This window comes from Sabethes cyaneus, chromosome 3 (genome assembly GCF_943734655.1).
Source record: "Sabethes cyaneus chromosome 3, idSabCyanKW18_F2, whole genome shotgun sequence".
Taxonomy (NCBI): domain Eukaryota; kingdom Metazoa; phylum Arthropoda; class Insecta; order Diptera; family Culicidae; genus Sabethes; species Sabethes cyaneus.
The window spans coordinates 24,940,065-25,084,243 of record NC_071355.1 but is presented as its reverse complement, the minus strand read 5'-3'; the positions used below and the strand labels follow the sequence as shown (position 1 = coordinate 25,084,243).

The 144,179-nt window shown below is 39.6% G+C and overlaps 3 protein-coding genes across 3 annotated transcripts; 1 reads left to right on the top strand and 2 right to left on the bottom strand.

The window, feature by feature from the left end:
* Positions 1 to 20,714: 20,714 nt before the first annotated feature.
* LOC128739401 (uncharacterized) lies at positions 20,715 to 21,959 on the bottom strand. Its single transcript, XM_053834885.1, has one exon. The coding sequence runs from the start codon at positions 21,957 to 21,959 to the stop codon at positions 20,715 to 20,717; it is 1,245 nt and encodes a 414-aa protein (XP_053690860.1).
* Positions 21,960 to 28,313: 6,354 nt separating this feature from the next.
* On the top strand, positions 28,314 to 127,158 carry LOC128741232 (uncharacterized). Its single transcript, XM_053836879.1, has 4 exons — positions 28,314 to 29,085; positions 124,038 to 124,598; positions 124,658 to 125,065; positions 125,125 to 127,158. The coding sequence occupies exons 1-4, from the start codon at positions 29,083 to 29,085 to the stop codon at positions 126,199 to 126,201; spliced, it is 2,049 nt and encodes a 682-aa protein (XP_053692854.1). The 5' UTR covers positions 28,314 to 29,082; the 3' UTR covers positions 126,202 to 127,158.
* A 6,425-nt stretch (positions 127,159 to 133,583) lies between these two features.
* Positions 133,584 to 136,107, bottom strand: LOC128739400 (uncharacterized). Its single transcript, XM_053834883.1, has 2 exons — positions 136,006 to 136,107; positions 133,584 to 135,926 (listed from the first exon to the last, which is right to left on the bottom strand). Exons 1-2 carry the CDS (start codon positions 136,105 to 136,107, stop codon positions 133,584 to 133,586), a joined length of 2,445 nt encoding a protein of 814 aa, XP_053690858.1.
* Positions 136,108 to 144,179: the final 8,072 nt, after the last annotated feature.

Here is a 144,179-nt window from a genome sequence, read left to right as displayed (position 1 = left end):
GGACCCAAAGATTTCTCTCACAAGAAGGGGCTTGATATACCAAGAAATGTTCCTAAAGACACTATATGCGAAAAACTTCACGTTTCGGCGCAATATCACACGATCACGTATTTCGCTGATTGGACCACTGTGCTATGATGCAACTCTGTATGAAACGTTGGAAAGGTGACAATAAAACCACAAAAAATGAAAAATAAAAATAAAAGGAAAACACACGTATGTGAACGAATGTTTGGACAACCAACAAGTTTAAACTCTCCGAAACGTTAAGGAAAAAATTACCTTTTTAGAGTGTTGCATGAGTACTAATAGAGTAATGTTCCGATTTTGTCAGCTCCATGTTGAATTTTGGGCTGACAAAATGGGGAAAACTGACAAAATCTGGAAAAAAATTTTTCGAAATTTTTTTTTCGAAATTCAAGACTTAAGACCTTGCAATATCGAAGACTTCTACTAAAAATTCAATTTTAACCCTCAATTGGTCAACCGAAAACTCAATGCACCGGGCACAGCACACTTTGGTCCAGAAACTTTTTTGGTGCGCATTAGCTTTGACCGGGAAAACTTGGTTTTTGGTTTATGGAACCTTTGGAATTGAAAGACTTTCTTAAGATTAAAAGTTACATCGTCCAGCGGAATTTAAATTCTGGATAATCCCCCTAAAAGTGCGATAATAAATTTATTTTTCTTCAGTTTCAATATAACACATTCATGTGTTCTGCAAAGTTTTACAGAATATTATTACAAGAAATTAAGCTGAAGGCAGTAACCTTCTATCTCTTCACCAAAGATAGAAAAATCCTATTTCTCATAAATGAATAATTGTTAAAACCAGTTCTTCTATTTTAGCTGCTTTAGTAGTTGTTGTATGACTTTTTACAAAGTTGTACAAATAGTAAAAATACACAACATTGCCGAATATAATTTACCTCTATCTTTGCTTGTTTAGGAACTATAGAACTTTTATTATCAAATACCCTAATTTTGACCCGAATTACTCGCAAGAAGGCATCATTTTATTCAAAAACTTTCCCCAGAGGATCAGAATAGTTTCAAACGGGCTGAAAAGTTTTATAAATCATATTTAAAAGCACGAAAGTTAAACAAAATTTATAAGCTGACAAAATCGGAACATTACTGTATTCGCTTAACTTTTCTGTACAATGAACTCTTTCGAGAGTTAACTTTTTCGAGAACCCACTGTAGTTCAAAGGGAATAATAAGAATGCGAATAATCCCCAAAAAATTCCCGGTACTCATTCTTAATCGTTCGACTAATCGAATTGATAAAAGAAATATTCGAATATTTTGAATCGAATACTACTAGCACGAATAGTTGAACTAATCGATTAGTGCAAACAACACTCACCGATCAAATCCGGTAATCAAGTAATTGAAAATTTTGGACATCACTATTCACGACGTTTGAACCCATACCAATTTGATATCTGTGCTTGGGAAGTACGCCAGAGTGCAAAACCACCCCTTTTCTTCATCCGATTTTATCTTTAAACATTGAATCTAGTCCAAATTGATGTCTTGAAAGTGAAATGCCATAGAAAAGTTAAACGTTCATCCTTTCCCTTTGCCAGATTGTATCCTGTTAAGTAGGGTACCGGAGGGTATTTTCAGCACGCTGCCAAATTCGGCATAGGGTATGTTACTGCTTCATCATAATTGCTTATTCCCGTCCTAGCCACAGGCTTTATTCTCGGTTTTTTGCTCAGTAGATGCTCATTTGACTACAGCGCCTCAACTAAACAGAATTAGAAAAAGTAGTGTAAAGGGCGATTGTAGAGCTTATTATTATCTACATTATTGTTGAAGAAAGTATAGTTTTATCTTTTGTATTTACGGCGCTATGGGGCTGCTACGCCGTTGGTAGCAAAAAGAGCGCTCATTTGGCTACCAACGGGGTAGCAATCGCATAGCGCCGTAAAAACAAGAGATATATGGTTTTATCTCAACAATAGGTTTTATCTCAACAACAACAACAACAACTCTTTCTTCAACAATAGTGTAGATAATAATAAGCTCTACAATCGCCCTTTACACTACTTTTTCGAATTCTGTTTAGTTGAGGCGCTGTAGTCAATTGAGTATCTACTGAGCAAAAAACCGAGAGTGAAGCCTGTCTAGCCAATACAAACTATTAAAAATATTAGCGTTTTTGATGACACACAATGCAAAATTAGTTATTCCCAATTATTTTAGTTTGTTGACTATCATAGGCGATCAATCAAAGTGAGCTGAGACCTATTTAAATGCTTTTTTCCATTAAAGAATTTCTACCAGTCAAATTTCCCACGGTTTTGTCGTGCGACGAAGAATCAATCGTTTCAATTTCCGTCATTCATAAATGAAAATAACTCACGCAACGCATTGTCGTTATTCTGCAGCCGGGAAAACTTGCATGACTAGCAGAATTTTTTGCAGAATAACATTTGTCATGCCGTCCTACACAAATACATTGTTGTGATTTTTAGTTCGGACGATGAAAAATTTTGATGGACGGATTTTCAAACGGTACGACGAATTTAAGAAATAAAGTCAGTTGCGTAATTTCTATAAAATGCTTTAATAATCGCTTTTTAGGGTGTTGCGGTACCAGCAGTACAGCAGTGTTTTATTCTGAAACGATTTATTCCGCCCTGAAAGGCGACCTTGAAACACAGCATTATTTGACCTGGAAGTCGTTTGCCCTGAAAGGCGTACGGATATTTTCTTATTCACTGGTACACGTACAACAGGTACAACTTTATTAAAATGAACGGTAATACAAACCTTTTACGCCTTCTTTTCGCTATCTTTCCTGAAAATCTACCTGCACTGCTAAAGCGTTTGCTTTTATACGCGTTACTTTGAAACGCATTACCTTTGAACGCATCCGTAACTTATCTAGATCACTACTGAGAAGCATACAAATGTAATCAAGTAGGCGCGGATTAACAACTTGTCAGAAATTTTCACTTTAAAAATTTTTCCGTTCGGATGAAGTCGAACATACTGATTTCAAAGTCAACGGTTCAGGGGGTAAGTGTGTTTGAGTCAAATTAACACAAGAACTTTTGGAGTATTCATTAAATCCTTCCAAGAAATGATGAAAATTAAAGTGGCTTTACCTACTACGACGGAAATAAGAAATAAACCCTACACTTTCTTTTTTCTTTTTTGCTGTGCTTTCTCAAATAAAAACTTTGCTGCTGTATAACTATTCTAAAACGAATGTAGCACTGTTACAACTATTGTAACACAATAAGTAATTTGCAAATTTTTATTCAATAAACATCAAAACCACTGTTTCTCTACTAGCACGTAACTAGGTCGAAAAATAGAAGCAATCGCTTACGCCACACAATTAATAACCAAAATATGCATCCATTTTCACTCACCAGCAATGTGCAGCATTTTGTTTTTAATTTGAGCCTAAAAAAATGAGGTGCTCTATTTACATTACTACAAATATGCAAGGTAGATGCGCCTGAAACTCTTCTATCGTGTTGACATTCGAGTAACAACCATTTGCTACTGGTGCTATAGTTATATGAACGATTTAATGTACACTAGCGCCAGAATCAAGCTTGCTGCCACTGTAAGACGAGTAGATCTTCAATGAGCCGGTGTGGAGGCAACACCGACCCGTTATCAATCTGACTCTCTTTTGATTTGCTTTTGAAGGACAGTAATAGGCCCCTGTGTAGTGCTATTTACTCATTGTATTTTCTTCAAATAGATACAGTTGGTTTTTGGTAGACGATAAGCCTTTGACAAGCCCCAGCAATATGCCAAAAATTCACTTTATTGTTAACCGTTATGTGTGCGACAGGGTACCCGGGTACCTTTTCAGTTTTAAAATAGTTATAACTAATTCAATTTAAAGCATACGTCATTGAAATTTTGCGACATCGTAAAACTCGTTGATCTTAAGTAATTGAGTTTTTTTTGGTGCATATCCATAAAGGGGTTTAGCAATGAGAGTCACTTGAATTTTTTTATTACGTAGGAGGGCGACAAGGGTACCCGGGTACCCATGATTTGCTATCTTCATAACTTTAGTTATGTTGAACCGATTTGGATGAAACCAGTGGCATTTGATTCGTACATTTACCTAGTTTTGATTAGATAAAGCATGTGTCCATCAAATGACAAGTAGTTCCCGGGAATCGGTAATTCCGGAGCAACATCCGGTAAAACGTGGGAAGCCGCATGTTTTGAAAGAATATCAGCTTTCAGTAAACCTATTAGCTTTGAACTTGACACTGTGGACCCTTTTTTCATCTAATTATATAAATTGGTGACTTTAGATCGCATTGGCCACTCCAGATTTTGGTTCCTGTAGGGATACAGATGGCGAGTTGGGTGCCTAATTCAATATTAGAATTGGTTTAGCGGATCTTTTAGATGTTTTGAACTGAAATGGTCAGTTTACTACTGATTGATAATTTCGGAACTGGTTCCAAATGTATAACGGATGGTTCTACGTTTTGAACGGTTCTGATAATGCTAAGCATTATCTTGAATCCTGCGGTATCATCTGTGACCCCGTAGAAACCATTTTCGAAATAACCAATCAAAATACATCGAAATGTAAAAAATATCACCTACCGAACTAATTCCAAGAACTTTGATACCCATATTGCTAGATTTTACCTCCAATCCTGGACTGGCCACCCATGACCCCACAGGAACCTACTCCGGAATGGCCAACCTGATTCATCTCATAATATGAAATAGTACATTGTATGAATTTTTAGAGTTTTTATATCCGCATGACTGATTTTCCTGCAATACAATCATTTCTCTTCCTCACAGCGGACACTCTGTCGGAATTCCGGATTTTCGGGCCCCGTATGTCTTTTAGTGGCCAAATGGTCAAATGATTCAAAACTAGATAAATAAACGAATCAAATGACACCTATTTCGTCGAAATCGGTTTAAAATTGTTGATGTTATAACAATATCAATTTTGGGTACCCGGGTACCCTTGTCGCCCTGCTAAAGGTGTTTTTTTTTGTCGCACACATAACGGTTAATTGCGCAACTAAGAAGTTATGGTGGGCGCACGTTCAACACCACCTATTGAGTTATTCAGTGGACTGTTTTATAACTGTTATAGTTTGTAGCATGCAGGCATTTCCGTCATGCCGGAAATTTAAACATCACAGACACCACAACAAAATGGGTCTAAAATAGTCGCAGCAACTTCATCATTTCTCGTGACTAAAACTCAAATTCAGTAGCGTTTCATTAAGACCAAAATGCACTCTGAATAAATGTTACTCTATCAATTCGTTTAAAATCTTGATTGGAATAAATAAAGTTTCAACGTAATTCCTGAATATTGCTCAGGCTATCGCTTAATGGGTCGAACTTTCAATCATGAAAATGAATAAAACGCTGTAAAAAATATCGACCTCAACCTGCAGCACAGCCAAGCCATTTTAACATAACATTTTTTTGATATAAGTTTTTCATATAGAATTCTACATAATTCGTACACGAATTATTCGTACGGAATGCCGTGCTTATAGAATCAGGATTCTTCTATGAGAATGTGAATTCTCAGGATTTCTATAGCTCAGTAAAGAAATCCCCTTTACTATGAAAGAAGAATCCCAAAACCATGAATCTTGTGTGTGAGGGCAATCTCAGTGGTGGAACAAATTATAATCTACCGATGGAGGTTTCATTACGCACCTCGAGCTAGTACCACACTTATAACTTGCCTTTGCATCGTTTCATTGTTGGAAAATGTAAAATTTTGGTATGATTGTAGCATGTGGGGGGGCTGAGAATAAACCTATGCCAAAGTCACTTAACATCGAATCGCCTAATTCTAGCAAGATTATTAACCTTGTGGCTACAGGTCCCTCCCGTTTTGTATCATAATAATACAGTAATGTTCCGATTTTGTCAGCCCTATGTTGAATTTTGGGCTGACAAAATCGGGAAACTTTTTTTCGAAGACTTCTACTAAAAATTAAATTTTGACCCTCAATTGGTCAACCGAAAACAAATCGACCACGTTCTGATAGATGGTCGGCACTTTTCAGACATTATCGACGTCAGAACCTATCCGGGCGCTAACATTGATTCGGACCACTACCTAGTGATGGTAAGGATACGTCAAAAACTATCTGTTGTGAACAACATACGATACCGCCGCCCGCCACGGTATAATCTAGCGCGACTGAAGCAACCAGAGGTCGCCGAAAACTACGCGTTATCTCTCGAAACCGCGCTGCCGGAAGAGGGAGAGCTGGATGAAGCCCCTCTTGAAGACTGTTGGAATGCCGTGAAAACAGCCATTAACAGCGTAGCGGAGAACGTCCTAGGCAGTGTGGCACCGAATCGACGTAACGAATGGTTTGACGAGGAATGCCAGCAGATATTGGATGAGAAGAACGCAGCGCGGGTACAAATGCTGCATAGAGCCACCCGTCAGAATGTGGAGCGATACAAACAGAAGCGGAGGCAGCAAACCCGACTCTTCAAGGAAAAGAAGCGCCACCAAGAGGAGAAGGAGTGCGAAGAACTCGAACAGCTGTACCGCTTTCACGACACACGGAAGTTCTATCAGAAACTCAACGGATCTCGCAAAGGCTTCGTGCCGCGGGCCGAAATGTGCAGAGATAAAGATGGAGGTATCTTGACTGATGACCGTGCGGTGATCGAAAGGTGGAAACAGCACTACGATGAACACCTGAATGGCGTGCAGGCGGAAGACCATGATAGCGGAGGAAGTGACCACATTGGTGCAACAAGCGACGAAGATGTGCCACCCCCATCGATAAGGGAAGTTAAAGAAGCCATCCAGCGGCTGAAGAACAACAAAGCAGCGGGAAAGGATGGCATTGGAGCGGAACTTATTAAAATGGGCCCGGACAAGTTGGCCGGCTGTCTGCATCAATTGATTGTCAAGATTTGGGATACGGAACGACTACCGGAGGAGTGGAAAGACGGGGTTATCTGCCCTATCTACAAGAAAGGTGATAAGCTGGATTGTGAGAACTACCGAGCCATCACTATCCTGAATGCCGCCTACAAAGTGCTGTCCCAAGTCCTCTTTCATCGACTATCGCCAATAGCCAATAGATTTGTGGGAAGCTACCAGGCCGGCTTCATGGAGGGTCGGTCTACAACAGACCAAATCTTCACCCTGCGGCAGATCCTCCAGAAGTGCCGCGAATTCCGAGTCCCCACGCACCACCTGTTCATCGATTTCAAAGCCGCATATGATAGCGTAAACCGACAAGAGCTATGGAAAATTTTGGACGAAAACGGCTTTCCGGGTAAGCTTACTAGACTTATCATGGCTACGATGGATGGGATCCAGTGCTGTGTGAGAATCTCGGGTGGATTGTCGGACCCATTCGAATCTCGCAGGGGACTTCGACAAGGAGATGGTCTTTCCTGCCTGCTATTCAACATTGCGCTTGAAGGTGTTATAAGGCGAGCGGCGATCGAAATGCGGGGCACGATTTTCAATAAATCCAGTCAATTTATCTGCTTTGCTGACGACGTGGATGCTGTCGGCAGAACATTTGAGGCGGTGGAAGATCAGTACACCAGACTGAAACGCGAAGCAGAGAAGATTGGATTGCAGATAAATACGTCTAAAACGAAGTATATGCTGGCGGGCGGGACCGAGCGCGACAGGGCTCGCTTGGGCAGCACCGTGGTAATCGACGGGGATGAGTTCGAGGTAGTCGACGAGTTCGTATACCTTGGCTCGCTGGCAACAGAGGACAACAATACCAGCCGTGAGATTAAAAGACGTATTATCAGCGGAAGTCGGGCCTACTACGGACTCCACAAACACTTGCGGTCGAACAATCTGAGCCCCCGTACAAAGTGCACACTGTACAAAACGCTAATTAGACCGGTTGTCCTCTACGGGCACGAAACGTGGACATTGCTAGAAGAGGACCTACGAGCACTCGGAGTTTTCGAACGGCGGGTGCTAAGAACCATCTTTGGCGGAGTGCAAGAGAACGGTGTATGGAGGCGAAGAATGAACCACGAGCTCGCGCGTCTCTACGGCGAACCAAGTATTCAGAAAGTGGTTAAAGCTGGACGGATACGTTGGGCAGGACATGTTGCTAGAATGCCGGACAACTATCCTGCAAAAATGGTTTTCGCATCAAATCCGGTAGGAACAAGACGAAGAGGGGCACAGCGGGCGAGGTGGCAAGACCAGGTGGAGCGAGATCTGGCGAGCACTGGGTGCCCGCGGAACTGGAGATCGGTTGCCATGGACCGAAACAGATGGAGAAATTATACTGCGCAGGCCTTGTCATAAGACGTTAGGCCAATTAAGTAAGTGGTCAACCGAAAGCTCAATGAACCGGGCACAGCACACTTTGGTCCAGAACCTTTTTTGGTGCGCATTAGCTTTGAGCGGGAAAACTTGGTTTTAGGTTTATGGAACCTTTGGAAGACTTTCTTAAAAAAAAGTGCAATACAAGTGGAAGAGTCCCTCTAAAAGTGCAATTAAAATTTTATTTTTCTTCAGCTTCAATATAATACATTGATGTGTTCTGCAAAGTTAGTAACAACATATTATTACAAGAAATTTTGCTGGAGACAGTAACCTTCTATCTCTTCAGCGAAGATAGAAAAATCCTATTTAAAATCGTTAAAATTAGTTTTTGCTATTTTAGCTGTTTTAGTAGTTGTTGTTGCATAACTTTTTGCTGTTGTACAAAGTTATACAAATAGTAAAAATACACAACATTGCTGAAAGTAGTCTACCTCTATTTTTGCTTGTTTGGGAACTATAGAGCTTTTACTATAAAAATACCATAATTTTGACTCCGAATTACTCGCAAGAAGGCATCATTTTATTCAAAAACTCTCCTCAGAGAATCAGAATAGTTTCAAGCGGGCTGAAAAGTTTTATAAATTATGTTTAAAAGCACAAATGTTAAAAAAAAATTACAGGCTGACAAAATCGGGATAAAAATCTGATAAAATCGGGGGTAGACAAAATCGGTAGTCATTTTTCTGTCTAACTGAGAAATGTATACCTGGAGACAGGTATTCCTAGTTAATTTTAGGTAGCATGTAGGTAATGCTAATTTAGGTTTATTTAGGTAAATACCCATTAAGATTCACAACGGAAATCATTCGGCATCATTACAGTTGTTAGAATCTATCCAGTCTGTTCGATTATTCGATAAATTAAACCAACATGGAATCGTCCTCGAGTAAACGTTTTGACAACCTACCGTTCCCTATCTACAAAGAGATTTATCCATATCTTAAACTTTCGGATCTGTTGAATGCTTCGGTGGCGTCCAAAACTTGGAGAGCCATATTCCAGTCAGGGCCGCAACTTAGTGCTTTATCAGTAAAAGTGTATCGTTTTGATGAGAAGCAAAATATGGAGCTAATTGACGAGGAATCTGTGAAGAGCCTCAAGCAACAGTATCGGTGTATAAGTTTTCCGGAATGTGGTAACAATTACAGCATTGTAGGGAATATACTGGAAGCAGTGCAATGGCTTCACAATCGATTTCATTTTCAATTCGCAAAGGTAGAGGATTTCCGCCTTACTGATTTTTGGATAGGTGCCGTCTTGCCAGATCTAAAACACTTGGAGCTCAACGTAAAGTTCGAAAATTTCGACGGTGCGCCTTGGCCATATTCGTTATTCGGGACATTTGAATATTTTAGGAACCTTACAACTCTGACTATGCTGCATGGTCATGATGAGGCCCTCCTATCGGCACAACAGTACTGCCAAAAGCTAACCAAACTACATTTAAAAAGATATGCGCTCACGGCACATCTGGAATCCGTCCTCAACTTTCCTGAGCTCCAAGAGCTCATAATAGATCAGGTATACATTCTGCCAAGTGTAGGTCGGATTCTACCTAATGGTAGAGGCTCACTGTATCTCCCAAAACTGAAGCATCTCGCGGTACTAATACACAATCCGATGTTCGGAGCAATAATGCAACCGCCAGGGAATTTTCATCTGTATCTGTTCGCCCCGCAGTTGGAAACGCTGGAGCTGTCCCGTCTCGCTCAGCAAATGATCACAGTCTCCGAGGCGAACCGAATTCGCTCGCTAACCTTAGATTTTGGCGAATGTTCGCCACTCCACGGAACGACAAATGGCAATATCGGCAGACAGGCTTGGATGGCGAAAGTGGAGCAGCTTTCACTAGTTTGCCGCAATTCCCAGGTTTGCGTATCGCAGCTTCTAGACTTTGCTGAGCGTTACTGCGCGCAGCTCAAGAAGCTGATTCTAGACCAGGACCCTGCCAAGTTTTCGCAACAGCTAGAGATACTGACCAAACGTGGAGTTCAGCTGCGGGTGCGTCGCCCGCCAGAGCGGGAAGGTTTGACGGGAATGAATGGAATGGTTACACACGTGATGGCCCTTCGATCTCAGTTTCCGCAGGGCCAACATATCGATTAGGCGTACGAATACGTGTAAAATAACAAAGCATAAGGAATGAATGTAAATTAGCAATAAACTGAAAATAATGTTTATGAAACCAATATCTTTTATTTAAACGGAGACCATATGTTTGATCTAGTTAATGCTATGTACCTACGTTTTAACTTTCTAACTCCTCCTAATAATAAATAAAATATTGAAATGAAATCATGTTAATTCTACTGCCATTTGACTAACGTTACCAATACGCGTATTTCGGCTATGACCTTCACCAGAGTGTTGAAGGTTTCTGCACAAACTTGTCGGGAATTTCGTATTCCACGGTCATTTGGTACCGTTATTCTTCCTGGTGAAATAAATTCTACTATTTATTTTTATTCACGACAGATACGTATTTCTCCTATGACTTGCAGGCTTGATCAGTGTCTGTTTTCGAACACATTTAAGGTGAGACCCTTCGATCTCGTAAGCGTACACGATTGGAGTCTTGCTTTAACTGAAGGTGTGAGCGTTTCGACACGCTGATGGTAAGTTGCTTGCAGTCCTCAGCATGTGCGATCTGCTGGAGAAACATTTTTAAATCATCGGTATACAACAATTTGCAGTTAGGAGGTATCATAAAGCAAACATCGTTAAAGAATATAAGGAACAGTAACGGCCCTAAGTTACTTCCCTGTGGAACTACTGATCGCTTGCAAAAACTGTACCGTTCAGTAGAGCCTATCTGTACTGAGAGGTTTTGATTTGTTAGTGTAACTCTTAAGCTAGCAGGCAAAGACATCAAAAGTTTCTAGGCGATTCAGTTTTCGAAGCAGAATTTGGTGATCAATACGGTCACAAGGAGCCTTAGGATCTGTGTAAATGGTAATAAATTGAGCTGTGTCTGCAATCTAACGAAGACCAAATGAACAGAAATGTTGTTCTATAGAGATGTAAAATTTAATTTTGCTAATCAGCAGCTTTCTCTCAAGAATTTTCAACAGTTTCGACCCGGCACATAAAAAGGTGATACCTCGGTAGCTTGCTGTGTCACGTTTATCTGTCTTCTTGTAGATTGGAAAGACATAGGATCTTTTCTTCCAATCTTCCAACACTCCAGAAACTTTCTCACTGCGTCTCGAATAGAGTAGTCTAACCAGTAATACCGAAACTGGTATAACCGACCAATTTTTGGATACCGAAAAACCGGTTTTCATCAAAAGTGTCCAACATCGACCACCCTAATTTCGAAGGGAATCGAAGGTGTTCCGGATATGCGCAAAAAATACATCACTCGATCCAATGACCTCTAGTCAGTCGTGGTAGTTTGTCCGGAAAACCGTGTTCGTGCGTTATTTGCCATAGCTGAACTCGATCGACTGTATCGTATGCTGCTTTGAAGTCAATAAAAATGTGAAAGCTAGGTTCCTTGTACTTTTAACATTTCTGCATGTTCTGGCGGATAGTAAAAATTTAGTTTGTCCCTAAACAAATGTAGGACCCACTTTTATGACAAACTTTGCCAAACCCAACTAGCAATTATTTTGGCTATTTAATTTTAGCTCTAATTCTGCGTTGGCTAATGCTACTGCTACTTCCTCGCCTCAAATCCGGTAGGAACAAGGCGACCAGGAGCGCAGCGAGCAAGATGGTTAGACCAGGTGGAGCGAGATCTGGCGGAGAGTACTCGGTGTCCGAGGAATTGGAGAGCGGTAGCCCTCAACCGAGTTATATAGAGAAACTTTGTTCAAAAGGCTTTGTCTTAGGACGGCAAGCCACCTAAGTAAGTAAGTACTTCCTCGCACGAAAGAACGTGCCTATTGGTTTTCGATGTCTACTTAAAAGGTAAGCTCTACTTCCATCTATGCTCCCAAATCGTCGTTTCTATTTGTGGCTGGTTACATCGGTGATGGAGTTTCGAATTAGGGATCCAAGTGGCAAGCTACCAAGCCCGACTGATGTATTCCGAAGACCCACGGAGCACGATTCATGTTAAACGATCATAGATGTATGAAGTTACAAATCTATATGTAATGATTATATTGACAGCATATAATCTCATATAACTAAAAACAAAATTTGCGTATGGTTAACTCAACGTGAATCAGACGGATTGTTTTCGAAACTGCTTACTGCCTTTCCAATTCAAATTTGGACTATTTAGGCTATGCTGCAATTAATTCCGTTAAAGGTAGTGTTCGAAGTTGTTTTTATTTTACCTCTTATTTTACGGAATCGCAGCAAAACAAAAAAAGTAAATCGCCAAGAATAAGCGATTGTAGTGAAAATCTGAGTATTCAGTTATGATTGTTATTTTTTCTAACTAAAGTCAATTATAGGAAAAAACTGTCTTAGAAGAGGTAAAAATTATCTTTTATCGAGGTTGTTTTATACCAAGGTATCCCTGTAATACTAAAATCCTTATAAAAAGAGACCCCTGAATAGGGATTTTTATTGCATGGTAAAACTCTCCTCCATTAAATTCATTACGTATTGATGGTCATCAATGCCCATATTCATTACCGCATCGTATTGTATGCACAAATTTCCGCAATTAAAATGAGAGTAGAAAAAAAACCATGTCGGAAACACATTAGTCGTTCTATTTTATTGGTGAACCAATAAATATGAAACGATACTTAATGAACGTTTATTGAACACCTGCAAGCGAAAAACTATTTCCTGTCTGTCATTACCATTTTTCTACGAGTAATCACCGCGGCGGTAAAAACTTTTTTCAAAACATCAAAGGTTCCACGAAGTCCAATTACGAAGTCAACTGAAAAACGATCTGGAATAATTAATCGTTATAGCTCTGTTGTACGACATATGGCTTATGAGAGTGGACTAATGATATCCAAATAAATACTATAACAAAATTGACGAAATATATGTTATTACCGTCATATGTGGCCACGTGCCGTTCCGTAATTTGCAAAAATTGGCATGGATGTAATAAACAATTTAGTGCTCGGTAGGGTAAGGGCACTATAATTCGACCTATGAAACTAACGCATGCAAATAGCGCTATTTTTTCGAAAATATGATAGAATAGTACAATAGGATGTATATTCAATTAATATATTAATATTTTTCACTCATTCTCGTTTCAATTCAATATCCCGTTGAGCTAATTTTCGACCCCTTGTTTTAGTTTTCGACCCTTGCGTGTTCTAATATTCGACCCAAGTACAAAGTAATGTATTTTCAAAGTCGAGGGTTGTTTAAGTTGATGAATTTAATGCAAAAAAATAACTATAACATTTCTGTAATATCACATTGGTATTATTTTTTTAAGACGGTTTACGGTTTAACCTTTTTTGTAGACTATTTCAATTATCCTTCTCCTTTGAATGAATAGATGGAAAATGTTTGAAATGCCATCCCGGAAAACACCTGAAATCATACGATTACTTTCGAGTCTGGATACTTTTTAGATTTCCATGGCTTTTGAACGATGAGTCGAAAAATGAAACAAACGTGTTTGAAAGCATACAGCAGGCTGTTTCGACCGGTCGAAATCTAGAACACAAACAGTTTCGCGTTTCAATTTTCGTACTTCTTTAAATGTCTCTAATTATATCATAAAAACAAATATGTATTGCTACAGAAGAAAATTTGGACAGAAATAGTGCCTTTTCTTTGTATAACAACATATTGCATGAATTCAGTGTCCTAATATACACAATTTATGGAAATTTTGATTCCGTGTCTGTTTTCACTAGACGAAAAGAAAACACTCGAACTCCCGTCCCAGTTTAAAAAACTTGATTATTTGGACGTTTAGACGCAAATTTTGGTGGGCTATTGCAAAATTTCTAGCAAAATAACAACCTTGACAATATCCTAAATAATAGCTTTTCTCTACCTTTTTCTTAGGAATCTATTTGATGAATGTTTTAGCAGTGGTGCGAAAACTAGCACAGGGTCGAAAACTAGATCCCTTACCCTAGTTACCGTTTACAAATTATTTAAAATCAAGATTGTTAGTTGCAACATAATAATTTACGGTAACTTTAGTGAAATACTTTTTTTAATTGGAACGATAAAAAGATTATGAACGAATGAATTGATTTCCATTTACTTTCCAAATACATCACTGGTGATTCCAGGGGTACATCGCTGCTCATTGTTTCATACTTGACGTAACAGTGGTGATCACTTTGGCTGTTACGTCAATGTACTTTATCGGTCCTTCGAATTCTTAATTCTGTAATATACATGTCTAATGCGCAATCAACATAGGTATGTTTGTTAGAAAATATTTGAAAAAATTGTAAAAATAGAGCTACTCTGCTAATGGTTTCATAGTTGACATAACTGCCATCATAATCAATCAGCGCAGCAACCTGCTTTTCATAAGCTTTATGCCAAACTATAAGAATAAACATTCAACAATTGGTCTGTTCATTCGTGTTATTTAGCGTGTTGTGTAGCGAAAACAATAAGCTAGAAATAAATCACAAAATTTCATTGGTCGTCTTTTGACTAGTAATATCCACTAAAATGATAAATTATTCGTTCGAAAAAGTTTACAGATTCGGTTATACTGCCGCTACCCCCATATCAGTCCCATTTTCTATGGAGGTTCCTATATAAATGGGACTGTTATGCGAGAAGCGGCAGTGTACGACTTTAAACGTTTTTCACGATAAAAACGCCTTTTATCTACAATGGGCAAAATGGGTACACGAAAGAAATCCGATTCGAATATCATGAATAAAACCAGGAAATCATAAAGATGAAATGCTCTGAATTCATGACTAAACTGCCATATAAAGACAATAAACAATAAAGCCATATAACATGAATAATAATTCATGTTTTACCTTTGTTATAGTATATAACAAAGGTTTAGAAATTGGTCGAAAAACACGAAACTGATCCGAGGCCCGGAGGGCCGAATCACATATACCAATCGATAGAGCTCGACGAACTGAGCAATGTCTGTGTGTGTGTATGTGTGTGTGTGTGTGTATGTGTGTGTGTGCAGCTCATTTTCTATCGCCTGTTTCTCGGATATGGCTGAACCGATGTATGCGTTATTAGTCTCATTTGAAAGGTATTATTGCCTAGTATATCACTATTGAATTGCTTCGTGGTCCGATGTTTCGTTTAAAAGTTATAAGCAAAAATGTGAAAACTACGTGACACGATTTTCTCCGGAACCACACAACCGATTTCAATGATCTTAGTACCAAATGAAAGCTCTTGCTGAATTATAAAAATTTTCATAAAGTTTTATTGAAAACAAACAAGTAGTTTAAAAGTTATGCTTAAAAACGTGTTTTGACAACGTAATAATTATCGCCTGTTTCTCAGAGATGACCAAGCCGATTTATGCGCTATTAGTCTCATTTGAAAGGTAATATATCCGGATAGATCACTATTGAATGGTTTTTTGATTGGACTTTTAGTTTGAAAGTTATGAGCAATTGAAGTTACACGTTAAAATTTACAATACTTTATAGCGATTTTAACCAAGATAATTTATCTAGTTTCAATTGTTTTAGTATTAAACGAGAGGTCTTAACACTGTAAATGTATTTACCAAATTTCATAAGGATTGGTTTTACTGGTCAAAAGATATTTAAAAATGATTGATGAAATTTATTCAAGAAAACCTTAATGACCAAACCTTTAATGGGACTAAACCTCAAAAACAGAATAATATAGTAAAAATGTGTAATTTTTCAACGGGTGTTTCTTTGCAGCAGTTAATTAATAAAATATAGCACATTTCCTTACACTTTTAGGGTGACCGTGAATCCGCTTAGAAGGGTGACACAAATTTTTATTTTTGAAACGCGTCCAAAAAAATAGCGTCTTCACAAAAATTGTAGAACACACTAAAATAAGCAACTTTGTTGCAAATAGTAACTATCTATCTCTTACTGGTTGCGAAATTTAATGATTTGTTTAAAGAAACCAGTTTAAATTCAAGCAAAGCAAAGTCATGGGTGTAAACGTCCTTCAGAACGTGACCCTTCTTTATCGACAGACTTCGCAGCCGGTTATTAGAGTACAGGAAAATTACGGGCTAGGGCAAAGATCCTATTAACTCTGTAACGGCACCGATCAGTCGAGATTCGAACATACGACGATTGGCTTGTTAGGCTAGCATTGTACCCCGAGACAAACAGCCACTTTAAAATCAGTTCTGCTCAAAAATTCTGTACATGCTGTTTTCATTGCTTTCATATGTTCTATAAAGTTATTTAGTAGGTTAAAATACACACTGAAGATTGTTTATCGCTAGGATGCATATGGATGATAACTAGCACAGCATTAACAAACAGTTGAATTAAGTTCCGAAGACGTGTCGATATCTGTATGATCATTTCCAGCTCAAAACGCTTAAAAAGGCATTTTTTTCTCTACTATTTTCGATTGGAATTGGAATTTGAATGTGAGTATAGTTTCTTTCTAATCCTAATATTTGACGAGCAATATTTCGAAAGGTCCAATGTGCAAATGAGATTCTTTTTGCGCCTCCTCTCTTACGCTTATTACGGCGGCATAAATGCACTTGAATGCATCTATTTTGCATGAAACGGTTGCCGGTGTTATTGGAAAGCTAAAATCCTTTAGAAAAATTGGGTTGAAATGCATTTATGTCTCCGTAATAAGCATAAGAGAGGAAACGCATAGCGAATCTCTCATTTACACATTGAACCTTTTGACATGTTGGTCGAGATTTCCACGTTTATCTGTAAGTAAAAAATAAAAAAGTTTGACAAAACGGGTCTTTTCTTTTAAAAAGGAGATACTGCCACTAATCGTGGGGGGTATCAATCGGCACCAAATTTAAGATGTTTGTTTTCTGACCTATAATGAACAATCTGACAAAATTTGGTTCGAATTCGTGAAGGTCGATTACACGGTTATCGGATACTTTGCATATGTTAACTTTAATAGATAATTTTTAGACTTCACATCTGAATAACTTGAGAATGGCTGGGCCTGGAAACAGCTTATTTAAGACTTTAGTTCAAAGTGATGTGTATAGAATTTGACTCTGTCAGTTTTATAAAAATTACAAATTCAAATACAAATTAAAAATAATATTTGACCTGGAAATGGCCATTTAAAATGACATATAAGCTGGTATAACAAAGGTTCCTTTCACCACTAGGTGGATTAAATCGGGTTTTTGTTGATCTTGTTGTTTTTGATACCGCAAGAAGTTCGTGCTATCATGATTATTATTCATTGTGTATTTTCCTAGAACATAGGCATTCATGTGAATCCGAAAAATAGGAGTCACTTTGCTCATTTAGGAGATCAAATAACTGCTTTCCGTGTATGGGTAACGTTGTCATTGGACTAACCCTGACGATATGAAAATATTTGAATTGAATTCTTTAAAATATTTCCCAGTGCTGGCTTTTACTTTTTTCATAGTTCTGGCAAAACTCAAATTTTACCTTAGAAGCTATCCACGAATTAACCATTTTGTGGTGCCTTCATACGAGCAAACCAGCTGATCAAATAGACCAGTTGTTATCGAACGGAACAAGTAATAACCAGACGGTGCAATATCTGGGGGATATGGAGGGTGTGAAGGAACTTCCCATTTGAGTGTCTTAAATCAGGTTTTAACGAGGTTTTACGAAGTAAGACAGATAGACAGACAGACATGACAGACAGGACAGACAGCCCGAGCAGGGTTTTAGAGCAAATTGAAAACAAAATTTGATATCTTGATGTAACGGATTTTGAATACTCGGTGTGATTTCATTTTGGTCGACTTAGCGGTTAAAATATTAAAATTGATTGCAAAAATTGCACGCCGTGAAATTAAATTGAATACTACTTTTGCTATCAAAAATATCAAACGGAATACTAATCTTGTTGTTACACAATATTAATTGGAAAGCAGAATTAGTTATAATTTTACTATCACATCATCTTCATTTTGCTATCATCATATAATTTGAACCAACCATTTTACTAGAAAAAATTAAGTGAAAATAGATTAATTTAAATATTGAAGGTTTATTTACATCATTTATATAATCTTCCAATACATTTTCTTTCAATAAAAATGAAAGCAAAATGATAGCAAAGTCTGATACATCATAAGTGTCAATTTGAGTTGGTAACAAAACATGTTTTCTAGTTGATATCAACAGCAGAATATGTAATAATTCTCGCGTAACTTTTCAAAAGGACCTAAGTAACAATGAGAGATTCTCTTTGTGCCTCTTCTCTTTCGGTTGCCACGGCGATGCAAATGCACTTTAAAACATCAACCTTGCATAAATCGGTTGCTGGTGTCGCTATCTACCTAATCGTCAAGAAAACTTTTGTTGAAATGCATTTATGTCGCCGTAATAATCGGAAGAGAGGAAGACCAAAGAGAATCTCTCAATGTTACTTAGGTCCTTTTGAAAAGTTACGCGAGAATTTTGATATACTTTTGTTGTCAATCCTTGCTCGGACAGACGGACAGGACGGATCCTAGGACAGACAGGACAGACAGGACAGACAGGACAGACAGGACAGACAGGACAGACAGGACAGACAGGACAGACAGGACAGACAGGACAGACAGGACAGACAGGACAGACAGGACAGACAGGACAGACAGGACAGACAGGACAGACAGGACAGACAGGACAGACAGGACAGACAGGACAGACAGGACAGACAGGACAGACAGGACAGACAGGACAGACAGGACAGACAGGACAGACAGGACAGACAGGACAGACAGGACAGACAGGACAGACAGGACAGACAGGACAGACAGGACAGACAGGACAGACAGGACAGGCAGGACAGACAGGACAGACAGGACAGACAGGACAGACAGGACAGACAGGACAGATAGGACAGACAGTACAGATAGGACAGACAGGACAGATAGGACAGACAGGACAAATTTAAATAGTGTTGCAAAGTTCACACTCCTGTGGTCTAATTTTCGCATACACTCGTTCTCGTTCTAACAAACACGCCGGCATGAGCATCTTTTTCTGACTCTCGCTCTTATTTTTCGCATTCCGAGCAGCTGATACCGATTGCTCGCATTTTCAACCGCGTATGTAAGCGAGGGCGTAAAATGAAAAGAAAAAGCATTGCAAAATCTGTGTTCATACACAGCCTTGTGTGTCTCATGGGCTGTTGGCTGCTCAAGAGTTACTGGCCACGTGAGTGAGGTATGCAGAAAAAACATTACGAGGCTGTGCGTTCGCGAGTGTGTAGATAGTAGAATGTATCCACACAGCACCGGCGGTTGTTTGTCGTACGATTGCGTTAGTGGCGTAAGCGTTGGCTGCTATGCTTCTCATTCTCTCTCTCGTATGTGAGTGGGCATCGTTTGCTACTCGTTTGAATTGCAACATTGGTTTTAATGCTGTTAGGATCGACTGAAGTACATATATTGTATTGCGGATTTTCGGCTTTCCAGTCAGTTTTATATTGAAAACGGTTTTTTTATACTGCCTGACGTTTCGGCCTTTGGTTTAGGCCTTTTTCAAAGGTAACTGCAATAGTTTATTAATTATAATAACAGGATATAACTTTAACACATTGAACATAAAAACATATTTTTTGACTTCTACTCACTACGGTTACGTTTTCTTGTCTAATCGTTGATTGCCAACGGAAGGAAGTTCGAATTTATACAGCTCCAATTGCATTGGTTTGGTGACAAAATAATGTACACACCTAAACCTTTTGACCATAGTGCACAACTGAATAGTTTTTAAAAAATGGTGCGCAAAAATCGATCAACTGCGGTGAGCTGAAACAGGGCTATTAGGGTTGTGGACTATGATAGACACTCATGAGAGTTGTATAGGAGACGGTAGACTTTGCTGTGCTCTTTTCGATTGCTTATTGTTTTTGATGGTATGTAAGATGCCAGCGTACGTACTGCTCAAATTGTCTACATCGCTACGATAATTAACAGTGTTGGGAGTGTTAGTAATGTGACACATCTCAAGTATTGGAAGAGCTGTGGTTCGATAACTGCGGTCAATTATTTTAGTTTTGCTTACATCGAAATTGTGTTGGTGTTGTATCATATGGTCAATTAAAGCTGTTCTGTCACCTAGTTTAGCTGCTTCTGTATTCGTTTCTACTAGTCTAGCATGTTTGCTTATATTAGATTTGTGTCCACTGAGACGGGTTTTCAGCTGATTTCTCGTCATTCCAATGTAGCACTTCTCGCAGTCGGCACACGGGATGCTGTAAATTACTTGGGACTGCTGCAACGGTGGTACTGGATCTTTTACAGGTGGTAGCAGGTGTTTTGTCGTTTTTATCGGTTTGCTGGCAAGTTTTACGTTAGGATAGCTGGCTTGGAAAGTTTTGTTTATTCCTGTGCTGAGTTGAGGAATATACGGAATTGCGCGATACGTGTATTGTTTTTGGCTGGACTGGTTAGCTGTGATGGGATATGCTGTTCGACTTCTGTACCGGCAGCTTCATCGGATTGGAGCGGTGGTGGTTCTGGCTGAGGAGTTTCGATGCGATTTTGAATACGGTTTAGCAGTCTGTTGATCAATGCTGTCGGATAATTATTCTGGCGTAGATGTTGAAAGATGACATGTTTTTGCTGATCGGATGATTTGTTGGTGGTGATCTTGATGACACGATTGATGAAATTGGTTGCAACATTGATTTTCATGTGCATAGGGTGGAACGAGTGGTAGTTGAGTAGCCGGCCGGAGGCGATACTTTTGGAATACCATTGAGTAGTGATGCTTTGGTTTTCATTCCGGATTACTAGTGTATCCAAAAACGGGAGGCGGTTTTCGAGCTCTGTTTCTTTTGTAAACTGTATGTGGGGGTTGTAGTTGTTGAATGCCGCTAGAGTGTTATCAACTTCGTCCTCTGGTAATGCAAGTATGAGGTCGTCAACATACTTTTTGAGCACTGGAATATTGTATTGTAGGTTTCTAGTAACAGTATTTAGTAGGGTTTCTAATACGAATTCGGCTAGAATGGGAGATAAACAACTTCCCATTGCGGTTCCGAATGTTTGGAGGTAAATTTTGTCACGAAATCGGAAGTAACTGGTGTCGATGCAAAACCCTATGATTTCCAGGAACAGATCGAGATTGATATTGGTGTTGCTGCGTATAGTGTCCCAACTCATGATTATGTCGTGCATAACCAAATCCTTAGGAATGTTTGTGAACAACGATACTACGTCGAAAGAAACCAATACGTAGTTGGTCGGAAGGGTTATTTTGTTTATGTACTGGACGAAATCGAAACTGTCGATGATGTTGTATTTGCTTTTCATGCTTTTGGAAAGGATGTTTGCAATAAACTTCGATAGGCTGTATGTTGGCGATGTTATAGTCGGTACTACGGGTCTAAGCGGAAGTTGTGGCTTGTGGGCTTTAGGTTGTCCATAAATCGATGGGCATACTGCTGTGGTTGTTTGTAATCTTTTGGCGGTGCTCTGATCGATAAGTTTTAAGTTGAGCAAGCGGGAAACTATTGCATTATTTTTTCTCTGGTACGTGGTGGTTGGATCTTTGGTAAGTATTTGGTACGTGGGGCTGTCGAGTAGTGCCAACATTTTTTGGTCGTAATCCGCATTATACATGATGACAGTACGTTTTCCTTTGTCCGATTCCAGGATGTATACGTCCTTGTGTTGTGTTAAGAACTGTTTTAAACTTGCGGTTGCACTGGTGCAAAAGTTTAGTAGCGGTTCCTTAGACTGGTTTTTGTTGTCACGACAGAGGTAATTTTGTATCTGATTCACTAGCGTACAGCGGGTTACGTTTTGAGTTTGTTTGTCGTCAGTGGTGTGTAGTATGGACTCTATATCTGCTATGATATGATACAGCGAAATTTGGTTGAGACTGTGTACGGGTAGTGCGAATTTGGGCCCCAAGCTTAGCAACACCTGGACCTCCTGTGGTATGGTGATTGGGGTTGCATTGAATATAGATCGGTCATTTAGCGTGGGTGTTGTATCTTCATTGTTGATGGTTTTTGCGAGTAACCTGGTGAGTTTATCATTTGTTTTACGTTTCTGTGAACTCGTTTTTTTTTCGTTTTTGGTTTTAATAAAATGAACAAATAACATGAAACCCGACTGATAGTTACTTCCTTTCTGCAGTCGATACTTTGCTTTAATAAATTTTTGCTCACAATTAAAAAATACTGAATATAAAAATATGGTGTAGCATAAAAATGCTTTCCGTGTTAAACTTTGGCATTCTTCCCAATAGTAGTAATAAATCTGTTTAGTCAGGGTGTTGCCATTTTAATACCACTATAAAACTAACAGATTTAATATAGTTCGACAAACAATCACAGTGTTGCATTGCAACACTTTCTTGTTCTCGTAGAAACACTTATGATAAGTTTGTAACTTACCTTCGCTACCGCCCCGCTCAGTCACACAAGCCTCGGCTGAAGAACACAAGGTCGGCTGAAGAATGCCGGAGGAAAAGCAAGGGGTTGAGTAATAAAATCACTTGTTCAGTTACTAGTGTATTTGGCACGGTAATATCCTGTCCTAACGTCCCTAATTCCCTACTATGATTTTTACAAAGATTCAACATACGGTTTGGTTATGTGTATGGGTGTCAGTGTGGGACCGTAGACTGCCGCCGTATCACTGCCAAGGTAATCCGCTCGCTGTTGTTGGGAGGGTCGAGGTTCACCACGTGCTGGAATCTGCCTACTGGAACTTATCCGGCCCCTGGCTAATTGTGTCCGCACATCGGGTTTACTGGTAACTGGTATATCGGCTGTCGGCTGTCCGTGGAATGTCCAACCGCACTCGTTGAATTCACTTTTTCCACCAAAACGTGGTTTTTATGATACCAATGGTAAAACACGTCTAAGCCGTACTACGGTCTGAAGTCCTCTGCCGTTCGACTCCTCAGGGATCAGCCTACAACCTCTCTCCTTTAACGAGCTTAGCGGAACTACCCATCCGAACTTTTTTAAGGCGAAATTTCAGTTCAGTGTGTTTGTTGTTTATGAGTGTATAACTGGTGTAACAGTGTCAGGGCTGGGGTATAATTCCCAACTAGTTCATTTTAATTAACTTAAGAATTGTGTCATAGTCCCTAGGTAGCTAGCTTTTATCTTAATATTTTATGTTCATTTTATTACTTTGTTTTTTGTATTTCATTTCATCAATAATAACGGGAAAATATTTTAATGTTTGATTTTAGCATATCTAGCTAGCTAGGTTAAGTGATTTTAAACCACAATTTTATTTATTTATTCGTATGCCGATTTTTGGGACGAGCTAGAAAATAGCAGAAGGTCACAAGTTTATAAGAGACTAGCCGACCCGACAAACTTCGTATTGTCACAAATTAAATTGTGTTGTACATAAATCATGAATCTCGGATGACCTTTGTCACAATCTTGAGTTTTGCAAGTTTCTGGGGAGTTCATGGGTGTTTTAATATACAAATTTTGCTCACAATGAAGTAGAAAACAACACCCCCATTGCTTAGCCTGATGAAATAAAGCGGATAGCATTTAAATATTCGCCATCATTACAAACCATTACGCCGAATACCATTTTGCGGAACACCAATTCTCGGTTGACCATAATGCGGAATATAGAGTTTCGCAGAATACCATTTCGCGAAAACCCTTACGCGAAATGTACCATTTCACGGAAAATCTTTTCGTAGAAAGTACCATTTCGCAGGGGTGACCCAACTGAAGGAAAGTAATAGAGGTCAGTAGATCTAAGAAAATAAATAAACCTAGATAGAGGTGATCCCTACGAGGGCTGCCCCCCCGCAGTGGCCAGCGCTTCCGACGGCAGGTCGCTGGCAACAATCGCATGTTACTATTGATAGTTTTTGGTGGTCTTGTTATTGATTAATGTTTTATGAACTCAGAACTCAGTTCTCTCAGAACGAACAAACAGCCAACCTCTGACCAGTCGATTGATATTCAATGATAGTGCAGTCACGCTCCGACGACATAGGATTTTTGACCAACCTTTTAGGTCTAGAAACTACTCACAGCACGAACCGACTTCCCGATTCATGAACGCCTTCAGTGCATTGCAACATGTTATAACCATTGGCATGAGCTCGGATGTAATAAGACATAGACTTAGTTTATACTTTAGAGGACAATTACGATAAATCGAATACTTTTAATTTTAAGACAATTGTAATTTTGTGCGGGTTGAAAATGATTTATTTGTAATCCTATGTTGTAGTATAGATTTAAGAATGGGTAAAGGGCTTAAAGCCTATATTCGAAATACAAATCAAAATCAAACAAATCAAACAAATGAAAAAGTCTGAAATTTCTCGAGTTCGATTAGTTTTTTAGTTACGCAAAAATTTCTGTTTTATATGTATTATAGTCTTTATCCCCCTACCACAGGGATGAGGGGTCTCAAACCATCATTTAAAAAAATCCTATCTCCAAAACCCCCCACATGCCAAATTTGGTTCCATTTGCTTGATTACTTTTCGAGTTATGAGGAAATTTGTATTTCATTTGTATGGGAGCCTTTCCCCCCTCCTAAAAAGGGAGAGGGGCCCTAATTCATCATAGAAAAAATTCATGGCTCCAAAAACACCCACATGCCAAATATGGTTCCATTTGATTAATTAGTTCTCGAGTTATGAGAAAATTTGTATTTCATTCGTATAGGAGCCCCCCTCCTAAAGTAGGGAAAGGTTTCAATTCACCATAGGAAAATTCTTGTCTCCAAAAACACCCACATGTCAAATTTTGTTCCATTTGCTTGATTAGTTCTCGAGTTATGAGGAAATTCGTATTTCATTTGTACGGGAGCCCCCCCTCCTAAAAAGGTAAGGGGTCCTAATTCATCATAGAAAAAACTCATGCCTTTAAAAACTCCCACATGCCAAATATGGTTCCATTTGATTAATTAGTTTTCGAGTTATGAGGAAATTTGTATTACATTAGTATAGGAGCCCCCCCCTCCTAAAGTGGGGAGGGGTGTCAATTCACCATAGAAAAAAATTTTGTCTCCAAAAACACCCACTTGTAAAATTTTGTTCCATTTGCTTATTAATTCTCGAGTTATGCAGAAATTTGTTTGTATGGGAGCCCCCCCTCTTAGTGGGAGGAGGGTCTCTAACCATCATAAGAACCTTCCCTGGCACCAAATCCACGCCACCACGCCGATCGGTTCAATAGTTTTCGATTCTATAAGGAACATACAGCAGACAGAAATCCATTTTTTAGGCATAGATTTGTATGGGAGCCCCCCCTCTTAGTGGGGGGAGGGGATTTTCGCCATCGAGAGAACCTTCCCTGGCCCCAAAAACCCCTACATGCAAATTTTCGCGCCGATCGGTTCAGTAGTTTTCGATTCTAAAAGGAACATAGGGACGGACAGACAGACAGACAGAAATCCTTTTTTATAGGTATAGATGTGGTGCAGCCAATAAGTTTTATTAAGGTAATATAAGCAACCAAAATAAATTTGTTTTATTAACAGTTTTATTTTGTAGCCAACTACAGTGTAACACATATGTGTTCGAACAAAAACAAAGTCATATATTTTTGTAAATAAAGGCTTTTTATTTCGTATTTTAGTTTTAGAAGTTGTTTACCCATAGATAAACAGGTCGGACTCGATTATCCGGGTGAAAAAGAAGTTTCCTATTTTTTAATTTTTAAATGCCTCCCCATACTATGACCGCTGATGAATTTTGGTATCGTGGTGCATTCTGTTTGGGCTTTGGAACGTTCATGATCGAAGCCGACCACTAGGGACCGAAAAGATTTCAGCTTTTCTATACATTTACCAGCATGCAATGCCATGTCAGACTCTTAACCAGAACCATCGCTCAGTACTGTTTCTGTATCGACAGGGCCTAACTCTTGTAAGTGTCGAGACTGGCCCGAAGACGTACATGATAATAAGCAAACATTTTTGTACGTGGGCTGATCATTCATCAAAATGTCGTGTAGAAATGACATGCATTTGCCGCTTTTTGCTTACAGTTATAGTGTGAATAGTATGGAGAAGTGATAGAGAATAAGGTGTATGGGGAACCTTCTGATTTGAAACCGTGTTGTTTAGGGGAAACCTGTACGTGCCCAACAGCAAAAGAGAATACAAAAGAGTGTCTTCAAGATTGGTGACATTTTCTTCCGCATATCGAAAAGTGTACGTCACGTAGAACATAGATGTTTTCATTGTTCTTGCATTTCTTTTCGGTGCTTGTGTACCAGTAACATGTCGCAAGACTGCCCAAGGAACAACGTGAGTTTTATTGTACTCTTATGACAAATTTTGGTCTTGAATGCCATCATAAGAGTGTAATAAAACCTAAATTTTTACTTGGGTGGTAGCTAGAAAAAATGGTAATTGTCTTCAAATATTTGTCACCAACCAGTACATTTCTGGCTTTAGTTTTCAAAAGGTCTTTCAAAAGGCATTTTGAGCATGATGCGAGGTTTGAAGAACAAATAACTTTTCATCAGAAAAGATCACTTCGGAATCACCGTGCCGACGGAGCAGCAGTTTACATCTTTCCTGTCGTTTTTGTTTTGTTGCGCTTTTCCGGTGAATTTAGCAAGCACCCAAGGGAAGTGGCATAAAAAAGGCTTTTGCTTTTATTACAGTGGCCGTGTAGTGTTTCTGAATAGGTTTGAATACATTCCTAGGAAATGCTGAAACGTTAATGGTTTAACTTAAATCGCTAATTTCCGTTCGAATATTACCTATCAATTGATCAAATTTATTTATGCTGCTCATATGAATGATTACTTTATCAATCAATATTCAAACATAAATTGGCAGTTAAAGGCAAAATATAAAATTTTTTTATATTTTATTTTTTTATTTCGGTGCATAAAGTTCTCTTCCGTAATCTGTTTTTTAGATTGACACCATTGACAGTGGCTTTTTCATCATATTGGTTTTCGAGACGGTTGCTTCACAATGGCACAAATGTTTAACCTGAAAAAACTGTGGAACTAATTGACTCAGTCCTCACGAAAATAAAACAGGGACATTGAAGAAAGCAGCTTTAATGATATTTGATATTTGTGTATTTGTGTACAAAGGTTAGTAACACTAGTTAATAAGTACCCAAATACCACCTTTAAAATGCCACAAATAAAGTGCTATGTTTCATAATTTCTTTTCGATGATTTGTTTATTTATGGTGCGATCAAAAAACCATCTTAACGATTCAAACCATTAACACCAATCGTTATGCTGCATTCACCAGGCCAAATCTCGTTAATTGTCTGATTTACTTTCATGATCATGTTATCATTAATTTTGACCGCTGCTGTTGCTGCTGCTGCTGCCGAATTCAAAGCAGCCAGCAGTACACGAATGAAACCAGTGCTGAACCATTCCGAAGGAGTTTGTATTTTTTCCTCCATCGACGAACCTGTCCAACCAGCAGCTTTTGAACTGCGCACCTCGTTTTATCTTCATCTGCCTCGGCCGCACCGCTCGAGGTTAACTTTCTTTTTCATTATCTCTGAGCGAGCGTGCGCGGCGTTACCGCATCGATCCTCAGCCAACCAGCCAGCCAGTCAGCCGGTGCGGTGTGTGTTCTGGAGAGCCCGCTTAACCTGAATACTTTTCCCCGTACGAACAGGCGCAACGTAGACACTCGTTCCGACTATTATTTAACAGCGTTTACTGAATTCGGTGGCGGCGCGGCGGTAGCGACGGACTGACTCGACGAATGAACCACGTGTGCGCGGCTGGCTGGCGAAGCGTGGTTTGGTGAGTTCGTCGCTTATTCACCACATCTCTCTTAAGTCTCTTGTGATGAACTCTTGGTTGCACCAGCCAGCAGCAGTAGCAGCGAAAGCCATGTGCGCAGTCCATGGATCGCGGATGGATGAGCCTTCCGTTCGCGCTCGATCTGCCTGCACTCTCCGGTTTTGGGTCTCTCCGAGACCGCAGAAAGGTATACCTACAACCGGCAACAATGCGCAGCCGGAGTGGGATCTCTTCGGGTGTCGCGCTGCAAAGGTTTGGGGAAAAATAACGTTCAAACTTGATCTGTATAATAGCATTGTGGGGTTAAATTTTGACGGCATTTAGCGAATTAACGTTGAGCTCGTCAGGTGGTTGCGCGTTTTGTTTTTTATTTTGCTGGTTGGTGATTTCAAGTTTTTCTTTTCGGACCGGTAGAGCAGCCTGGGTGAAAGGTTGCACCGCCGTGTGTTCAATCACGGGCGAACGATTGTGCCATTCGGCTGCTGCTCAAGGAAGCTGACGCGTACGGAGGGAAAATCCCGAACGGTCCTGTGCTTGGACGGAACGTGAAAAAAATACAAGCAAAAAAATATAAAGTGGAAACGTGCGTGACTGGAATACGAATAGAGGGTTAACAAGCGAAGCGGTGTTTAAAAACGATTACCTGTTGTTCTTTTTTTCGGGAAATCTGTGCCAATCGTGTATTTCGACTGATAAAGTGGAAGGAAGACTATTCCAAGCTCAGTGCAAACGATTAGAAGAAAGCAACCAAAAGTGCTGACTGGAAGGGGCGACAATTTTCCTAAAAGGTGTTTCTGCCAGAAAGTGAGAATACGAAAAAAATAAAACGTGACAACAGTTGGACAGTTGTTGGAGAAAACCTTCTCCGTGCGGATTATTGACCCAGTATCCAGGATATTCCTCCTCTAAAGCTAAGCAGCGGAACGCTGTTTAGCCACAGACCAAGCTGTTTGAAACGAGACACACGTCGACGCGCAAGGATAAAATTTGCAATTCGAAAATGGTAAGTGAAAAACTGTCTTTCCTGCAGCGTGGGGGGATGGTTCATTCCCGATCGTCGTTTCTTTGTTGGCTTCGGGCAAATGGCCGACCGTGATGAACTTCCCAGTTGCTTTTGGCTGCTGGCTGGCTGGCTGGCAGGGAAAATAAGAAAGTGCTAACGACCGACTGCTCGCCAGCAGCGCTCCGTAAAGATTTGTGAATCGAATCTCTGTGTGGTTGCGTGTTCTACCGAGGAATGGCTGCAATTTATCACCGCCTAACGAGGTGCTCTCTAGTTATTTTTTTGTGTTTTTTTGCACACACAGATAAACAACACTGGGTACGGTTGAGCATCGAACCAGAGAAAAATATTGGTTGATGAAGAAATAAAAAAAATCTTTCCTAATCGACATTTAATATATAAAAGAGAAAAAAACTTGTGTTTCTTTCGCTGGGAGTGGTTCTTAGGAAGAGTTTGCACTCGTTTTTATTGAATGTGCTGTGTTCGGTGCATTCTTATGAGAAGATTGATTTAGTGATATTTTCTTCCTGTTCAGTTCATTTTCGATGGATCAATTGTGACAGGATCTAAGAGTTTTTAAGATATCTCAAAAGTCTTTATTTTTAGTATAGCAACTAGCAGTGCCAGCAAAAAATTATAGTTATAGACCATACTGTGAAAAATTATAATTAAAAAAACAAAACGATCTTTAGTCAACTTTTTCATTTGATTATAGTCACCTAGCTTGGGTCATTCGTGACTTCTGCTTCTGAGTTGGGATTTGAGAAGTCGGGTCATCGGCGTGAGAGGCCTGAATGCTAACCACTACACCGGGATTGACCCTCACCGGTTTGGTCAATGCAAATGATCAGACAACAACTATTACATTGTGGCTGACTAACATCTCACCTCAAACAAGACAAGAGTCTGCAATTTAAAACTAGGGTTGCAGATAAGCAACATTATTAGGCAGGTTTTTGGCCTGAGGATACAAAAAATCATTGTAGGATACACAAATAATTTTCACAACAATTTTACACCAGCGCACCACGCTGGCATGCCAGCCACCGGACTTTTCTTAGTCTGGAAATCTCCGGTCACGACTTGCCTGGTGGGTTTGCAAATGATGGAGTATGCACCCGTTGGCCCAAAGTGAGCTGCCTTATTATAGGTGCAGATGCAGAGGTACAATTTTAACGACTGTCTTTAACAAAGAGACGAGTTCTCGAGGTAAATTTGAAATATTGACTTTCATTTGCTTTATTTCATATACCCAACTCAGACTGTTTTGTTTTGACTTGTCATACACTATTTCAATACTTTTGAGGTTTTGCATACCGAACACTTGAGATAGGAGGATAGTAGTGAACCTAATGTTTAGATTACAATCTAAGCTTGAAGCTTGGCCGTGTAACGGAAGGATGGAAAACTATTGTACAGGCAGCAAATAGTCATGAATACAAGAGTATATTTTTCATTTGTTCTTGCTACGACGCTTTTGCTTATCTGTATGATAAAGGAACAAAAACAAGCGGCTGATACTTTGTGTTTCCTACTTACTGTCCTTATTCATAGTCAAGAGTACCGCAAGGACCTAATCATTTGCTAAGTTGTTTTAATCCTAATTTGGTCCTCGTTGTTATTAGTTTTTACTGTTTTATTTATTCAAGAATTTGGTTTTGTAAAAATAAATACTTTAAGACAATAGTTTAGGTCATAATTTTAACAAAATATCAACTTAGTCTACTTAGCATATGGGAATGGACTTAATTGGTCCAACATGGAATAACTCGTGATTCTGACTGTATAGAACGTTGGTGTCTTCGACAAAGTTGTTCAGTAGATCAAGGGTTTTTTGTTGGATTCTAGTATTTTGGAAAGGTCTCACTACGTAGCGCTAGCGTATATATAATCCTCTTATGTAGGCTGTACCTTACACTGCTGACTATCTAGCAAGTTACAGTCTTCGGGGAGGTTATAAACATGACTGGTCCCTTCAACAAGGAATGGCAAAAAGTGAAAAATTGACTTACTACTACAAAACTATGAGAAATAACTAACATCAAGGCTGAGATTTTTCTCTCACTGCTTGCAAAAAAATCCATCGTGCTAATCTACTAACTATTAATGCTACTTCCTCAATGGCCAAAAAATCTCACCAAGTCGCTTATTCCTTGGATCTTAGTCACGTGAACGCATTTCCAGCTACTTTCTAAACATTCTAAAGGATTCATGAAAAATTATATAAGGCCATTGCAAATTATTTTCTGTTGCAATGTAGTCGATTCTGCACTTTTTCCATCCCTTCTTGAAGGTGGCAGTCATGTGAATAACCTTCCCGAAGACTTATTCGCATCTATGTGGTCAGGATCACGAGTTATTCCATGTTGGAACCAATTAAGTCAAATCCCATATGCTGTGTAGACTCCAATAATGACGTTCGACCGCCATAGTGGAATCATTCCAGACCGTCCTTATTAGAAACATTCTTAAGCGAAACCGACTTATTCCAAGAACTGCTGTATAACGGGTGGCAGTAGTTTAGTTAGTAAAACATTCGGATATCAATCGAAATGATCCCACCTGCCTTTGCCCCGATATATTTTTGGTCTATATTGAAAATGCTCAGTTCATTCAATTAATCATTCTTTACATCAGACACTTCCTCATTTTGTACTTTAGGTCATTAGTCATTGTCGCGCATAGTCACTTACACGGAAATAAAAAAAATCAACTTGCCGATAAGAGTTGACCATGAACTGAGGTCTCACTCGCTACTCTGACGCTTGATTTTGAACCTTTCAAAAATGCTTTGGGCTTAAACGTCTTGCTAAGGCTTGACCCTTCTTTATCGACACAGACTTCACGGCCGGCTGTTAGAGTACAGAACGGTTACGGCTTAGTGCAAAAATCCTTCTGACTGTATCTAGCAGCACCGTTTACCCCGGATTTGAACATACAACGACTGGCTTTGGCCTGTTAGACCAGCTACGTACCTCGAATCCAACTGGACGGTTCGAACCTTTCAGTGTTGTTTGAATTAGTTTAACCATGTTCTAGTATTATATGTCACAGCCAGGGATTGCGATTTATCGCCACTCGCACAGATCGTGATCTGTACAATTCATGGCAAACAGTGGACCTTTCGCTATAATCACAAGATTTTGTTCTTATTAATTCTCAGCAATCAATAATAGTATTAGAATTCACTTAGTTGCAAGAAAAAGGATTACTCGTGCTGTCTGTATTGAGCTTCACGCACTGCACGTAGCACAGTGATGGCCAAACCGTGGCCCGCGGGTCGCATGCGGCCCTTCGAGATGATTTGTGCGGGCCGCGGACTGATTTAAGGGATTGCGGACTTATGAATAAATTTTTTTAAGACACAAGGGTCACTCAATTCAGCCATAATACCTCGTGCATGTTGTGGATATGAATGCTTTCCGGCCTAAATCTTGTGGTGATTCCTAGAAATCGGGTTTTGTTGCTGCCCATTTTACATTTGGTTATGCGCAGGAATGGCGAGAGCTCATTGCGGCCTTCGGCACTTATGGGGTGATCTGACTTGGCCCGCACCACTGACGTAGCCGATCGTCTGTATTTATTATATTTCTCAACACAATCTGGCAATGAACAGGGTATGACATGATGTTTGTCATAATCTGTACAGAATGAGACAAAGGATTTGTCGTTTACGAGTAGTGTTGTTAATGAATCTGAATCTGATCGCTCCTATGTTCTTGACTTTTTCCATCCCTGTTTACAGCTCATTTCGTTTGACTGAATCGTACGTTACCTTGAAGTCCACAAACAGACGATGAGTCTACAAGTTTTTCTCTCGGAACTTACACACATAAATAATCCTCAACAAATTTAAAATGGAGCTCTCTTTGGTTCACAATAATTTCCTGAAAGTTTACTCAAACATTTTTCATTTTATGCGTTAAGATCGTTTCAGTGATTCAAAAGTTAAGATTTTTTATATGTCGTCCGGTTAGCTTCAAGATACGATGCTGGTCTAACAAGTCAGTCGTCGTATGTTTGAATCTCGGCTAGGTCAGAGTCAGTGAGATGCACTAGCCCTGTAATTGTTCTGTACTCTTAGAACCCGAGCAGGAGCGAAGAGCAAAATAATATGAAAATGTGTTATTGGAAATCGAATAACTCATATCAAAATTTGGTTTTGTTTTCTCTCTCGATAAAGAAGGATCAAGTTTTAAAGACCTTATTATAACCCAAGGCATGACTGATGAGCAGAAAAATCTGTATTTAAATAACACGTTACAGTGGATGACAACTTAGATATGAGTAATTCTCGTTAAAACGGGGTCATTAATGACACGAAGTCTTCAAATATTAGGACTTTTGTACATGATTGGTTGAAAATGGTTGAAAAATGAGAATTACGCTTTTAATACCTAGAAACAGCGGACTCCTCGTTCGTCAAGGGACCCGATAGTTATAAAAAATGCGAAATTTTTAGCAAACCTTGAGATCTATATCATGGAATATTTTCTAAATTTGCAGTGAAACAACTATCAAATGGCACGGTTCTGTAAAGAGGAAGAATTGGGCTTTAAAATGGAATTTTTTTTTATAGCGACCATCTGGGATTTGGTCGCCATTAGATTTTATCAAAAAATCGCTATGAGCCTTCAACTGATTTTTATTTTAAGTCCACCATTGGGTAGCTGAGAAAAAATACTTCAAGAAACATACATAAAATTAGGTTTGCGTCGGAATCAACTAAATAAAACATTTAATTATCTGTGGAAAGCTTTACATTTGTCATGCAATGTTAAGCCTTGCTACAGAAAGTTAAATGTCTAATCAGGTTTGTTTCACTGCACACTTAATTTGATACATGTTACGTGGAGTATTTTTTCTCAGCTTTGCAATAGTAGTAGTAGTAGTAGTAGTAGTAGTAGTAGTAGTAGTAGTAGTAGTAGTAGTAGTAGTAGTAGTAGTAGTAGTAGTAGTAGTAGTAGTAGTAGTAGTAGTAGTAGTAGTAGTAGTAGTAGTAGTAGTAGTAGTAGTAGTAGTAGTAGTAGTAGTAGTAGTAGTAGTAGTAGTAGTAGTAGTAGTAGTAGTAGTAGTAGTAGTAGTAGTAGTAGTAGTAGTAGTAGTAGTAGTAGTAGTAGTAGTAGTAGTAGTAGTAGTAGTAGTAGTAGTAGTAGTAGTAGTAGTAGTAGTAGTAGTAGTAGTAGTAGTAGTAGTAGTAGTAGTAGTAGTAGTAGTAGTAGTAGTAGTAGTAGTAGTAGTAGTAGTAGTAGTAGTAGTAGTAGTAGTAGTAGTAGTAGTAGTAGTAGTAGTAGTAGTAGTAGTAGTAGTAGTAGTAGTAGTAGTAGTAGTAGTAGTAGTAGTAGTAGTAGTAGTAGTAGTAGTAGTAGTAGTAGTAGTAGTAGTAGTAGTAGTAGTAGTAGTAGTAGTAGTAGTAGTAGTAGTAGTAGTAGTAGTAGTAGTAGTAGTAGTAGTAGTAGTAGTAGTAGTAGTAGTAGTAGTAGTAGTAGTAGTAGTAGTAGTAGTAGTAGTAGTAGTAGTAGTAGTAGTAGTAGTAGTAGTAGTAGTAGTAGTAGTAGTAGTAGTAGTAGTAGTAGTAGTAGTAGTAGTAGTAGTAGTAGTAGTAGTAGTAGTAGTAGTAGTAGTAGTAGTAGTAGTAGTAGTAGTAGTAGTAGTAGTAGTAGTAGTAGTAGTAGTAGTAGTAGTAGTAGTAGTAGTAGTAGTAGTAGTAGTAGTAGTAGTAGTAGTAGTAGTAGTAGTAGTAGTAGTAGTAGTAGGGGAAAGCCACCATCAGTTCAAGGACTTGCCATTGTATGTGGTTAGAATTACAGTAGCTCCAAATTTGATTATGAAATGAATTTCACACTAATGATGTTACAGAAGGGCCAAAAGGGATTGGGCGGAACCTCAAGCAGAGGCACTTGTGTGCATTCCGGGGTTATAAGAGTAGCCTTCCAGCATTAGGATCCTTCCATGTAATAATCAATTTCGCTGTACCAACTTTAACCCACGTGATGATTTGTTTGTTTTGAATTGAGGAGTGCCATATTTGCTTCAGACCTTAAGGATTCAGGTTGGCAATCCACTCCAGCATTCAGCCTTCCACATTTATGATATCAATAATAATACTGTTTATAATATGATATTAAGATGAAATGTGGTATATATGATAAAAATAGAACAATCTCACCAGCAGTCCTTCGTATGGAATAGAGTAGCGTCCTTTGAGGTTCCATAAGTGCTTCTAATAGTTAATTTAATTTTTCATTCTGGTATCCATGTGCAGTATTAAGACTCGTTTTGGCCAAAGTTTTTACTATATAGCAACGAAAAAAATAATTAAAATAACTTATTAGGCTTACTTATTAGCTAGGCCGTATGGCTCCGTCGTCTGCCCAAAACCGCGGTTTTGAGACCAGGCAGCCGGGAACCACCCAGCATCGCACCTCCTAGCTAGGCTACTCAATAGAGCATTACCAGGTGTGGCCACGGGGAGGCGCTAGGTAGGGGCTTGGGATAGCTAGAGCTATGTTGGACGCTCCTCATTTGCCTTCTCCATTTCATACTCTTTTTTCTCAGCTCTGCAATAGTGGTCTTAAAATCAAAATCGGTTGGGGGGCTACGGCGAAAACGGCGATTTTTGATTAAATCCAATATGATTTAAAGATGGCGCAAAAAAAATCCATTTGAAAACCCAGTTGTTTTTCTTTACAGAACCGTACTGTTCGTTAGTTATTTTATTGCAAATTTAGGAAACATCACATGATATAGATCTCAAGGTTTGCTAAAAATTTCACATTTTTTTTCAAATTGTCGGGTCCCTTGACTAACAAGGGATAGAGGGCCACATTTGACGAAAAGAATCCTTCTACGCATGTGGTCAAGAAGGTTTGGGTTTAAACGTCTTTTCTAAAACTTGACCTTCCCTTATCGACAAACTTTACAGCCGGCCACTATTCGAGCACAGGACATTCACGAGGCTAGTGCACCGTTGCTACTGACTCTATCTAGCAGCACCGTCTAGCCGAGATTCGAACATATGCTTATTAGACCAGCATCGTTCCTCGAAAATAACTAAGCAGTTCCGCATATAGTAAAATCTGAATTATCCAACATTTTTAGTTTTCGTTTCTGGTTGCCTTAAAGCTCTAGTACAAAAAATATGTTGGCTAGCTCAATTCTGTTACTTGCATATGAAAGCTGGGAAACTTTTGAACTGAAAATTGCTCTTGAACCACCTACTTCATGAAATTAAGTAACTTTTCAGAAGCAAAAAGCTTTGAAATATTGAAATGCATTCTCAATGCATTTTTATTCAATTTATCCTGAAAAGGTGTGATAAAACAAAAATATCTACCAGTTTGAAGCTCTGGTATCGTTCTACAGTTCGTTTATCTCTTCTAGCTTCGTTGCTATCCAATTTCAAACGTATCGAATTGAGTCTTGAATTAGTATTTGAAAACTGTACGAATTCATACATCACGCATAGCACACTAAATCATCGCGTGCGACGGACATAATCTGACACGTTTGAAGAACAACAACAGCAACAACAGTGTTTTTCGTAAATTGAGGATTCCCTTCCACTTTTATTTGCTTAACCCTGTAAAACTCAAGCCGCTTAGGTTTATCCGCAGGCAGCAACTCTTGAATCTGTAATGTGGAAAGGATGCATTTTTACCCGGTTCAGCACACTCCATACCTTCCAGTGTCACGGTGTTAAAAATACTGTTATTGAAGAATAAAATAGGCCATTTAAACGGCAAATGCCAGTTGGTTTGTATTGTCATCCTACAGCTCTGAGCCAATTTTTAAAAAAATCGTTCGGCGAATTTTTGAGTTACGCCGTTTTAAAGTTTTCAAGGACAGATTGCTCATATAAAGTAAATAAAAATCTTCAATGACACTTCCAAACATGTCCAGATATGACCAAACCTGACCCTAGATAGCATATTTGGCTTCCATTGATCTAGTCATTGAATTCTAGTGTGATTCAAGGTGTTGCACGATAAGTTTATGCTCATAGACGAACCTGGCCACTTGTCTGGGTGATCCCGGAAGTCCCTGGAACATGCCTAGATATAACCAACAGGGTGCTAGATAGTTGATCTGATTTCGATTTATCTAGTTCAAATTCTGGAAAATTTAAAGTGTCGAAAGATAAGTTTTTATTCATGTTCGATACTGGCCATTTGCCACTGCGATAATTTAATCCGGAATATTTCCGATTAGTCCCAATATAGCGTAATACTCCTAAAATGGTCGCCGATAGGCATATATTGCATAAAAAATCAAGACCGGCTGTGATTTACGTTCTTTTTTTAAATGTCATTGAAGATTTTTATTTACTTTGTAACACGGGACAAGTAATATTTCAATAATTCTAAAATGTGGTAATGCTACAAATTTATATAAGCAATCTGCCCTTTAAAACTTCAAAAGGGTGTAACTCAAAAATTCACCGGACGATTTGTTTAAAAATTGGCTCAGAGGTGTAGGATGACAATACAAATCAACTGGCATTTACCGTTTAAATCGCCTATTTTATTTTTTAAAAAGTGGTATTTTGAACACCGTCAGTGTGACATGGGGCTATGCCAGAGCTTGTCTTAGGTAGCTGATGGTCGGAAAATCAACAATCATGCTTCTGCTGGGCTGTCGTTGCTACACAATTAGCGAAACAATCCCGAAGGTGACTGTCCGCAAGTTTTTCCGGAAAATACATTTTGTTGCTGCAATCGTTTTATGACATGTCCTAAAAGGACCTGAGAAGCCTGTTTCGTTGTTGTTTTCCATACGCATCAAACCGTGTCCGTCGCACGAAGTGTTCTTGTGTGCTATGCGTGATGTTTAAATTTGTGTAGTTTTTAGATACTAATTTAACACTCAACATTATCATTTCATTAACTAGAAGGTGTAACTGAAATTTTTAGGGTAAATCATTTTCTCATCTTTCGGATAAAAGCAACAGAAATAATCAAGAGAAGTCTTCGAAGTTAAATAAATGGGTATCTAAAAATTTCATCAACAACTTTACTCGCATAGAGAGTTAATTTATAGACTTAATAAACTTTTTATTTTCTGACTTTCGAAATTTGATCAATAATTTTTTGCTTGTTGGTCAACATTATGTCGAGTTTACAGCTATGCCAGTTTTTTTAAAGTTACACGTTAAATTTCAATTTTAGCTCTTGATCCTTGTGATAAAATTCCCATTTTTTGCATATAATTTTTTTAAATTTCGTACTCTTTAATCTGCCACAAGCCGAACCGTTAAGCTCGACTACGTAGAGCAACATATGTGTTCAAAGCGTTAATATTTTGCCCACAGCGACTTGGTGAAATGATTTGTGTACGAGAGAAAAAAAGTTACGGCCGGGATAGGCTAAACTACGAATCGATTGACCGTCCGACCGACCGACCGACCGACTAAAGCTGACGCCGGATAGTAGGTATAGATATCGAAAGTGAGAGTTTTCTATAGTCCGCGGCGAATCCAAGCGTAGCGGAGTTGTCGCGCTGTTTAGCATATAAATCATTTTCATAAGCCCGCTTCACAGTCTAGTTGAATAGTGTTTTCGAAAATATTTTTATATTTGTATAATTTTATTTTGATGCTCATTTCTGGTGGTCTGGTGAGTTCCGAAGATAGTGATGCTGATTCAATTTCACCTCACGATTTCCGACTAAGAAACCGGTCACCAAGAGAAGACTATCAATCAGGTGCTGATCGAATGGCGGAAAAATAATGTCTTTCAGTGGAAGATTTTGGGCTTATTCGGAGATTTATAGCAAATGGAATTTGGTGATAATCGAGTTCGGATGTGATGACTTCGAAAATTTGGCTGTGAATAAAAATTTTATTTCTCAATGTTTTGACCGAGTAAATTTAAAGTTGCTTTCTTTTTATTGTTGGAAATGAATTCAGAACGAAAATATCAGTTTTATTATCCATAAGAAAAGCAAGCTGTCTGCGGCTCCGGTCACACTGATACCTTTTCATAGCACTGGCTTCCTATGCCCCACTGAAGTCCAAACAAGCTTCGGAAGCTTGCCAGCTTAAATCAATAACAGCGCCAATTAAAACTCATTATCCACAATAACATCTCTTTCCATCAGGACGGCAAATTGAGTCAACACAAGACTAGCAATCAATGAACGTCAACAATAAAGAGCCAACCGTCGCACGGTGCACAGAGCATAAAGACCGCAGAACGAACCGGCGGGGAGGACAGCATTATCCAAGAGCCACCACTGTCACTGCCGCCGCCCCGCGGCCGTTGCCGTTGTGTCTTCATCGTCTCCGTCACCGACAACGTCGCCTGTATTATCGTGAGGGGTCACGCCCCACAGGAATTTTATCGTCGTGAAACTTAATTGAATAATCAAATTAAAATAAATACCCTGGCAGCCGGCACTCGCTGCGGAGCCCACCCGGGCACCGAGCAGACAAGAAGACCAAGCGAGCGCTTCCTCATTCACGGAAATAGTTTTGTACACGCCCCAAACCAGAGTACCTACCCTCTTCTCTGTGACGGGAATAGAAGAGTGAGAAGAAAAAACAGAGCAGAGGAAGTGCGCTCATACTGCTGCTTACCCTACAGGACCACACCGGAATAGGTCACTCCAGATTGGTTAAGTTTATTTATCTAATTTGATGGCGGTGGCGCCAGTTGTGTGACCTTAGTGGCTATTCTACCGACACCGACGCCACCGCCGCATCGTCGTCGGGAAGCATCCGATGATTCTGCTCTGGATATCGATAATTTCGGTTGCGACCGCGTACGGGGAAGTTGTTCCGAGCGGATGGTGGACGTTCGCTGGTTCTGCGGTAGGCATTTAAATATACCGCATAAACATTATTCAGTTAGCTATCGGATCTGTTTGGTTGTTGTTAGCTCGCTGCTCTTAGTGCAAATGAATGGTGCAAATTTGTTAGAGTAAATTGTTTCACTTGTTGAGTTATCTTCTAGTGGAATTAATTTGACTGATGAGACTTGCGTCGGGTGAAAGAGATTAATTGTTTATATTGAAATTTTATTGTTTAGTTTAATGCGTATAATCTTAAAGCTTTTTTTTTATAAAAGCAGTCTGAACATGAATTCACCACTCAACCACCACACAACACAACATGAATTTCACTTTCTCACACCGTACTTTCCACTTCTCAATTCTGACATATCATTTTTCACTTTTGACTCCTTACTCCTTCCTTCGCTTCTCACTCCTAATTTTTCACTTCTCATTCCTCATTCCTCACTTTTCGTTTCTTATTTCTTATTTTTAGACAGTATCTGGTGCAAAGAATGATTAATTGGATGAACTAATTTTTTTGGTATATCCAAAAATATATCGGGGTGATATCTGCCGTCATCTAAGATCTTTCGGTTGGTACCCGACTGTTTTGCTATCTAAACTACCGACACCCGGTATGTTAAGTAGTCTACCACCTACTTTTGTTTTATTCTCCCAATTCTCTCGCTTCCCGTATACCCGTCACACACTTTCCCGTGCGACGAAGGTATTTGTATGACTGCTCTTTGTTTTTACCACCAGCCAGATTGACTGTTATCTACTCGGTCAGTGTGATAGAAGCAAAGCAGTATGTTTCCAATGATCGCACGGCAAGTTTCGGATTAAATCCTCCACCGGGTGTGTTTCTAATTTATTTCTCATTTCTCGCTTCTCCTTTTTCCTATCTTTCCACTTTTGACTCCCTACTTTTCGCTTCTCACTCTTCACGCCTCACTTTACCCTTTTCAATTTTTAGCGGGGATTTCTCAAAATTATCGCACAGGCACGAGCCGAAGGGTTTCACTTAAAGTTATAGTTTATGAGCTTACTAATGAAAACATTCGATGTCTCTTGTTTTCCCAGAAAATTCTAAGAGAAAGTTTTTCAGTTTTCCCGGACGTCGCTTATTTTAAAAATTCGTATCTTTTCTACTTAACATCGTGGAACATTTTTTTTATTAAGATGTTAGAAAATTGTCTCAGCAATTTAGAGAAAAATACCCGACGGAAAGCCTCCCTGCTGGCCTCGAGGTATGATGCTGGCCCAATAAGCCAGTAGTCGTATTACAATTGTACTGTACTCTAACAGCTGGCTGCGAAGTCTGTTGTATAAAAACAGAAGGTCAAGTATCGATAACGGAATGTAGCACCTAGGCTCTGCTTTTTTTAACCGACGGAAAAAGTCTTACACATAATTTTCCACGACAGCGTAAAATTCTGAAAAATGTCGCAGAAACCATGTTTCAATTCTTAGAAATTTTTTAAAATATGTTTGTCTTGTCAACCAATTTATTATCTTTTAATAATAAACATTTTACGATAGCGTTTTCTTCTATTCTAAAATTATGTCCGGAAAACTGGAAACTTGTGAGGATGTTAGTAAACTTTCTGAGCTTTAAAAAATATCTGAGAAAATCGGAAAATTTCTATGGGAGTTTTTCAGAAAAATAGAAAAAAAACATCACGTGGCATTTTTCACTTCTCATTTATCATTTATTCTTCACATCTCCTTGAAACTTCCAACTACTCAATTCTTACAGCTCACTTGTCCCTTGTCCCTTGTGCCCTGTCCCCTGTCCCTTGTCCCTTGTCATTTGTCACTTGTCGTTTGACACTTGTCATTTGACACTTGTCATTTGTCACTTATCCGCCTTGTCCCTTGACTCTTGTCCCTTATCTCTTGTTCCGTGTACTTGTTCCGTGTTCCGTCCCTTATCATTGGTCTTTTATGTCCTTTTTTTCTTATCTCTTGTTATTTGTAGTTTGTCACTTGTCATTGATTATTTATCACTTGCCACTTGTAAGTTGTCACTTGTCGTTAATCCCGTATCCCTTGTCACTGGTCACTTGTCCCTTCTCCCTTGTCATTTGTCACTTGTCACTTGTCACTTGTCACTTGTCACTTTTCACTTCTCTCCTCTAACTTCTCATTTCTCACTTCTCACTTCTCACTTCTCTTTGTCACTTCTAACTACTCCATTTTCTCTACTCACTTGTCCCTTATCACTGGTCACCTGTCCCTTGTCCATTGTCATTTGTACCTTGACATTTTTTACCTGTCGCTTGTCCCTTGTCCTTTGTCCCTTGTCCCTTGTCCCTTCCTCCCTGGTCCCTTGTCCCTTGTCCCTTGTCCCTTGTCCCTTGTCCCTTGTCCTTTGTCCCTTGTCCCTTGTCCCTTGTCCCATGTCCCTTGTCCCTTGTCCCTTGTCCCTTTTCCCGTGTCCCTTGACCCTTGTTCCTTGTCCCTTGTCCCTTGTTCCTTGTCCGTTGTTCCTTGTCCCCTCTTCCCTGTCCTTTGTACCTTGTCCCTTGTCATTTGTCCCTTATCCTTTGTTCCGTGTCCCTTGTACCTTGTCCCTTGTCATTTGAAACATGTCCCTTGTCATTTGACATTTGTCACTTGTCACTTATCACTTATCACTTGTCACTTGTCACTTGTCACTTGTCACTTGTCCGCCTTGACCCTTGTCCCTTGTCTCTTGTCCCTTATCTCTTGTCCCTTGTCCCTTGTCCCTTGTCATTGGTCCCTTTACCCTTGTTCCTTTTTTCTTATCTCTTGTCATTTGTAGTTTGTCACTTGTCGTTGATCATTTATCACTTGCCACTTGTCACTGGTCACTTGTCGTTGGTCCCGTGTCCTTTGTCACTGGTCACTGGTCACTTCTCCCTTGTAATTTGTCACTTGTCACTTGTCACTTGTCACTTGTCACTTCTCTCCCCTAACTTCTCATTTCTCACTTCTTTTTTGTCAGTTATAATTACTCCATTTTTGCTACTCACTTATCATTTATCACTTGGCACTTGTCTATTGTCCCTTGTCATTTGTCACTGGTCACTTGGCATTTGTCACTTGACATTTGTCGCTTGTCACTTGTCATTCGTCACTGGTCTTATATCTTGTCTCTTTTCTTAACTCATGCTAACTTCTCATTTCTCACTTCTCATTTCTCCTTGTCACTTTTAACTACTCATTTTTTACTACTCACTTATCACTGCAACTTGTCACTTATCCTTTGACCTTAGCCCCTTTTTCCTTGTCCTTTGCCCGTTGTCACTTGTAAGTTGTCATTTTTCACTTGTCATTAGTCAATTGTCGCTTGTCATTTGTCACTTGTCACTTGGTGCTTGTTATTTGTTACTTGTCATTCCTCATTTCTCACTTCTGCCGCTTTTATTGGTACATCTTTGCAGTAATGAGACAGATAGATCTTTCTCTCACAGTAATTCAGTGTTTTCAGTATTTTATTCAAATTCATGCTTTTTCCCCGATTGATATAGGGTTGCACTCATTACCTTACTAGCAGAGTTGTTATGAACTAGTTGTGGTACCCGATTAATAACTAATTTCAGTCATAAATAGGTTGCAGCAACCAGAAATGACCAAAGTATGCTACATGGGTAAAATAATTATAATAATTATAATTATACAATTCTTTGCAAATTCTACAGACAATTTTTTTGCACCGTATGCTAAAAAGAATGCAGGTCGTAATGACCATAGGAGCATGCATTCTGTAGTGTTCTAGTAACAGCAAGAAAACAGAGTGGAAAAAAAGTATAGCGGTCTGTGCCTAGGAGCACGAACGAGAGGCTCACGTAGGACTGCGAATACAGGAACAATTCGTCAAAGTTTGACAATTTGCAAATTTCAGTTACGCAAATTTTTAATTTTTAATAAAGGCTCTGAGACATTTCCATTCATTTGATACAAAAAGACAAGTTTAAATTTCCCACCTGTGCTCTGTATATTAGTTTTATTCGTTTCTTAAAGTTTGTAGTTCGACTAAGAGCTTCATTAGGCCACAATCACATTTATTTCTGGTGATTGGCGACGATATCACATTTTGAAAATTTTTGAGTAACTTGTAGCACTAACTGCCTTTAGGATCTTTCTCAAAACATAAAAAATTTGTCACTGAACGTACAACTTACATTTGAATGGGGTAACCCAGATTATTATTTACCACGCATTCGTCAACTTCCTAGAAAATAATTTATATGTAGCACCATTTATTGAGACAGGTTGATTTGAAATATAATTGCCCTTCAACTAAAATACGAACAACGAGTCAGTTCTTTTTTACACTCTGTTTATTGGTTATTTCATACCTTACAGCAATATAATCGGAAGCATGTAAACGTTTGCCTGCAACAAATTAAGCACCTCAAACCTATTTTCGGATCGGACAGTCTCTAATTCTTCTCCACTTTGGAAATTTCTGCATCACGTCAAACGTGTGAATATTCCGTCAACTTCTTTTTCATATAAGACATCAGATTTAAATAGATTCTTGCAATATGTTGATACAATCCGGCGAAAGATAAGGTTGGTCGCTCACTTTTTATAACTGTTCATTTTCAAGACATCATTTAATGCGGTCCAGAGAATTCTTGTTGGGATGAAGAGACTTTGTCACTTTTTTTGCCACACTTCCCTAACGCAGACATCAAATTGGACTAGGTTTATAGCGATTGCAAGAAATCTTGTTAGAACGAGAGGACTTTGTCACTTTTTCTGGCGTAGTTCCCAAGCACAGATATCGAATTAGTATAAGTCTAAACGTCGTAAAGAATCTTCGATCTGCGTGGACGAGGGGACTCTGTCCCTTTTGTTTTCTAAAAATAAAGTGATCAAAATCACAGTAAACAAATGGTGTGTTGTCTGTCTGTCTAACTGTCTTCCCTGCCTATGACGCAAGGTGATCACGAAGAAAATGTATGGGAATATTTGACTTTGAAACTTTTCCTTAAGTTTCACTCATTCATGATTGAAAAAGAACATTATAAAAGAAACCACATCATTGCAACGTCTGTTATGGATCGATCGGTATTCGAGTATTGAGTAATTAGTACTGGAGGTTCGAATTTCAACATTTCAAATTCTACTGAAATGTTTGTGAACGGAGATTGTTCTCCCATGAGAGTATTGCCTACGGTCGTAACATCTTTGTAGATAATAATGTTCTGCCAGCAATTTCCAAACTCGATATGTTTACCCCATCATTACGAAACGATCCGATCAGAATATTGCCTTTAACATGATGACTTTCGATACATCATCACATCAATCCGCGTTCACTACCATTACGTGAACGTCATTAGCCCGTGTTTTCGGATCCACTGCAAGCCACTCGCTGAGTGACCCTTCCGTAACAGCAATAGCAATTGCTCGATTAGCTTCGCCGTCGCTCCAAAGCCTAGCTGCTGCTGCTGGTGCAACGGGCTAGGGGCAACAATTTCACGCTAATTTTAACCAGAACATATACCTACAGATTTTCAAATCGGTTTGCCGTGGTGGTCAAGCCGTATATTTTTCGCCTGATTCACCGCTTTTAGACGGATAAACTTTGCCTTCAAACATCATCAAATGTGGATAGCCAAAACCATCGGCCACGGTAAGCGTGAGTCCTACCGGGGACCCAGCCAGCCTGGGAGTTACGTAACCATATCACGTGGAAAATCGCTGCTGCTTTTTTACATACCTACTACTAAGGTAGGTATCCGAACTGGCAGTTGGAGGGTCCGAGCAAAAAATATGGAAACACCAAAAGCAGAGTGCTCGGGAAAAGATGCGGTGAGAAGCGGTGCTACGCTTCTTCTGCACTGCTGTGCTACTAAACACGCAGGTAATGATGATTACGACGATGATGGTGATGATGATGATGATAAATAATCTGTCTTAAGAGAGTGTACAGTTAAAACAACCCCTAAATGAAAGGTTTCTCAAGTAAGAAGGAGGGAAATATCTTAGATGATGGTTGAGATTGGAAACAAGTGGCTAGACCCCAGAGGGAGAACGTAGCAGACGGTAGGTCAGGCCGGCAGCTAAAGATGATCGATTGAGGAAGACAAGTAAGGCAGTGAATGTACGGCTTAGTAATAGATCCTCCGGAGTGGGCTTACTCTGTTGCGATTCGATGGAAAAAGGGTCGTTTCAGATTGTGGGTGAACTTCGAGTGTAGTTATTTCGTTCGCAGAGAGGTTTGTTCAGGATGGTTTTAGACTCGGCACATCAAAGATTTTTGCTGTTTGTTGATGCATGATAATATGTTGCACGCGTGGGAAATCATGTGAGATAAGTTCTGTCGAGATAACATTCAGACACAACCTCAGTGGTTATACTGCCGGGATGTGCAAATCGAATGCTTTTATTGGAAATGGAATAACCGAGAATAGATTATTCAACTGATCCCGAAGCTCTGACAGTTCGCAAGAGTAAACACAGGTGCAACGTTGAATTACATTTTCCAACGTTAATCCATCATCAACAAAAGAAACACAAGCCTTCCATCTTTCCTCACTAATTGATAACCATGATGTAAGGAAAGTCTGTCTCTCACCACACTCATAACCATTCGGTTTCATTCGTTATAGGTAGAACGAACGGAAGAACAGAACAAACAAGTAAACCTCATGCACTAACTACATTAAATGCACTTGTAGGAAAATAGTAATTAACGCCGTGTACCGAACCTCCGACCGGGGGAGAATTCCTAATTACTTTGCTCGGTGCTCCATTTTTTTCTCTCCTCCGTTTCGCCATGGGAAGCGATTTTGATAAGACCATTCACTCACCACACCGCTCGCTTTGAACGGGTCCGTCCCGTCCCGGCCCGGCTTCGGGGCACGTAAAAGACATGATAATTGAAAAACGAATTCCGAATCAATTATGTTGTTAATGGGAATGCTTCTGCTCAGTTGTTCGTTCAGCGCGCGTTCTCGAAAGGGAGGATACTGAATGGATCACCAATTTTTTTTTTGCTCCTCAACTCACCTTCTGCTCATCCTCTCTGGTCAAACAGAACAAAAAACGCTGGGGCGCCTCACTCCACAATACCATATATTGATTCAGTTATGGCTAAACGGAACGGACGATAGAATACCTTGAAACTGTGAGCCCCTCGCCCGCCTCGGCCGGGTCGGCTAATGCCTTATGAAGGCCAAAAAAATGAAAAGCCGACGAAAGTGCTGCTGCTTTTCCCAGCCGAGTACAACTTTCACTCCCCACACCACCGAATGCACGAAAAAGAGGAGTTATCTTAAATATTTCGATTCGATTCAACTTGCCTTGTTTCGTTCGTTTGGAGATTCTGAATTTTTTTTCGATTATGCTCCAACCTCCTGCCTCATGTTCAGCAGACACCGCTGGCTATGGGTTGGAACTTTGCCATCTCATGCTTAGTTGGATTTTAACTTCTGATAGCGAGTTGACTTGATTTTAAGCTGTTTATTTTTCTCGGCTAGACAGAGGCGTACTGTATCCTCCCCTACTGGCCAGTGGAAAAACCTCACAGTTACGGTTGATTTGGCAGTAAACGGAATATAATTTTTCGATCGCTATGGAGCGTGCTTTCTAGCGGGTTTCTAGAAAGAGTCATTCCTTCGTTGAATGTTGATTGAGGTAATCTATGGTCAAAAGCTAACCGTGCCTTGTTAATGAACTCAATCTTGTACATGAGGTTGATATCTACTGTTTAGATACCTTTTGAGATCGAAAAACGTACAAAGCGTTATTCAAACTAAGCTTGAAGGGCTTTTCCATGAAGTAGAATGTAATTTTTCAATTTTGCTTTTTGAAAATTTTATGAAAAATATTTTTCAGGTTATATTTTTCTCAATTGCTCAGAAAATTGGAGACCAGGAGTTTTTAAATTTAATTCTGTTACCTTTCTGCACCCGGTTTGGAGATACCCTGTTTGGTATAAAATTCAACCTACATAATGGTCGTTTGACATAATAGCTTTTTGGCTAATTAACCAATTTAACCAGATTTTGGTGTTTAGTGCTTACTTACAAGTGCCAGTTCTTGTTATTTGCAAGAAACTCGATGTGAGAACTAAGAAAAATTACTCGTAGTCAGTTAAAGTAGTAGAAAAGGAAATTAATGCGAAGGGGAGACAGCTCATCTGGGCTGATTCTCTTCTGTCAAGAAACGTGTATGCCAAGTTTGAGGAAGGCGCTACCCTATATGGCATAAAGTCATTTGGCATAATGCTGATTGGCATAAATCAATTTGGCGTAACAGTCTTTTGGCATAATGATCATTTAGCATAATGGTCATTTGGCATAATGACGTTTTAGCATAATTGCTAATTTAGCCAGATTATGTTGCTAGGTGCTTAATTCAAGAAGCAGCAATTGACAGTTATTCTTAAGAAACGAATCAATGCGAAGACAAATGGAAAAATAGCCCCTCTGCGGATCTCCGACAGACTCTTAAGGCCTGCGACCGTCTCGCCCTGCGTCCGTCTCGCCCTGAATTATCTAGAAAATCTACTATTTGGTCACGAGAAGATGTTCGAGGAATTATGTCAAGTGGCCATTATGCTAAATTGGCCCTTATGATTACGCCAAATGGTTTATGCCAGTTGGCGTTATACCAAAAGGGCGGCTCCCTCGAATAGCACCTTCCGGCGCCCTCGAATAGCAGTTGAACCGCAAATTTAATAGCTTGTCAGTTTGCTTCAAACTATCTAACATTAGAAACGAGTCCGATGTCTCAACGGCTATTCAGACGCTTGATTTTGAACCGTCAGCATTAAAACAACTAACCAACGTCAGCAATCCAGTTACAAATTATCTGTTAGAAAACCATGTTCAAGCATAATCCGACTCAGCTCATTTTGTTTAACTGAATCGTATGCTGCCTTGAAATCTATAAAGAAATGGTGAGAAGACAATTTGAATTCCCGGAATATATCGAGGGTCTGTCCTAAGCTGAACATTTAGTCGCTCATGGAGGGTTCCTCTCGAAAACCTCACTGGTATTCGTCACAAAGGAATGCATGAATGCAAAACACTGCTATTAAGCTACAACCATATTAAATATTACATTTTTTCTGTTGCTGATGAAGTCGAAATGGTATGTTCAGATGAAAGAAATTTCAATTCTATCTTCATTTATTACTTGGTGGCCTTTAAAGAGGCCGAATATTTACGTGGAACTCGAATGTCTTAATAATTATGTGCCTTTTGACATAGCATTTTGGCTCAGTCACTCAGGAACAAGAAACACATAGTCCTACGTCATTCTTTCGTACAACTCTTAGGGCTGTATATCTTATACTTTTAACGTTTTCCTCTTTGTCCCCAAATCGGGATATCTCCCACGGTAAAAGTTTGTCGCCCAGCGTCTGTCCGACGCTAGCAAAATGTTTGTTTGTGTCGGTAGGCGTCCGACCGACTTTTTCCATGCATGCACTCATTAGTTGTTTTTTTTTCATAGAATTGAATTATATAATAGAGCGGTTGCTTTTCGTTAATGTGGTAACTGCCAATCCATTGACTGTTTTGCAGTCATTCGCTGCTCCAAATGGCAAAGGAAACTTGAGCGAAACGAAAATGTATAAACAAAATCAGAACGCATTCGTTCTGCTGTATGATCGGAGGTATGACTGAGCGAACTGCTGTTTGTGTAATGCATAGCGTTCGGTTCGAATTCCGCCACTAAACGGACGGTGTGAATCTGAATCTGATCGGTTAAAACCCTTACTATCGATCCTGGGCTAATATTCTCCAAATCCCTCGAACATCAGCTGACCGATCCATTATGTGCGGGCTCTGCCCCGAAGGCTACGGCCTCTTCCTGGTTCTCTGCTAAAAATAGTTTTGGCTTCACTTTCGTTGCCCATCCGGCTCCACCTCGGTACCAATATAATTTGGACTTCCACGTTCCTTGCCAGCAACCATGTACTTCGTTTTGGCGGTGTTAACGGCAAGTCCTAATCTCGCTATTTCTCATTTAAAAGGTCTTAATTTCGATGATAATCAAGAAGCATGTGAGATTTCGTGATAATAATCCCGTTTCTTTCCACGTTTGCTCTTTGTATTGCACCTTCCAAGGCAATGTCGAATAGCATGTCAGACAGTGCATCCCCTTGTTTCAGTCAATCCAACGTCGCGAAAGCGGCCCTGTTCTCACTCGCTATTCTGACGTGTGGTTTTGACTCATCCAACGTCACACGAATCAGCGTAATTAGTTTCGTCGAAAAGTTATGTTCTAGCATCGTCTGCCACAGCTCATTTCGTTTGACTGCATCGTACGCCACCTTAAAGTCCACAAATAGATGATAAGTCTGCAAGTTGTACTCCTGGAACTTGTCTAGTAACTGAGGCAGTGCAAACATCTGATCCGTCGTGACGCGGCTTGGTACTCGCCGACACAGGATTCCGCTAACGATCTCAGTCTACAGAACAGGATACGGGAAAGCACCTTATAGGCAGAAATGAGCAATCCCTTGATAGCTTTTACACTCGAGTCAATATTCCTTTTTGAAATTAAGGCAAATGAGGCCATCCAACCATTCCTCCGGTATTTGTTCTTTCTCCCAGATCACTGAAAATTATCCACTTAAAATGATTCCTTCGTACAGCCGCTCACTCTCCGCTTTTAGAAGTTCAGTTGGGGTACCATCTTTCCATCTGCCATACCGGTTTGCAGCTCAATGATTGCATAGGAGATAAACAATCATTAAATCATTGGGCCACTAAAGGGGGGGGGGGGGGGTTGAAAAAAAACAAAGTGAATTTTTTAATCGAGCAAAAAAAATTTGGATTTTAGGCATTTATTTTAAGTTCAAACGTGAAAACCAAATCTATTCTTGCTTTTAATATATACGTTATTAATTTCCATGCAAAAATATACGAAAAAAAGACAAAAACGAAAGATAATTTTTTTTCGGTCGATTTTCGGAAATTCCGCTGTTTGAATTTTCATTTCTATTTCATGCTAGAAGCGTTAACTCAACTCGTATACTCATTTTTCAAGTTTTTCAGGCTGTAGAGCCCACAGGCAACTGATTTAATAAAAAAAATTAACTCATATCCTATAAATTATTTTTTTGCCCCCGATTTTTCAAACCAATTTCCAAGGGGGATGGGGGGGGGGTGACAAAAACTTAGAAAATGATTTGCAATGGCCTTATATCCTCCCATTATAAATCATCAATCGGTGTGCGTTTTCAATCATTTCCGGCGGAGGAATATTATTTTGAAAACCGCAGTTGAATCAAATTCAACGGGTTTTATTACACGTTTATCGTGGCTTTTATGGCCAAAATTGGTCACGAAAACCACAATAAGAGTACAATAAAACTCACATTGTTACTTAGTTCCTCTGATCTGTCTTCTCAGTCAGTTATACTTATATTACATTATTAATAGGATACTGATATTAGCTCGCTCTACTGGCATGCATCTGTGTCAGTGAGTGCTAAGAGAAGCGCTGCCTATAGTAACATTTGATGTTTATTTGGAAAAATAACAAAGGTACCAGTTTGAACTTTTTATTTTTAATCACCGTAACGTTGTTACCTATTAACATGTATGACTGATTTTTCTTGGTTCTTTTTTTTTCTGCATAACGTTTCAGGCTAGTATGCTTCGGTTATCGTCGGATGCATTTTTCCTTAATTCCTTTCTACCCAACATCACTAACGCTGAGGTTCACTCCCAAACTCCCTCGATAAATGATCATTCATTTATCTACTTACACTAAAGTCGCTTTTTACGCGGTTTGGTTTTTACGCGATTATTTTTACGCGAATTTCGGAATTTACGCAGTCTTTTTAAGCGAATTTCGGAATTTGATTTACGCGGGACGTATCCTTCGCGTAAAAAGCGACTTGAGTGCATTTACTTCATCATTTAACATCGAAGTAAACATTTAAACGAACATAGAATTCACAAATGAAGATAGAAAATTCGTGTGTTAAATTAGATCTTATTCTAGCTTTAAAAGTGTTCGTCGTAATAGAACTCAAGTCATAGAACGTACAGTGGTCCTCATAGCGAGGAGGATTAGGAGGGACCAACCAGGACATAAATCTCGATCAATTGTAGCTGGCCAAATATTTGTATACGGGCTCCACACCACAGAGCCTGATGTGTCCAGAATTGAGCATAAATACAAGCGAGATGTAAAGAGGAATCAAATAAAATGGGTCAAGGAAATCAATCACTATACGCATGATAAGACCCGAGTTGCGATTCACTCTAGAAATGATGTACGAGTAAAGTTTATAAAAGGTCAATTTAGCAACTCCTAGGTCTGTACCAACAGTGACGCATTCCAGATTAGCGCCATCGATTTGATAAATATACGCGATCGGAGTTTTGCTGTGAGTAAAGGTGATAATTGAACATTTAGAAACGCTGATGATAAGCTGGTTAAAGCGGCACCATTTTGTAAACTTGTCGATAAGATCTTGCAGTTGTGATAGTTTTCAACGATGAAGCGATGAATATTTTAAGATCGTCAACGTATAACAACTTGCAGCCAAGAGGCATCACAAAATACAGGGATACCTCGATATAAGACAACCTCGTTATAAAACAACCTCGATATAAGACAATTCGATATAAGACAATTTGTACCTCGATGTAAGACAAATCCCTTTGACATAGTTGGTAACGACACTTTCCATTCCAAAAGCGGCGCCATAAATTTGTTCATTATTTCGAAATAATCCCAAAAATTGTAAACAACTAATAGCTCAAACAATATTAAATAGTTCAAAAAACATAAACTCACAACACAGAGCAAAATTGGTGACTGCTAATGCTAAATTTTTGTGAAAAAATCATGTTTCGATATAAGACAATTTCGATATAAAACAACTTTTTGAAATTATAAATTGTCTTATATCGAGGTATCCCTGTAGACGTCATTACCAAATATTAGGAATAGTAACGATTCTAAGTTACTTCCCAGTGGAACTTCGGACTGATTGTCGAAACTGTCCGATTCAACAGAGCCTAACTTTACTGAAAGCTGACGATCTGTAAGGCACGTTTGATGCCATCAGACGAAGCCATCAGATGCGCCTCCACCATCCATCACCTCAAGGGTTAGCCACCATCACCTCAAGGGTTTCCCATTGTATGCAAGTAGAATTACTGCAGAATCGAATTTATCTATCTAGCGACTTTCATGTCAATGCTGTTCGTGAAGGACCAAAAGGGGCTGGGTGGATCTATAAGCAATGTCGCTTATATGATTCCACGGGAATATAAGACACTCCTTCCAGCATAGACTTCCGGTTTCTAGATACATAACTTCGCCGTGCAAACTTATCTTGCGTGATGATTTGTGTACTAGAAGGGCGCGTCAAAATCCTCTCCGATCTTATATGACTTGGGCTGGTTACCACATCTCTCATCCAGTTTTAGATTCATTCAATACCCTAATTCTCCTTCCCCGTTACGATAATGATGGTATATGGCAATGCAATAAGATATGTGTTATACCAATATACATTATATGAAGATATATGGATAACAATAGAACAATCTCACCAGCAGTCCTTCGAATGGAATAGAGCTGCATCATATGAGTTTACATGAGTGCTTCCATTATTAATTAAATTTTTCTTCTAGTATCCATGAGCATTATTTAAACTTTCTTCGGCCCGAGTTTTTACTGTGGTGCTTGCTCCATGAGCTAAAACGAAACAAGTAATTAAAATAACTTATGTTAAGCTTACCTACTAATAAGGTCGTGTGACTCAGTGTGTCATCCAAACCCGCAGTTTTGAGATCAGGCAGCCGGAAACCACCCATCATCGCACCTTCTAGCTTGGCTACTCAAAAGAGCATTACCGGGTAAGGCCACGTGGAGGCCCTAGGTATGGGCTTGGGAATGGCTGGAGCTATGTTGGATGCTTTCTCATTTGCCTTCCCCATTTCATACCCATAGCACGGTAGTTTAATATATCACCCTTAACTCTTCTTCTATTGATAGAAAAGATGCAGGATTTTTTCTAAGACTCCGAAAACCTGCGTTATTCAAGCGCCATGTTGCATAGCTTTTGCAATGGTTTACATAATGCTTCAGCATATTCTTTAAATACAACAGACGAGATTCCATCAGGACCCACACTATAACTGGTTTTTAGCTTCAGATGTCCCCCTTTAATGTCAACTGGAGAGAACTTTCGGAAGCCCAAAGTCTAAAATATCTCCAATAACAACACGTACCGCTTCGTCAATTTGAGAAATTGACGCAGCTGTCGTACTAAATATACTAGATAAGTGTCTAGCAAACATGTTGCAAATGGTTTGAATATTATCGGACACTAGGTCAACGAAACTCATACTAGAAGGAAGGTCATTCTGTTTGCGTTTATCATTAACAAACGACCATCGGCTGCCGTGTTTGCACTGTCAGTTTGCTTGCTAGGTCTTCGATTAAACACGGCTCCCCGTACCTTGAAACGGAGGAAGTTCCTTCGTTGTTTGGAGAGCTAATTCTGCTGCGTTCAGTAAATTTTTGAGTCATTTTTCAATTCTTTTTTACTTTTTATATTTTTTCAAATCTCGTTTTACGTTCACTGGAGAAACGTAAAAAAATCGGTTGTAAAACAAAGAACCTTAATTCAAATTTTGGACTTTGGACGACCGTTAATTAAAATTTCAGACGTAAAATGCAATCGTAAAAAGAAATTACGTAAAATGAATGGATCTAAAAAGTGATTTTATTGTATCTATTTCATTTTTGCCTATATTTTTTGGTGTCTTTAAACAGCATTTTGCCATTTTTGTGCCTCTTTGTATTATTCGTGTATCAACATTGAATTGCAAACCATATTACATATCCAAACATTTTGGCACAGAAAAACAGACGAGACACTCGCATCGTCCATCCAAAAATAACTCATTTGTCAAAAAAGCATGTTTCGCCATACGGCCACACTGTGGCGTTCGAGTATTGCTTCGAGGTTTCAGTTTGAAACTGTACAAATGTAAAAAGCCTACATTATAAAACCCTACAAATATAAGCTACTACGCAACATGCATAACAGAAGGTGCAAGTGTGTATATGACGATGGTTTTTAAAAGATTTCCTTCCATGTGTCATATCAGCTCGTCAGTGGTTTTGGTATAGTGGCTAGCCACGACGAGTCAGCCTAATTAATTAATAATAAATATACATATAGTTTCCATGCCTCTAAAGGTAACGCCAGCATGCAATCTATTACATGCAAGCGACTAATCCAAGGTTGCTGTTGACCTTTTACCTTTTATCTTTAAAACTTGAACATTAAACAACGCACTTTAATCAGCTTATTACGCGAAGCTCAGCTTAAGATTAGAAGCACTTCAACATTAGATGTGCCATAACATTAATTACGTGCGCCCAGAACTTAAAACTGTTTAACTCAAAGCATCACATTTCGACAACAAACCGACCCCCTGCTTTACGTAGTTACATCATAGAGCGCGTTATGATTAACAGCTCCTTATGGTGTACCGCACTGGTAGTGCTCCGCTCCGCTGGATGGAGTGGACCGTGCGTCGCTTTTTTGCATCTTCTCGATGGTTGGTTGGTTTCACAGTCTGCTAAACTGCCGGCCAGCCAAGAAGCACACTTCACTTTAAAATTGCCCTCCAGCCTCCTCCGTGGCAAAATAGGCGCCAGCAAAACCCGAGCAGCAATTTGTAATCAATGAATGTTACGAATCAGCACCTTTTGCAAAACTTTGAACGCATACGGTAAGACTCGCAGGTGAAAAATTCGTACGGCACGGCGCGGTGGTCGAATGGTAGACCTTCTGAAGAAGCATCATCGCTGTTTGATCATGTAGGAGGCGCATAAAAGGATCATCCTTTCAGTTTTCTGCGATTTCAGATCTGGCTGGTTTGGGTTTAGCTAAAAGTGAACGGTCCTACTCTAGGTTTCAATAGCAGACAAATCTGCCGTTCTAGAGCTTCATGATGGTTTCGGAAACTGGGCAAATTGAATGGCCAATTATGAAAAAAAACCTTCAACGAATGACGACAAGTGACGCGAAAAATTTACCACTCAATCAATGTTGTTATGTGCGTTGCAGCCGGACTCCGCTCATTTTGATTTAGCAATGATATGCATAAAGTCTTGTTTAACGTTTCGATGATCAATCATGTGAACAGTTTTGTTTTTATTTCGAAAAATAAGAAACTTAATTACCTTGGTGGACAGCCTGACCTAGATTTGCTAGGTTTGATATGAAATAAAGTTATTGTAGAAATGTCATCAAATTCCCACTGCATATATTTTAAAAAGCTAAAAAGTCAAGTCACGTGATTTAAAGGCAAGTGCTGACTATGGAATTAATAGCATTTCAAAACATGAAATCGAAATGTTTTTTAATCCTCTTTTAGGCTACGAAAGGTGAGATCGGAAAAAGTTAGCCCAAAATTATGTTTTCGACTCTTGGCCGAATTTACCATCCATTTCAAGTCAATCCCTTTCGTAACAAACCCAACGTATAGAGTTTAAGACCAACAGCGATTTGCAGTCTTGCGCCAACATGTGCTAGTACTGTCTGTCACTGACTAATCCCTTCTTTGCTCTGTGAAGTGCATAAAGGCGGACAAAAGACTTTTACTTTCATCGTCACCTTCATCATCATCATCATCATCATCATCATCATAATCATTATCATCAACATGTTTGTAACGCCTGTCAGCAGTCCGTGGAACAAAGCTAAGAAACGTCCAAACACTTCAATTATAACGACCCGCGGCCCCACGGTACATACCTTTCTCCAGCTTTTGATAGCTTTCGATGGCTGCTGCCGACGGACGACGAAGGCAAATTCGTTTGAACGACTCTTCCGCCCTTTGTCAATGCTGGCTGACTGGGAAAATTATCACAGTATACCATTAAGTTAGTTCCCGGTCGGATTTTATTCGCGAACTGATAATGAAGTAACATACTTGTTAATTTTTAATTTACTGCACAGTAGCTGTAAAATTTGATATCACATCTCACAACCAAATCTTCATAGAAAAAGCCAGCGATTATCAGGTGTTGAAACTATGCATACCAATCTGGGAAGTTACATATCGAGTATTAAAATCAAACAAATGAACAACAGAATTGAAAAGTTTCATGCAATACAACTGACGCCGGTCGTTAAGGAGGATAAATCGTTAAAATGCGAATCAAATATTTTCACAATCACAATGAAATGAATTACGGAAATGATTTTTCCAACTTTCATTGTGATTCCTCAGATTGTATTCGCTTTGGCATTATTACTGGACCATTGTCTTGAAAGGGATTGAAGGGCCGACTACTAAACCTTGTGCAACAAGAGCACCGCGCTCCAGATCCAGTTTCGAAAAGGATTATGCACGTCAATCACCTCTATGTCCTCAATTCCATTCGAAGCACATTAAAATCGTGATTGCTGGTTTATTTTCAAAATTCAGCGAATAAATCGATGTGTTTTCTCATTATCGTAATGCAATCGCACTCATAACAGACAACGGACACAAACAAACAGCGGGGCACCCTACCTTTCAGAGGAATGTTTTAGCCTGGAAAATAGAGTAATCGTAGGATGGTGAATCTATTATTACCGATCACAAAAGTGCCGGCCGATTGCGTTGAAAACTTCGGACTTTAGTGCGCACTTGGATTTAAAATCAAAGTTGAAATTGGACTAGAAATTAGAGATGAAATTTGACTTGAAATCGGAACTTGAATTTTTACTAAATTGGACTTGAAGTTTTATTTCAAATTGAATTGAAAACTGGACTTGAATTGGAATTGGACTTATATTTGTAGTAATTCCTTGCAGTCTGAATTACTTGGAATTACTTTTGCTTGGAATTAGACATGAAATCGGAGTTAAAAGCAAATTTAACGTTGTTATTTGAAATTAGACTTAAACATTTTCCTTGCAAATAGAATTAAATTAGACATGAAATTGTAATTTAAATTGGATTTAAAAATAAATTTGAAATTGGATTTAAAATTACGCTTGTAATTGAACTTAAAACTCGAAATGAAATTAAACACAAATTGGATTTAAATCGACCTTGAGATTAGACTTGGAATTACGTACGAAATTTAACTTGAAATTGGAGTTCAAATTGAACTTGAAATCACAGTTTGGATTTGACTTGAAATTAAACTTTAAATTAGAATTAAACTAGATTTGTAATTGAGCTTAAAATCGGACATGTTGCAATTGGACTTGAATTTGGACAAGAACCTAATATTAGGACATCAAATTTTACTAGAAAATATAAATGACATTTTTAGTCCCTTTTACTCTTTACTGTTCTTTTTTTCCAGTCCTGTTTTCTACTTTTACGTTCTTATTTTCTTCTTTTCTTTGCCACTTTCTTGGTTTTTGGTAGCTCTCCTTTTTTCGGTTTTACCTTTTTTCTGCCGTTTTTCGTTTTTTCCGTTTCATTTTTCTTCGTTGATTATTTAACCTGGACATTGTTCATATTTTCAGTCCTGTTTTACCTCTTGTTTTTTACATATTTTTTGTATTTTTCTTTCAACGATTTCCATTCAAGACTTCTTTTTTTTCGTTGCCGGTTTTCGTCTTTTTCAATCTCTTTTTATCTCTTTTCCTTCTTGTTTTCAGAGTTTGTCCGCTCCTTTTTGATTCTTTTAGATGCTGCGTTTTTTATTTTTTTCTATCATGTTTATTCTGTTTAGGCTCCCTTTTATCCAGTTGCTTTTTCTTTTCCTTTTCCTTTTAACATTTTTCGTTTGGTCCATTCACTCTGATTTTCTTTTTGACTTTTTCTATTCAATATTCTCAGTTCACATTCCCATTTTTTCCGTCTTTCTTCTTTTAGATCCCGTTTTTCGTTATCTTCGTTTATAACTTTTCTTTTATCGCTCTTGCTGTATTACCTGTTTTATTTTCTATTTCTGTCCCATCTTCACTCTATTTGTCTCGTTTTCCTTTTTTCTGCTTACTGTTTTCTCTTTCTCTTCTCATCCTGTCTCGTTTTTCGCCCTTTTCAGTCCTCATGTTCCTCTTATTTTTCTTTTTTCTGCACTGTTTCTCGTCTTTTTCATACGTTTTTGCTCTTTTTCTGCCCCGTTTTTTGTTGTTTCTCCCATTGATTACTATTTCCTATTTTTTCTTCTTCCTTTTATTATGTCGTGCTTCTCCTTCATTTCTACCTCGTGTTGTCTTTTTCGCTCCCTGTTCTCCTTTGCCCTTGTTACCTGGTTTTTGCTTCATTTTTCCTGTTTTTCTTTTCGTCTTTTTCTGTCCCATCCCATTTTTGTTTCTCATTCTTATTTTGCTCTATCTGTCTCTCTTCTCATTTCAAACGGGTTATGACCTCTTTTTCCCGTTCTTCTCGTTTCCTCTATTGCACTATTCTTCTTTGGGAATATCAAGAAAACTAATCCAATTTAATCCTACTATATATATATTCATTCTTGACAGATACGTATTTCGCCTACGACTTGTAGGCTTCCTCGGTGTCTGTTTTCGAACACAGTATAAAACCGCAAGAACGGTTTGACAAGTAACCGCGATAAGATCATTACTGATTGGTGCACCATTTTGTATTGCTACGCCACACTCATGGTAAGTTTATAAGAGACGTAGTGCAGCCAACAAGTTTTAACGTGGTAATATAAGCAACCATAATAAATTTGCTTTATTAACAGTTTTATTGTGGTTTCCTAGCTAGCTATTAGTGTGTTTAGTTTCGTAACCTCTTGGTACCAGAGGTAATGATTAATACCGCAATAAAACCTTTATAAAATTTAAGTAAAACCAGGTGACATCAGAATTGTTACTTGGGTTTCCTCCCATTCAGTCACATTCTGTTTTTTGCGTTTTATTCCATATTATTCCGTATTTTTGTCTCTCGTGATAATTTTTTCCTTTTATATTTCTCCTTTTCTATTCTAGTTTCTTAATTTTCCTGCTCCCGTATTTTCACCTTTCCCTTTTCTTCTTTTCTATGTCGATTTTCTCCTTATTTTGATCCTTCGTTTCTTCGTTTTCTTTATCGTTTTTCCTTTTTTTTCTCATTTTGCTACTTTTCCACTCTTGAATCATTTTAGGTTCTGTTTTCCCTCTCATTTTGTATGTTCGTATGATGGAAGAGGTTGAAAGTTGACCAACCTAAGACAAATTGTTTTTGAACTGATTCTATTATTTCTTCTTGCGTGGTTGAAGAAGGTGACCATGCAATGCTGCAGTATTCCAGTATCGTCTTTACACAGACAATATATAGTGTTTTGATAGTGTATAGATCCTACAAATTATTGTAGCAAAAGCGTTTAATAAAACCTAGCATGTTATTTGCCATGTGTATTATCTTAATTATATAAGAGGCTTATGTCTGTACTGAAAACCAGGTCTCTGACAGGAGGCTTATCGGTAACTAAAAACAAGTCCCTGACAGGACGTCATGTTTTCGCAGCAATGGGTTATATTTTCAGTCACCTCACTGGTCGACTGCTGGACTGCTCGATTGCTCAACTGGTTGACTAGACTGTTCGACTCAACTGGTCGATTAGACTGCTCGATTTGAATGCTCGACTGGACTACTTAACTGAACTGCTCGATTGAACTGTTCGATTCAACTGCTCGACTCAACTGCTTGATTGGACAGATCGACTGGACTGCTTGACTGAGCAGCTCGAGTGGACTACTCGACTTAACACTACTTGACTCAACCCGATTGCTCGATTCAACTCCTCGACTAGACTACTCGATTTGATTGCTCGACTCAACTGACAGCTTGTTTCAACAGCTCGACTAGACTGCTCGATTTAGCCACTCAACCCGACTGCTCGACCCAACTTAACTTGACTTGACCTAACTGTTTGATTCGACAGCTTGACTTAACTACTCGATTCAACTGCTCGACTGGGCTACTCGACTGAACTGCTCGATCTAACTGCTCGACTGAACCGCTTGACACGACTGCTCGACTGGACTGCTTGACTAAACTGTTACCTTCGAGTGCTCGACTCAACTGCTCGACTAGACTACTCGATTCAACTGCTTGACTGGGCTACTCGGCTTAACTGCTCGATTAAGCGCGACTGTACTGCTCGATTAAACTGCTCGACTCAACCGCTTGACTTCTGTTTGATTCGACAGCTCAACTTAACTGCTCGATTCAACTGTTAGACTGGACTACTCGGCTCAACTGGTCGACTGGACTACTCGACTCAACTGCTCGACTGGACTACTCGACTCAACTGCTCGACTCGACTGCTCGATTCAATTGATCGACTCGACTGCTCGACTCAGCTGCTCAACTGGACTACTCGACTCAACTGCTCAAATAAACTGTTCGACTGGGCTACTCGACTCAACTGCTCGACTCAAGTGCCCGACTGAACTGCTCGCACGAACTGCTCGACTCAATTGTTCGACTTAACCGATAGACCCGACTGCTTGACTAAACCATTCGATTCGACTGCTCGACTCAAGTGCTCGACTAGACTGCTCGATTCATCTGCTCGAATGGACTGCTCGATTAAACTGTTCAACTTGACTGCTCAACTCGACAACTCGATTCAACTGCTCGACTTGATTATTCTACTCAACTGCTCGACCGGACTGCTTGACTGAACAGCTTGATTTTACTACTCGATTAGACTGCTTGATTTGACTGCTCGATTTGACTGTTCGACTCGACTGCTCGACCCAAATGCTTGACTCGATTGCTTGATTCGACTGCTCGATCCACCTGCTCAACTCGATTGCTTGTCGCGATATCATATGGTCGGTGTTAAATCAGACCGGATCAAGTCGCAAAATTTTAAAAAATGAGTTCATGATACCATACGATCCAGAATTTCCTAAGCAACATTTTACTCTAATCAGACTACATAAATGTTGCAAACAGCCAGATGTTTTTGTTGAGTTAAATAAAATGCAATACGACCATAACAAAAATTGTTTCAGTTTCCGACTATGACTCTTTTATGTACAATATCTTAGAGCTGTGTTATGCAATATAAGAACTCAAAGAACTAATACAAAGATTAAACATCTTCGCAAACACTGGCCAATGGAATGTATCCGCAGTTTTTTGAATTCTGAACAGACATTTATATTTTCCGGATCGTAAGATTCGGGCTCAACTAGTTGTGTTATAGTGGTCGATGAAAGTTAGTTTTGAGCCTTAGATAATTCCTAAGTCCTTCACCTTTTCAAATTTTTATGCTGTTTGATTTTCTTATCTTATTCAGATTTTGGGTGTGATTCTTTTTCTACTGAATGATAGGGAGTTGCATCTTTTACATTATGCTGGAAAACATTGATATCTTGTTCAGTTTCTATTTTCGAAAAGAAAGTTAATGTCGTCGACATACACTTTAAGTTCCTTGAGAACGAGGAAAATGTCGTTTAGATCCAAAGTAAAATGAAGAAATCCCAAATGAGAACCTTGAAAGACACGAAAAGTATTGAATTGGATTCGAGTTCTTTCCGTTATATTCAATCATTTGTTAGCGATTAATTAAATGCGATTCAAGCCATTTCAGGAGCCCCCGCTCAATTCCAATATTTTGCAATTTTAAATGCAACATTCTGCAGAATGCGAGAGAATATGTCAATCCACGGTAATTACGTGCGTCATATTTCCGACCCGATTCAAAGGTAGGCACTAGAAATGAGCAATTCCCTATTTTTGGGAAGATTCCTGCTTTCAGTGACAACTTAAAAAGCCTAAACAAAAGAGCAGTGAGATGTATTGCAAGATTTTTTTATGAAAATTTGAAGGATTCCGTCAGGCCTGCAAACCCAAGCAGCAGTGTGAGTTTTATTGTACTCTTATGGTGGTCTTCATGACCAATTTTGGTCTTAAATGCCATCATAAGAGTATAATAAAACCCAATTTGTTGCTTGAAAAATATCCTGAGCATGAAGTTGGTTAATACCAATATCCACTGAAGATTCCAGATAATATGCAAAATAATCACGATCGCGATTTTCTTCAGAAAACGTTGTATAGATTTTTTGAAAAAAATTTGCAAAAAGATTACAAATCTTTTCCGAGCTATCCCCAACATTTTCATCAAGATTCATTACGAAATTTTTACCTTTAAGCTTAGTTTTCAAGTAATTAACGAAGTTTTTAGGATTGGACTTAACTTCAAGTTCAATGGCTTTTCGTTGGATTGTAGTATTTCGGAATTGTCTCACTACATTACGCTACCGTATATGTAATATTTTTGTATAGGCTGTATCTTGCGCTGCTGACTATCTAGAAAGTTGCAGTCTTCGTGAAAGTTGTTCAAATGACTGCCACCTTCAAGATGGCAAGAAAAATAGTACAGAACTGACTCAACGGACGGCGCTAGTGTATTTGTGATTTTATTTGTATTTACCATAACTCATGATTTTGGCAATGCACGAAAAACCGGATTTTTGCGTTGCGGAATTTGTGTACCACCCCTTGCCTCTTTATCATCAAAAGGCGTCATTACTTCCAAAAATTCTGATTGGGAATTCAGGCGGGATTGTGAAATTTGTCACTTATTCATGATATTCCGGAGTGCGCATAATAATAACAAATTTGGCTTAGAATAAAGTTTCACAGTCAAATGGTAAGTTTCGGTGTCATTTACTACTTTCCTCACCGACCATTTGAGTTACACACATTTCCTTCCTGCTCATGCTGCACCGAAAAAAAGGTGTGAATCAATCAATTGATTAACACAATCATTTTTGAACTTTTCTCCTCTCGCTCGATGCGTTGATGTTGATCCAATTTCCGATAAACGCAGACAAAAGAATTGTGTGTCTTGTTCCCAGACATACCTATACCAGTCTGTCCGTTTGATGTTGCTCGGTGCGTTTCGATTTCCAATGTCGATGATGTTTCATCTTAGAATTGCTATGGTAAACAATCCATCACCGTCAGCTTTCTCACCGGCTGAACGCAGCACCAATGAACAGCACTTTCGGCTCGCTGGATTCTCTTCCTGCTAGAAAAAAAATGAAAACCGGTACTAATCACATGAAAATAATGAATGCTTACCGAATGTTTACAGAAAGTCAAGGTAACTTACACTCACATGTGAATTTAGTATTTAAATGTCATCAACTTTGGATTTAACAATGAAGTAAGATGTCAGCAGCAATACAGAAGTTTGCATGTATTTTCACGTGGAAGGAGTCTATGAGTGTATATTGATTTTATTTGAGTGCGCTTTGAAGTGTTAATTTGACCTTCAAATCTTGTCGGGTTTTACTGCTTCCTAAATTTTATTTTTGTTACTATTGGACTATATTTTCTATCAATGTTTTTGTCTCAAGAAATAAGGCAAAAGCGAGACCAATTGTTGATTTTATATTTATCAAACACATCTTTTCAGAATCTTGAAAACATGATGAAGTACATCGATTTAAAGCTCTTCGAACAATCTCGTATTTTAATGATGTAAGGCATGATTCATGAAATAGCTTGCTGTCCAGCTGAGTTAAACTTCATTAAATTAAATCTTGCATAATGTTGCGACGAAGACCGTCACCGTCAAGTAGGTTGGTCTCACCCTGTCCATTACTGCCATAATCTTCAAACTTCAGATATTCAGAGCAGCGATCCAGTGCCATCACGTGACCGGACGGACCACACCGGACTTGATTCGGTTTCGTTTAGGACCAAAATTTTCCCACTCACAAGTAGGCATTCCCGCTAATGCGGATCTGGCTTCGGATTTTTTGTTTTCGTTTTGGGACACAAAAAGTTATTCATTTCTGAGAACCCCTAACGAGAGGTATTTCGTCAAGTACTCGGCACACTCAGTCATGTACACCACATAATCGTAAGAGGCTCTCCGGTTTCGGCTCCACTCCGCTGTAATCGTTGTCGTAAGGTAAAAATGCAAAGACGTGCTTCTCAAGTGCTACATGCTTGTCTCCCGGACTGGCACCAGAGCACCAGCTCTGGTCGTTCAGCCAGCCGGTGGGTGTGTCGGTCGGACGGTCGGTCGGATGGTCCCGGGTTGGGGTCTCCTCGAATGCGTCTGCTTCGATGCTCCATTTTGCATGGTCGGTGAGCTTGTAGGTTATTATCGAGACACTAACTAGTGTTGCCCGCTGCTGGCGGTACGATCCGTCACGACACGATAAAAAGGGCTGATGAAATTTTGCTGACTAATTATAAAGATTGTCTTCGCGCGATCCCATCTCTCGGTGGGTCCTCTACGTCGCCGCTTCGAAGGGTCTCGGTTTTCCGAGAATAATGAAACACGAGAAAATAGTCGAGATTGGTAATTGCTACCTTCGTACCTATTTGATCTATGGCTAGATAATGGATAATGTGTTGGTTGTTGGTTTCTTTGACAAGCCGAAGAACGAGTTTAGTACCGTGGTTAGAGAGCAATTAATGGTGCCGTTTGTTCGTTACGTTAAGGACGCTTGAATGTCACCATCTGCATATGCATAAAAGATAATTACTTTACTACACATCTATTAACAAATGTGGCTATTGCGATAAATTCTTTTTTAGTTATTGTGCTAAATTATGCATTTATTTTCTTGTACAAAATCACAAAAAATAAACATCTGCGAATGATAAAAAATACGTACCATAAAATAAAGTTCATTCGCATTTACTTTCATTTTCACTGTACTACTTCATCTCAATTTTACATTCCTTGAGTTTCATTGCCCTTAGTTGCCCTTTGCAAATGGTCACATTCATCCAAGCCACACCAGAAACTCTTTTTGTTTCATCCGATATTATTAGTTATAGTTATTTCTGGTTGCGGAATTTCGTAGCCTCAATCAGCAACTCATCCAGTGATCAGGAAACATTAATCATTCATGAGCACTCATTGATCTTTTCATCATTTAAAGAGTGTCGTAAAGTTTTACATCTCGTACGCATGTGAATTCGTATCATTACGCATGCCTATCAATCCTGAAAGCAACTTCAATAACGATGAAACTTTGTTCAATGCAGGAATCAACATTTCTAAACATGAACAATACGAGCTTATGAGCAAATGCTTATGACTTATTTCGACCAGAAATTATTCATTGAACCAACGATTAAACTTACAAACTACAATCAATCTATTAGGACAGTTCACGACCGCTTGTTTTATAACCGAATGCATTTCGATCCTAGTTATAATTGCAGATCATTGCTTATACCATTGCTTAAGCATGTAAAAGAAATATCAAAGTATGCAATACGTGAAAACTGTGTTAATTTCCGGGCAAAGTTGTTAAATTTTAAGCGTTAATTGGAAGAATCGCGTTACTTTGCACCCTTTTGTATTTCTGTTGAGTTCTCGAAATCACCTGCCTAATCAACAGCTAAGTCCATATAAACGTATAGGACTATCTGTTGGTTATTGGGTTGAATGGTTTCACCAATTCTACGCTTACGGACGCGTAAACAAGTTGACCTAATAGTTACAGTATTCATTTCAGGCCATTATATCGGGTCGAAGAGCCATAAAAATCGTTGTCAGTATTTGACAGTCCTCCTTTGAAACCACACAACGGACGATTCGTAATAGTTAGCAATTAGAATTTTTTTTATGCTAGAGTCTTGCAATTGAGATTTACTCTATTCCAGTGAAATGGTTTGATTACGGGTTTTCTCTTCTTTTCATTCTTTGTTTTAAACTTTTATCGACTTTTATCGACTTTTATTTACTCTGACCACTTTCACAGTACATCTTTATGGGGCAGTAAGCGTGATACCTAATTTCAACCTCTATGCCGTTGCTTCGACAATATCGAAACTAATAAATGAAGCTGGTTTACTTTTCCATTCGCTTCATACATGACGCAACTGCAATTTCATTCATTCATCATTGATGAGTTGTTGAACAGAACCTTTCAAGTAAGCTTTAATCGAAGCTGGTTATTGCCTCACATGACGGCGATTGAAAGACAAGCACGGTTTATCGATTTTGGTTAGATTATATAATACGAACATGCGTTACATTATAAGAAATATTGTTCAATTTTAATCCATTTTTATTCAATGATCGTAGCATTTAAAACTGACCATAATGTTCAATTGAAATTCTCTGTACTGATGCTACTACCAGTAAGAGCAAAGTTGAGCACAATAACAGCCTATTATATACCTATAGAAGTCCGACTTAGACAGCTCGCCATTAGCAGTAATACTTCAAACGGCTGTACACCTTTAATATATTGATATGAAGTTTAGAAACACTAAAAATGCGATATTTTCGAATCTGTGTAGCTTGCTAATCATTCCTTCAACCGAATCAATTCCCAAGGATGAAACAGAGATAATTATGCAATATTTTATAAAAAAAACTGGAACATCGTTGTTTCGAAGAAATTCTGTCACCTTACATTTCATACCGCTTGATGCACATTTTCTTTAATTCCAGTCTTGGCCAGTCGGTTTCATGAATTCTTTTTGCTCCTTCCGTCTTTCTGAGCAATGTCACTTGTGATTGCTCCCATCATCTTGAGCTTTCGCTGTTGGGCTGTATTATGGATACACTGTTCTGTGAATCACATACTGCTTATAGCTAAGATAGAATGTATGGACGAAGCATTGAGCTTTGTGAACTACTTGAAAACGTACTTAGTCAATCGCTGCCTCTCAGTAAAAGTAGATAACGCAGCTTCTAGTAACTTTTGCCATTAATCTGGCGTCCCACAGGGAATTAATTTTGGATCCCTGCTATTTTCCTTATTTTTCAACGACATGTGCACTGTACTTCTTCGAGAATGCAGATTGCCCTACACTGATGGTCTTAAAATTTACGTACTGGTCAAATTGTTTAAAGATTGCCGTAACTTGCAAATACTCATAGATATCTTTGCAGACTGGTGTGGAAGGAATGAATTAGTTGGAATTATCACATCGGCAACCAGCCCTTGCAAAGTGAAGTATCTAAATACGAGCTCCAGTTTTCTGCAGCACTGCTCCTATGTTATATGTCGGATGATCTCCTTAGAGTTGAGCTACGCAGGGTCGGGCCATCGCAATTATTCAGTTTTAGTAGCCCCCCAGCAAACCACAAATCGTATAATAATGTGTGAAAATCATCTTAAATATCGCTAAACAAACCCGAAATCGTACACAAAGCTTAATAAAGTGAACCCTAGTTTACATTTATTCGTACAAAATGATAGTAACTGATTCACATACGATTTTCGACTCAGAATTGTATAGCATTATGGAACTAATCATGTTGAGTCGAATTTCATCGTATACAAATACTTATGAATGTGAATTGTTTTCATATAATTTGCAGTACGTATATCGCCTCCAAAACAGTACGCATTTGCTGGTTTCGTGCATCGAATGTGATTTTTCTAGATATATACATCAGTACATATATCATATTTGTTACTTTGATATGCGTACGAAAATGTTTGCTGGGCCCTGTTAGCAATGGACAAACATTGTAAAATATATCTCCATAATTGCTAACTTTCCATAATATTGTGACTTTTGGCAGTAGCTAAAACTATGCAAAAAAATATCATTGGAATTTGTTGATTCTTTTCGTTGAAAATGACGTTTGTGTGACGTGTGACGTTTCTGCCTACTGTTTTCCTTCGGCCATCATCAGACGTAATAACGCGTCAATTCTGCATCATCACTCACAATCGATTATTAATGATGCAGAATTGACGCGTTATTACGTCTGATGATGGCCGAAGGAAAACAGTAGGCAGAAACGTCACATCAAACCAATAGTTTTTTGATTTTCACCGAAAAGAATCAACAAGTTCTAATGATATTAGTGTCACGGTGATCTAAATAAGTAAATAAACTTTGCAAAAAAGTTTTCCTGGTGCAATGAACTCGTCTACAAATGGAATGGTCCCAGCCAAGTTCATAACGATTTAAGGTTAAAATTCAATTTTAACTTTGAGGCCGATTTCAATTCTAGGCTCAAGTCTACGGGGGTTGGGCACGTGGCCCGCTTTCTCTTCGAAATCGTCATGGTACATCCTGAAATTCCTGATTTTTTTTTCTAATCGGCTGGTATCTCGGAAAAATTACATTATTCATTTATTTATTTCGTCAAGCAAAAGTAGACTACATACAATATTACTTAATATTATACATTGATTGCTTACATACTTTATACATTATTTCTATTGGTGAGTCGTGTTTTAAGCTGTTTTCTGGACATGGTGATGTCAATACTTTCACAATGCTGATTGTAGAAATGCATCATGCGATTGACGGGACTATTCTTTGCGTAGCTAAAGCGTTTTATAAGGCCCAGCATGCTATTTGCTTTAATGATAGTTGTATTATAATGTTCAGTAAATGGTAATTTCGAGTCTAAAATTACACCTAGATCCCTCACGACTTTACATTTTCCTATGCGCTAGTTTCCTAAAAATTTGTCTGTTGAATATGTTTGTTTTTTCCTACTGAATTCAATTGAATAACATTTTTTGACGTTTAGTTGGAGCAAGCTTTTATTGCACCATGTGTAGAATACATTGCTTTCATTCTGGAATGTTTCGAAGTTTTCCGTATTAGTTATTTCCAGCTTTAGCTTTATGTCGTTTGCGTATACAATAACACGTATTGAATTAAGAAGGAAGGATAGGTCATCTACGTACAGGATGAAGAGAAGAGGGCCCTGATGAGAACCTTGTGGAACTCCAGAAGTGACTTGTATTGGTTTGGAGAAGTTGTTTTGAAAGCGAACTATTTGTTTCCGTCTTGTGAGATACGATAGTAACCATTTCAAAAGTGTTTCTTCTATTCCATATTTTTCCAATTTAAAGATTAGTAAAGGTATGTCAATTTTGTGACACGCTTTGATGAAGTCAGTGTAAAGAGCTTGGTTACCATTGTCCATTACATTCAGAGTGAATGTTACAAATTCCAAAAGATTTGAGGTAGTTGAACGGCCTTTCTAAAAACCACTGAGTTGTTGAGTTGTAATTTGGTATTTTACTTGCAAGAAAATTTTATTATTTACAATTGATTCAAATAGTTTCGGAATACATGAGGTAATGGCAATTCCACGATAATTACGTATGTCAGCTTTGGTACCAGATTTGAAAATTGGTACCAAGTAAGAAGATTTCCAGACTTCTGGAAAAATTCCTGGTTTCAGCGACATATTGAACAGTTGTTGTAGCGGAGCAGTTAATTCTTCTGCCAGGTTTTTCAATAACACAGGAGTAATTTTGTCTGGTCCGGATCCTTTGGATGCGTCCAGGTTCTTTAGTGCAGTGTAAATTTCATGTTCAGATATGTGGTCTACAGATGCATTTTTTAAGTGTTCACCAAAATAGGAGAAATAGTCGCGGTCGCGGTTTGTTTGTACAAATGTAATGTATACTTCTTCAAGAAAAATTGCAAAAAGATTTCAAATTTCGGTATTATTTTGTCTTATTCGCGTGTCGAGACGCATTGTAGATGAAAAGTTGGTGCTCCTTAATTTCGTTAATTTGCATGAAAGTATAGCCGCTATCCTTCGGTTACTTGATTTTTTCAGGCCAAAACATAAAGCTAAATGTAGAGCTGAACATCATCGGGGAATATATGACAATAACGCATCACAGATTTTGGATCGTTAATATACATTGAGAAAACAAAGGTCCAAGAATAGATCCTTGAGGGACTCCGCTCACAATATCAATACGATTCAACAGATATAACTTGAGTTCTATTTGATATAATTGTATAAGTTGAGTATAAGTTTTATGGTTTTATTAGCGAAGCAAACCTAGGTGCTATATTCCGTTATCAAAACTTGATCTTCTGTTTTTATACGACAGACTTCGCAGCCAGCTGTTAGAGTGCAGGACAATTGCAGGGCAAGTTGCTACGATCCTAGTGACTCCAACAGCCTCTCCCAGTCGAGATTCGAACATACGACGACTGGCTTATTAGGCCAGCGTTTTATCTCGGAACCAACTGGGAGGGACACACAATAATTTATCTGAACAATGTTCTTAATAAATAGATTAGCGTCAAATTCATTAATATTAGTTCTCTTCAGTTTCTTCACAAATTTCTGTGCAGTTTCATTAAAATCGCAAATTTCATCAGTCAATTCAAAAGTCCTAATGCAGGCGGTAATGAGTTCTTGATAACCACACAACGTACGATGATAGTTGGTTTGTAACAGGCCGGTAGAGCAAAGGGCACGTTGTGAAGCACGGAAATTTATGCGAGACAAAAGCGTCGGTGAGTCAATGTCACCATTCATCAGTTTCACAATAAAAATAGCCTGATGCAGTTTCCGACGGCGCAGGAGCATATCGATACCCAGTAGACGGTAACGGTCTGGATACGGTGGTAGGTTAACAGGATCGCGCCAAGAAAGCTCATGTAGCACAAGTCGGACAAATCTTTTCTGGATACGTTCAATCCGCAAATTTCAAGACAGCTGGTAAGGGCATCAAACCAAATTGCAGTTTTCCAGAATTGGACGAACCAAAGAGCAATAAAGAGCTTTCAGGCAGTGTGGATCCTCAAAGTCACGGGAAATTTTTGAGATAAAACCAAGTTGACGTGCGGCTTTCGATATCAGAGTGACGTGGTGTAAGTGAAAAGTGAGCTTAGAGTCAAGAACAACACCGAGATCAGTTACAGATACGACTCTCTTTAGCTTCAGTACGTCCACATGATAGTCAAACAACAACGTCAAACAACAGTTTCTCCGACACCAGCCAACGAAATCATTTATCAAAGTTTGCAGACGACGACAATCTTCCCTGTTTCAAACTTCTAAATACAATTTTAGATCATCAGCGTATACCAATTTGCAGTCAGATGGTAGTAACAGTGTGACGTCGTTGAAGAACAGCATGAATAACAAGGGACCCATGTTACTTCCTTGCGGCACTCCCGAATTATCGGTAAACTGCGAAGATATACATGCACCGACTTTAACGCGTAAGATTCTTCCACGTAGATATGAATTAACTATTCAGCGAATCGGCAAGAAGCTCCAAGTCGCGAAATTTTACGCAGAAGTATACCGTGATCGATACGATCGAAGGTAGTTTTTAGATCAGTGTAAATCACATCAATTTGTTCTTTTTGTTCCATTTTCGAGATACACGATGAAGTAAACTCCAGTAAATTGGTACATATAGAGCGACTCGGTACGAATCCATATTGGGAAGTAGAGATGTAGTTCTTCGTCCGGGAAATAATGACGCCGCTAATTATAATCTGAAATAGTTTAGAGCCAGCCGAAAGGCTAATGATGCCACGGTAATTTCTGACGTTCAAATGTAGCACCTAGGCTTTGCTTGGGTGTCTAGGATTAAAAATGTTAATGAGTTGATTTTCCCAAACAAATTCATACAAATTTCAAACAAATTTTGCGCACATGGAGCCGACTATGGAAAAAGACAAGCACTGAAAAACGATCATATTTCCCAACCTCAACCCATGCTTAACGGGAAACTAGCAGTCATTAACTTTTCATCGGAGAGCCCAATTTCAGAAGCAATTTTTGGGCGCAACAGCGGGGTTCTGTTTATAGAAATGTATTCACTGCATTCTTCTGGTCAATCTAATCAGAGCGAATATATTTTTATGAACAAAATTTTTGTTTCAAACAAAAAAACTGCTTTTGAAACTTGCAGAATCGATGACGACTAACTTCACCTTAAGGCGCTGCTTTTGCAGCATTTCTTTTACCTCATCTCGTTTCCTTAACCCTCAAATAGGCAACATCATAAATACGATGTGATCAAGCTAAAGACTATTTTTTCAATTTCTCTGTTTCGTTTTATATATCTAATGCTCTCTCCAGTTATGTTTTCATTTCAGATCTATTACATAATTGAAGTCAAGCATTTAAATCACTTGTAGTAAATTTTTGAGGTCAAACGTAAAAAGGGATATATTCGCGCAATAATTTATTTCGTAATTTTTCAGAACACTTGTTTTTGCAAGATGATAACTCTTGGGCGCATGATCATAATGTTGTGGTAAAAATATCAAGAAATCTGTACACACATTTTTCATATGAACATGTCACATTTCATATGAACACATTTTTCATACTGTCAATTCAAAATTCGCTTCGTATGCATGTATCTCTAAAAGCTTAGGCTGTCTATAGATCTTTTGTGTTTACATACATGTTTAAATCACTTAAACATTATAAAAAAGGTGTTGATAAATAAATTAAATGACGCTTACAGATATATACACACTCTAGAAAATAAAATAAAATTATTTTGCACGCAGTACGTTCTTGTCAATTTTACCGATGTATTCACCGAGGTTTCTTTTGAAATGGAAGTTATGAGCAAATGTCGCAAGGAAGGACCATGAGCCGCGCCGACATTCCCTTACATATGGGTTCCAAGGGCTTCTGAGCCAGGTCAGTAACTTTGGAAACTTAATCAAACTTCTTCAGCATTTTGCAGCAGAAAATCAAAGCTGGAAAATTTTAGCAGGATACGGTACTGACTGACAGCGCAAAATAATACTCAATTATTGAATCCCTATTCTACAACAGAATGATTAATAGCGGTTTATCTAGTGCCCATTTCCTGTTGGACGCTCACAGAGTTTAATCCTCCTTTCTCGTAGGCGGAGGGAAGCGTAGGTTGAACGTTATCCCGTAGAATTGCATTAGCACTGTTGATCGTATTGTCAACCAGACAGTGCGTAGGAATGTAAGAATCATTTATTTTCTCTTATCAGTTGATCAGCCGGAACTGTGTAATTACGCTGGAAATCCGATAAATTAATGATTAATAGATTCGAACCTCTAGTTGGCGTCGAGGCACAATTATAGTCTAAGAAGTCAGTCGTCACATGTTCGAATGTCAATCGACAGCAGCTATTAGTGTCAGTCCACTGTGAACTGTCACTTCTCACGTGCGTACATTAGCATGGCATTATATTAGAATTAGATGCAAAGCAGTGTATCAGAAACTTGACGTGCTCACTTCAGTGGAATGATTTTAAGATTGATGAACAGTTTGCTCGTTTCGTATTATTCTGAGGCATAAATGCGAAAGCACTAGGCCCATTATAGTCAGACATAATTCCAATTAAAATCAATCAAGTAAACGATTTTTATTATATTTTCCACATCATTTAACTAGAAAAATTACCCGTCCATTCCAATTTCTTCTAGTGAAGAGCAAAGCTCTACCAGACGATGGTCTCAGTTTTCACACAATTAACCACCTAAACAACCGCACAATCCGACCTTTTTTCCTCCGTTGCACAATCACAGTCACTCGACTAATCTAGCCTTTCTCGACGGTCACACCCAATGATTTCAATCTGCAAACTGACCTGACTCACCACAACTCGCCAGTCCATACGCCTTCAAACGCCTCGAAAACCCGTCCGATGGACGGATGGACGAACAGCCGGACGACGGTATGTGCTTACCGGTTAATCATAACGTTAGTTCTATGATACCGGCTCTTACCACGGGACTCTTACTTAATAAATATCATCATTTCCATCGCGTCATCCCCATGGGAAAGAAACCGGCAAAAGAAGCTCGTCATTCCAGCCCGGTCCGGCCCGGAGGTGGCTGTAGATATTCGGAACCCAAGCAGCACGAGACACTGGCACTGTCAGTGTCGAAGCTGTGGTACGTGGGCAAAGTACGGAAAAAATCAACTCAACCACAAGCAGAGCTCTCGAGAGAATCCTCTTCTGGCCGAAAACGTTCGTCCACTGACGGACGACCGACGACGGCTCGACGATGCGGTTGATTATCCAATTGACTAGCCGGTAATGAAGTCAGTTAATTCGGTTGAAAGTGAAATTATTACCGCACCGCACAAGTAAACGCTGGACAGTCTAAGCCCCGGTCAACGCCTGGAGGCTGCTGGGATGTTGTGTGTCGGTCGAGCGCAAGAGGTTGGTCCGTCTAAGAATGTACTTGAAGTGTTTACATCTAACTATTTATGAGTGTCGTAGGAATGATTCGGAACACGCAGTCTGTGACTGGGTTAAAGCGGACGGAACCATGCAAGGTTCGGTTAGGGTTGACTAAGGCGAAAGAAATCGAAAACGGAAAAAATTCCGAGAGAAATAGTGCAGACAAGACAGAAAAAGAAAGGACCCTATCAACTTCAGCTAGGGGCTCTGTGGTACGGTCGGTGGTATCGGGTGAATTGTGGGAATGTGATAGAGCGCACGTTTTTTCCTTCTACGTGAATGAGATTAACATAACGAGATGTGGGTCGAGAGAAGTACCTATATTTCTCAAGGTTTTTGTCGAGTGATGCGGAAAATAAGATTGCGTCATATTGAAAGGTCATTGTATGTGGTTAGTGTTTCGTGATCTTGAGCTTGTTATTCAACAACCGTTGTTGTAGTCAATTGCTTTGCGGAACTAATCATATTTCTAGAAGCATTGCCCAATTGTCCTTCTTACTAAAGATATATTTGTTTTCTTTTACTTTCAGGTGAGATATTTCTACATAATTCTTCTCGATGGTCAGAAACATTACCTGGTTTTTGAAGCCAAAGCCAACTTCAAAATATTTACAATGAGTTGGTTTCACCAACTCATTATAAATTCACCACAGCTGAACCATAGTAGTAATCATCCAAATTACCGTAGCAGAAACGAGTGAATGTAGGCAGGTACGATGTAATTATTATAATAGTTTCTTAAATTTCCCTTTGACTTCAAGAAGCAAGCAAATTAAATTGCAAATAGTCTCGCATGCCGGTAAGCTGTTTATGAAAAAATCGTCTTGAGCCATCTCACACAAAAATTTATTGTAAATCAACCAATAAGCAAACCTTGATTAAAACGAACGCTCTTTTAAAACGTTCCATCTCAAGGGTGCAGTAAATTCAATTTAAAACTAAAACATTTCCGCGCCTGTAAAAAGGTCAAATCAGGAAACATTAAATCCAGTAAACCCCAAATGGGGTCTTGAAGCGAGGTGATTTTCTATACAACAAAGGTGCCCTTTTTGGAGAACAACAAAAAAACCTCATCACCGCGCCCCAGTTCCGTGTAACATCCTGACCCAATGCCCGGCCCGGACCATCATCGCCATCGTCGTCGTCGTCGTCGATTCAATTGCTCCCATTCGATTGATACTGGAAGTTTTTTTTTTCTCTTCTGTTATTTACTGCTTTCGATGATGATCGACCACCACCAGACCGACCGACCCACCGTACCGTCAGAAAAGACCGAACACCGCCAGCCAGCTGGACCACTAATGAAGGCCTAATGAGCTTCGGAGCTTCGGAGTAGTAGCATCGGGCGGCGGCCGGCAGCCGGCGTGGCGGTGATTGACGATTCATTAGGTCATTTGTGAGTGGAGCGTCGGACAGAAGTCGTCACGATTACAGGTTCGTCACGTTCCGGTGTGCTACCAGCGGCGCACCGGACTGAAGGCACCGGCACCGGCTTCGCTTCGCGGTCACTTCAACTGTATCCATTTATGGTCAATTAATTTGAAAAATTGAATCGTTTGTGAGTGAAATGCAGGTGATGGATTGGTATTTTTCGAATTAAGAATAACCATAACTGTAATTTATGGTGTGGTTTTTGAAGTTTCATAATTAAGTTTGGTTAAATTATATGCAAAAGTGAACTAATGAAGTACAGTAATGTTCCGATTTTGTCAGCTCCCGATTTTGTCCACTCTCGACTTCATCAGCTTTTCATCCCAATTTTGTCAGCTTATACATTGTGTTTGACTTTTGTGCTTTTAAACATAATTTATAAAACTTTCAGCCTGCTTGAAACTATTTTGATTCTCTGGGGAGAGTTTTTGAATAAAATGATGCCTTTTTGCGAGTAATTCGGGGTCAAAATTAGGGTATTTTTAATAGTAAAAGTTCTGTAGTTCCTAAACAAGCAAAGATAGATGTATACTATATTCAGCAACGTTGTGTATTTTTACTATTTGTACTACTTTGTATAACATAAAAAAGTCATATAACAACTATAAAAACAGCTAAAATAGAAAAACTGATTTTAACGATTTTTTATTTATGAGAAATAGGATTTTTCAATCTTCGGTGAAGCGATAGAAGGTTACTGTCTTCAGCAAAATTTATTTAGTAATATGCTGTAAAACTTCGCAGAACACATTAATGTGTTAAATTGAAACTAAAGAAAAATAAATTTTTTATTTCATTTTTAGGGGGATTAGTCAAAATTTGAATCCCGCCTGACAATAATCTTTTAATTTTAAGAAAGTCTTCCAAAGGTTCCATTAACCTAAAACCACGTTTTCCCGCTCAAAGCTAATGGGCACCAAAAAAGGTTCTGGACCAGCGTGCTGTTCCCGGTTCATTGATCTTTCGGATGACCAATTGAGGGTTAAAATTTAATTTTTAGTAGAAGTCATCGATATTGTAAGGTCTTAAGTCTTGACATTTGAAAAAAAATTTCGAAAAGAAAATTTCCCGATTTTGTCAGTTTCTCCATTTTGTCAGCCCAAAATTCAACATGGGGCTGACAAAATCGGAACATTACTGTATTTGATGAGCGAAAAAGTCATTTAGGAACATAGAAAAGTTATGAAAAATGGGTTATTTCGAGGATTTGGGAGGAGGAAAAGCTACCGGAGGAATGGATGGAAGGAGTGGTTTGTCCCATCTACAAAAAGGGTGATCGGGCTAGACTGCTGCAACTATCACGGTATTACGCTGGTAAACGCCGCCTACAAGGTACTCTTCTAGATCTTGTTACGCCGGTTGGCACCGATAGCACAAGGTTTCGTAGGGAATTATCAGGCGGGTTTCATAGGGGCTCGCGAAACTGCGGACCAAATTTTTACTATCCGACAGATCTTGCAGAAATGTCGGGAGTACAACGTGCCCACGCATCACATCTTTATTGATTTCAAAGCAGTATACGACACAGTCGATCGAGACAAGCTATGGCAGCTAATGCACGAATACGGTTTTCCGGACAAACTGACGCGGTTGATCAGAGCTACATTGGATTGAGTGATGTGTTTTGTACGCATCTCTGGGACACTCTCGAGTCCTTTCGAGATGCAGCGAGGGTTGAGACAAGGTGACGGTTTATCCTGCATGCTGTTCAATATCGCTCTTGAGCGGACATCGAAATGAGATGCACGATTTTTACTAAGGATAGACCACTTTTAGGCTTTGCAGATGACTTCGATATCATAGCCAGGAACTTTGCGACGGCGGAGGTAATCTACGCCAGACTGAAAACGGAGTCTAGGAGAATTGGGCTAAAAATAAATGCGTCGAAGACGAAATACATGAAAGGAAGAGGCTCAAAGGAAACAAATGCGCCTCTCCCACAGACAGTAACCATTGATGACGACGAGCTAGAAGTGGTAGAGGAGTTCGTGTATTTGGGATCGCTGGTGACCGAGGACAACAACACTAGTAAGGAGATCCAGCGGCGCATCCCAGCGGGAAATCGGACCTACTTTTCCCTTCGTAAAACGCTACGATCATGAAGCATATGCCGCCGCACGAAGCTAACAATGTACAAACCCCTTATTAGACCGGTAGTACTTTATGGATTTGAAGCCGTGACGCTGCTCACGGAGGACATACGCGCCCAGCGGAAAGTGCTGCGGACGATATTTGGCGGAGTACAAACTGAAAGCGGAGAGTGGCGGAGGCGTATGAATCACGAGCTACAGACATTACTTGGGGAGACTCCCATCGTACATCTAGCAAAAGTTAGCAGGCTACGGTGGGCCGGACACGTCGTAAGGATGCCGGACGACAGTGCGACGAAAATAGTCCTCTTCAACAACCCCACTGGCACCAGGAACAGGGAGGCCCAACGTGCACGATGGCTCGACCAGATCGAAAGCAATTTGCGACTTCTGAGACGACTAGGAAATTGGTGATGAGTGGCCCAAGACCGAGATGAATGGAGACGAGTGCTTGAAACGAGTCAGCCCGGCTCTGTGCTGAAGAAGAAGAAGATATGCCAGAAATGCAGTTCACATTAATCTTTGATCTAATGATCTGATATAGTCTTACGTCACCCATTCGCACAACCCTTGGGGCTGTACACCTTGTAGGTTTTTGTTTTTTTTTTTGAAGAAAACTACTGTGTGACACTATCTTGTCATCATACCTTGGAGTCATTCTATGCAAAGCGAACGAAAAAAGATCAACCAACCTTCTTGGAATTGATCAAGAGCAAAGCGACATCTTTCGGAAGCATGTAGTTCCCACGCAATGTAAAGGTCACTGGCCACTGGATTTATTGACATTAAATTTTATAAAGAAGACTAGAAGTGGATTTGTTTTGTCGACTGTAGAATTTAATATTCTCGTTTTAATTGGCTGTCAGTCTATTGATAGTCGAACAGATTTTGTAATCTTTCCAACGTTTCAACTGTTTATTTCAGTCTTCTTCAGGGATTGCTACAATGTGTTACATATTAGGTCTGTCGTAAAATGTTTTTAAGTTATACGTACAATACTGTCTGCTCTTTGTCAAGTATCTGTGTCTCGTAGAAATTACTTGTCGTTAAAATTGTTTTTGTCGCACATCTGTTATTTTGTCTAATTAACTGGATCATTGCACCTGTTTTTCCTGTATGTACACTGACGGTCTTACGTCCACTAACTGTATTGTATGTTTTATGTTTAACTGATCTAGTCTAACTGATATGGGTGTGGGTGTTGGTATGTTTTAGGCTGGCTAACAATCCTGCATATGTATGGTTAAGGCCATCTACATCATTTCGTTTGTTGATAGAATTGCTAGTGTTTGAAATGTGGCACATTTCTAGTATCGGTAGTGTGGATTTTTTGAAGCTGCGATCGATAATTTTGGTGTTGGTCAGATCGAATCGATGATTCTGATCTATGCAGTGGGCTATTAGAGCTGTTTTTTCTCTGAGAGAAATAATCTGGTGGTCGTTTACTGAGAGGCCGTCGTGCAACAGTTTTTCCAGCTGATTGACAGTGGTTTGATGTCCAGAGAGTCTCGTTTTTAAGTGGTTAGTGGTCATACCAATATACACTGAATCACAACTTTGACACTTAGTGCTGTATATTACGTTGTGTTGTTGTAGCGGTGGGACGATATCTTTTACTGGAGGGAGAAAGGCTCTTACATTGTTGGTAGTGGTGTATGCTAGCTTTACGTTGTCAAATTCTCTTTTGAGAATCTTGGCAATCCGAGGCGACAGGTCGGCTATGTGTGGGATGGATCTGTAGATCGGTTCAGCTGGTAGATCTGTGAATGGGTTCCTCTCTGACGGTTGTATAGGCTTCGGTGTCGTGTGCGAAGTGGGGTTGCTCGATGCTGGGGTGTTTGTTTGGTGATCGGTTAGTTGGCTGGTTGCTGGTGGCTGTCCTGCGGTGAGTGTATTGTTTTGATTTGTATATCGAGTCCAACATCTGTTGATCAGTTTGGCTGGATAGTCGTTGCGTTGGAGGTGTGTTCGTATGATGGAGTATTTCTCGGCTTTGGTATGTGCTGTGGACAATCTATCGACGCGTGTAATGAAATTGATAGCGGTGTTCATTTTTTGGTTGAGGAGATGTGCGACAAAAACAATTTTAACGACAAGTAATTTCTACGAGACACAGATACTTGACAAAGAGCAGACAGTATTGTACGTATAACTTAAAAACATTTTACGACAGACCTAATATGTAACACATTGTAGCAATCCCTGAAGAAGACTGAAATAAACAGTTGAAACGTTGGAAAGATTACAAAATCTGTTCGACTATCAATAGACTGACAGCCAATTAAAACGAGAAGACTAGAAGGGTGCCCCAGTTAGGACCCACCCGTGAACTTCAAATTGTACTAAAAATTGAACTTCGAACTGGCCTTGGACTCAAAATAAAATTGTTGGAATTGTGTTTACATTCATACATGGAATTGAAGTTGACGTTGACCATTACAAATATTTAAAAAAGTTTTTGTCCCTCCGGTGTAGGGCCAATGAAGGGGGGGGGGAGGGTGGTGCGAAAAAAAACAAAGAGAATTTTTTAACCGAACAAAAAAATATGGATTTTAGGCATTTTTACTTAAAGTTTAAGCGTGAAAATCTAATTTATTCTTGCTTTTAATAAATACGTTGTTATTTTCCATGCAAAAATCAACGAACAAAAAGACAAAAACGAAAGAAAATCTTTTTTGCCGAGTTTTGAAAATTCCACTGTTTGAATTTCTATTTATTCCATTTCTATTTCGTGCCAGAAGCGTTAACTCAACTCGTACACTCATTCATTTTTCAAGTTTTTCAGGCTATAGAGCCCACAGACAATTGATTTTATAAAAAAAAATTTTCCTGCAATTAATTTTTTTGGGACAACTAGGGTTGAACTATTTACTTGAACCCAAAGAAACAAATAAAGAGTAGGAAAATATCTAATCGACCTATTTTTGCACAAAGCTTAGATGTTACATATATCAAAATTACAGCCGTGTAAACATAACAAGTCGCGCTTTCAACTTTCAACCAGTAACTTTGTACGGTTGGTAACTTTGTCCCTGAAAATGAAACTTGAAATTGTAATAATTTTAATTTTTGAAATTAGACTTGGGACTTTATTTTAAACTGAAATCAAATTCGACATGAAATTGGACTTAAAATGGGACATAAAATTAGACTTGAAATTGACATAAAATTGTACTTGAAATTTGATTGAAGTTTGGGTTAGGAATAGGACATGAAATTGGACTTGAACTGGGAGATTGGACTTGGAATTTTGCTAGAAATCAAAACTAAATTTGAGCTTACAGTCGGACACTAAATATGACTTCAACTGGACTTGAAATGCGCCGAAAATAAGATTTGAACATAATTTTGGCTTGAAACTTAGTTAAAATTGGGACTAATAATTAAGCTTAAAATCAGACCAAAATTGGTTTAAATTTGATTTGAAATTAGGCTTGAAATTAGACATGAGATTGGACCTTAATTGGGCTCCTGAAGCTTGAAAATAAACCTCAGATCGGGTTGAAATTGCTTAATATTGGAATTTTAGTTTGAACTTGAAATTGGACTTAAAATGGGACACTAAATTGCACTTAAAGCAGACATAAAATTGAACATAAAATTTCATTGGAAATTAGACTTAGAATAGGACATGCAATTACACCTCAATTCGACTTGAAATTGCACTTAAAAATTAACTTGAAATCCGATTTGTGACCGGAGACTGTCGTGGAATCATATTAGGCTTGTACTCGGGACAGTTATTTTAATTTAAACTTGACTCAAAATTAGACTTCAAATGAGATTAAAATTTCACTTGAAATTGGATTTGAGATCAGAGATGAGAGTGAAATTGAATTAGACTCAAATTGGGACATTAGGTCGGATAGGACTTCAAAGTACACTTGAAATTATACTAAAAATTTACCCTAAAAAGGAACAATAAATTAGAATAGAAATTTGACTTGAAAATAAATCTCAGAAGGGTTTGAACTATATGGAATGGAACATCAAACTAAGCATAAGCATAAGCATAGGATACCGTCCGTGTGCTGCTACTCCGTGTTTGACCAGGAGCGATGAAAATTGCAAAATTATTGGTGAAAAAAGTATACTTGGGACAGCACGTTATTCCTCATTGTACATTCTTATCAAGTCCCAGCATGCTGATCAATACCGACGCCGGCCACGTCCGAATGCGGGTCCTGCTGGGATGGGAAGGAATGTTAGTCCAATATTTGTTGCTACTAAAGACCAGGGAATCCTCTGCATCTTCACAAGTATTTCGGGAAAGGAATTGTTAGTAGGACGAAAAACTTCTTGTAGAGCCGGTAATTACGAAAATTAAGAAATAAAATATATCCTTTTGATTATAAATCCAATATAATGGTAACGGTACTCATAAACAACCATGATTTGTTAATTTATATCAAAAAATACTATGCACATGCGAAATTTACGGCTCGAAAACCGTATGACAACTTGAACTTATTATACCTGAGAACAAAAATCAGGCATAATGAAACGAGCCAATATAGTCCCTTGAAGTTGATAAGCATTTCCTCTTACCAACGCTAATATGCAAAAATATAGCGCCCTACACGCTATGGAATGGATCATTAAATTGAACTTAAAGTAGACTTGAAATTGAAATCTGGCCTTGACTAGGAACGTGATATTGGTGTTTAATAGGGCTTAAAACTGCATTTAAAATTCAACTTGAAAGTGGATTTGATATCGGAGGCGAAATTACTATTAAATCAGACTTCAAACTGGACAGTTAATTGAAATTGAAACTGGATTCGAAAGTGGACCTCAAATGGATGAGAGTGAAACTGAATTAGGCTTGAAATTGGACTTAAGTTGGGACATTACATCAGACTTGATTTGAGATCGGAGTCGGAATTGGATTTCAATTAGACTTGAAATTGACTCTAAAATGGGACATTAACTTGGAATTGGAAATGGACCTCCTTTGAGCTTGAAATTTCACTTAAAATCACTACTGTAGCGCAATGATGCCAAATCTACGGATTAAGCAATTTTCTACGGACCAACGGATCAAACTGGACTTTAAATCAGAGCAAGAATTAAAATAAAACGTGAATTGAAATTGGCTTTAAGATGGGACATTAAATTCGACATGAAATTATGCCCGAACTTGTGTTCAAAGTGCACTTAAAATTATACTTGAAATTTATCTTAATACGGAACAACAAATTGGAATAGAAATTGAACTTGAAAATAAATCTAAGTTGGGCTCGAAATTGGGTTGAATTTTGACTTAAAATGGGACATTAAATTTGACTGAAAGTGGACATGAAATTAAACTTGAAATTTGATTGGAAATTATACTTGGAACAGAAAATGAAATTGGTCTTTAATTGGATTTAAAATTGCACTTCAACTTGAAACCTCCCTCGTAGTTCTAGATCGTTATCTAGAACCAACTCTGACCGGCTTGTGCTTCTAAATATTAGGTTCAATTCCTAATCAAGTCCAGATAATTTTCGGGTTGGAAACGTTTTGGACGAGCCTTGGACATTTTTTGAGAATGTTGATATTCACTTGAAAGTTTGATATGTCTGCATTAAAAGCTAGTTCGTTATTTGCTTTTGCACCTGGCTACATTGTCATTACATAAATATCTTAATAGATAAATCGTCTCGCTCAAACCGTTGTAGGGGTATGAGGTGGGACCATCATCATCATCATCATCATCATCAATTGAATTTGAGATCGGACGCGAAATTGCATTAGGTTAGACTTGAAATTGAGACAATTTATTCAAATTGAAACGGCATTTGAAATTGGACCTCAAATTAGAGCTTCACTCGAAATTGGACCTGAAACCGGAGCTGATAGTGAAACTGAATTAGGCTTGAAATTGGACTTAAGTTGGGACTTTAAATCGGACTTGAAATATTATTTGAGATCGGAGGCCTTATTGGAATGAATTTGGACTTGGAATAGACTCTAAAATGGGACATCAAATAGGAATTTAAATTGGACCTTATTTGGGCTTCAAACTAAGAAACTATAAAAGCAGCTAACAAACAAATCTTTAAGCTTCTTTAAGCAGATCCCTGCTACGCACCATTTCATAATCGATTTCGAAGCTGTGTATGATATTATCGTCCTCCAACAGTTATGGAAAATCATGGACGAGAACAGCTTTCCCGCAAGCTGATCAATCTTATTGAGGCAACGCAGTGCTAAAAACGAAATTAGACTTGAAATGGAAGCTGAAATTGGAATTAAGTTGGATATGATATTGGACTTAAACTGGAAGATAGAAATTAAATTTAACGGACGTATATTTGGACAATAAATTTGACTTAAATTAGACTTAGAGGTGCATTACCTGGAACTGGACTGGAAATCAGAGGTACTTAAGATTGGAATCTATTTTGGCTTGAAATTGGAACAAAAAATAGGGTTGAAATAAAATCTAAATTTAAATTAAATTCGATTTCAATTTGAAATTTATAATTGATTAGAAATTAGGTTGTGTATTGAACATGAAACCGGGTCTTATATGAAAATCGAAAGTAAGATTGGCATTAATTATAGCTTGAAGTTGATCTTGAATTTCGACATTAAACTGGAATTGAAATTTGAATTGAAATTAAATTGAGATGAGTTTTAAGTTGCGCTTAAATTGCACTTGGAATTTTAATTGAAATTGAAATTAAAATGGGCTTGAAATTGAACTCAAAATGGGACACCAAATTGATCTTAAAGTAGAATTGAAATTGAACTTTGAAATTGATAGGAAATTAGGCTTGGAATAGGATATTAAATTAAACCTTAATTTGACCTGAAATTACACTTAAATTTCAACTTGCAATTTAATTGGAGTTCGGAGGCGAATTTGGAATTTAATTAGACAATTAGAAATTGGGACAGGACAGTCACTTTAAATTAAAAATGGACTCGAAAATTGACCACTTATGGGATTAAAATTTTATTTGAAATTGTAGTTGAAATCGGAGCTGAGTGAAAATTAAATTAAATTAGACTTGAAATTGAACTTAAATTGGCACATTTAATGGGGCTTGTAATTTGGTTTGAGATCCGAGGCAAAATTGAAATTAAATTGGACATGAAATTGACTCTGAAATGGGACATTAATTTGGAATTGAAATTGAAACTCGTTTGAGTTCGAAATCCCAAGCAACAATTCGAGTTTTATTGTACTCTTATGGTGGTCTTCAAGACTAATTTTGGGCTTAAATGCCATCATAAGAGTGTAATAAAACCCAAATTGTTACTTGGGATTCCACCTAAAATCTCTACTATATGAGATAATTTCATGACTTGACGTTCCCGAAGCCTAGGGTCAAGTTAACGCAAACACTCTACACAACGAAACGAGCACATCACCGCTATCATTTAAAACTTCTGGAATCGTTGGCAAACAGCAAATTTTGCGTCGCTGTTAGTACGATACTACCGGCGTAAGAAAGTAGAAATCGATGTAGACTAACTTTTGCTTATTAAAAGTGACATGCAATCCAGATGTTGAGGATGTTATCAATCAGCAGAAAAATAATAATACATAGGTTGGCAAGGATGGTATCGGAGAGGAGGTCATGAAGATGGGCCCATAAGAGCTAGCTGGTTGATAGTAAAAAATTGGGTTACTGAACAACTACCAGAGGCATGGAGTGATCTATAGGAAAGGCCAAAAGCTGGACCGTGAAAACTATCGGACGATCACCAATCTCAAAGTTGACTACAAAATACTCTCCCAAATTAATTATTAACGACTCTCATCAATTGCGCAGCATATTTGTGGCAAATTATCAGGTTGGCTTTGATGAGAAACGGCAAACGGCGGACCAAATATTTATGTTTTGGCATCAGATCCTCTCAAAAGCCGTAAACACGGCGTATGGACGCACCATTTGTTTACCGACTACAAAGCTGCGTATGATACCATCAACTGCAATGAGCTTTGGAAAATAATGTCCAAGAACAGCTTTCCCAGGAAGCTGATTAAGACTACGAAGGATAATGGTTCGCAGTGCTGTGTCCTGATTCTATGTGGATGGTTAAGTTCATACGAATCCCATAAGGAACTTTGTCAAGTTAATGGTCTCTCATACCAGCTGTTCAACGTAGCGCTGAATCCAGTTGATATCCACACTCGGAGGCCGTCAACATCTTCTAGTGATTCTAGCCAATTCGACTACTACTACCGATGACATGGATATTTGTGGCTGAACAGTATCACCAGACTACAGCGGAACTGCGGAAGCGGTCGAACCAACTAAGTATACGTAAATTTCTACCCGGATAGAATACGACAGTTGAATGTTATGAACAAACCAACGGTGCACCCATGGGACATCCTCTTACATTTTCTCACCTTTTGCATATGCATATCATTTCACGCGAAGAGTCCAAGAAAAAATTCAAACGGGTAATCGAGCTTCCCGGATTTAAACCAAATTTTGTTCCAAAATCTGGTGTCAGGTTGGATTTAGCGTTGCTAGACTTTGCTGAAGAAAAATTCATAGTTTTATTGCGACATTTGCCCCTATTTAGACTACCCTGATTTACACGATTATCACAGTCGAATCTCGCACACGATTTCGCTCAAAGAATATGAAGTGAAAAAGAAGGGGAAGAAGGAAAAAGAAGTCAAACTCATTAGAAGATCAAACTAAAAGCTACTTTAGTGTCAGATTAACAGTGCAAAATGCGGTACGTTGCATTAAATGATTATCACAGTAGTCTAAATAGTCATAAAAGGGGCAATATCATCTTTGTTTTTATCATCGAAGAAAGGATTTCAATAATTAAGAACTTGGTGGCAAAATTTAACGAACGTTAAAATTTTGTGATTTTTAATGTCTGCACGGCACTGTGGGTTCGTGGTCTCGTTTTTTTTGACAATGTGGATCTTAAATGGAATCAGACCGAGGCTTAAATGCAAAACTTTTTATACAGGACATGCATACAGGATGCGCGAAATTCGCGATTAAAAATTATCAAGATTATTCTCCGGGACTCGATATAATGCCACATATAATCCTGAAATAGGATTGTATAGTACGAACAGTTGTTCATAGGCTATTTACACGCATTCAATAATTCAATAATGATATCATACTCATGAAATTTCAAAAATCAGTTCCTGTTCAGTCTGATATAAATCATCTAATCGAGAGATCATAAAATGCCAATGCAAATGCAAAATTAAAAACATTGTTCAATATCAAACGACGTTTAATGACTGATCTGTAAAAGCTGAGTAAATGCAATTGAACGCTTATCATCTAGCTAACCCTCCACAAAGCGGATATTGTGTGCTATGCGAAGCCTGGCGCATTTAACCACAAGCCGGGAAACTGCCCAGACATCGAGCGTTCATCCACTGGCACTAAAAGCTGCTCCTCCGCTCAACTTGATTCACCCCGCCACTGGTCATCGCCGTACCAGTCAACTAGTCTGTGTCTCTCTCTCTGTCTGTGGTCAATCCGGCAATGAACGATTGCCTCCCGCATATTGGTTTGCCACATTGTCCGTGAAAGTGGATCATTTCATCCGGTAAATCGGTCTCAGCGCCACTGCAGCAGCCGCATCATTATGACAACCTCGGGAAAACTCGACCTCGACGTCGGAGCGCAAGCCCACTCAGTGGCGGTCGAGCCCTTCGCTTTCATAAGCAGCATAATGGGTGGCGTGTAGGTCGATGTGAATTTTCCTCTTCCACCCCGCTTTTGGTGCATCTTTCGGTTTTGTTTGTTTTTTATTTCATGCGATAGGCCAGCTCCAGCCGGTCGTCGGTTCATGGTGTAATTACCACCCGACGAAGCGCTTCAAGAGCTTCAGTCCGGAACCGAAATTTTTCAACAGCTCGAAGCCGTACTTGCCTATTCATAGCTGGAGCAATCATCGAGCGAATCCCAAACTGAAAACCGTCCGACCGAAGGGCCGTCAATTTAATGAATTGCCTTCATGGCTTGTTGGAGACGTTTTCAATCGGATTCGACTAGTTCGAGGGAGGTTTTTAAAGTCGTTTGCATTGAGCTTTCGGGTCAATTATTGGATAGGATTTTGTACGCGTTGGAAGGTAAACTATTGTTTGTTTATTATGAAATCTACCTCTGAAAGCTACCCATCCTAGCAGAAAACAAATGTTTGCTTCCATTATAGTCTCCACGCTAAATCTGCCTACTAAATCTAAGCAAAAAGTTAAAAATATCGTGCATTCACCTCTATCACGGATTTTTCCATTACATCAGCTGATACACCGTAATTTGTTTGACCTACACCCTCAGCATTAAAAAATTGGTGCATCGACGGCGCACTTCCCGTTGCACGTGAGCGTAGCTTAGTTCCCGCGCGCAGGGATTATGTCACAAAACAAGCGCTACTTTCCGGCATCCCATTGTTTCCACGGTTATCATAACTGGCAAACACCTGTGCGTTGGTATGTGCGGTGGAATGGTCGGTAGTAGTAGAGCAGCATCAGCAGCTGGCCGGGCTGGCACCCGCACACATAATGGTCGCGGCAGTCAGTGGTGCAGTAGGAAAAATAATGATAGCCTTCACCATCATCCGTTGTGCCCATTAATCTTGCGTAGGTTTTGCGCCTCACCGTCGACGTCGCTCGTGCTTTTACCTGGGCTCTGGTGCGACCTGGAGACCGTTGTGTGTTAGAAAGGTGGCCACCAGGAAGGCCACCGCCGGCGCCAGAAGCTCTGTCACTGCTGAGCTGACTTTTGCCACCATTAATGTTTTATTAGATTTTTTATTTTGATGCATTTTATAGAAAATAGGATAAGGCAGAAGGCAGTTGCACTTTAAGCCGATTCGATCATCATTTTGAACATCGGATAATTTCCTGTAAAGTTTAAACAACTAATTACTTTCCACCTGACGCTATAGTGTTATAATAAAATGGTGGAGCAATTAGGAAGTACCCATGGTACCGAACAAATATGTCAATTACCTTCTTTTCTAATGTACTAACTGAGTTAAAGTTTATTAGCAAACTGGATTACTTTAGAAAAGATAGCGTGGGACTGTCGGTGCAGATTCCCGTAACATTTCATTTATTGTGCTATTATTTTTATAAGTGCTTTTATTTGTAAATTGTGAAAATAAGTGTTTTTTTTATTTACGATAATTACTTGACACGGCTGATGTTAATCGTTTTTCAGAGTGAATTTCCTATACTAAGGAGAAACTGGAATATTGAATATTTTATAACTATTTTATAACCCTTGTTTAAAAGTCACCAAATGACATAATTTATGATTGAGGAAGTTGGAATCGACATTCTGAAAAATTTAATTCGTGCAAAATAACGGGTGTCCACTAGAAAATGTGCCTGTAAAAAATGGGTCCGGATAAAACTCAAGAGAAGTGTTAAATTGCTTTATTGCATACGAAGACTTGACATAAGTCATCAAACTTACGTTAGTCATCACATTGGAATATGACCGTTAGACGGCTGCCGCATCGATATTCCGAATACAGCTTTTAAATCTGTTGGTGAACTCCTTGATGTACTCGGCCTTTTAATAACCCTTGCATACCATGGGACTTAATAGACAGAAAAATCCTCGATAGGACAACATTGCGGCAGATTTGTCGAATTCGGAGAATCATTATCCAGCGAGTTTATTGTTACGTCCGGTATTCCACAAGACAGTCATCTAGGTCCGCTCATCTTCATGCTATACTTCAACGATGTAAACTTTTCACTACGAAGATCCAGGCTTTCTTTTGCTGATAATCTTAAGATCTATTACGAGGTCAAAAAAGTAGAAGACGCCATGTTTCTGCAACAGCAACTGGAGAACTTTTCTAGGTGGTGTAACGAAAATAGAATGGTGCTCAACATTAGCATATGTTCAGTTGTGTCGTTTAAGGCGATCAAGAGTACAAGATTTTTCGAAAACAGACACTGATAAAACTAGCAAGTCGTAGGAGAAATACGTATCTGTCACCAATAAATATAAATAGCAGAATTTAATTGGAAAGTTTTTAATTTCAGAATATTCCCGTTCAATTCCCGAAAGATGACGACATGCGTTTTTAATTAGCTTGCATTCACGAATTCAAGTTATTCGAAATTTAAAATATAGCTTATGACGCCATAGCAAAATAAATATGACGCGTTCCTTTTTTTTTAAATTTAAAAATAGGTTATTTTTTGGCTGCATAAAGGTTGATGAAACGTTGATTAAGTGACTGAAAAAGCATCGCAAAACTATTTCTCGTTCTAAAAATAGAATTGACAGCATTGCGCAAATTGGTTATTTAAAAACACGCAAAAGCCTCTATTAAGCTCCATTGCAGCTTTGAAAGCAACTACCCAAGTAACAATGTCAGGCTGATCAAACGCTTTTATAGCTGAATTTATTCAACCTGTGGCTGAACTGTGGTTTAGTTTTAGAAATAAAAAACCTTTTTTCAGCTCTTAAACATGTAAATTTGGCGATTTTTTCAAGCTTTGGGCTTGCTAATAGCTGCTTTCGAAGCTGGCTTTTGCGCGTTTTTAAATAACCAATTTGCGCAAAGCTGGAAACAAGGCTCACAGAGGTTTTTTTTTTTCATGTGTGGACTCATTACTGCGACCAGTATAGTTGATCCATTGTAATATCGCCCGGGTGTTTGCTGTATGACCTGCACTGCATTTCTTTTTGCTATAATCGCTATTGAATGAGCGACATACTTATTAAATTTTATGCGTGCTTGTGTGTATTGAGGTTTACCCTTCCTTCAAAGCTTGATCTACTTTACCCACTTATTCCTCGCTGCCAGTACTATCCCATATTATAGCCGTCCCTGGCGAGGACTTATTCGTACCTCTGACCAGTACACTTAAACTGTAGGAGGGACATTTGCACTGTCAAGAGACTTCAGAGGGTAAATATAGAATTCAGCTTGAAGGAAGGGTAAATGGAGGGGCCTGAGAATAAACCCATGCTAAAGTCACTTGACATCGAATGGTTTGATTCTACTAAGATTCGAACCCACGACCACTCGCTTGTCAAGCAGACTCGGTAACCTTGCGGCTACGGAGCCCCCCTCGGCTCACAGAGGTTATACAAAAGGCGATATAATTGCTTAACAAGTGTTTTTTCTCCCTCAAACGAAATAGGTTGTATAAGTTCTCCAATTTCGGCTGAATAAGTATTGTAAAATTGTTTACATAAATTTTATTCGATGAATATTCAGCTATGGCTATGGCTGCTAAAATGTTTAATCAGGGCATAAATGTGTCGTGGGAGGGCTGTTTATTAAGATGACAAATCGTTTACACAGCTAGTATAGCACAATTATTGAGAATATTGACGGATTGTGGAGAGGTTGAAGATGTGCCTAATCTGCTTGTGACACTATTATGTGAAGCAGCTGATTTACAGCGCATTCGTTGGCTGCTTAAACACTTATAGAATACAGAGGTCTTTGCCTAAATGCGTATTCACCGTCTACCACCTGTATTCAGAGTTAAATCAGCTGTAACCAAATCAGTAGCATTTTAATTCAGCTTCGGTGTTTGTTGGGCAGCTACCAAGATACGAAGCGCGCCTGATGCTAATTGGACTGGATACCCTAGCAACCAGGAGAAATCTGTGCCTAGCAATCCTTGTAGCTGACTTCCTAATGGCGAGGGCTGATTGTCCATGGCGTCTCAACCATATCAGTCTACGGGACCAACCACGTTGCACCTCTTCGTAGCAGAATGTTCCTCCAAGTACCGTTTAGAAGCACAAATTATGCAGCAAACGGGGCCATCGCCGGGCTACAACGAGTTTACAGCCAAGTGTCAGCTGGGTTCGACTTTCACCTAAATCGTAGGACTTTTCGTAGGAACTTTTTAAATATTTTACATACTAATTAGACCAAATTATCATTAGGACAACTATGTGTCTGTTAGTATAAACAATAAATGTATTTGATCGTAAATGTATTTGGTCTTTTGGAAAATATGGTATTTTGGCTACCTAGAAACTTAAGCGCTTTTTTAGCGTAGTGCGGTGATGCCTCGTCCAACCAAAACACGTATTCTCCATACGAATGACGTTTTCGAAGAAATAGAATCAATATTGCTCTCTTGATCGTCAGCGTAAACAAGTTTACAGCCACCATCGAGCAAAGACGCAACATCGTTGAAATAAATAGTGAACAGCAGGGATCCCAAATTGCTCCCCTGGGGTACTCCACTGAGGCTACCAAACGGCGATGAAATACATATACCCACTTTTACGCGTAATGATCTATCGCCTAGTTACGAGTTAAACCATTCAATGTTGCAATGTAGAGATCCCAGGATGACGTAGTTTTTGTAAAAGTATGCGATGATCCTTAAGGTCAGTATAAACCACGCAATCTGAACACTAGATTCAATTTGTGTTAAAAAAGTAAGCGTGAAATCTAATAAATTCGTAGTAACCGAACTGCCAGGCATGAATCCTATTGGCTATTGGTCTACGGAGAAATAATATTTCACGCCACAGAAGATGCTTTGCGAAACAATTTATTCGAATAATTTCGATGCTGCCGAAAGACTGGTAATTCTACGATAACAATGCTTCTATCATCGTTTTTGAACACGGGGAACATGAGTGATTGCTTCCAGAGTTTAGAAAATTTACGCTGTTCCAAAGAGCTTGAATCATTGTCACGTTAAGTAGGTAGATAAGCAGCTGGAATTACGTCATTAATTACCTCAGTGAAATGTTTTAGCAGGAACGACAATACTTCAACCTCTTGGTCAGAAGCTCTGGACGATGGAAAGAGAGAAGCAAAGAATCTAGCAAATTGCTCGCAGGTTTCAGACTTGGAAGATAATTATTCTTTGTCAAGAAACATGAGTGAAAGTTAGTGTTTTGATAGAAAAGTACTGAAATTATTTTCATTTTTAAGTGGAGATCCGTTAGCATGCAATCATTTAATAGTTATTACAAACAATTGACTGTTTATATTGATCCTGGAGAGTTTTGATTCCAACCTAATGGCACTACAGCCAACCGTCGCGATTGAAACTTATGACCGATGATCGTATTATTCTACTTTTTGGACCGATCAAATGGTCGCCTATATCGTATGATTGCACGTCGTTGTATGGTCGTCATCGATGAAATGAGGCATAAAAAGTTGTCCAAAGGTGGACTAAACGTATGGCCCTAACCATGTATACCCGAGATCATTTTAAAACAGAGACGGGACACACGAGGCAAAATAGACTTGAGAACAAATAGATGTGAGGAACAACGGATTCGAGGCCAATAAGACTCAAGGTTTAATGTGAGATCAAGTGGTATTGATCTACCGATGAACCACTTACTTCTTACTGTCTACTTTTACCGTTGTACTTATTGATTTCCAATTTTTACTTTTCACTTTTTACTTTTATCTTTTAACTTTTAACTTTTCATTTTTCACTTTTCACCTTGAACTTTGTATTTCAAGCTTTATAGCTTCAAGTTGCTGACTGTTCAATTCTCACCTTTCCCATTCACATTTCACTTTTGTATCTCACTTCACACATCTCGGTTTTTGGCTTTTAAATTTTCACTCTTAACTTTTCAATTTTAGCTTTTCACTCAACACCCTTCCGTTTTTTATGCACGCATTTCGTTTTTTATTTTTACTTGTTATTTCTTTACTCCCCACTTTTCGCTCTTAAGTTTTGACTTTTCACTTTTCAGCTTTTACTTCTAAAATATAACTTTTGCTTTTCATTTTTCACCTTTCATTTTTTACTTTTTACATTTTGTTTTTCACTTTCACCTTACGCACTTTTAACTGCTCACTATGGACTTTAAGCATTTTAATTTTCACTTTTCACCATTCGCTCTACATTTTTCACTTTGCACTTTTCACTCTTCACTTTTCGCTTTTTAATCTTCACCCTTTTTTCTCCATCTCGCTTTTTCTTTTCACTTGTTACTTTTCACTTTTATCCTTTTGCTGTTCTCTTTTAAGGCCGTTGCAAATTACTTTTAAAGTTTTTGTCACACACCCCCCCGCCTTTTGAAATTGTGTGTGTGTGTGTGTGTGTGTGATACAATCCATCGCCCGCTGACCGGCAGCGCTTTTATGTAAAAAAATTACTTGCATCTTTTAGTTAGAAAGTTTGTCTTCCTAAATGCAAATAATTTTTGTCCTGGAGATAAAAGGTGATAGCTCTATTGTTCATCCAACGACCCATTTCTAGAATGCCTGGATATACACGCACATTCCGAAGTCGCCTTCATAAACAATAAGCCCCGCATGGATACTTTTACATATCCACACTTCCAAAATAATTTTCATTATTCTGGCGCGTATTTAATTTGACAAAATCATAGTTATAATTTGAAACAAGCAGCATGCGAAGCTGATTTGAAATAGTTCTCTTCCATACATATACCGTTTAAGTTCTATTTTGAAGATATTGCATTAAAAACGAAATTTCATTCATTCAAATTATCCGCTTTTATAATTTTAATCAAAAAACAGCCGAAGAGAACATTTCAGTTGCTCAGCTACACATTTCAAAACTCTGCTTAACTATTTTAATGTTGATGTATAACAGCATCATCTGTACCGTAGCGCCAACTACATGTCAAACGAAACCCATATTCGTCAATAAATATCGAAAACAATTGGCATCTCGAATTATTTTTTATGGGGTGTCTATGACATGTCATAGGAAACTACTTTAAGTTTGAAAATGTACTTATCCGCGCTTATCCTTAAATCGTAAATCAGCGGGATTAGGAAGCCATCAGCACTAAACAACACACTCGCGCAAACTGCAGAAATAAATACTGAGTTTTAATTCTGAAAATTTCGAAAGCAACGGAGCGATAAAATAAAAACAACAATTCTGAACCGGGCTGCCAGAACTCCTCCCTCCCCCCCTTTTGAAATTGGCATCAAAAATCGGGGGGCAAAACATAATTTGTCGAATATATATCAAAATATTTTTATAAAATCAATTATCTGTGGGCTCTACAGCCAGAAATTCTAAAAATGAGTATTAACGCTTCTAACACGGAACAGAAATGGAAATTTCGAACAACGGAATTTTCGAAAATCGGTAAAAAAACTTTCATTCGATTTTGTCTTTCTATTCGTATTTTTTTTGCATGGAAAATAATAATGCCATTACAAATATTTTGAAAAGCTTTTGTCCCTCCCTTTTCCCTTTTTGATTTTCGCTTTTCTATTCTTGCTTTTCAATTTTCACTATTCACTTGCCGTTCTTCGCTTTTCCATTTTTCGCTTTTTACTTTTTAGCTTCCAGTTTACTTTGTATCTTTCACTTTTCATCTTTAACTTTTCACTTTTTACTTTCCACTTTTTACTTTCCACTTTTCAATTTTTGCTGTTTTCTTCTTTGCCTTTCCCTTTTCACCTTTTGCTGTTCACTTTTCACTTTCCGCTTTTGACTTTTGACTTTTCACTTTTCATTTTCTATTTTTCACTTTTCATTTTTAGTAGTGTTTTTACTCTGGTGCGAACAGACTGGGGCAAGCTTGGGTATGAGCCCCATCTTCTCTTTAACATTTACTTTAATACAAAAAATCTTAAGATGTAGCCGGCCCAATTTCAAATTCGATTTCCTATTCGATTTTAAGCTCACTTTGGAGTTCGATTTGTAGTCGTGTGCCAAGTAAAATTTCAAAATTGTTTAAAATCTTTTTTAATTCCAAGTAATCTTTTGTGTCTTTTTTATGTCAAATTTACATTTCAATTTCCATTCAACTTTTAGGAGAAATTTGGTTTTTCGACTTTTGAATACTGACGTACAACTTTTGACTTACAAGTTTTGATAATTAAATTTCGGCGTTTGACATTTATCAGGTATCAGGTATCAGCATCTTTGGCTCGAGCAGCACGTTCCTCACAATCATGTGGAAGATTTGTGCCTTGCCCATCTTGCCCGTGTCATCATTTACCTGATGAGGACGGGAAGGAAAACAGGAGGAATAGGAAGGGGTGGATGAGGAATTTGGACAAGCACAAACATATATATACCGAGAGATTTTTGTACCCCCGAGGGGATACTGCAATCCTTGGTAGTTAACTTATCAAAAGTACACCCCCTGGGGGGTATACTCATGATAAATAAGAGCTTATAGCTCAATACCGCTTTCGGTAAGGAACATCAAAATGTCTCGTAATTTTAGTTTCCTAAAATCCGATTCATTTAAGACGTAGTATCCAAAGATCCTATGACGCAATTGTGCTACTGCAGGACAGTTGCAAATTACGTGATATGGTGTACCGTAGTCGGATTCACATAAATTACAATGAAACGATTCAGCTCGCTGAATCGTAGCCATATGATAATTTAGTCTGCAGTGACCAGTCAGTGATCTGACAAGAATACTGCAATTTACCTTTGAGTGTTGCAAAAGAAATTTCGCAACCTTCTCACAAGGCTTAACAATGAAACTTTTCGTTTGACGACAAGTTTCAAGATTTTCCCAATAACGTACATGTTCAGATGAAAACCAAGATCGAATCTTTTGTTTTATCCAACATGCCGCAATTGGTAATGCAGGTTCCGGTCCGAAAACCGACTTTTCTGCTCCAGATCTTGCTAGTTCATCAGCCCATTCATTTCCGGTTATACCAGAATGGCCAGGAACCCAAACCAGATGAACGGCATTTAGAATGCTTAGTTCTTCTAATTGGGTGTGGCAGGCGATGACTGTTTTAGATTTGGAATTAGCCGCACAAAGGGCTTTTATAGCGGCTTGACTGTCAGAACAGAAGTAGATAATCTTGCCTATCAGTTCTTTCTGAAGTGCAAACTGAGCTCCGCACATAATTGCAAAGATTTCAGCTTGAAAAACGGTGCAGTAACTACCCAACGAATAGGATTCCTCCAATTCCAGCTCACGGCAGTAAACACCAGCACCCGCGCGACCTTCGTACAAGGAACCATCGGTATAACAGACCACATAGTCGGAAATTTTCCTTTCCATGTAGCCTGACATCCAATCCTCTCTAGGAGGAAAGTCACTTGAGAAAGTCCTATACGGGAAAGTACGCATGAGCGTTACATCGCTAGGAGCAAGGGCAAACTTGTCCTCAGCAACAATTTGCGACCACAGTCGAGTATGACCAGTGGAACCGTCCACAGACTGCCAAAGGCCAATCGCGTGTAGTCGATAAGCACATATTAGTGCCTCTTGCTTCAGGTGGAAGTGTAGAGGTTTAATATTGAAAATAGCTTCTAGGGCGGCAGTAGGAGTTGTAGTAAATGCACCAGACATTGCCATTAAACACATCCTTTGAAGATGGTTTAGCTTTGTCTGGACAGTCACAACTTCCCCTCTCTGCCACCATACAAGACAACCATACGCCAGTATTGGTCTGACAACGACCGTGTATAACCAGTGTATGTATTTGGGTTTAAGCCCCCAAGAGTTGCCAATTGCTCGTCTACATTGCCCAAAGGCCATGCACGCTTTTTTAATTCGGAAATCAATATTTGTGGACCAGTCAAGCTTGGAGTTGAGAATCAACCCCACGTACTTCACTTCGTTCACAACATCAACATCCGAATCGTAAAAGCGCAGAGCGCGAGCTCCATTGGTATTTCTACGTCTTGAAAATAAGACGATAGATGTTTTGCTCGGATTTACCGAAAGTGCAGTTTCTCGGCACCACGTTTCTACGACACGTAGTGCCTGCTGCATTAAGTCAAATAATGTGCTTATGCACTTTCCAACTACTAGGATGAGATAGTCATCCGCAAAACCATATGACGGATAGCCTAGACCATTGAGTTTCCTCAATAGGCCGTCCGCCACAAGGTTCCATAAAAGAGGCGAGAGAACGCCCCCTTGTGGACATCCACAAACACTTTGCTTCCAAATGCTTGCTTGCCGTAAGGACGAAAAAAGCAATCGGTTACTAAGCATTTGTTCTATCCACTTTATGATTATTGAAGGCACATTATGATAACGAGCAGCCTCCAAAATGGAAGCGAAAGATACGTTATCAAACGCGCCTTCAATATCCAAAAAAGTTCCTAAGCAAGATTCCTTTTGTGAAAAAGCAACCTCAATTTTATCCACCACATCATGTAATAAAGTGGTTGTAGACTTGCCACTTTGATAAGCATGCTGTGCTGAATGAAGAGGAACTTCTACTAAGCTTGTTTCGCGGATGTGGTGATCAACAATCCGCTCAAGTGATTTAAGCAAGAAAGACGTTAGACTGATTGGTCTAAAACTTTTGGCTTGCTCGTATGTCGCGCGTCCACCTTTAGGAATAAACTTAATGGTTATTTCACGCCATTGAGTTGGGATGTACCCAATAGCAATACTACACACAAACATCCTTCTCAGAATGTGTTTGAAGTACTTGAATCCTTTTTGCAGTAGAATAGGGTATATTCCATCTGTTCCAGGAGATTTGTATGGAGAGAAGCTGTTCACGGCCCACTCAATCGCTTCAGTTGTGACAAGTCTCCGAGCAAAAGCCCATGAGTCTAAGCCACCTAAAACGATTTCTGGATCGTTTCGAACTTCAGGTTCCACACAGCCCGGAAAGTGACTATAAAAGAGACATTCCAGGATTTCATTGTCATTCGAACAGTATTCACCGTTCGAACTTCGAATGTTATTAACCTGATAATCTTTCGATTTTGACAGTATTTTATTAAGTCGACTTGCCTCGCCGAAACTGGAAACGTTGCTACAGAACCTGTGCCAGCTCGTGCGTGCTGAAGATCGTAAAGCCTTTGCATAGGCTTTCCGGGCCTGCTTGAAAGGCTCCACGCCATCCCTCCGACGTCTATTCCAGGCTCTCCTGCATCGTTTCTTTAGTTCCGCGAGATGAGAGTTCCACCATGGTGTTCCTCTAGTCGTTTTAATAGTTTTTAGTGGGCAAGCTACTTCAAAAGCTTCCGCAATAAAAGATGTTGTGACATCTACAGCCACATCCAAGTCGATCGATGACTCAATCGTCGGTTCGAATCCTTGAAATTTCGTCGCCAGTTCCTCCTCAAAGAGTTCCCAGTCAGAAAATCTCGGATTGCGAAATGTTGCAGCGTTCAAGGAGACACCCAAATGATCAAAATATATAAAGCAATGATCAGATATTGGTGTCTCATTTGAAACATGCCATTGTGCCAACTCATGACTGATCCTGTTAGAGCAGAGTGTTATATCTAACACTTCCTCTCTACCAGCTCGTATGAAAGTTGGACAATTGCCAATGTTGAGTATTCCAAGGTTGGTACCACTCAAATATTCCATCAAATCAGAGCCTCTCAGATTGATATCCGAGCTGCCCCAAATGATGTGATGGGCATTGGCATCACTGCCTACAATGAGCGGAAGCCCACTAGATTGGCAGTATCTCACCACATTTCTGAAATCGTCGCTGGGAGACGGTTCATCGTGTGGTAAGTATGCAGAACAGTAGACATAGCGCCTATGGACATCATCCACGACGAGTTCTACTGTGACTGCACAAATATCTCGAGTAGTCAACTCAGAGATAAGGCATGCACTAATTGACCTATGCAACAATATGCATGCCCTGGGCATCAAACGAGGATTTGTCATACCAGTTTTGCTGAAAACAGCAAAGTTCTGGTTTCCAATATCCGTCGAATGAAAGTACCCCTTGCGAAAATATGGCTCCTGGACCAATGCGATGGTGACAGAGCCATTAAAAAGTTTTTCGCATAAATACAAATTTGCTGCCCGTTTGTGTTGAAGATTTATTTGTGCGACTCTAACTATTTGACTAGCGGAGTATATGCACAAACAATCTCCAACACAGATCAGACAGCAAATTGTAAGCGAAGCCAATTAAGTTGGCCAGAACGCACTTGGCGTAAAACCCATAAGGGAAATTGGGCAGGACTACTATGCTGTTCCCACGAAACGCAAGGGACAACAAAGATCGACCGTACCAGAGCCCCGCATGGCACAGTAGGGGCAAGATGCCCAAAGCACTCCGTTCGCGACTGGCATGTTTTCACCCCTCCAGCCATTCAGTCATCGGCACGGAGATAGACCTTGACTTAGGGGCACCTGATTTGCCGACTCCCGGCAGGATCAGGTCCCGTGGCTCAATTTTTGCCCAAACGTACAATTCGGCACCAACCGCCAAAGGGCGTAAGTGCAGATTGTGTAAAACAGACCGATTAAGAGTCTCTCTCTCTGTGCTAAGCCAGCTAAGAAAATAACTCTCTCCCGGTGTGCTCACACCCCGCAGCCGCGCCCTCCGAAAATCCTGCGCCGAACTGCATGATTAGGTAGCCGGAAACCACACGGCGAGTGTTCCACCTTCTCTGTCTGCATACGACAACCAAAGTTGCGTACCACCAGGTGCGCAACTTTGGCTACCGTACCCCAGCCGGCACCTCGTGGAGGTAGAGATAGGAGTTAGAAAACAGAGGTGATATATTTGCACATGTTCACTCATTTGCCAGCCTTACAACCTGACGTACAACTTTTGACTTACAAGTTTTGATAATTAAATTTCGGCGTTTGACATTTAGTTCTCCTTTACTAGTATATGACTATACGCGGTCATGACGCAAACTATTTTGGAAAGTGAGGAAATGTCTCATACGAAGAATGATCAATTGGATGAACTAGAAACTTTCTTTATAGACCAAAGTATGGCAGGTAGAGTTCACACCCACATTCTTTCGGTTGGTATCTGACTGTTTTACTAACTAAACTACTGCCACCCCCTGTATTCCCAAGTAACAATGTGAGTTTTATTGCACTCTTATGGTGGTCTTCAAGACTAATTTTGATCTTCAATGCCATCATAAGACTCTAATAAAACCCAAATTGTTACTTGGGTTAGGTAGTCCAATACCTCTAATTTTGTTTTATTCCCCAATTTCATCACTTCCCGTATATACGTCGCACACTTCCCCGTGTCACGATAATATTTGTATGCCTGCTCTTTACAAAATTTGTGTTTTAATTAATTTTCGTAATTTGACTTTCAATTTGAACTTTTGACCTTCCCGATGATTCTTACACCGATCGATTGGAAAATCTTCTAAGAATTGACCCAAATGCCGCAGCCGTTTTAATTTTAATAATCGCCACACTGAAAAATTGTCTGCCGTGAACAAGTGATAGCAATTAAAACCAAGTTAACACCAATTTAAACACTTGATCGCAACAAATGCGCAAGAAAACGGATTAAAACTAAGTTTCAATAATTATTACTGGCCCAATAAACTGTATTGTGATCAGCGGAGAACAACAATCTTTTATATCCTCATGTAACCAGTATTAGTATTAGCAATTTTAGTGACATCTTTTGCATAGAATTTGCTTAAGAATTTGCTCGTTCTTAAAAGAACTGTTTTTAATGAAACTCAGGAAACTTGGAACTAAGGGCTTTTCACCCGATTTTTTTTAGCAGCACAATTCTATCCATCACCAATGCTAGAGTATAATAATTTTTCTTTGGCAGCAAAAGGTGAACGGCTCACTGGTAACTTTGCTCTTTTGTTCAGATTGAAATTGAAATGCTCCAGTTTGTTCAATTTAGATGATGGAAGGATGGACCATGAACAATAGGTGGGACTGATTCTTATCGCTTGCTCTCGTGTATAACACGAGGTAAACCGGCGAACAGCATTATTCAAGCGCTAGCTGAGCTAGTGCCAATATCTTATTGGAATGTCTGGATGCGACAAAAGAAAGTCTCGCTCGAGTCGTGCACGTCTTCAGTTCCCGGTTGGTCGTATTTATCGGCTGCTGAGGAAAGGAAAGTATACTGAGCTGCAGCTGGATCTGGAGCGCTCGTCTCGCTGTCGTGATTGAATATCCGGCTGCTAAAGTTCTGGAATTGGCAGGAAATATGCTGCTCACAACAACAAAACGACCAGAATTGTCGTCACGAAGTGTTGAAAAATTGCTGTCCGGTGTCACCATGTCCGGGGAAGTGTCCTTACGAACATCCAACCTGCTTTGTTGCTGCCCCAGAAGACGGAAAAGACGGCTTAAATTTCCAACATATCACGTCGATAAAACGTTCTTTTAAGGACGAAACATATGTTCATGAAGATTTAAGGAATTTTCGCTCACTGATTTTAACTGAACTTAATTTGATTGATTCCACCTTCATATCAAATATGCTGCTCGCGACAACAAAAAGAAAAAGACCAGAATTATCCCACGTCACTTGCAGCTGGCCACCTGTACTGGTATTTCATCGTGACTCATGAGCATGACCATACACGAACGGCTTCGTCGATCGCATAGCTGCTGTGGCTATCCTGTTGGTTCGTTGCAACAAGCCGTGCCTGGTTTGCGGTTATCAGTACTCCAATTTACCGAAAAGAAAATTACGTTAAGTGCGTTAGAGCAAGTTTATTGCAAACTGGAGTTATGATAATCAAACAATCGGTCCTTTTAAGGGCCACACAACGATTGAAGAGTTTATTATATTTTCATGTCCAGTTACGAGGGAAAAGTTGAATTTTTCGCCATTGTGGACGACCAACAAATGGTGGGAATAAGTTTTTTGGTCACAGGCGACATTTTCTGCCACTTCCAAAACATCTGCAGCTCGTCGGCCTCTGTCAAATTATCAACTGGTATCCTTGCTGAGTGGCCAGCCCACAGTATCCTGCCGTGTTTTAGTCATCTCGCAATATCCGCATCTCTATATACTCGGTACTTTCGTGATTTATGCGCCTGCGTCATACTCTTTCATCTAATATACCGTCAAGAATTGATCGCTGGATTGTATGCTCAGAAACACCAAAACCAAAAAAGAAGCTCGTCGGTCGCTCTCTTTCAACGTCCACGCCTCGTGGTCTTAGAGTACCACCGGGAGAATCAGCGTCTTATAGAGCGCTAGTTTCGTACGGAGTTGCAGGCTACGAGATACATAATCCGTAGAAGGCCCTGTTGTCAGCCGCTATCCATCTTTTTACTTCACGGCTCACATCGTTATCACATGTCACTAACGTACCAAGGTAAACAAGTTCGTCGACCACTTCAAAAGGATCACCATCTATCAACGCTGCAGTTGCAACACCCGATGGGATATTACGCTTTCTACCAGCCACCATATACTATGTTTTGGAAGAATTTATAATCAGCCCTGTCCTCGCAGCTTCCTTCTTAGAATGCGAGTACACCTCTTTCACAGCTCTACGGTGTGCAATCGGTTTCGTTGGAAAACAATGTTCAAGCATAGTCCTCTACAGCTCATTTCGTTTGGTTGAATCATACGCCGCCTTGAAGTCTATAGACAAATGATGAGTCTGCAAGTTAAATTACCAAAATTTAACGATAATTTGTTGCAAGGTGAACCATCCCTGGGGAATAATATTCCATTTTATGTTATCTATGTTTGTATCAACTTTACCAGTCAAGTTATTTTTATTTTTTGAAGTTGAGAAGTACGTGTTCAGTTCTCACCCCAGGTAAAGTCAATTATTTATTCCCCAGTTCATTCAATTCTCGAACTTCACAAAAATATATTCCTTCTATGTGTAGAAGAAATTTGGCATTTTCACTTCACTAGCTCATCAATTTATAATTTGAACTTTTGACAATTTTTCAAATTTCAATATTGTGCCTTCTAAGTAAGTAATGAAATTACATAAGTAAGTAATCGTAGAACAAATATCGCCGACAGAAGCGGCAGTTACTAAACAACAGTAGACGAGAAATTGAATTCAGCACTCACAATGTGACGTAGTTGAACACTCCAGTTCCATTATGTAGTGATGTGTGTAACGTACTCTACCTTCATGTCAGCCTGCTGGATAAACAGTGACGCATTTACTGCTTCCCAGTGGAATTTACGCTGAGCTAAACATTGCCAGAGCAGCTTCCCGTGGCACCTAATGTTAAGTGCCACCCAGCCACCTAGCCGGGTAAACAGAGCTGAGCAGCACTCATTTACACCTGCAATTTACCAACCATTCTGGTTGAATGTTTTTATATTCCTAGTGAATAGTGCATCGCTGGGTTCCATTGTGTGTGCGCTACGCATTGCTTCCAGCTCGAGTTTATTTCCGTCAATCATCATGGCTGCAAATAATTGGACCGTTTTCAGCTTCCAATTCATAGACATTAGCTTGATTATGCGAAACGGTACTAAGCGAATCTACTTGTAGAAAATTTTATTTCTCCTATTTATTGTCGTCAAAATATTTATCTGATCTTAAATTATACTGCCTGCTGTTTTATTAAACTTAGCTTTAACCAATGACGCTCCATTCTTTAGAAGCAATGTTTGCCAATAAAGAGCACGATGATGGATATCCAATTTTAGATCCACGATAATATATCCTTCAATTTGATAACATCATGCTTCCGATGCAGCCAACCAGTAAATCGGGCTATATCTATGTATGATATGTTGGTACGTAGGTACCGGCTTCTGTTGCTGGCGTTGGTTGTTACTGTTTGTTGGCAACAAAACAAGAAATAAAAGATGTTTATCGCAAACGACAGACACCCGGTCGCCGGATTCGTCCGGGGGAAGACGGCGTGAACGAGATGCAACCGGTGGGATACGGGAAAACCAGCTTGAGTACGGCATTTTATGAAATGGAATTTTATGTAATATTTTTCTCAATTCATAGTTTAACTATTGCCTCCGAGTGGTGGTTGTGATTGATAGGGATTTGATGCAAATTATTGTATTTAAAATCAAATACATCGAGCTTCAATTGTAGATCGTTCATCAGAAAAAAGAACTTAAAAATTTCAACATGTAAAACTAACTTAACTCGTGTGTATCGGCAAACCATTTAAATAAGCTCGCTTTCAGAATAAAAGAAGCGAACGAATTGGAACAAGTATTTTCTCTACCGATTGAGGACGACATGCTATCGTACTGGTGCATTGGTTATCGGTAGCTACATCTTTCGCTTTCTTTCTGACGACGACGTCCGCCCGCTGTGCTGTCGCTGCTGAACAGGACGATAATGACGCTCATCCGGAAAAACATTGACAGACATTTTCCGGTCAATGTCCTCGACGGTCGTCCCGTGCGGTAAACACAAACAAACACTACGAGCAGATAGTCGTCTGGTATATTGTGCATGTGCAACTTCACAAGTGTATCTCTGCCTCAAGATCAGGACTCGGTTCAATCAGGATCTGGAGGAAATATTCTAGACGAGAGAGAGGAGTGGAATGAGAAAAATGTATATATTTTATTTATTGAGACGTACTGTTACTGGCAATACATTCGTGGAAGTGGTACTGTTGGTCGTCTAAAAGCTACCCAGCAAATGACCTAAAGGTCATTCGCCAAAATACTTCAAACCAGCATCAACATGACGTACAAGCCGGTGTAATTTTCAACGTCAGCTTCAGTTATGCCGCCGGAGGTAGCCCTGTTGCGATGATGGAAAATTGCGTACTTTACCGTTTCGCCCCGGTAACTCACACGGTAATCCTCCAAATTAGACCACTTCTCTTCGGTTAATCCACTCGTCTAGGTACTCGTCTACTGCAGCAAAGTAGCAGCACACATCGAAGGCAGTAAACAATCCACGGAACGAACGTCCGTCGTCTATTTTGCAGCAAGGCATTTTTCATCCATCAGATGAATTACCCTATAGCTGCGGTTGGCATTTCAAAGTTGCTAGACTGAACGGGCTGATGGAGCTAATGAAGATTTGTCATCTTCATTTACCTTTCACCAGTGCAGTGAGACTCGCCAATGTACAGTGCAGTTTAGGAATCATGCATTAGTTTGTTGTGAAACACTTTTTGGAATGTTTCCAACTGTAAAATACTTTAGAAGCCATTGAAGCAGTTATTTCAGTTGAAGATAAACACAAGTCGTTCCGTCTCTTTCGATTTTCTAAAATGAAATAAAACACACAACTGAAGCATGAAGTTTGTTTTCATTCGGAACAAAAGGTGACAATATCGTTTGTATAATCAATAAGGATTTTCTATTACGGGCCTGCAAAGAGGACATTGAGCTTGTTTAGTAAAGTCTTCTCTTCAAATGAAGAGCAAACGCACAACAAACGAAGCTATCAGGTTTTGAGGCGTTACTAGGGACTAGTCAATTATAACTGGATTCTGGTAAACAGTTTAAAATTTTCAGAAAAGGTACATGTTTGGAGGAAATAGAGCAACGAACCTATTTGGAACCCCATCTCCAGCTCAACATCATTTAGCTACTTACAGCAAAATCAAAAGGATGTTATTTAAGTTATATACAGTTGCTGATAGGGTCAATATTAGGTAAGACACCCTATTTCTCAGTCAATCCACTGCCGCTCGTAAATATATGGCCACTGCACTAAAAATTTAGGGCCCAAGCGATATACGATTTGAAGCAATCCTGCTAAAAAGAAAATTGTCCAGTGAGGGAGCAAAATAAATTTAAGTACGCTATGATTTAAGTGCCCACGGATGTATATTTTGCCTTTAAAGTCATTGTGCTGGACATTATCGACGGGTTATCAGCAGCTGCGTGCTGCTGATTTACTACATGCGTGTTACATTACTACAACAGCACATCGTTCATCGGAACCGTGAACACATGACTTACGGGAGATGCGACGAAAATGTCAATCACAGTTTACATCAACTTGTTGGGCAGTTGAGTGCTTCATTCCGTCACAGGTCCCACATCACATTTTGGCGGTTTATGGGAGGCGACAGTCAAAAAGTTCAAATCCTGTCTGTTAGTTAGTCTGTTATCGAATGATCCTAGTGATCACTCCGTTTTAACTAATGGACATATCTTGATACGAGAGTCACCGTGCCAGCTTCTCGATGAGCCTCCCAATCGACCTTCTCGTTTTTAGGCACCCCAACGTGTTGTAACTGATTTGTGGAAGTGTCAACTAAATAAATTGGATTACTCCATCAATGAACTGCTAAGAGGAGTTTTTCTTTTAATTCTTAACTTCAAATATTGTATAATTGCTAAAGCATTGAAAATTTTGTTTTTCTTAGTTTGCATGGTGTGTTGGAATTTCCGATCATCTTAATCAACCTTGATTTGTAACTAGAAGAATTCCCATGGTTTGACAAACTACCGGAAGAATTACGATCCTTGTGACTAACCTGTCGACGTTTTACATGAAATTTAGATTCTTCGCAGGGTATTGGGCATTCGCCAGTTTCACTGCTTTTTGAACGTCTCGCCACGAAAGAATAAACCCCATCCTCTTCACCCCAAGTAAAAATTTAAGTTTTATTCTCATGTGACTTTCTACATTAAACTTTTAAAACTGCTAATCAAATATAGACAAATTTTTGAAAGCAACGGTATAACCTAAGTGGCCAAGTGAATTCAGAAGACTCCGCCATAGTTTAATGAAAGCTTTAAAGTACAAAGCATAAGCTTGCTCTGGTGAAAGAGCTAAATCAGCCAACCAATTTTGTTAACTTGTAACTACATAGCAATGAGCAGAAACGGTAATGTTTTATTGTCAGATCATCCTAGTCCATTTGATTTATAGCGATCGTAAGGCCATTACAAATATTTAAAAAAATTTTTGTTCCTCCGGTGTTGGGCCACTGAAGGGAGGGGGGGGGGGGGGGTTGTCGAAAAAAACGAAGAGAATTTTTTGATCGAGCAAATAAATATGGATTGCCTAAGCCATTTTTACTTAAAGCTTAAACGTGGAAACCAATCCTATTCTTGCTTTTAATAAATAGGTTGTTATTTTTCATGCAAAAATCTACGAACAAAAAGACAAAAACGAAAGAAATTTTTTTTGGCCGAGTTTCGGAAATTGCACGGTTTGAACTTCCATTTCTATTTCGTGCTAGAAGCGTTAACTCAACTCGTACACTCATTTTTCGAGTTTTTCAGGCTGTAGAGCCAATTGTACAGACAATTGATTTTATAAAAAAAATTAACTCATATCCTACAAATTATTTTTTGCCCCCCGATTTTTCCAATATCCAAGGGGGGCGGGGGTGACAAAAGCTTTGAAAATGATTTGCAAAGGCCTAATTAAATATCCAAAAGAATAATTAACAAAAATTGAGCAGTTTCTGCAGTTGTGCAACGTATGCGCATTAAATTTTATCGTGCTTATTGGAGTGATAGGTGACTGAAATCAACGCGCCGTTGAAATTTTGCAATTTTTGAAACCAGTTGTTTGAACAGAATAAATAAATTTGATTTGTCAATCTCAATTGATAGCAAAATCATTATAGTCGAATAGTCTGAGACATTAAAACCGATTGGTAACAACTCCTTTCTGTACAATCACGATCGGTTTTGATGAACTTTTATTTGTGGGCTAAATAACTGCTAGAATACGGGACTATGGCGTAGCATAAATATGTTTTCGGCGTTGAGTTCTACTATTTTAATAATCAGTTTTTTTGACTCGTATTTTCTTGGTATTGCGTAACATCATAATAAAACTAGGGTTAATGATGAATACCGCAATAAACCTTTATAAAATTCACATAAAACCAAGCGGTTCTAGAATTGTTGTTTGGACCATTCACCACCAAGCTTGGGATACATGTTCCTTGACGTAGGGCTATCAGCACTGGAAGGTTGACAAAAGGCAGCGAAGGGTTTGATAAGAGAGGGTCATGGGGGGTGGAGTCACAATAGGAAGAAAAGGTTTTGATTCTCCTCCATTATATGGATTTTTGGAGAGAAAAAGTGCTGGAGTAAGATCGGGCACTCAGCTAGTCTATTTATATATAAAAGTGAGTGTGAGTTTGTATGTTCCACCATAACTCCAGAACGCCTTGACTGATCTCCACCAAACTTGGCACACAAATTCCATAAGAAGAGAGGGGGGTTCGTAACAGGGGAGAGGCAATAACTCCTAAATGCCTGGACGGTTCTTCACCAAACTTAGCATACATGTTCCTTGACATAAGGGAATCAGCACTGAAGGGTTGACAAGAAGAGGGGGGTCGGGTTCATAACAGGGGGGAGGCCATGACTTCGAAATGCCTGGACGGTTCTTTATCAAACTTTGCACACATGTTCTTTGACATAAGAGAACCAACACTGGGGAGTAAACAAAAAGGAGGGGGAAGGTTCTCTAATAGGTAAGGGGGAGGATCCCTAATAGGGGGGAAGTCATAACTCCGAAACGCCTTGACCGTTCTTTATGAAACGACACACTTGCTCCTTGACATCAGGGAATCAGTACCAGGGGTTGACAAAGAGGGGGGCTAATAACGTGGGGAGACCATAACTCCGGAACGCCTGGACCGTTCTTCATCAAACTTGTCATACATGTTTCTTGACATATTATTAAGGTAATCATAAAAGGAGGAGGGAGGGGGGCTCATAACAGAGGGAGGTCTCCCATAAGTGACGGTGGAACAAAAGTGGGAGCCGATGACCAGAGATTGCTGACAGGAAGGGGGAAGTAACGCCCACATGACTGTAGTAATTTATCCGTACAATAGAAAAAATCAGAATACGAAATACTAAACTGCAATATTCGCAGTTAAAGATTTGTCAAGTGTTACCGTTCGAAAACTTTGCCCCATAGAACCCCCTAAGAACACTCAAAGCCGGAGTAAGAGAGTAACAAGCATACTAGAGTTCGTGGTGATCGAATTGAGATCCACGCTATAATTAGTTAAACTATTGAATCGATGATAAATATGCTATGATTCTAGACTATGATAAGTATGCTATGATCAGTGCTGTTAATATTCATCAGCATAGCGTTCAAACTTCTGGATTATCAGTCTACCTTGCATTGAAAATCTGCTTGCTTTGATCAAACGTACATAATAACTAAATGCAGCAAGCATGAACTTCATGCACGAGAATATACAATATCAGCGCCCTGTGATATTGTAACAAACTGATATTCACGTTTGAGCAGTGAAAATCAATAAAAAAAAATTATGTTGTTATTTAGCATCTATTGCGTTCAGCTGTTGGACATAAGATTTTTCTTTTCATTTACTGCATTTAAAATTGTTTTTTTCCTGAAGTGAATATCACCTTGTGGATTTGAAAATCACTTTCTCCTGTTCTATTTTCACGATATATTGAACTTGTATACTACGATGAAAATCACTGTGCAGTTGTACATACGAAACTCAGAGGCATAAAAAACAATGTATGCTAAGAAAAAAGATTTTCTGTTTTGTTTGAAATTCGGTGATAATTAAAGGCCCTGGCTATGATAATATTGATTTAAATTGATACGTATATTATGATTAATAAAACAGAAGCTCAAATGAAAGTAGGGAAAATAAGGAAATAGCTAAATAGAATGATGAGCGGCTAACGGTCATTTCAAATATAATTGTAAATCTACTCACACACGAAATTAACGCAACAAATAACACTGATAAGATCTGCCGGAAAATGGGGATATTTGGAGTAGGATGGAAGTATGAAAAGGAAGGAAAAAGGGAAATTAGAGCTGAAAAAGGGTTATAGATAATTGGCCAAGGAGGGCTCGGTCATTTCAAGTTCAATCAGCAAAGGAAAAAGGTTGACGAAAAATATTCTAAAGTTACACGTGCATGTTTAACCAAACTATTCTAGTGTCTGATAAAATTAAAAGATAGCTTAAGCTTGAGAGCTATAAGCTTAAGATATACGTCGATTGAAATAATACTGTGCAGAAATCAGACCCATTAAGTTTAACCCTGAAGAACTATCAGAGGCAGTTACGTGCCGTTTAGGAGGTTTACCGTGGAAAATCCATCTGCATTGGAGATTACGACAGCGACGAGCAACTCCTCGCTCCTTGAGTACGACACGCACGCTGGCAGTGGCACATCTGACAGCCACCCATCCGGAGAGCGGCAATTTTCCCACAAGCAGCAGCTAAAGCCACAAGCAGTGGCCGGAACAGACAGCAACGGCCGAAGCCGAAGGCAATCGCCTTCCCCTTAAGCAGTAACCTTCCCGTTAGCCGCTGCCAGCCTCAACAGCAGCCGTTCGTACGTCGATAGTAACCCCTCCGCAGATCCAGCAGCAGCCGGCCGGCAACCACAGTAATACACACCCACACAATCATTGTAAGTTAGGTTAAATAAAATTAATTAACTAAAGTGAGAGTTTTCAGTAGTCGCCGTGTGTCCCTGATTGGTGTCATAAAGCCGACCTCGAGAAGGAGATTCTCTCCCTCTAGATCGAGCTAGCCTAAGAAAAAGAGATCTTGAGTGTCCACCCCGGAAGTCCCCAGTGGTTCGACCAGGGACTTGGGGTAGTAGCGGGAGACCCGTCCGGTCACCGAGCAACACAAGTGTAATTGCACCAAATCAAAGTGACACGTATATAAAGTGCTCGATCATTAATGCTAAGCGTTGATAGCCGACTCTATTTGAGTTTCAGGGGTAATCATTCAAACAGTGTGGAGTTGATCTGAGAACACCATGTTTTTCTCATGGTCAACTTTATGTGGCATGTTCCAGAGTGGGCTCAGCCTATAATTTGTGCGTACTTGCTCCTGGTGGGGAAACTAAACTTAGTACTAAACTAACAAATAAATGAAAAATTGTGGTTAGAAAAGTACAATAACAAAACTAGTCATTTCCTATGGGTGGGGTGGCCATTGTTAAAAGCAGAAGGTGCAAATAGGAAATATGTCTTTTTCTCTTTCTTTATAGGGTTTTATAGGGATTTCCGTAAACAAAACAGGTGTACGTGTGGCTGGGTAGACAAAAAAGGGGAAGCTGACATATGAGGAGGAACGTCCAAAAGCGGAAAAAGCGTTATATTTTTGCATTATAAGCATTTCGGCTATAATAACTAATGTACAAGGGCTGTTAGACAAAGGCGCCCCGAGTAAGATCGGGCATTCAGCTAGTATTACATAATTACCCTTAACGGAGTATTGGTTGAAAGCGCCATCCAAAAAAAATTGGGCTGAATTGCCTTCCAAAAAAACATTTGGTAGGGCTGTCACGCTAGTTAAGTTCCGATTTTACTAGTTTGGTTGCTTCGCTTTAGCCAAGCAAAATTTGAACAAGTTAAGTATGGGATACTTGTAGAACTAATTATTATCTACAATATTGCTGAATTAGCATTCGGGGATTTAATTTCTTATAACGGCGGTTTTTTCACAATCAACGGAGTGGAAAATTCGGTAAACCGCGCCTTCACGCTTCGTCCCATTCTGTTTGGACACTATCAACACCTTTGTTTCATTACTTTCTTCTACCACCCCCTCCGTTGATTGTAAAAAAATTACCGTACATATTAGTGTACAGAGTAATAATGGAACTATGATTTTTGTCGACTTTATCAGTTTCTTTCAGTAAATATTGATACATTTGTGTTAAACACGAGTATCGCGAGGTCAACTGCGAGGTAACGGTTTCAAAAGGATTCTCTTTTAATCAGCCAAATATGTTAGCTCACTTCTGTGATATTCAGAAATTTACGACACAAAAGGTCCAGTGTGACGCATGCGATTTGGCATGTTGGGCCGTCTTGTTGAAATTGTACCTATTTTGCGCAACATTGAATACCTAACCAATTTGAAAAAAAAGACCTATTTAAATCAGTTGCGAAAATGCCGTTTCACAGTTTTGAAGAAGATTTCGTTAAATATAATTAAAATTGTCGTTGACAATGTTACTTTACTTTTAAAAAAGTGTGGTAAGTAGTGATTAAACAAAAAGCTGTTTCCAAAATTGATGGATTTTTCTTATTGCAAATTATTTTTCATTAGTCTAGAATATATTTTCCTAAAAATAAAGTTCAAAGCAAAACGTCACATTTTTCACGGGAAGGCGAATTGAATAAAATCAAATCGAAAAGTTCACATGTTTTTGTCTTCTCATTTTATGTTTCCTACCATCATCCACCAGACGGCGACCACCGTCGGTTTTGGCCAACATCGAACCAGTAGCACACGGGAGCTATGCTTTCCTTGCGAGGATACTGTTAATTAATCGTACCGAGAATTCACGTTTGATCAATTGCACTTGATTGCTATGACCTCTCCGACGCTCGTTGTTGGGTTGAAATTATACCTTATTCAGGAAGCTAACTACCAGTCGGAGGATCATTCGTCATCGCCATAATTGGCAAGGTGCGAATCGTGTGCAAGGTGTTACAATGTAAACCACCGGGCCACGTTCCGCCGAGAAAGTACCTTACCTACTACTACTGCTACTATCCGCATGCTGTAACTTCGACCGTTGGTTGCTTTCGGCAGCATCTCCCCGAAAACCGACACGAGACCTTTGCCTGTGCTTGTGCTTGTGCTTGTTTCGGAAGGTTACGAAATAACTCGCCCCGGTCCAATTACGCAAACATGATCTCACCGTTGGGGCCGGTCTGCTGGCTATTGCTGCTGTTGCTGCTGCTGGCTACTGCTGCTTGGTTCCGTCCAGGAATCATAAAGTTTTTAAATAGCGATTAACAAAACACGGTCTCGACCGCCATCGGCACCAGCAAGTGAAAGTGATCACCTCTCGCAGCCCGTTCTGTGGAGGAGACGCTGGGATCTTTCGACAAAGCGGAGCGGTCAGCAGCGGCGAGAAGCCGGTTCCGGGTTTGTTTATATGAATAAATGACCGAAATTCCTCATGTTGTAGGAAGCTCATGGAAGTAACGGAGGAGGGAAGTCTGCGTGTTACGAGCGTTAACTGAATCTATGAACCTGCCAGATTTCGATGCCCTTGGGCTTTTGGTGGGCGCTAATGCTCTCGACCGCTGCGTTGCAGGCTGGTTTGATGTTCTCCTTTCACCCCGTGTTCCGATCAAACGCCGAACAGGAGCGGACGAGTGATAGTTTTATTTTTAAATTAAAATTCAACGGTGTGAGAAATACTGCATACCGAATCCGAAATTCAAATTTAATTCATTCAGATTGTCAATTAATTGGGGGTATCGATAAGAGGCCTTTCACAAGAGAAAGCATCCTGCAGCAACAGTTTGACAGCAAAATGGGCTCTATTTTCAATATCGGGTAGTCGAAGGATTGGTAAATGAGTTTCAGTACAATTTCTTTGTAGTTTATAAAACGTAGAGTGACACTGATTGGCATTTTAATAGCACAAAGAATCAATTAAGAAAGGAGTGTGAACATATTTAATTTAAAACCGGTGATTTATTTTGGAACATTGCTAGACTTTCCTTTCGTTTTACATTGCTAGACATTCCTTGCTGTATATAGTATGCCTGATGCTGCATTTTTCTACTTTGCTCTTCGATTGAACCGAAACAGCATTATCTATCATGTCTAGACGATTGAATTTAGCGAGCTTTTTCATGCGTGTATAATGGTTAAATCGATTGGAATGTCACATGCATCGGAAGTTACTCCCAACTTACTTGTCGTTCGTCGATGGGAGGACATAAGTTATCGAATCAATTTCTATTTTGAAAAAAATTCGTAAAGAAGAGGTGATTTATTTGCATCAGAATTTAGGTATCAGGTATATCAAGTGTAACACATATTTACTTACAGCGTTTCTGACACTCACGTTAAACGACAAACAAGAGCAGAGCAATGAATGAACTGTTTATATAAAATTTACGACTCAATAGTGTTGTTCCATCGTTCAGAAAACAAGGAACAGTGCCATTCTCCTACGACCACGCTCCAGAAATGTATCAATCAACCTCCACCCACCACGACAGGGGCGGTGGTGGGTGGTCCACGGACTCGAATCAATTCCTGGAAGAAGTGCGAAAAGCGCTAACGAACCGAGACGCAACAAAAGCAAATCACGTCAGTCAGTTTTCCGCCAATTTTGCATCCTTCGAAATTCAAAACAACCTGTTTGGTCTCCTGGCTGGGCTCGGACCGGTCCGGTTCCGGGAAGAGAGACACTGTCTAGAATGACACTTCCACTCCCAAAACGGCATAACAATGGAGGCGCGCCGGGTAAAACGATACCTTCCGATCGGTCACCAAACAAGGCATGTAAATACGTTGAAGTATATTTTAAGCTCCGGTTCTTCGAAAAATGAAACATGAACCTCTGGCGTAGGAGCTTTTGTCAGGGGGGCAAAAAGCAAATCGCTGACGATTGTAACAAACGGCTCTAACGAGATGTCGGAAGAAACAGGCCGTGTAGGTAGGCCCTCCCGGTAGGTCGTCGTCCCGTTCCAGTTTGTTGCAATCGATAAACGGGTGCTATGATAAATAGCTTAAACAAGAGCTTTGCAGTTATTTTACGTCAGTTGCCATGAAACGGTCCCAACGCGAACTGCCCACAACCGCTACAAGGGAGCAAAAGTAAATTAAATCAGCGCGACTCAGTCCTTCAGCGATCCCGGTCCCAAGCGGTATTTCGGTGCTTAGTACAGATTGAGCTTAATTCCGACTGGATTTGCCAGCTTGCCAAGGGGCTTTTGCTCAGACCGGGAAGGACGAATTTCTGTGACTGGATTTTGACAACTGATTGACGACTGTATGCTGAAAAAGGCGATGTTTATGGTTTAATAAATGCATGAAAAAAATAACGTTTATATTGGTTATCAATCAAATAATAAACTATGATTATTTACAAAGCCAATTACGTTGATTGTTTATTTATAACTGGATTTGGTCACCCAGCAAATTTCGTACTTCCCCAAATTGGACTGAATGTTATAAATTGTAAATTTTAGCTGAACTAAGAGCTGCTTTTTTTAGAAGATGGAATATAGGTTAAGTTTTGCATATTTTTGAGGAGTTCAGCGTTTAGTATAGTGTATAGTCAATCAAACATAGGGTTTTCAGAGAACGTTTATATCTAAAAACTGCATTAATTATAGTGTAATTAAAAATTGGATAATCAGCGGTTTTAGTCCCGTTCCGTTATGGATAACTGACGTAGCTTTAGACGAATACACTGAACTCTTTTTTTACACGGGGGATATCACGATTAAACTAGTTGCCTGCACCATATCGCTTATAAACTTACCATACGTGTGGCGTAGCAATACGATATATCGCATCAATCAAATTGATTTTCAACCGGTTGCCTGTTAAACTGCAATAAACCTGTTGGTTTTATAGAGTTATTGAAACGGTAACACCCTGAATAATCAGATTTATTGCTGTTATTAGGTATAAACAATTTTAGAGTTCAACACCGAAATCATTTTTTTATGTGAAACCACATTGCCATAGTCTAGTATTTTTTAGACTGCAAACAAAAATTTAAGCAAAAGCAAAGTGTGAGTTGTAGAAAAAGGTTCACAGGAGGCAACTAAAATGATTTTGCAAGAAATTAAGATTGAATAACTGAATATATTTAATTTGCTAAAACAATCAGTTTCCATTTCAGGTTTCAACCAATTGCCACATATAAGCATGACAAAATTTAATGCGCATATGCTGTAAAGCAACGGAGACTGCTGAAAATCTATTAATTAGTCTGTGGGATATTCTTTTATGGTCGCTACGCTATACACCAGCTCGATCACGATGATCCGACAGTAAAACTTTAACTTTTCTGCACACGGTTGTATTTTCAAGTTGACAAAGCCGGCGGACTGATTTAGCTTTTTACCAGAGCAAGCTGTATGCTTAATGGCTTCATGGTAGCGATAAAGCTTCATTAAATTATGGCGCTAGTGGTGATCTCCCAAATAACAATTCCAAGTTCCATTACGTTCCTCTAGTGGTTTTTCATAGCCAATGCCGCCTAGCTTTAGGCCATTGCAAACATTTTTAAAAGTTTTTGTCACCCCCCTTGAAAGTGGTTTGAAAAATCGGGGGGCAAATAAATAATTTGTGGGTTATAAGTTAATGTTTGTTTAAAAAATCAATGTGGGCTCTACAGCCTAAAGAACTCGAAAAATGAGTGTACGAGCGGATTTCACGCTTCTAGCATGGTACAGAAATGGAAATTTAGACAAATTTTTCGGAAATTCCGAAAATCAGCAAAAAATCGCACCCCCTTTAGTTGCCCAACACCGAAAGGACAAAAACTTTATAAAATATTTGTAATGGCCTTATTTAGGTTTTATTATTTGTGGTTTTATTATGGCGTTAAGCAATACCAGGATGTTAGAATTCAAAAACTACTTACAGTTAGCTATAAAACCAGAATAAAACTGTTTATAAAGCAAATTTGTTGTGGTTGCTTAAATGGATGGATGGTAAAATTAGTTGGTTGCGACACATCTGTTACAAACTTACTATAAGTGGGGCATAGCAATACAATATGGCGCACCAAACAAAAGCGATCTTATTGCGCGTTTGTTAGATCGGTTTTGTCCGTTAGTTTTATAGTGCTATAAGAACGGTAACACCCTAACCAAAACTGATTGGTGTTATTATGAAATAAATATTAAAGTACAGCACCGAAATCATTGTCTATGCGATGCCATATTGCGATATTCTAGTATTTTTTTAACTCGCAAACGAAATTTCATCAAAGCCACGCGAGTGGTAGAAAGAAAGTTATTATCAGTCGGTTTTCATGTCACTGTAAGCAACTGATTTTGCTAGAAATTGAGATTGTCTAATTAAATATATTTATTTTGTTTTCGAAAATCGCAAAATTTCGATGACCTGTTGATTTTATCCACCTACCATACCAATATGCACGATAAAATTTAATGCGTATGTGCTGCACAACTACAGAGACTACTAAAAATTTATTATTTATTCAATGGGTTATTTTATTAGGGACCATAATAACAATAAACCAAATGTATCAAGATGACTTGACAGTAAAATTTTACCTTTTCTGCTTCTACTATGAACTATGATACTATGTAAACAAAATTGGCCGAATGATTTAGCTTTTAAATAAAGCAAGCAATTATGGCAGTGGCTATCAAGCAGCGAAAAGCATAATCGGTTTTATTGCTGCTTTCTGCAGAGCGTGATAGCCTACTTGAGCTTATAAGCTGTTTCTTATAGAGTTTATAAAAACCTTCTGCAGAGTAGGCTACTTGGTCGGAAGGCAATTTTATAGCGGTCATCGGAAAGTTCTGGTGGAGAAATTGGCTATGAAAACCACTAGAGAAAGGCAATAAAACTAAAATTGTTACTTGGGTTATGCCAATTGTCCATTATGCCTAATATCTGTAAGCCTAACGTCACGCAACCATGGGAATATGTGGAGAACAAAGGTTAAGGGCTACTTGAAACTGACCAAACTTTGTATGGAAGAAAATTACTGCGAATTTCGAGGCAACTTTTATTAACAAATGCAGGGGGCCCCAATGCGGAATCCCTTGACCCATTTGTTATGTAAGCTATTTATGGCAAACATAGAAAATGAATTAAAAGAAATAAATGTGTAACCAGATGCCTGGTGGAGATATTTGGATGGCTTTGACATTCCATTGAAAATAATCAATTAATGTCTACAAAGATATTAATATTATATTCGTGAAGGATCAAAACTGCAGACTTCCATTCTTAAAGGTTCTTTGAAACCACAAAATTAAATTTTGAAATTTTTAAGAAATTAGCGAGAAACAGGTGATACCTATCACGTTCTACTACGGCCTCTTTTGAGTATAAAACTACAAGATATACAGCCCTAAGGCTTGTACAAAAGGGTGACGTAGGACTATATCACTCATTTCAACTTGCTTGTGGCCTTTAAAAGGGCCATAATATTAAAGCCAAAGCACGTTCATCGCAAATATGACTTGCCATTCGAATGTCCTTCTCTTTTGAAATGAATGGCAACAGGCACATAAGTTAGCGGCGTTGATTCACTGTCACTTGCTACGAGAAGATTTTACTAGTTTACTTTCACGGCTTACCGCTTGTTACGTTACAGAAAATATGGTACATACGCAAAAATTTCTGTTTTATTTGTATGAGTGTCCTTATCCTGTCTGGAATGGGTCTCAAACCAACATAAAATAAATTATTGCCACCAAAAACCCCAACATGCCAAATTTGGTTCCATTTGTTTGATTAGTTCTTGATTGCTTGACTGTATAGGAGCTCCCCCTCTTACGCCCTCCTTAAAATTGCTCTCTCACCCCCTCCGTAAAATTGCTGGTCATGTTATCTATCCAACAACATACAAATTGTCCAGTTTCGTTCAGTAGTTTAGTAGTTATTACCATTTGAAATCTTTCATTCAAACGTTACACTCTAGTTTCGTTTTCACAAAGTGCTACCCAGTCCCAGTATAGTAAACAAAGACGTAGTCCTACGTCAAAAATCAGAGGGGTTGTGTACAAGACACGACCGCATATATAGGTGACGCAGGACTACGTAAGTCTCTTTGTAGTGATAGTGGCATGTATTCATGCTTGTAATCATTCGATTCATCATGTATACATGCTATATGCAACATATATACATGCTACATGCGTTGTATGTAACATTTATCAAAGCAGTAACATTGCATACGTTCAATTCTCAAAAGATATTGCATTTGAAAACAATTTAACAAAATCAAGTACACAAACTATTGCTTTCCTGCTACCTTACTGAAATTAAAGATTGTTTTTATTATCCATGGTTTCCCACGTTGAAGAGATTTTACCAATTCAATCCTATTTTATCAACAGCACATCTTTTCACTACACTTCTAATGAAACGGCAAGCATGCGTATTCATACAGAGTCGTATTATAACCGAACAGTACAGCTGTAGCACATTTTTCCAACACAGATATCAAGTTCGCCGAGGTTTAATCATCTCGTAGTAAAGAATCTGCGATCTGTTGGGACTACAAACTTGTGTCATTTTTTCTGATACACTTCCCTAACACAGACATCAAATTGGACTAGTTTTAATAGCGTTCGTAAGAAATCAGTTGCCACGAGGGGGCTTTGTTACTCTCTCTGGCGTACTTCCCAAGCAAGGACATCAAAATGGTCTAGGTTGAACCGTGGTGTTAAGAAATCTTGTTGAAATGAGGGAGCTCTGACACTTGTTTTGGCTTAGTTCCCAAGCTCAGATATCAAATTAGTATAGGTTTAGATCATCGTAAAGAATCTTCCAACCAATCACGAAGCGAGAATTCTGGTAAAACATAGGTTCATTATTTTCAATTTTTCAATAGTTCAACATCAAGAATCCATACTTTTCTTCATTTGGGTCAATTCTTAGAAGATTTTCCGATCGATTGGTGTAAGAATATTGAAAATCGATCGGAAAACCGCTGAGCTATTAGCGCTCAAAACCTTTCATTTTTCGTGACGCTTGCATTTTTCGATTTTTTGGAATGACACCCTATCTCAAAACTTGCCGTAAGACGTAGTCATACGTCAAAAGTGAGTACTTGCTCTCACGTAAATATAAAGAGGTAGTGTGCATTAATTATTATGATTGTAATTGAATATTTAATGAACTACCGCCATTATGGGTACACAACAGCCACCCAATCAGCTTCGAGGTGCGATGCTGGTCTAATAAGCCTGCCAGCTAGCACAAAATCGTTCATCAATGTACAAGAATTATCGTAAATATCTCTTAACGAATTTGGAATCGTAACTAAAACTAAGTAAAGTGCGCCCAAATTGATTTTCAATCGTATATAATGATAATAAGTGACACACGTACGATTTTCAGCACAGAATTGTATATGTATATTGTAATATTGTCGTATATAACTACGTATATATAAAATACGTATAATTATTCATAATCACGTGTATCGCGTCCAGATTAGTTCGGGTATGCTAATTTTGCGCATCAATACGATTTATTAGCATGCATATTCGTACGTAATGTTGATTATTAACTTTTATATACGTACTAGCTGACCCGACAAACTTCGTATTGCCACAAATTAACCTGTGTTGTACATAAATCATGAATCTCGGATGAACTTTGTCACAATCTCGAGTTTTGCAAGTTTCTGAGGAGTTCAACCTTAGATGATTCATTTTGGCAGTTACGTAACTATGACAGCATCCCAGGTAACCAATAAGCGTCACCAACGCTATTCAAATGTAGGCCAATAAGCATTTAAGTCGCCTTTAATGCTACTTAAATGCTATTTTGACAAAATATACAGCTACTTTACTGATAACCTTCTTATAGTGCTGACAATGCTAATTTACAGCCAATTACCGACACGAAGAATTTGAATACAATTTTGGATGCCAACACCTATGCAGTTAAAAAGCTTATATACAACAACGTGCATTATAAAATGCCAGATACGCTGATTTGCTGCTTATGTTAATGCTTATTAGTTACCAAGAATGGGTAGTTTAATATACAAATTTGCGATTTTTCCTCACAGTAAAATAGAAAACAACTCCCCTGTCCCCTCATTGCATAGCCACAAAGCGGATAATAATATTCGCCATGATTGTACAACATTACGCCGAATATCATTTTGCGATAACCTTAAGCGGAATGTACTATTTCACGGAAAACTTTTTTGTGGAAAGCACCATTTCGCGATCCTCTCCTTACTCGCTGTCGCTCGTTCCAGGAAACCCAGGTAGACCTAGGAAAATAAAAAAAACCTAGACAGTAGTGATTTCTGCGGGGAGTTGCTTCCCCACAGTGGGCGGAGCTTCCGACGGCGGGTCGCCGGCAACACTCGCAGCCGTCTCGTCCTGGATGATCTAGTGTTACTATAGACAGTTTTTGTGGTCTTGTTATTGACTAATGTTTTATAGAAGAGTCTCGAATTTCTCGAGTTTTTGAGTTTCGCAAAAATTTCTGTTTTATTTGTATAAGAGTTCATATCCCCCTACCACAGGGGTGAGAGGCCTCTAACTATCATAAAATAAATTCAAAACTCCAAAATCTCCCACATGCCAAATTTGGTTCCATTTGCTTGATTCGTTCTCGAGATAAGAGGAAATTTGCGTTTCATTTGTATGGAAGCCCACCCTCTTAAAAGGGAGATGGGTCATAACTAGCTTTCTAAAGAGGAGAGGGGTCTCAATTCACCATAGAAAAAAATCTTGTCTCCAAAACCACTTATATGTCAAATTTGGTTCCATTTGCTTGATTAGTTCTCGATTTATGAGGAAATTTGTTTTTCATTTGTACAGAAGCGCCCCTTCCTAAAGTGGGAAAGGATCCTAAATCATCATAGAAAATATTCTTGCCTACAAAAACACCCACATGCCTAATTTAGTGCCATTCGCTTGATTAGTTCTAGAGTTATGAGAAAATTTGTATTTCGTTTGCATGGGAGCCCCCCCCCCTTCTAAAAAAGTAAGGGGTTCTAATTCATTATAGAAAAAATGGTTGCCTCCAAAAACACCCACATGCAGAATATGGTTCCATTTGCTTGATTAGTTCTCGAGTTATGAGGAAATTTGTATTTCATTTGTATAGGAGCCCCCTTCCTTAAGTGGGGAGGGGTCCCAATTCATCATAGAAAAAAATTTTGTCGCCAAAAACACCCACATGCCAAATTTGGTTCCATTCGCTTGTTTAGTTCTCGAGTTATGAGTAAATTTGTATTTCGTTTGTATAGGAGCCCCCCCCCCCCTTTAAAGTGGGGAGGGATCCTAATTCACCATAGAAAATATTCTTGCCCTCTAAAACCTTCACATGCCAAATTTGGTTCCATTTGCTTGATTAGTTCTCGAGTTATGCAGAAATTTGTGTTTCATTTGTATGGGAGCCCCCCCTCTTAGTGGGGGGAGGGGTCTCTAACCATCACTAAAACCTTCCCTGGCCCCAAAACCTCTACATGCAAATTTTCTCGCCGATTGGTTCAGTAGTTTTTGATTCTATAAGGAACATTCGGGCAGTCAGAGTTGCCGGCCGAATGTTTTATTGCTCTAAACTATTGCCGCACCCTTATATTAGGTAGTCTACAATCTAAATTTGTTCGTATTCGTCCAATTCTATCATACCGCATACGCACCACACACTCGTCTCGGCAACGATATTATTTTTTGTGTGATTGCTCTTTGTTTCTACCGTCGAAAAGATAGACTAGGTCTGCTAGGTCAGGGCGATAGAAACAGGCAGTCTGTTGCCGGACGTTATTCCGGCAAGTTTTAGTGTCTCTTAGAAAAAATACAGCCGGTGGTGGTAAATCACTGGATTTACCAGATTGGATTACCGGTTGCACATTGTTATACTTGATCGGTCGTAGTGCATTTTTTAAATTACATGTATCTAAATCGCGCTGCTTCTGTACTCCCAATGTGAAGTGCCTCGAGGCAGTATATTGGAACCTATAATTTTCGTTGTATTTGTAAATGACGGAAATCCTGCTTGCTTGGAAATCCATAAAAATTACTTGTGCTAAAAACAGAATAAAAATTGATCTGAAAGGTGAAAAGAACATCGGCATACTGTCTTAATACAAGTGAATGTTTTCCGTCAGGTAGTACAATCACCAACAAAATGAACAAATTCTATAAATGGTTGACTCCCAACTGTGTGACTAAACTCCAAAATTAGTAGAATCCCGATTACTGATATTAGTCAAATTTTCCCAGCTTCGTTATCGCTTGTTAGTGGCTGATGACGTTAACGTGCTCAAATAGTATTGGAAGCGATTTTATTACACAAGATTGATATGCTATAATTATGTTCCCAAAACTAACTGAAAGTAAGTGAGTCCGATTGAAGAATATTTCCTTCAATGTTCATTTTTCATGTGTTTCAGGTGGGGTTAGAAGTTATTTATTGATTCATAATTCTTAGTTCTGTTTAGTAGATTTCTCTTGTTTAACTTTAGAAAAAAAATCATTAGTTTGTCATTTGAGACTATTCAGTATTATGGACCGACATTGTAAAAAAAATTGTGCATGTCTTACAATTATTTATTTCAAAATACGAAGAAACTGGCATTGATTAATCGTGCAAACTTGGCAACGAATGATTTCCATTACTTTTAAATGTCCCTTTTTAAGCATAAGCTCGTATTACATAACCGAATCAAAGATTGCTTAATCCGCTGAACGAACGAAAGCGGAACTGAAAACCTAATGACCCTCCTGACGACGAAGGAGTGGCCTTCATTGATTCCAATTATTACCAGCAACGTGCCTGTCCATGCGGTGCCGTAAACAAGCTCCGGCAGCCGGTTTGCCAACCAGAGGATTAACTGTCCAATTTCTTTCTTCATTTCTTTCTTTCTCGCCTCACTCTCAGCTGCGACCAACAGCATTACTAATCTATGCGTTGGTGCTCACGCGGGCGACCGATGCAGTCGTCAACGGTGATGCTCAGCGCCGGGAGGCACCGATCGCTGATTCCTATGGGTTGCCACCCTCCTCGCCCGGCGCCTCTGGTCCTGAACAACCAACTCCAGTGTACGGCGCACCAGCAGTAGCTCACTATCCGCCTCCACCACCGGACGTTCCTCCGCCTGCTCCGATTGTGCCGCACAAAGAGTACGGTGTTCCCGTGCAAAACTTTGGACCTCCTAAGATCAACATCGAGTACGGACCACCAGCACCTTCGAAACCTGTGTTCCACCATCCTCCGAAACCGGTATATGGCCCACCACAGCAATCGTTCCCCCATCCACCTCCGCATCATTCGTATGGTCCACCCCATAAAAAACAATCATCTTTCCTGGACTCCTTGTTTTCCACATTTGGCTTCGGAGGAGGAGAGGAGCATCATCAACATCATCATCATCAACCACCACAACCACACTACGGTCCACCACCCCGACCGGCTTATGGACCACCCGCACAGGCAATTCCGGTAAGTCAGTTTTCCTTTCGCTCAAATCAAAAAATAATTGATAACTTTTTCATCGATAGAAACCAATTTACGGAGCACCAGCTCTTCCGCAACCTGCCCCACTGTATGGCCCGCCACCAAAGCCAGCCTACGGTCCTCCGAAACCAGTGTACGGACCTCCGAAGCCAATCTTCAGTGCACAACAATCTTTCGGTCATCATTCGTCCGCCCATGTACCACCGACACCTCCTGAGATTAAATGCGACGGATGGAAACCGATTGCGGGACCCGTTATTCAAACCAGTCAAGTTGAAATTCACGCTCCGGAATCCTCCTATGGACCACCACCAAGCGGTGACTTCTTAGCAAACCATCAGCACTCCTCAGGTGCAGAAGTCGGATTACAACTGCCTCGTCTCGAGCCGGGACCATCATTCAACAATGATCTTCATCATGGCCTGGACTTGTCCAAGGGAAACAGTTTTGAGGTAAATTAAAATTCGCGCGGGGAACACATGAAGGTAATTAACATTATTTTCGATTTAAGATCCATTCGAACTCTATTACTGACTCTTACGGAGCACCGCCACCGGACTCGTACGCCCCCGGCAAATACAAACCATCCTTCGCAAAACCATTGCCTCCACCACCGAAGATCCAACTGCCACCTGCTGCACTGTACGGACCACCGCCTCGTCCCGGACCCTATCCAGTTCATGGTCTGGGCATCTCCCACGGAAGTGTCAGCGGTCAGTTGAAACCATGGTTCGGTCCGGTCGCACCACCACGCCAACCGATAGCCTATCGACCACCGGTTCCGAAAGGACTTATCGAATCCATCGGTCACACCGTAGAGCACTTGGACAACTTTGGCACCAAACCGCACTACTCCGGTAACGTTTACCTTCCTCCACCAACCAGCGACGTAGCCACAGCTCTTCCGGCGCTCGAACTCAACACCCTACCGTCCGATCATCCACCGAAACCGTTCCTAATCCAACATCAACTTCCGGAAGCTTTAGCACAAGTCCAGGAACCCCGCTACCACGATCAACAAATCGTCGCAGTTGCTAATGAATGTGGACACGGTCCCGAACTGGCCTCACATGGGGCCAGCAACGGTCAAGCCACCTATTTCGAAGCGTCTGGATCACAGTCCTACAGCGATGCAAACAACCTCGACACCAGCTATGGTCCCCCGGCATCGGGATCCATAGGAGAGTACCGCTCTGCACACCAGCTTCACGCTAGTGAGTCCGTTCCAGCATCTAGTCTTCCAGGTTTAAGCGACGGTCTCGGTAAACTGGAGCTAGTTTCCGCACAAAAGTCGCAAAGCCTGACTATCCCTGTCCAAGGAAACCACGGATCTTACCAGCTACAGTTCCAGTCGGCTGATCCAGCCGGCTCGCACCATGGTGAATCCGCTCCCCATGAACAGATCCTCTCCGAAGGACTCCTGCAATCGATTCTGTCGGCCATTGAACAACCGCAATCGAACTATCAACCAGAGGAGTCACCGTACGACCCGAACATCGATCACAGCGAAGTGTCCGTTTTTCTAAAAAGTCCCGAAGGTCAAAAGACCCTAGCGGATCCGCCCAGCGTATCGCACCATAAGCGATAATTGTGGATTTCTTCGAGTAACCTTAATTAGTCAACAGTGTGACTTAAAAGTATGTTTCTGAGAGAATGTTTGTGTGTGTGTGCGCCATAACAATTTCACCATTACTAGTTTTCAACTCGGTCACGGGTTTGGACCCGTCCAAACTCCTGATCGGTACCGATTTTTATTTATTTTCATACCTCCCTGCTGAGTGTGAATGCGAAAGTATGGGCCATTAAATCGACTGATGTTCGTGATAATTCGCCGCCGTGAAGCAAACTGGATCGAACAGGCCAGAGGCCAACCAAGTTACCAAGTATGTTGCGAGCGCGTGTACAGCTGGTTACCAGCCTGCCATTAGCGACGGCACTCGAGCACTGCAAATTATCGGAAAAAATAAATACTAACACAGAACGACGGCTAGAAATCCTACGGGCAGATCAACGATGAAACCTCTCTCCGACGACGATGGCGAGTATGATAATGATGAATTAAGATGTCGACGGGATGGTCGAATGACATGACGGTGTCACGCAAATGATGTCCGCCGCGTGATGAGTTAATGCCGGCTACGAGAAATGTCACGCAGGAAAATATAGTGTTTATCGGCGGACCGAGGTGTTGGGAAATGTTAAATCATCATCAACGAAGGTAGCAATTAGTAATGAAAAGCCGTCGTAGAAGGAGCGCGTGTGGCGGTCAAGTGTGTATGTGTTCGCGTTTATCATAAATAGCGTTTTAATTACCGGCAGGCGGCTACATTGTGGAGAAGAATGTCGTGCCGGCCCGGCGCGGCGCGAGATTGATCATGCCGAACCCGGGGCATATGTGTATATTTATTGAAGCGTTTAAGAGGGACGACGTAAAATGTATCAATTACGAAAAAATAAACAATATAACTTATAGGCTGCCATGCACCGGCCTGTGCGCCCGAGCATGGGTCAGCTTGCAATTACCGCTGTGGAGGAGGAGTTGGAATAAAATGCATTTTTAAACATGAGACGTTCTTTTTTGCTTGGAAATAAGATGACAGTTCTCAAAAGAAAAGAAAAATAGGGTACGGGAGGGTATTTTCAGCAGGTTTCTAAATTCGGCCTATTTGCCATTCCTTTCGCCAATAAATATATTTTGCCGACACACAATTTTAATATGTTATAACTATTTTCTCAAAGCTGTAAGCATCTACTATCTTTTATTCAAAGAACGCCAAAACCACCTGTTCTTCCACTAGAACCAGACCATTGGCCGAAAAAATAGATGCCATCGCTTAATGGGCTGAAAATACTCTTCCGTACCCTATGTTGTTTGTAGTAATTCATGAAATATTTATCTCATAAATGAATTTGTCTTTAATTAAGTGGAATACAGTGGACCCCCGTTCGTTTGAACGATCCCTCGTGCAAACTAACGGGGTTATTTTTTAATTTGAAAAACTGGCAACCCTGAATGTGCTGAAACTTGTGTGAACTGGTTGCTCTGCTCTTTGTTGTTTGAATCAGTTGTTTTCGGTGGCTTGATTCCGTTGGAGGCCATCCAGATACCACGTGGATAGAAAAATACCAATTTTCAACCTCCCCGCCCCCCTCCGTGGACAATCATGGACATTGGCTCAACCCCACCCCTCACCCGGTTTGTCCACGTTTTGCCTTTCTACTATATAAATATATAGTATAAAGGTATAGAAATCACTTAGAAAACCGAAAATGGAAAGAAGGTCCTGCGGGCCGAATGTTATATACCATTCGACTCAGTTTCGAAAACTGAGCATTTTCTGTGTGTGTGTGTATGCATGTGTGTGTGTGTGTGTGTGTGTGTGTGTGTGTGTGTGTGTGTGTGTGTGTGTGTGTGTGTGTGTGTGTGTGTGTGTGTGTGTGTGTGTGTGTGTGTATGTGTGTGTGTGTGTGTGTGTGTGTGTGTGTGTGTGTGTGTGTGTGTGTGTGTGTGTGTGTGTGTGTGTGTGTGTGTGTGTGTGTGTGTGTGTGTGTGTGTGTGTGTGTGTGTGTGTGTGTCTGTGTGTGTGTCTGTGTCTGTGTGTGTGTGTGTGTGTATGTAACGCTTTCAATCTCACTCACTTTTCTCGGAGATGGCTGTGGACCGATTTTAATGTTCTTAGTGTCATATGAAAAGTCTAGGTGTCCCATTGGTCGCTATTGAATTTCATACTGATCGGATTTTTAGTTCAAAAGTTATGTATAAAAATACGAAAAATATGGGACTTCATTATCTCATAGATACCTTAACCGATATGAACAAAATTGATTGCATATGAAAGAGGAGCCTTACAAACCCTTAACTTCCAAATTTCATGACGATTGGGCTTGTAGTTTGAAAGTTACATAAAGAAATGTGAAAAAATAGTATTTAAAACCTATTTTTGTAACATTTAAGAATTCATTCAATGAAAAACATAACACATTTTATTATTATTTGAAAATTGCTGCTGAGATCTATCAAACGAAACCGAGTTATTGAAAATCGGACGGTACATTCAAAAGTTATTCAAACTTTAACACTTAAGCACCGTATATTAAACCGTTAAAACGTGTGAAATCAAAACATATCAATCAAATGTTGATTGTATTCAATGTGTGCGATGTATGTATGTATGTATGTATGTATGTATGTATGTATGTATGTATGTATGTATGTATGTATGTATGTATGTATGTATGTATGTATGTATGTATGTATGTATGTATGTATGTGATGACAATTTGCAATGAAATTCAAGAAAAGTGAGAAACATGTCAATAGTCTGAAGTTTTTGAAGCCTCTTAGTGGAATACGAACTCTGAAATAAAAGAAAAAAAATTTTTACCTGCTAAACTGCCCATGGATGCATAGTTGACGTAAAAACCAAAATGTACTTTTTCGGTCCTACGCACTCTTAACTATGTTGTTCACATACCCAATACTCAAACAACATATGTTTGTTCGAAAATATTCGAGAAATTTAGGAAAATTGAGTTACTCTGCTATTGGTTTCACGTAATGCTAATGGTTGACGTAATTTCCTGCATAATCAATCAGCATAGTAACCTATTTGTTTTTGTAGCTTGACGCCAAGTTATGGGAATAATCGTTTAAAAAACAGTCTGTTTATTCACATAAACTGGCGTTCGCATTTTTTAAACACAATAAATGAGGAAGGAATCATGAAACCCCATCGGTCCTCTTTTGATTAATAAACTCTACTAAATAGACAGATTATTCGTTTGAAAAAGTTTATAGCAAAGATTATATGGCTTTATTTCACGATAAAAATGCGTTTTCTCAACAATCATGGCGCATCCATGGGCAGTAAATTCCACTATTTAATATTTATTCGCGACAGATACGTATACGCTTTGAAATAAGACACTGATGAAGCCTGCACGTCGTAGGCGAACTACGTATCTGTCGCAAATAAATATTAAATAGTGGGATTCAATCGAAAAGTTTTTTCTTTTCTTTTTTAGATTTCAATAGTCATTTTCGTCACTTGCTGTTACTCACAATTGTACAAGAAAAGCAAAAGGCGGAGAAAAGCAGTTAATTTAAGTATATAAGTACATATAGTGGTGTATAGGATCAAAATACTAGTGAGTTGATTTTTCCAAATAAATTTATACAAATTTCATACAAATTTTGCGCATTAATAGATGCTCTTTTCAATCCATAGATACTAGAGCTTAGAAATGTTATATGCAAAATAGGAAGTAAACGTTGCACGGTAGTAACTTTGTAAGATTTGTTTTCGTTAGTGACATTTTAAAGGACAGATGTCTTATGTCATGTATCATATTTTATTAATAAATCAAAAATGACAAGCACTGGAAATCATATTGATCATATTTCTCATTCTCAAGCATGTTTATGGCGCAGTTTTTGCACTATTTTTCGACCTCATCTTGTTTTCCTAATCCTCTAACATTGTAAAAACGATGTGATCAAGTTAATGACTATCTTTTCATGAAAGTACATTCAAAAGAAGCTTAAGTTTTGATTTTCATGCAAAAATAATTATCTGAAGGAGCGCCAGCTAAGAAAAAAACGAAGTATAATAATAATTTTTCTGAACTCTTGTTTTTCAAAGATGCTAACTTTCGAACGCATGGTATTAATATCAAAATATCAAAAAAATCTACCCCAAAAAACCACTAAAAAACCACTCAAAAAAAATATCAAAAAATCTGCTATGAACACATATTTCATATTGTCAGTTCGAAACAAGTTTCGTATGTGGCTCTGAAACCCGAAAGTAAAGGCCAACCGATTATAAAACTAAATAAGGTGTTCATCAACATAAATGACGCTTAAAGTATTTACGCACCCAAGGAAAGAAAATATAATTATTCTACGCAATACGTTGTGAATTTTTATGGCAAATAAGGATTTTGAGGAATACGGAACGGATATTTAAAAATATAGTCAAGTTAATTATAGACATTCCTGAGAAATTAAATAATGATTATTGTGGCAGTAGAAAGGCTAGGTCACGCCGCTAGGTGGATTAATTCGGGTTTTTTTTCTTATGCAAAACAGAAATGCATTGTGCTAAATTTAGTTTTCAACTTGATTTATGCGGAATTTATTGAAAAAGCTATTGAAACTCCAGTCTGAAGGCCCCGACACAATGGATACGGATTTTTAGTCGTTGCGGAAATTGGAGTTCTTCCATACATTCCATGCAAATTGTTAGGACCTTAACGTGAAACGGTACTGAATCCCAACATGGCCGCATCGATGGCACCCATATCCCTACATGGACGCCATTACATTTTCGGCCATGTTGGCATTCAGTACCGTTTTACCTTAATTCTTGTGATCTTGTCTACTGCAAATTATTATCGACTGCAAGAAAGTCCGTTTTAGCTTGACTTTCGCTTGACGATTCTTCTCTGTTCAGAGTATCTTAGTCTAACCGGAGCACTTCAGCTTGGCCGTCTACCTCAACACATCACAAAACCTTTCCGACGCGATATGATTCGTAAAATTTTCTGAAAACGAATCCTTTTGGAAACACATTACCCACGGATCCACATTTGGTACAAGCGCGACATAAATGATAAATGAGTCATGTGACTGGTGAATATTCGTGGATTCTTCCGTTACTTTTATCATTTCCCAAAGGAGGCAAGGGTTGTAAAAAAATAATAATATCTTTATTATTGCATTACATCAAATGTCAGGCTAGGCAATCTATGAGTACAAGGACAGGCTTAATCTTTTCAACAAGATTTATGCCAGATATGTGCTCTCGTAATGCTCGGTTCATGTATTTAGGTCAACATATGCCTTAGAAGATAAAACTTTATTTGAACCCAAAAACAATCACTAATCAATGGTTAATGCTAATATATATGTAGAATTAATTCAACATTGCTGTTTCTAATTTCTATTTTTTGTATGAAAAAAAACTTGTCCAAAAACTATATCTCTTTTCGTGGAGAAGCATGGACATTTTCATACCCCCCCAAATTGTGCCTCTCGTTTCGATGCCCGCTCATCGGATTACCCCGATGTTAAACAGCGATGATAAACCATCAACTTAGCTTAACCCTCACCGTGTCTCGAAAGGACTCGAGAGTGTCACTAAGATGCACATGAAACACATCCATCGATCCAATGTAGCTCATCAATTTTCTCGGAAAACCGGGTTTGTGCATTATCTGCCATAGCTGGTTCGATCAACTGTATCGTATGCTGCTTCGAAAACAATAAAAATGTAAGCACTTTGTCAGAGGTGGGCACAACTCCGCTAATCCGCTAACAGCTAATTAGCTCAGCTAACATTTTGGTTAGCGGTTAGCGTTTCCGCTAATTTTTATAACCGTTAGCGTTTTTGTTAGCTTCCGCTAAATTTATGTACCGCTAAATAGACCGCTAACTTTTTTTTGGCAGAAGGAAAATTTGTGAGAAATATCGCACAGGCTTCGGTCGAAGGATTCCAAATTCCAAACTTTTGTACGTACTTTCCCAGCCAAGAGCCGGGTGGCTCTTGCCGTATCAAGAATTCCTCTCCATTGTACTTCTGGGTCCTAGACTACTTGTTTCCAATTTGTTACGCGTCTCGGTACATGCAAGTCGAATTCAACCTGATCAAACCATCTAACTCGTTTGGCCCCTCTGTTCCTGTTGCCGGTGGGCTCTTGAAGAGAACGGTTTTTACTGCACAGTCGTTCGGTATCCTTGCGGTCGGCTCACTGTAGTCTCCCAACTTTTCCAAATAGTGACTACAACGCATGGTTCATACGTCTATGCCACTCTCCGTTATCCGTTTGTACTCCGCCAAAAATAGTCCGCAACATCTTTCGTTCAAATACGGCAAGTGCACTCCCGTAAACAAAATTGCTGTCTCAAGTCCGTAGAGGACTACTTTTGTACGCGGACTCAAATAAATCGATATTAAAAAACTTCGAGCTCTCCTACATTCATTGAAAACATCAAGGGAGATTTTTCGATTTTCTAGGACATCACTCGTTTTATAAATTCATAAAGTGTTGGGCTAAATTTCAACGCAATAAAGTTTTCACAACAACCAAGGAAAATTATTATCTACAAAATATTTTTTTACAAATTTTCTACCTTCTGATTCTGATTCCTTTTATTCTGATTTCATTGCATTTTTACTAAAAACTTGAAATTTTTTAACTAGGTGCGCCACTACTGGTACGCTTACCGATAATGCTCAACTGTAAACCCAACAAAATGTCAGTAACTTTTTATTAAGCAACCCAGAGAAAATATTATTTGGAAAGCTTACACAAAAATTTTCAGAGCGATGGAAAACTCCAATAAAAAATCGAGAAATCCATGTCATAGAACATGGAAATGTTTTGTACCCTTTTAATGTGATACAGGCCGGACTCGATTATCCGGGGATTCGATTAACCGGGGATTCGATTATCCGGGTTTTTAGACTCGATTATCCGGGTGAAAAAAAAATTATTTTTTTTCAATGATTTTGTTGGGTTAGGTTCACCAACTCCGATTGAGCAACACGTTTTTCTGTGTGTGAGCTATTAGCTGCAACCAAACCTTTATTTTAGAATAATCAATTATAATTTTTAGATTTACAACTTACAAATTTGGTGTTCTGTCTCTAGAAGTGGAGTGGCTTGAATCGTAATATCCACTAAGCTGCTATTATCCGTACTATATTTAAGTTAAGTAACAATCATTAGCACTAAGCATTATTTAGGTTTTATCAATTTGTACTCACACTAGGTTTTAATTTAGATTTAGCATATGCACGGTATAACTAGATTTAATGAGCAATATAATATAGGTTTAATGTAAATATCGAATAGAAAATCACTGTTAATCAGTGTAAATTTGTAGAATGGAATCTGTAGGTTTCAACTCGTGGCTTTTCTGTCCTCTACGATTTGTCTCTCACATACAAACCGATCGTGACGTTATCACTCGGCGACGTTATCACTTTTGACATCTGCACTGTTATCAGTAGCGTTACTACGATGAGGGGTCCCGTCGTTACATACCCCCACCCGTAAACCTTGGTGAGTGTCCGAAACCTGTGAAGCACCGAATCCTGGTTTACTATTCGTCTCGACGTCCAGTACAGCCAATTTCACGGCTGGTCTACGCAGAATCCCCGTTGAAGTCCACACTAACGCCTGCCGCACTCTGCCGTCTCGTCCGGGTATTATACGTTCGATTCTTCCACGTAGCCACTGGTTCCTCGCCTTTCCGTCAACCACCAACACTAAGTCGCCAACCGCTAAGTCCTTCACGTCCTTGAACCACTTGCTTCTCCGTGTGATCACAGGAAGGTACTCTTTAAGCCACCTGCGCCAGAAATCATCAGTAATATATCTTGCCAATTTCCAACTATTACGGAGCGTTAAGTGAATGTTCATCTGTTCAGTGGGTATAAATTTTTCTCCAGAAGAATTGCCTAGCAAAAAATGGTTGGGCGTTAATGCCTCTCGATCGGCAGACTCCAACGGAATAAATGTAAGAGGTCTGGAGTTGATCAAGACCTCGCCTTCCAAAAGAATGGTCTCCAGGGTTTCGTCGTCAGGTTTGCGCGGCCCATTTAGGGCTGCTCCGATAGCTACCTTCACCGATCGGACTAGTCGCTCCCACGCACCTCCCATGTGCGGGGCTGATGGGGGGATGAATTTCCATGCCGTTTGCGAGGTCGTGAACTTACTGGACAGAGCTTTGTTTCTTGCCTCTATTTGTGCCTTAAGCACATTGCTAGTACCTTGGAAACATGTGGCATTGTCTGTCCAGAATTCTCTCGGTAGACCTCTGCGTGCCACGAAACGTTGCACAGCCATAATGCTAGAATCCGTGCTTAATGAATGCACCACCTCTAGGTGCACTGCTCTAATCGTGAGGCAGGTGAACAGCGCCACCCAGCGCTTCACGTTGCTTCGACCTGATTTCACGAGCACTGGCCCGAAGTAATCCAACCCGGTGAATGTGAAGGGTTGAATAAATGCTGTCAAGCGCATCTCGGGCAGTGGAGCCATCGCTGGTGGTTTCGGGGTTGCCTTCGCTAGACGACAGACGACACACGCGCGTTCAATTTTGTCCAACAGTCGTCTCAGTGCGGATATCTGGAATCGTTGGCGAATTTCGTTGAAGACAGTTTCTCGGTTGGCGTGACGGAAACGGCGATGATACCAGTCTACAATAAGGAAAGTGATTAGGTGTTGATTAGGCAGGATGGCTGGAAACTTAGCTTCGATCGACGCATACGGTGCAGCATCGATTCGACCACGACTACGCAAAATGCTCTTCTCGTCCAGAAAGGGACACAAAGTGTAGATTGAGCTGCATTTGTCCACGGTGGCGTGGCGATTTTCAGGTGATCCTTGCGACTTGATAAGTATAGCGATTTCCTCTGCATAAAATTCATTTTGAGCTGTTTTGATTTGCGCCTCTTCGGCTCGCCGGAGCTCGTCGCTGGTGAGATTACCGAGTTGCAAATCCTGTTTCATTAAACGCCGACGAAAATTATCAATGCCACGAAAAACATATGCGGCCACGCGATGCATTTTAGTCCAGCGATTGAACCTTTCGAATACCATATTCGGCGCTAAATGTACTGCGAGAAAGTTGGTAGGACGAAGTTCTTCCTCAGTCGGAACAACTATTCGCTGCTTAGGCCACCGCTCTTCAGGTTCGTACAGGAATGCTGGTCCTCGGAACCAGGGATTTTCTGCTGTCACATGTGGTAATTTATTCCACTTGGTGGCTAGATCGGCCACATTCTGCTTACTTGGTACCCACCGCCACTCCGATTGGTGTGTCGAAGATAGGATCTCCCCAACTCGAACTGCGATGTATTTATGGTAGCGCCGATGGTCAGTAGAGCGAATCCATACGAGTACCGTACTCGCGTCGCTCCAGCAGTAGCGTTGACTGACTGTAAAGGTGTGATGTTTCTGGATAGTTTCCATTAGGCGGACGCCCAGGACCGCTGCTCTGAGCTCGAGTCGAGGTATTGATAGTGTCTTGAGCGGCGCTACCTTGGTTTTAGCTGCTCCAAGCGCCACCTCTGCACCACACTCGGATTCCAAACGGAAGTATACCGCACAAGCGTACGCGCTTTCGCTTGAGTCAACGAAAAGGTGAAGTTGCAGATTGGAACGTTTCGTCGACGAACGAAAATAACAGCGCGGTATGCGCAGCAGGTCGAGCTGTTGCAGTAATTTCACCCAGTGCTGCCAGCGCTCATTGAGATCTTGCGGAATTTGCTGGTCCCATCCTATTCCCGCGGCCCACAGCTCCTGGATAAGGATTGCCGTGAATAAGAAAGAAAGCGATGAGACCCAGTGGGTCGAAAAGACTCATCACCACTTTAGCTACTTCGCGTTTGGTAGGAATATGGTTGCGATCCAAAATGTGTTGAAGATCGTCTCGTGTACTAAAGGAATAGATGAATACATCTTCTTTGGGAATCCACCTCATCCCCAACACTGACTCGGGCTTGCCGTCCCGCACAAGGTGCAAGTTTTTTGCATTTTCCTCAGCCACTTCGCCTATTCTTTGCAAAACGTCTGACTTGTTAGACAGGAAGCGCCGGAGAGTGAAGCCTCCTTTCGAGTGCACCAGCCTGACCTCGTTAACTACTGCAATAGCCTCTTCGACAGCCTCGAAGCTGTCCAAATAATCGTCCACGTAGTGTTTGTTTTTTATTGCTGCTGCGGCTCGTGGATCTGGCTGGCGAACTCATCTGCGTTAATGTTTTTCACATATTGCGCTGATGCTGGGGAACAGGTTGACCCGAAAGTGGCGACGTCCATTATATAGATCTGAGGAAGATCTGTAGTGCGATGTCGAAATACGAAGCGCTGCGACTGGCAATCTAGGAAGCGTATTTTAAGTTGATGGAACATTTCCATGATGTCACCCGTCACCGCCACTGGGTGCTGGCGAAACTGCCATAATACCATCGGAAGAGGGGTCAATAGATCGGGCCCCTTTAAAAGCCGAGAGTTGAAGGAAACATCGCCTATTTTTGCTGCTGCGTCCCAGATCAGACGAACCTTGCCAGGCTTCCTGGGATTTGTTATAACACCTAGAGGAAGATACCATATGCGACTGGGTTCAACCGAGGTCAATTCGGTCAAACTCGCTTGGTGGGCGTATCCTTTCTTTTCGTAGTCCACGATTTGTTCACGCACACGTTCTAGAAGGTCTGGCTCTCGTTGAAGTCGACGTTCCAATGCCTCCAAACGTCGGACGGCCATTGGGTAGCTGTCGGGAAAATTCGGGCTGTCCGTGTTCCACAGCAGGCCTGTTTCGTAGTTCGGTCCGGTAGGCGTGCGCCGAGTTGTTTCTTGCAGCAGTTGTACGGCACGTTTCTCGTCGGCTGACTCCACGATCTGACACGAATCAGTAACTCCTGCATCTTCGAGGGTGAAATAATCACGAAGCTGCTCGTTTAGTTCGTGATCCCGATCGGAAACCGTTCCCATGTGAAACCCAAGAAGCGCTGATTGGGATGATTTGTTTGGAACATATCCATAAACGCTCCATCCTAGGCGACATTTTACAGCAACCGGATGTGTTTGTCCTCCTTCGCGTAATTTTAGGGGAACGCACAACCTCAAATTGTCCAGACCGATAAGTAATTTGGGTTCAATCGTATCATAGTCGTCGAGTGGGAGACCGCGCAGATGGGGAAAACGATTCGCTAGATCGTGATACTTTAAGCTTTGAGTCGGCAGAACCAGACGACTAACTGTCCTAGCGTTGAAGAGAGAGTATCGTGAACTATTGCTTTTACCAGAAATGTCGATTTGCACACGTTGTGACTTTGTTATTTCAGAGGTATTGTTGCCATATAAAATAACAGGGAGTATGCGGAAAAGTGGCCACTGTAAATCTCCAGAGGTTACATGGCTAGATGATACGTTTATTCGATCAGAAGAAGGGGAGGAATGCAAAAGAGTATGGTGCTTCTGTCGGCATTCATCGACACCACAACCATGCCAGGATCTACACGGCCATTTGCCATGACTATTGAGGCACGTTCTGCAGAGTCCTTTTTGCTGTACCAGCTTCCAGCGTTCATCCACGCTCGCGATGTTGAACTGCTGGCAATCTGCCACTCGATGACCTACTCGCCCACACGATAGACACGGCTTGCCTGTCCTAACACTGCTTTTGTTACTAAGCGTCTGTGCTGGCTTTTCATCCGCACAATGGGCTTGAACGATTACCGTATTTCCTCGGGGTTTGCTGTTCCTATTTTCATTTGGCATGGTAAATTTTGGTACACTATAACCCGGAACGCTAAAGGAAACTTCGCTTGCTGATGTCACCAGTCCCGACATAAACTCACCAAAGGTGTCAAGAGTTGCAATTTCATGATGATTTTTATAAACTGCCCAATCAAGGCGCAACGAGCCGGGTAGCTTTTCTACCAGTTCCTGCAACAGTACAGGGTTCGTAAGGTGATTAGATTGCTGAGCTGCCTTGAGATGATCCACGAGGTTCTGCACAGCAAGACCGAAGTGTATAACCGTTTCTAGTCGATCCTGCCTCGGCGGCGGAATTTGGTTGATTTTGTTCAACAGCGATCTGATGAGGAGCTCTGGTCGTCCAAAGAGGATACGCAGAGTCTGAATGACGTTCGGTACACTACCTGGCAAAAGCAATCGGCTTTTCACCGACTCCAGGGCGTTTCCTTTCAAGCACCGCTGAAGCCGCACTAAATTTTTCGCATCCGAATAACCGCAGGTCGCTGTAGACTGCTCAAAATTACTTATGAAGATAGGCCAGTCTTCTGGATTGCCGCTAAATACGGGCAGGTCCTTTCCCAATACCTGTCTCGCGGCAATTTGCGTTTGCGTCAGGGTTCGTACTGAGGAGACGGGATCCACTGGGTCTTCGGGAATCGGGTTAACACCAAGGTTCTGCTGATTTCCATCTGATCTTCCAGTTTCCTGTCTGTGTAGCCAATTTTCGACCTTTTGCTTGGAATTCACAACCGAATGACCTCCATTGTTTGCTTCTTCCATTCGATGCTCGGAATTAATAACAGAGCCTCCATTACTTGCTTCTGCCAGCTGCCGAATAACCACCTGTCGCTTCTCTAGCGATTCTTTTCTAATTTGCTGCTGTTTACGCCTTAGCTCCATTTCCTCCTTCAGTTTGCGCTCGCGAAGGCGTTTGGCTTCCTCTAACTGACGTTCTTCTTCTTGTAACATCCGCTGCCTAAAGGCTTCATCTTCCAATAAAGATTCTTCTTGTAGTTTTTGCTCTTCTTCGAGGAGTTTTAATTGTTCCCTCAATGCCGCAGCCCGCACGCTGGAAGATACGCTTCCGGGCGGGCCAGGGTTCTTCTTGCTATTCCTAGACCCGGCCTTTGAACCTGCCTTAGATCCTTTGGGCGCTCGTGTCTCGTCGACCGGCACTTTCAGTTGGCCCTTACCGGATTTCACTTCCTTCACTTGCTTCAAACATTGCTTGCATACGTATGCAGCATCCGGCAGCCGGATTTGAGCATCCACACCTGCACATCCAAAATGTTCCCAGCGCTCGCATTTGTCACACTGGACCATCTCATCCTCGGCCGAGTCCACCCGTTTACAGGACTGGCAGTTTTGTGGGGAATTGTTCTCTGTCATACTTCCGATCCCTAGCAAATTTCTAAAAGAAATGTTGGGTTAGGTTCACCAACTCCGATTGAGCAACAGGTTTTTCTGTGTGTGAGCTTTTAGCTGCAACCAAACCTTTATTTTAGAATAATCAATTATAATTTTTAGATTTACAACTTACAAATTTGGTGTTCTGTCTCTAGAAGTGGAGTGGCTTGAATCGTAATATCCACTAAGCTGCTATTATCCGTACTATATTTAAGTTAAGTAACAATCATTAGCACTAAGCATTATTTAGGTTTTATCAATTTGAACTCACACTAGGTTTTAATTTAGATTTAGCATATGCACGGTATAACTAGATTTAATGAGCAATATAATATAGGTTTAATGTAAATATCGAATAGAAAATTACTGTTAATCAGTGTAAATTTGTAGAATGGAATCTGTAGGTTTCAACTCGTGGCTTTTCTGTCCTCTACGATTTGTCTCTCACATACAAACCGATCGTGACGTTATCACTCGGCGACGTTATCACTTTTGACATCTGCACTGTTATCAGTAGCGTTACTACGATGAGGGGTCCCGTCATTACAGATTTATTTTAAATCTTAATGTTATAGTTTCCATGCTACATGATGATTCCAACTTGATAAGTATTGATATACCTCCCTAAAGCTACAAAATTCCTTTCTTATATTCCTTTTATCGGCGAACAAAACAAAAATAAATCCTGCGATGATCAATTTTTTTACTTAAAAATCATCATCATCATCACCATTACCATCATCATCATCATTGTAATCATCAATAAAAAAAATTCCAAAAAAGGAATTTTATGACTTTAGGGGAGATTGATCAATAATAAAAAAACGTTTATAATATCTAAATATTGAAAAACATAACATACAAAAAATAATATGGTACCAAAAAAAATCATAGGTGGAAAAAATCGTAAGAAAGGAATTTTCTGACTTTTGGGAAGATAGATCAATAATAAATAAAACATTTCTGATACCTAAAAGTCAAAAAACTTGACTTGCCTAAAAAAAATTTGTACCAAAAATGATGATTCGATTATCCGGGTGATTCGATTATCCGGGCTGAAAATAAACATTGTCACCCGGATCGAGTCCGGGCTGTAATATGCTAAGCGATAATGTTCTTCAAACATTTTTCATGAATGCCTGCAATTCTTTGCACGGAATTATCACACGTATTTTTTCTTAGACCTTTGAAATAAAAATTTTCTTTTATTGCCGAAATCAGCGCTTATCAAAGTAATGCTGATTCTACAGTGCTAACAAATTTAGCTGCTAGCGGTTAGCGTTAGCTTCCGCTAAATTGGTGGTTGATTTAGCGGTTAGCGGTTAGCGAAGCTAACGTTTTGATTTAGCGGATTAGCTGTTAGCGAAGCTAAAATTTCGGTTAGCGGTGCCCACCTCTGCACTTTGTGCTGCCGACATTTTTGCAAAATCTGTTGGATAGTAAGAATTTGATCCGTAGTGGTGCGAGCTTCCATGAAGCCCGCCTGATAATTTCCTATGAAATCTTGTGCTGTCGGTGATAATTGCCTTAACAGAATCTGAGAGAGTACTTTGCAGGCGGCGTTATGCCACGATATTTGCAGCAGTCGAACCGAACACCCGTTGTGTAGATGGGATACACCACTCCTTCCATTCATTTCTCCGGTAAATTCGCCCCCTTCAAATATTGGAAATAACCCAGTGTTGATCCAGCGTTTGCCAGCATTTCCCGGCCACATTTATAAAGCCCTGCCGATAGGTGATCCTTACAAGCGGCTTTGTCGGTTTTCGGCAACCCATTTTCACGTAAGTTTCGTTGTCCATAAGAATGCATGCTTCGTATTTCGTAAAAACGTCATTGTACCAAACTTCCGGCTCGTCTTCTGGCTAGTAAATTCTGCTCAAGTGTACTGTTTGGTTGCTTAGTGGCCCGGAAAGATCGAAATCTTTCTCGCAGACGAATCCTATTCTGATGGTGCTTTGGATGACATTGAATTTCTTGGCGATATCGTAATCTTACCGCCCTAGGTTTGTCCTAAACGTTCACAACATATTCAAATGCAGCTATTGGTCCTTCATTCCATTACGATGCTTACTATGATCCTGCTGATCAACATTATGCCGGTTGCTGAAATGTTTAAGAACGCTGCACATGGTCGATTCAGCCAACTTCAACGATTTCACAATTTTTAAACCTGCTTACGTCGGATTTTCGAAGTGCCAAAGTTCCAAAATTAATTTCCGGTTTGCGGCTTACATCAAGTATGTTCCGGCTTTTGTGAAACATCGTGACGAACTATCCAACGCTAAAACGGGGCAACATTTCAAAATAAACTACTGTCATAACGTTCTAGATCCGACCACTAGGAGCGCTGCAGTAAACTAAACAGTGCAGTCAGATATTAAATGACTCAAGTTTTCTAATTTAAACATATATTTGTTAGATTTTAGTGGAGCAATATCCCATCCTAAGTAATAAGGCCCAACCACGAAAACATGTTTTTCTGTGAATTTCTGGAAGTTTGTACGCAATCAATTCGTGGTTTAGTAAGAAATATACTGTAAGACTGTGCAGCGATATTTTGTATTTTTTTACCAAACTATTAATTACTTGCACACATTGAAAAAAATTAATTGTAAATAAACTTGGCAGTTAACTGTTATCTAAGTTATAGTTTTGAAGTGGTGCCTTTGCTATTAATGAAGCCAAAATTTTGGTTAGCTGTGCCCAACTCTGCTGAAACGCCTTATGAAACGATATATTCTACGTGGATTAAAAGTGCACATAGCAGCGAATATAATTTCGTTTTCTTTTGTTGATTTTTACTGTACACATTCATGATAAATGTTTATCAATGCGAGCGGGTCCAACCAGGCAAGTGTCAGACCTCATGTTTGCGCTGCATTAAAGCGCTGTTCTTGACTGCTGGAGGCTCGAAAATCATCCGGTAGCGATCGGTATTTACCATTGCACCTTCATTCCGGCGACGGGTGCCATCGGTTGCCTCAACCAACAGTTTGCTGCTTTTCCCCTTTCACCGACAAAGGTCCTGGTGTTGACTTTTCCGGGGTGCAGAACAGATAACGATACCTAACGAGGCCTCAAGTGCAACGCGAAGACGCGCGCGCTCCTGCTTGTTCCCATTGAGAACGGTTGGTAATCCAGGTCAAGCGGTGAAAGAGAAGCTAAAGAAATGCTAAAATTTTAATGGAACATATTTTGCAACTACTCGGGCTTCGGCGGCGGGCGGCTGCCGACGCACAGGTAGGCTCTCGTCCGTGCTGTGCTGGTTGATAAGATGTTTGCTCTCTGACCTGAGGAGCCGGCCTTGAAACATGAGCTTATGAGTAACCTACTGAGGCTGAGTTTGAAACTTTGAATTAGTCTGCTAATATCAAAAAAGGGAAAAAACTAGAAAATAGCTCTTAACACTAGTGAGGAAAGAAAATCGTTTAAATAGAAGTTTAAATAGAAAAAAGAAACTTCATTATTTGAAAATAGCAAGATAGTAAAGAAGCTTTGAAGGAAATTCATAGTGCTGAAACTAAGCTACTTTGTCCTGTTTTTTAGATTGGCAGTCCGTTGTAAAAGGCCAGTTGTTGAATTATGGTATGTCGACAGTTGACGAATGCTGAAATTTAGTGGTACGTATTTTAACCTAGGCGATGTTTTAGCAAAGACAAAGATCGCTGATAATGTCTTTTAATATTCATTATTTCACTGAATGGTACACATAATAATATGACATAAACTGTCGAATAACTACACGATTAATTGCAAGTACCCAACCGTAGAGATAGAGCGAGATAGTGAGGCAATGATGAAGCTAAACATCCATGTCATCTGCCATCTCCACCACCATCGTTCCATAAAGATAACGCATCAGCTTATTGATCAGACAGCGAGAATTTATTCGATGTTATTTATGACAATCTCATTAAATTATGTATGCACATTTCATTATCGGTAATCACCGCGGAACGGACATTTTACCATGTTGATGTTGATGGTCTGTGATTTACTCTCTGTCTGCCTATCTTGTTTCTGATTGAGTTTCGCACCTCTTCGCACCAACCACCCACCCACCCACTCCCCTGGTTGCTAACGACTTAGCCCACCCGCAACCACAAGGGCAATTTATTAAACTTTCCATCATCAGGAAATCGACACCAATGATGGAAAATTTTCATGCACCTACTCCGGTTGTAATATTTACCGGTTTTCATTGGTGACGGTCCAGTCTGCGTTTTAATCGATAATTTAAAGATGTGCTCCTTAATTATAGCATAAGGAACAAAAACCGGCTTTCGATAAAAATACTTCACTGTTCAAGGGTTCGAAAAAATTAAATTACTTTCATTCACGATATCCGCGGTATCCGCGGTACTGCAAGGCCACACTTGTCAACAAATAATTGTGCAGCACCGCAGCGCATCGCATCTCGGCGGATGGCCTTTCGACATTTTCTGCCTCATCGGAAGAGCTGCGCGCAAAATTGGTGGGATGACGATGCCTTTTCGCGAGAACTTTCACTTTCCACAGGCACAGGCGGTTGGTTGCTGCAGCAATTGTGCAGCATCTCGCGATTCGTTTCGGCAGCTGTGGACTGGTGGAGTTTATGTTTATTTCTTTTTTGCCCGTCGTTATTGCTTCAACGGCATGCACTTTTGAAGTTTATCTTCTCTTTCTTTTTGCCTCTTGATTGTTGCAGTCTTCCTGTTGGGCCATATTTCACTCCAGCACCGTCGCCGCCGCCGCTTGGGACGGTGCAGCAGTGATGCAACAGGCGGGCGGCGGAAGTACCCCGCCGGGATGCTGGAAACCGGAGCTAGCGTATTTTTTGCATAATACCTTTCTCACGTCATTTAATCGTTACGGGGCGGGAAGAATAACTTTTTTGGCAACTTG

Excerpts from the sequence above, each read along its gene's own strand:
- LOC128739401 (XM_053834885.1), bottom strand. The coding sequence starts at position 21,959 with ATGTATAATGCGGATTACGACCAAAAAATGTTGGCACTACTCGACAGC.
- LOC128741232 (XM_053836879.1), top strand. Across the intron at positions 124,599-124,657 it reads CACCCGCACAGGCAATTCCG|AAACCAATTTACGGAGCACC; the intron begins GTAAGTCAGTTT and ends TTTCATCGATAG. Across the intron at positions 125,066-125,124 it reads CCAAGGGAAACAGTTTTGAG|ATCCATTCGAACTCTATTAC; the intron begins GTAAATTAAAAT and ends TTTCGATTTAAG.
- LOC128739400 (XM_053834883.1), bottom strand. The coding sequence starts at position 136,107 with ATGAGGTGGATTCCCAAAGAAGATGTATTCATCTATTCCTTTAGTACA. Across the intron at positions 135,927-136,005 it reads ATATTCCTACCAAACGCGAA|GAGCTGTGGGCCGCGGGAAT; the intron begins GTAGCTAAAGTG and ends ATCCTTATCCAG.